At 37.9% G+C, this 121,896-nt stretch overlaps 1 protein-coding gene across 5 annotated transcripts; it reads left to right on the top strand.

Moving 5' to 3' along the window:
- Window positions 1-593: 593 nt before the first annotated feature.
- Window positions 594-92,017, top strand: OMA1 (OMA1 zinc metallopeptidase). Of its 5 annotated transcripts, XM_082688123.1 has the most exons (10): window positions 595-699; window positions 9,395-9,910; window positions 12,649-12,877; window positions 14,984-15,157; window positions 15,257-15,364; window positions 18,019-18,147; window positions 23,102-23,176; window positions 38,367-38,437; window positions 64,485-64,634; window positions 91,563-92,017. In XM_082688123.1, exons 2-10 carry the CDS (start codon window positions 9,414-9,416, stop codon window positions 91,639-91,641), a joined length of 1,512 nt encoding a protein of 503 aa, XP_082544249.1. In that variant the 5' UTR covers window positions 595-699; window positions 9,395-9,413; the 3' UTR covers window positions 91,642-92,017. The 5 variants fall into 5 exon arrangements, with proteins under 5 accessions (XP_082544251.1, XP_082544250.1, XP_082544249.1 ...); XM_082688125.1 differs by lacking the exons at window positions 64,485-64,634; window positions 91,563-92,017 and adding an exon at window positions 39,894-40,087 and having other exon boundaries at window positions 594-699; XM_082688121.1 differs by lacking the exon at window positions 38,367-38,437.
- The last annotated feature ends 29,879 nt before the right edge of the window (window positions 92,018-121,896 follow it).

Raw genomic sequence — 121,896 nt, 5'->3', positions numbered from 1 at the left:
GGTGGCATAAACCATACATATTAGACGCATTGTTTTGTAGCTAGTTACTTTCAACGAACTTCCAGCTGCTTCAGGTTGTACTTCATTTTTCTTAAAATGTGTTGTTCCGGAAGTCATGTGAAGTCACGTGAAGCAGAGAGCTCTCACTCCAGAGACTACTTTCATCAGTGCAACTTCAAAACCAAGAAACCTTAGTCTTTCGGCAGCCCTCGAGTCTCTTTCCCTTTGGCCGGCCCTCCCTTAGACTCTTTATTTTTTTTTTTTAATTAAATTTATTTCTTTTCAGCATAACAGTATTCATTATTTTTGCACCATACCCAGTGCTCCATGCAATCCGTGCCCTCTATAATACCCACCACCTGGTACCCTGCCTTAGACTCTTGAGCCGTCACAGCCTTGCCTGGATCTTTCTTTAGAAAGATCAAGACCAAACCAGGTTCCAAGGACTCCAGGGAAGACGGGACAGGCAAACAGCCTAGCCGGCAGCCACGTCCCTCCTCCGACCACGCGGGGGCGTTAGAGCGCCTCCGTGGGCTCCGGGCCAGTGGCCCGCTAAGGAGACGACTCTGCGGGTGTGGGCGGAGCAAAAGGCGCCCCGGCCGGGACAGGGGGCAGGAAGTGAGGAGGTGGGGCTTCTGCGATGGGGCGGGCGCTTGCGCAAGTCCGGTCGGCGGAGCCTTCGTTTTCGCCACTGCTAGGGTCTGTCCTGGTGGGGACGCGTTTGCCCTTCTTTTACGAGTTGGGCCGGGCCCAAGGGGCGGGGGCAGAGTGCTCGAGTTGGGGTGGAAGAAGGTCTTCGAGGTGGAGGGACTTCGGGGTGAGGGGCGGGGCTCGTGAGCACCGCAGGGAAGGTTGGGGTGGCGGAGCCTGGGGGGCAGGGACGAAGGGGCGTCCGGCCGGGAGTGGGGAGGGCCGGCGTCTGCGGTCGGGGGAGAGGGGCGAGTGGAGAAGGGGTGCGGGAGAGCCCCGCCTCAGCCGTCCCTCCCGTTCCGGCGTGAAGTGCAGGGACCCCAGGATGCCCAGCCAGCCGGGGAAGTGCAAGTCGGCAGGTGGATGTGGCTTCCGGGAAGCGAACCCTGCCTCTCCCCTCAGCCTTACCTTCTCTTCAGCGGCTGTGTTTGTTTGTTTGTGTAAAGTAGTAGTCTTAACGCAGCCCGGCGTGCCTCTCACGGACACCTTCCCCTGTGGAAAACCGCTCCTAGCCGCCGGAAGCAGCCCGGGAGGCAACCCCTCTCTCACCTCCTCCCTCTGAAAGCAGAGAGCCTAAAAGTTTTCCTGCCTAAGCCCTGCCACGAAGAAGGGAACATTTCCTGTCGCAGCAGCTCCCCGGAGTTGTGATCCTTCCTTCCTGAAGTCGGCTACGAATGCTGCTCTTGACACGCTTTAAAGAATGTCACTTGCGTGCGTAGACAGGAGCGACGGTGTTGCTGCGCCGTGCGGTCCTCAGTGAGAGAAACTGGAGTCCGGGCCGATGAGAATCGCTCAGGGGGAGCTCAGGGACTGGCGGGCTCTGGTGACGGCCGCCAGCGCTGTGTAACCCTCGCGAAAATGATGCGGGTCTCTCTGCGGCCTCTCAGCCGTGGGGGCGAAGGGGGGTGCCGCCTGGCATTGGGAAGCTGAAGAACCAAGTCTGTTGCCTTCCAGTTTATTTATTATTTTTAAAAGTCTTCCATCATGGGTGTACTTTGCTTGAGTGATTATTTTAAAGTACACGTCCTATCTTTGCCAATCGGACAGCTGTTGCCATAGAAACCAGAGAAGAAATAGTCATTTTCAGCAGAGTTGTTAAAACCGTCTCCCAGGCTTCGGCTGCGAGTGCCAGTGAGTGCTGTCCTTGCTCGCTCTGAGATGGTCCTTGAAGAATTAAGGATCTGAAATGTTCGTAGAGGCTAACGATCCAAGTGGTGTGATTTTTTTTTTCTCACATCATTAATTTAGTAGTCTTAGAAGTTTGCCAGCTATGTTTGTTGACCTGCTACGGTTCTTTGAAGAGGAAGTGTCAACCCTGATTCTTTCTTAGGCTCTGTGTAGTCTAGTGTTGGCTCTTTGAAAACGTATAAATAGATTTCTTCCCCAATCCTTTACCCTTTCTTAAGGATAAACGAGGGATTGCAAAATATCAGGCACTATTTCTGTTCTAAATGACACTTGACTGTCAGTGAAACAGATGATAGTGTTTCTAGTTATGTTCATGTAATGTTTGGGGCTTTTGCTTATACCTTCTGTGTCAAAATTTTTTTTAAAGATTTCACGCAAGACATGAGAGATGAGCAGGAGTTTGCTTGCGGTAGTCACAGAGCTAAGCAGTGCTATAGATGTGCATAGAAATAGAGACGCGAGCTTTTCTGAAGGGTGTAAGTAAATCGGTGGGTCTAGAGCTTAGGAATGGGCAAGGGAGAGCTGGGGTAAGATGCCTGGAGAAATAGTGGGAGGTGGTGTTAGGAGAGGCTTGGTCTTCTATATAGAGGACTTTATGGAAGCCCATGGAAACCACTGGAAATTACAAAAGTAGTTGCCCTTACTGGTTTTGGGGCTTAAGAGTAATAATACATCCTGTAAAAATTTAAACAGCACAGAAATACATGAGATGAAAATACTAAATCCTTTACATCCACCATTCTGCCACTCAAAATAACCATAATGAATAGTTTGCTGTGTTTTGCTTTAGATTTATTTATATTTATATATACTAGCATATTTCAGCATTGCTATTTCTGTAAGTTGGGCAGAGATTTTTGTTTGCTTTATTTTCTGTGGTATCTCAAAAATCCAGAATGGCATGTGGTATGGCATGTAGGAGGCACTCATTAAATATTTAATGAATGAATAACATCATTCAGACATCAAAAACTGAATGGGGTCTAGTGTAGGATTGTTTGGCCGAGGTGGTTAAAAAGGTTTTTGTTTGTTTGTTTTTTAAGTTCGTTGCCAGCATTTTAAAACTGATAACTTTTCACATTAAACTTGAATTTCTGACTTTTCTTGAAAATACTGAACTGTGGTAACACTAAGCTCAAGTTCCTTTACACTTGTTGCATCTTCTTTAGGTGGACATGAACCTGCATTTACTTAAGTATGACTTTGCCTGGACCCTACAGACTTGTGCTATTGAGTACAGTAGCCACTAGTCACCTATGGCCATTTTGTTTCAAATGAACTAAAATTGAGTTCATTAAGAATTCTGTTCCTCAGTCACACCAGCCACATTTTGAGTGCTCAGTAGCCATAGGTAGGAGCTACCATATTGAACAACGCAGACACATTTCTATCATTGCAGAAATTTCTGTCATGCAGCACCGGTTTACACAACTGAGTTTGCCATTCCTGATCTACAGAATTTTTGCAAGTAGCATTTGTTGTTATTTTTTAGAATTCTTAAGATTCGTGTCTCTTTTTGCTATTACACAGATCTCCAATTTAAAAAAAATGGCTGCATAGTACTTAACAATGTAGGACTTTATGTGAGTAGTGGGAGTAGGATTCTGTTGTCTGATTTGCATTTTAGAAAGATTGCTTAGTTCTAGTTTGGGGGGGTGATGAGCTGGAGGGGTAGGAGTTGGTGGTTTAATAGGCAGAGAGAGTGGAGGGTATATAGTAATCTACAATTTAAGGCCACAGAGCCCAGGAAAGGTAGATTGAGATATTAAGGAGGCAGAATTGACATGACTGATTTAATGTGGATTGAGATTTTTTTTTAAAGATTTTATTTATTTATTTGACAGACAGAGATCACAAGTAGGCAGAGAAGCAGGCAGAAGAGAGAGGAAGAAGCAGGCTACCTGCCGAGCAGAGAGCCCGATGCGATGCGGGGCTCTATGCCAGAATCCTAGGATCAAGGCAGAGGCTTTAACCCACTGAGCCACCCAGGCTCCCCTGGATTGAGATCTTTTGTATGTTAGAGTCACTGCAGAGATTATCCAGAACTGATTATCTAGAACTGATTCAGTGTTGAAAATTGGGAGTTCGGCTTTACAAAGTCTAGAAGGAACCCTTAGCTAATTCTAATAAGCAGCATGTGTAATGTCAAAATGTTACCAGCTTGTATAGGTGTAACTTACACCGCGTAACTTCTTAAGTCAGAGATCACTTATTTACAAGATACGGAAACTCTTTGAAGAAAGGGAATTGGTTTTGGAAGAAAGTAAAAGCTCATGAAGCTCAGTTAAATTTAGAAGTACAGTGGGCTCTTGGGAAAAGGATGGTTTGAATCTTGCCCCCCACCCCGCTTTTCCTCTCCCTGAGACTTCATGACCTTTTCCTTTCCTCGCATTGATTCCATTGTCCTTCCTGTTGATCTGTTTCTTTTGTAAAGGTTTTTGTTTGCAGTTCTTGCTTGCATATTGCTTTGTGTTGCCATAGCACCAACTATAACTCAGGTTATACATGCCTTTACTCCTTTGCCTGATACTGCCTCACCAAAAGTCTTTTCTGTGTTGTATATCCACTCCTGGTTCTGAAGCCAGTGGCAGGGGTCTCTGGGAAAGATTGGAAGTCCGGCCCTGTCCCTTAAGTTGAGGCTGTAGGATGCCATTATAAAGGGAGTGTGATCAGGCAAGTGTCTGAAGCTTATCTCCTATAGTAAAGGATCTAAGAATGTGGGTTTGTGTTGTTTTTGCAGTTTGACTTCTAGCAAATTTTTAAACCTTAAGTATATTTTCCCATTTGAATCACTTTTTTTCTCCATCTGCCCATATGGCATAAAAAAGAAGAGTTGCCTTGAACTCTTCTTCTACTCATGGATATCCTTTCTTTTTTAAAAATTCATATAATGCGTGGTACTTAATGAGGAACTATGTCTTAATATCCCTTAGTAGTCTTGCTTAGATAAATTTTCCCCCTCAACTCCATAACATCCATGAAGGCAGGGACTGGATTTTATGCTGCATCTGTAACTCACAAACTACCTAGCTGATGAAGAACCTTACTAGCTACTCAAATACTAATTTTGAAATGATTTTTAAGCTTCATTTATTTTACTACATTCTGCTTGGTTCAAAAAAAAACAAAACAAAACTTGGAGAGTATCTTGTTAATAACATCAGATTATTATGTATCAAGTCTGGACTCATTTAAAATGGATAGTGACTCCACAAGGTTTACTTGGAGTTGATGTTTACTTAGCATGCCCTTTATTCACATGATATGTTAATAATTCAAGGTTGGAATATATAAAGTATGTAAGAATTTTGAGTGACTTTCAAATAGCTTGATATATAGGTAATATGGCTTATTAAAACCGATATTCTGAAGCATCTTTCTAAATAATATTGTATTAGTCTAGTTCGAGTTAGATTTACATATTTTCCTCCAACATTTATTGTGAGGATTTTGAAACAGAAAAATTGAAAAAGATTTTAATGAACACATCTATAAACATGACTTAGATACGATTGTTAATATTTTACTGCATTGGCTTTATGTCGCGCGCGTGCGTACGTGTGTGTGGCTTTTTGTTACATAATTTGAAATGATGAATTTTATTCATCATAAATAGCTACTTCAGCAAGTACTAAGTCAGGTGTAAGATATTCACTTACATAACCACATCACTATCATCTAATAAGCAGTACTTACCTAAAATAACCTAAAAGCAAATCCATGTGTAAATTCCCCCAAGAGTCCCAGTTACCTCCTAAAGCTGTTTTTTTTTTCTTTCACGCTAACTTCTAATCAGAGTTCACACATTGCATTTTATTGTTGTCTCTTTTTAGTATCTTTTGAAAAATAGTTTAATTGATATGTGATTGATATAAAATAAATTGTACATAGTTAAGCTGTATAGTATAGGTTTTGGCCTGTGTGTAAAGCTGTGAAACTAACACCACAGTAAAAATAGTGAACATATTTGTTATCTCCAAAACTTTATAATCTCTTTCCTGATTTTTACCTTCCTATCCTCAGGCAATCATTGATCTCTTTGAAATATAAATTATTTTGTATTTTTTACAGTTAATATTATAGAGCTGGAATCATAGAGTATGCACTTTTTTGGAGGGTGTAGGGTCTGGCTCTATCACTTGATAGTATATAGAGATAAAATTGTTTTTGTATATTGCTTTTGTATCCTGCCCCTTAACTAAATTCATTATGATATCTTTGGATTTTTTTAAAAATTTATTTTGTTTTTTTTTTTGAAAGATTTTATTTATTTGTTTGACAGACAGAGATCACAAGTAGGCAGAGAGGCAGGCAGAGAGAGGAAGGGAAGCAGGCTTCGCTCCAGGCAGAGAGCCCCATGTGGGGCTCCATCCCAGGACCCTAGGATCATGACCTGAGCCAAAGGCAGAGGCCTCAACCCACTGAGCCACCCAGGCACCCCTATCTTTGGATTTTAAAAATAGATGATCATGTTACATAGGCCTAAAGGCCATTTAGCTTATATGTTGCTTGTCTGTGTGCCATTTATTTAATTAGACATTTATTCATTCTATCGTGTTGACTAGGATCTCCAGTACAATGCTGAATTTAAGTGGTAACAGTGAGCATCCTTGACTCAGTACTGATCCTTGGAAGAAAATACAGTCTTTCTCCAATAAATATGCTGTTGGTTATAGTTTTCTATAGGTGTCATAGTTTACTGAGAGTTTTTTTTTTTTTTTTAAATCAGGGTTGGATGTGGGATTTTATCAAATGCTTTTTCTAGGGTACCCTGGTGGCTCAGTCAGTTAAGTGTCTGCCTCAGCTCAGGTCATGGTTCTGGGGTCCTGGGGTGAAGTGCTGCGTTGTGCTTCTTGCTCAGTGGGCAGTGTACTTCTGCCTCTGCTTTTGGCTCCCCCTGCTTGTGCTCTCTTTCTCTCTCCCTCTGACAAATAAATAAATAAAATCTTTTAAGAAAAAGCTTTTTCTTTATCGAGATGATCATGTAGTGTTTCTTTTTCAATAAATAGGGTGGATTAGATTGCTTTATGAATTTTTATTCAAATTCAAAATTACATTCCTGGGACACATCTCAGCTGGTTATGAAGTATTCTTTTTATATATTGTTGAATTCGATTTTCTAAAATGCTGTTTTGTACCTATGTTCATGAGAGATATTACTCTATAGTCTTGTAATTTTTTTCTGGCTTTAGTATCACAGTAATGCAGATCTTATGGAATAAAATATAAACTATTAATTTCTTTTAAATTTCCTGGAAGAGTTTGAATAGAATTTTTATTAATTCTTTCTTAAATGTTTGGTAGAATTGCCCAGTGAAGATATTTGGGCTGGAAGCTATCTTTGCAGGAAGGTTTTTAACTACAAGTTCAATTTAAAAAAATAAATGTAAGGCTTTTCAGATATATCCATTTCTTTCTGAATTAGCTTTGGTAGTTTGTGTTTGTCAAGACATTGGTCCATTTCATCAAAGTTATGAAATTTAAATTTTTCTCTTCCACTGGTTTTAAGAAATTTGATTAGGATATGTTTCTAAGTAAGTTTCCTTTGTGTTTATTATGTGTATGGCTTTTTAAATTTCGTAGATTTGTGGGTTTACAGTTTTCATGAAATTTGGAAAATGTTGGCCATTATTTTTCTAAGTTTTTCTTTTTCTCTCTCTCTTTCTTTCTTCCTTCCTTCCTTGCTTCCTCTTTCTTTCTTTCTTTCTTTCTTTCTTTCTTTCTTTCTTTCTTTCTTTCTTTCTTTCTTTCTTTCTTCCTGTCTGTCTGTCTGTCTATCTATCTATCTATCTATCTATCTATCTATCACCATCCCTCCCCTCTTCTCAGGGACTCCAGTTATACATATATTAGGCCACTCAACTTATCCTACATCTTCCTGATGCTCTGTCCCTTTTTTTACCCCCTTGGTTTTTTATTTTCGTTTTCTTGGTCCCTATTGATATGTCAAGTTCACAAGTCTTTATTTCATTGTACAATATCTAATCTGCTGTTAGTGTCATTTTCATTGAAGGCAATGTACTTTTCTTGTCTTGATGTTCTTTGTAGGTCTTTTAAAAAAACATATTCCATGTTTCTGCATAACGTTCTCAGATTTTCCTTTAAGATCCTAAACACATAGGATATGGTTGCAATAACTACTTTAATATCCTTATCAATCAATGCTGTCGTTCATGTTATTTAGGACTGAGTTTTTATTAATATTTAATTAATATTAATAAATTAATAAATCAATATTTAATTAATATCCTAATTATAGTTCACATATCCTGCATCTTGGCTGCTGGTAATTTTTAATTATGAATTTTACCTTATTAGTGGTGGATATTTTTATATTCTTTTAACTGTTTTTAAGCTTTTTTCTAGAATGTGGTTAAGTTCTTTGAAAACAGTTTGATCTTTTTTAGTCTTGCTTTTAATCTTCGTTGGGTACGGCTAGTATTGCTTTTAATCTTGGTTGGGTATGCCAGAGTAGCTTTTAGTCTAGGACTAATTGTTCTCTAGTGGGGCAAAACCCTTCTGAGTACTCTACCCAATGCCCCGTTAATTCAGAGGTTTTCCATTTCGAAGGGTAGAAATAGGCACTCTTGTCTGCCCTCCACGGGCCCTGGATGTTACTCCACTAATCCTGTCAAGTGATTCTTTCCCATCTTTAGGGACTTTCTTCACATGAATGCCCTGTTTAGAACTCATTTGAGGACACCAAGCAGATTTCCCTGCCTAACACCTTCTGGAATTCTTTCTCTGCACAGTTGTGTCTTTTCTTGTACTCTGCTCTGCAGGGTCTTTTTTCTGTGGCCTACTTGAACTCCCAGCTTCATGTCTCCAATTTAGGAACATTGTTGGGCTGTGCTAGGTTTCCCCTATCTACACAGTGGCCTGGAAATTCTCTAGGTAGGAAGGTGGGGCAATTGTAGGGCTCATCACATTTGTTTCCCATCTCTCAGGGGTCACTGGTCTTCATTGCCTGATGTCCAGTGTGTTGAAACCATTATTTTATTTATTCTGTTTTTTCATTTGCTTTCTGGGAGGATAAGTTTAGCTTATCTTATTCCATCTTGACCCTAGTCAGTAGTATGAGGATTATATTTGAAAGGATCAGATTGTATTTTAAAAAATACATTTTTAAACTTTGATTTTACTGTTCCATTACATGCTTTTCCCTTTACTTACTGCCGTTGCTAACCCTACTGTTATTTTTGCTTAATTCATTTCGTATTTCCCAGTAATTTAACTGTTAAAATAAAAAGATTTCCCCCAGCTGAAACTAAAAAATGAAAAGGAGAAAAAAAAATACAAATTTCTAAGGATGTGTTGTAGAGGGGAAAAAAAGTGATAAAAGCTGTTTGGTTTGTATTGCATGGGCGTGGTGGTAGAAACCCAAGGTATTTCAGTCTGAAATATGTCAGGGGAAGAACAATTGACACACCTATTTCTTAAGAGTTATGTTCCCAGTTTTGTAAATACATATTTTCCAGAGATATTTTTAACTTATTTTTGTGTGTGTGTGTTCCAGATAATCAAGGAGAAGAAAGATGAACTTAATCTATGGACTGCAGTCTACTACTAGAAACTGTGTTTTCTTCCGATTTCATTTGCTGGCCCACTGGAGAAGATCTAACACACGAGCTGTAACCTCATCAGACTGCCATCAAGTACAAATTAATCATATAATTAATAAGAATCAGGGTCTGGGAGTAAATCAGTATGATAGGTTGACTTTTCTGCCTGAAAATTTTTCTTTCTCTAAGACCTTCAGTAATGAAAGACCAGGATGCCCCTTGAGCATGAGATATAAGGAAATTGGGATGGTTACCCCAAAATGTACTGTGTGGAATGACTCTTCAAGACAACTACAGATAAAAGAAGTTACAGGAGTTCCTGCTCTTTCACTATTGCATCCTCTGAACTGTCTTCATGAAAGAGACATCAGGAGTTTCCACACTTCTCCTCAGTTTCGAGCTGCTCCGGTTCCTCTCTTGTTGATAATTCTCAAGCCAGTGCAGAAACTATTTGCAATCATTGTAGGCAGGTAAAAAAACTTAAAAAAAACTTTTATATTACAATGTATTTATAAAACTGTACTTTTAACTAGATTTCCCACCTATATTTAGCTCAAAATTCAGTTTCTAAACAGATGGTTCTACCCCGTTTTGTTAAGTATGATTTAGTAATTTTGAAATGATTTTCTGCATATTATTTTTTTTATGATTTTATTTATTTATTTACTTGGGAGAGAGAGAGAGACAGACAGACAGAAGGGGGAGGGGCAGAGGGAAAGGATGAGAATCCTAAGTAAACTTTGCACTGAGCACGGAGCCTGAGATCTCTGAGCTTTACAGTCCTGAGATCATGACCTGAGCCGAAATCAAGAGTTGAATGCTTAACCAACTGAGCCACCCAGGTGCCCCAATTTACTGCATTTTATAGTATAAAAATATGATCTTAAAAAAATTACCTTATATAGATGCTTTTTAAAAGATCTTATGTTTGTGATTACAAGAATGAGAAATGTTGGTTATAGCTTGTAATAAGAGCAGTACTTACAAACATATGTGTTTAGTTTACAGAATCTGAGGCAGTGGGTCATGAAACTGAAGAACTTTACTTATTTAAGAATGGGCTTATTCCTAGCCAGGTTAATGCTTAACTAGCATTTATTTTTTCTATTCTATTTTTCTAGGCAATATTTTTCTATTCTATTTCCAACATATCTTTGTTATTTTCTCTTGGGTAGTCCTTCATAATAATTATGTTTTTACAGTTAATAGTATCTTATATTTAATTTAGAACCCCCCCATAAATAATCTTGTTTTGTCTTATTTGCCCCATTTATTAAAGAAAGGTAAAGTCAAACATTGTCTCCTCATAAAGCTTTCTGACATTTGATGATTGTGAAGGCCCTTCTAGCCCTCCTACTCCCATACTAACTAAACCAATTTTCTTTCTCTCAGAAATTGAAAACTTCTATTCTCTTAATATATTGTGTTCCTTATGATTTGACACTGGCACCCAGAAAAAAATACATTTGTGGTAGCTGTTGATGTAAGTAACGGCTGTGAGAGAAAACCAGAGCTAGACAATAGTTAAAGCAGTAAATACAGATTTTATGCAGGACTCTTGCAGTAGAGGAAGAGAGACCTAAGTATGGAACCAGAGTTAATTTTGAATACAGCATGGGCAAGAGGGAATTTATAGAGTTAATTTTGAATACAGCATGAGCAAGTGGGAATTTATAGCCAAGGAGCAGGGTGAGGTTTGGTGGATGAAAAATTGCTAGGAGGAATCATTAGGAATAAGGGGGAATTCTCTCTAACATGACCCTACCAAGCTTCTTGCTGAAGACAGGTAAGGGTGATCAGATATCACTTGGGGGCTGGTGAATGATGATGAACCTAATCAGATACTGAGGGTGATCAGATACGGAGGATGGGGGATTCTGGGTAAACTGATTTAGCAGGACTCTTGCTGAAACTGGACAATGGAGAGAGAAATACAGAAGTCCAAAGGTGAGGCCTTGTTGAAAAAAGCCTGAGTAGAGTCTGGTGGAAGAGAGAATCTTTGTCACAGCTCAGCCCAGGTTCTTAGGCCAATGGCTCTTTATCGTCCTTTTTAATCATTATTTTTAACTTTTTGTTTTTGTTACTATTATAACAACATTTTCTTTTAAGCTGTGTTTTCATAATTTTAAGCAAAAAATACTAAGTCATATAAAGTTTAAGTAGGAAATAAGTCTGGCCTAAGTTTCTTCAGGTTGAAACACTTTGAGACATTTTAGGTGTGTCACTTAATAAAATTAAGATAACTTGAAGTTATTTTATAAGACGAATTGTGTCAAGAGAATAATGTATTTATCTTAAATTTTTGTTAGGATTTCACAGATGACCTTACAAGGGCAAATTTTGCCCCGGTGTTGAGAACATTGCTTTCAAAATGTCTGTGAACCCCAGTAAGCAACAGAGAGTATTGTTGCCTGGTAGAAAGTAGACCTCCTGTGTTAACCATACCGTCTCTCATTTCTTTATTTATAGTGTTTAAGCCCTTATTACTTCTCCTTTGTCATGTTCTTGAGGGGTAGTGGACTTTTTTCTGGTGAGCAATACTTACATCTGAAATCAATCCTGAGGTAGTTTCCCTTATACCTTGCTGAAGTACTGGCAGATAGTAGTAGTGCCAGAAGTCTCATGAGCAGTGCGGAGGATCATGGTTAAAGGAACAGATTATTGTTACCATAATCTACTCAAATGTTTATGGGGGCAGTTCATCCCTACTCAGTGGTTAAGTGCTCAGACTCTGGGATCACATTGTCCTCCTTACCTAGTTTTCCCTTATCCCTTCTGCAACCTTGGGCAAGTTGCTTCACTTCTCTCTCTGTCTCAGTTTTCTTTTGTCTAACGGGGTTATTGTGAAGGTTAAATTAGATGACATATGTGTAACAATTCGAATAGTGATTTGCATGTGGTAAACAGTCAATAAAAGTTAATTAATCAAGTTGTGTAAAATAGATACTCACTTAATGTTCACCTTTAAAATAACTGAAGAAGAAAATGTGTGTAATGAACATTAGAATTTTTAACTATAGTTCTATATAACTGATTACGTGTTTATCATTTAACTAAGAATTTTATAAATTGAAAAAAATTAATCTATACAGAGAAATATATCAGAAAAATTCAAGTGTTTGAAGACATAAAATCCCAGCATAAGATTAAATTTTGGTGATATGTGCTGATACTCTTCTCAGGACTTTGAATTTTCTTTTTACTCTAGGGGCATAAGGAAATGGTGGCAGGCACTTCCTCCTAACAAGAAGGAACTATTTAAAGAAAGTTTAAGAAAGAATAAATGGAAGTTACTCCTATGTTTCAGTAGTTTTGGATTGCTGTTTGTAGTGTTTTATTTTACTCACCTGGAAGTGAGTCCTGTCACGGGAAGGAGGAAGCTACTATTATTGGGGAAGGAACATTTCAGACTTTTATCAGAACTGGAATATGAAGCAGTAAGTATTAAGAATTGTTTGTAATTAGATGGCTTAATATAATACTCAAAGCAGGAAAGTTTCTTCAGATGAAAGATGCACTACTTTTTAATGTTGATCTTTGATAGAAAATTAGCATTTTCCCAAAAGGCCCCCAACTTTTTGTACTTAGTATTCTTACTGCCTCCATTGCTTTTCTTCTCACTCACCCAGCTAACTCTTGCTCATCACATGTCACCTTAAATGTCACTTTCTCAGGAAAGCCTCCCTTGATTATCCAGGCTGGGTTACGCAGGTTGGCTACTTTAGGCTCTAGGGGTATCCTTCATCCAGACTAAATTATGAATGAGTTCATTTGTATTTGTGTCCAGTGCTTGGCTCTATTGTGGTCCAGTCTCCTACTTTTGTTTTCTCTTTGCATACTGTACTGCTCCCTTAAATCACTTATCATGAGGGTAACATAATTATTTGCATAATTATTTATTTGCTGATCTATCTCCTTTGTTAGCCTAAGCTCTGTGGGAACACAGACCCTGTCTGTTTCATCATTTTTATCTTAAGTACTAGCACAGTGTACAAAGTAATGCTTAGTATACATATATTTTAGATAAGTAAGTATGTAATAGAATTTTGTACCTTGAAAGTAATGTAGAATAGGATTTTTTTTTCTGAAATATCATTTCTGGCAATTTATTATATTTTTTGAATGCAAAATAAAGTTGGAATTCAGAAGCCTTAACTCCTTAGCAAGTATGAGATAAGTTAAGCATTTTATACCACTAGAGAGTTTCTTGGGGACAGGTCCTCTTTTTCCAGTTCTTAGCACACATATATAGCATGTACTCAGTAATTTTTGAATTAAAGTCTCATAGTCTTATTTGACAGTTTTGGCATGGCTGAATCTTTGTGGCTTTTTATTTCAATGAATCTTCTGAGTTTGTCAATGGAAAGTTACCATTAAAAAAGAAATAACAATTTTTTTCACTAAAAAGGTTGTTCCTAGTAAAGATAAGATGGATCTCTTCTAGTAGAATTTATACAGAGATTGGAGGTGTTTCTTAAAATGCAGGTGTCTTACCTGAAGCAAGTTTGAGGAAAATGTTCTGGAAAGATTGAGGCAGGCCTAGTGTTAAATTAGTATGTCTTCTACCATTCATATCACTTAGACGCTTTAAAAAATTATGTGTTCATATATATCCTTTTTTTCACAAATGTAATAACCTGCTTGATATGAAAATTGAGGCACATGTTCTTATAGAGATATTATAAAGTGCTGTTATTATGTATAATTTTGCCTACTTCAGAAGTATAGTAATATTTTTTGTTTAAGTTTACACTGGTGACTTGTGCTTTCTAAAAATGCTGTTGATACTAAAGACTATTTAGATTCTAGTACTACAGAAACATCTATTTTTAATATATCTCAGGGAAGGTTATAAACTTTTTGCTCCATATGTGAAAGAAGTTACATATTTTGTGGAAATTCAAGTAATATTTTCAGAACACCTTTAATTTTCCTACACTTAAAAGGGTTTCTCATGAATATAGCTTCAGAAAAGTGTCTTCATATGGTGGCTATTCTTACTCAACATAGTGTAGAGAAAATGACATGCCTATTCTAAAATTTCAGAAATTTCCTTCGATTCTGTGTGAATAAACCTTTAAAATTAACGAAATGTCCTTTTTTTGATAGAAGTTTTTTTTTCATTAAGTATAGGCTGTTCTATTCAGTAGGTTATGAAAGTAATTTTGTTTTATATTTCCTTATGTGAAATCTTTTTCCCCTAGGCAAAGTTTTGTTTTCCAAAATATTTAGGAAAAGTAGAAATCATATTTTAGCATTTTATTTGTTTATAGGCTAATAGAAAAGATAAAAGTTTTATTTCAACCAATTTATATGAAAAATCTTAGTTATTAGAATTCATTCCATTTGTGAGAAATCACATTGCCTTTGCCTGAATAATTCAGATTTAAGGATCTGAGTGTTTAGTATATGTAGATTTTTACATAATTAAAAATTAAAATGTTCAACAATAAGTAGCCATATAACTTTTCATGAAGCAGTATAAACATTTTGTAGTAGAGCTACAACTCTCTTAAGATAAAGATGACTTTTTAATCTTTCAGTGGATGGACGAATTTAAAAATGATATGCTCACTGAGAAGGATGCCCGATACCTAAAGGTTAAGGAGGTGGTTAATCATTTGATTGAATGCAATAAAGATATTCCAGGGATCTCTGAGATCAATTGGATTATTCATGTGGTTGATTCCCCAGATGTAAATGCCTTCGTGCTTCCAGTAAGTGAAAGTTCTCACACCTAATGTTTAATTGTTCAATTTAATGTCCTTGTTTTTTTAAGGTGTCCACTTGCTTACATTATTTTCTTTATGGTGCAGAATGGACAAGTGTTTATCTTCACTGGGCTTTTAAATAGTGTGACTGATATCCATCAACTTTCCTTCCTTCTGGGCCATGAAATAGCACACGCAGTACTTGGGCATGCTGTAAGTACCTAGAATGAATATTCAGTTCTTATAATACCGCTTTGAAGTTAGCAAGTTAAATCTTTTAAAATTGACTTTTCAGTTTTCTTTTTCTTTAAAAGATAGAATTTTAATCTTTAGTAATTGACTTATTCTGTTACCTGAAAAAAGATGATTGGGTAATTGTGAGAATTTTTATGGTCTTTAGTATTTGGTACCTGAATAATTAGTATTTCTCTTAAATAGTATTGTTATCACCTGTCTCTTTTGCTAAAAAGTAATTATTCTCAACATCTAATTACTTCAAATTAGATTTTAAACTTTCCATAATTATTAACATACTTGTAATCTGTTCAGAAAATTAACTATATGAAAGTGATATTGCTATTTAAGTGGGTAAATCAGTTTTCTTACTTTTTTATTCATTCTCAGAGGATTGCTTGGAGCATCTCAGAAAATCTCTGGAATGATATGCCATATATAATTAATGCAGAGTAATAATAATGATGTCTTGCCATTTTATAGTTTGCTGAGCTTTTAAATACATACCTTCTCAATTATAATTTTAATAACATTCTCATTAAGTATGTATTTAATATCTCTATATTCTGTATGAGGAAACTCATGTTTAAAAAGACTCTAAGTAACATGAGTAATGAGGCCAACTGACAGATTGGGATTTCAACCCAGTTCTTGTGTTTGTAAATCCAACACTGCTTCTTTTTACCATAGTTACCTGATTATTGGTAGAGCTTATTTTAATGGATCATAGAATTAAGGTTGATTTATACTCCTGTGAATACACATCTGTTTGACTTGGTATGAGTCCAAAAAACCCAATATATTTATTTACTCATATATTTATTTTTATTCATTAAAAATAAACATGTCTCTCTTGTCCACATTAATTAGAAAGACATGTATTTCCTAATTGAAAACAAGAAGATAAATAGTGAAAGAATTGTGAAATGCTATGTTGGAAATGCAAATAATACTGATTTTAAATGGAAATGATAATGTTACTAATCTCTCTAAAAGTCCTCTCAAATTCTGTCTATTCCTTAAAGTATTAATAAATTGAGGTTGGCCTCAGTTGTGTTTTTTTGAAGAACAAATAGTAATTATCTCCCTCATTTCTTTTGAGTTATGGAAAAATAGAAAAAACATTTTCCTCGAACAAATATGTATAAGAATAAATCTAAACAATCAAAATAGATTGTCTTTCAAGAAAGGACTTCATACCTGTCAATTAGTATTGGTCATTTTTAGCATTTAAGAGATGTTCATATTCTGTGCCTTTACTTTTCTGGCCTCTAGTTCAGTGCCTTATTCAGCATATTGTTGTCATCTCAGTCAGGATAAGAATGCTAATTAGATAAGATACAAAAAGAAAATACCAGTCTTAAAAATTGAAAATAGCTATTAATATTTTTTGTAGAGGTCTTACACATTATCAGCAGTGTATTTTCTCTTTCAGCAGTCTCCAGTTTGATTTCATGTAGCCTTTAATGTTTTCTTTCTTCTACAAATACATATTTAAAATTTTTTTTGTTTTCTAAAACTCTCTAATAGCAATTATATTCTTTAATAATTAATAACAAGGATGTTCTCTTCAGTAATGACTTTATCATTTGTAGTTTTACTCTTCTGTGCTAAAATAATTCCTTAATTGTTTTCATGACACACGGTTCATGTAATAAAGCAAAGAATGCTTTGTGAGGGTAGATTATATCATTAAGAGAAGTGTTCTAAGTGATTATGTTTAGTTGTCAGACTTGTTTCATACATTCAAGTAATGATTCCTATACACTCAATATCAGCATTACATTAACATTTATTAATCAGCTTTAATTTAGTAGGGAATGATAAATAATCCAGTGTGTTAAACTTGCATTTAGAAATTACTACTCAAGACAGCTATTTTAAGTAAAATTGGTTACTGTTCTAAATAAATATAAAACTTCATAAAACTCTATTTCCTAGTGAGAAATACCAGAGTGATAAAATTGCAAACTTGCATAGATGAATTATACCTCATATATTAGGTCATAAAGTCCAAAAGACTTTTATTTGAAATAAATTTCCAATATTTTTCTGAATTTTCTGTGTTTTAACTATTTCATATGTTAGGTAGTATTTAGTCTGTTCAAAGGTATAAGCTTAACGAACACATTTGGTTGCTTTAAAAAGTAACGAGTGTATTAGAAACTAAAATTTCCTGGGTTTGTCATTTTACTAATAGCTCTGTGAATTTTCGCAACTCTGTTAACTTTTCCCCATCTTAGTTTCTTTATAAAATAGGGTAATTGTACCTATTTCACAAAATTATTATGCTTGTTAATATAAGAAGCGTACATTCTTATATATCTATATAAGAATATACATTCATATCCATGAACTTGTCATTGTGTCTAAATGATGTTAGGTGGCTAGGTAAATGAATGATTGAATGTATATACACATAAGCAAGTATGTAAGCAAGGGAGGGAATGAATTAATGCACATGGAAGAAGAAGCATATGCAATTTTAGTTGGTGAAGGTCAGTTAAAATGTAAATTATTCAATGTAATTATATTTGATGAACTAGAAAATGTAGGTATATACTGTCTTTTTATTTTTTGTTGTATATTCTTAATTTATTAAAAGTAATTTTCATTATTTTGATTATTCTCAGGCAGAAAAGGCTAGCTTGGTTCATTTATTGGATTTCCTAGGTCTGATTTTTCTCACAATGATTTGGGCCATTTGCCCTCGAGATAGTTTGGCACTTTTGGGCCAGTGGATACAGTCTAAACTGCAGGAGGTAAGTGTGAGACAGTAAGTTGAATTTGTAATGGCCTGTGATGAGGATATTTTAAATATTACTATAAAGTAACAGATACCAGAGATATACCAGAGATGTTTTGACATACCATGAAATACAGCTACTAAATTTTAGTGTCCAAGTTTTCTCCTTTTTAGGAGATACTCTTCTCCTTCCTTCCTTCCTTCCTTCCTTCCTTCCTTCCTTCCTTCCTTCCTTCCTTCCTTCCTTCCTTCCTTTTTTTTTAAGACTGATTTATTCCTGAGAGAGAGGACATGCAGACATGCGCGCGCGCGCACACACACACACACACACACACACACACACACACACAGGCATCAGCAGGGTGATGGGGCAGAAAGAAAGGGAGAGAGAGGCAGATTCCCTACAGAGTGTAGAGCCAGCAGGGTTTGACCTTACTACCCTTGAGACCATGACCTGTGAGAGATCGAGAGTTGGAGGCTTTAGCCAACTGAACCACCCAGGTGTCCCTTTAGGGGATGTTCTTAATAATGAGCATTCCAATTAGAAGATACTATATCTTTTAACGGATGGGGGATAGATGTGTTACAAGGGCTTAGTAACTTTTGGCTAACACAGTACTGTGTGTGTGGGGGTGAGGTACAAAGTTATTGGTCTAAAGGAGAGAAAACCTGGTCACAAATCCTTTCCTCTATATCTTTACCTTTAGATTTTTCAGTTTTGTCTCTCATAGTGACTGTGGTGTACTTACTATGACTTTTCCTTTCCCCAAATATTTGCATTCTGATGGGAAACTCTTAAAACCTGTAAATTTTTATGGGCATAGTGTTGCTGAAGCTGCATTACCACCCTTGTCTCCTTACTCCCAGTTAAATTAAAATTACCTGGAAAATACTGAAAGGATAATCTTTTTTTTTTTTTTTAAAGATTTTATTTATTTATTTGACAGACAGAGATCACAAGTAGGCAGAGAGGCAGGCAGAGAGGGTGGGGAAAGCAGGCTCCCTGCTGAGCAGAGAGCCCAATGTGGGGCTCCATCCCAGGAACCTGAGACCATGACTTGAGCTGAGCCACCTAGGTGCCCCTGAAAGGATAATCTTATTAGGTGTTTGTTAACTTTCATTTTAGTACTTATGTATGTTGATAATCCTTTTAAAATTTATTGGTGTCCTCATTTTGTTCAGAACACTTCACTACTGAAAGTAGGTCTTGCAATCTTGATAATTGCTTTGTTAACTACGATTAATTATTTTGTTTTACATATTTTTTTTTTCATATACTTTCTCTTGTCCTGGGAGGTTTGGTTATTCAGGAACAATCTGTTATTTGTTTATTTAATGATTTGTGGAGGACCCATCATTGTGCCATCTGGGTGCTGTTTAAATCTAATGTGTAAAATGAGACAAAATGCTTTTGAAATTGGATAACTAAGTCTTGTATTCAGTGTTACTGTATCGTCTGGCTGCATTTACATCGAAATAAAGGTTCTTAAAAGGAAAAAAAAGAATTGTAATTACTTAGGTTATAGGGTCTCATATTTAGAATTTTATTTCTTTTATTGATATGCTGGGAAGTCAAAGGAGTTAATGTAGTTTTCCCCTCATTTATCAGTATATAGCTTTTTTCTGTAATGTACTTTGAAGATTTTGTCATAAGAAAGATAACTTGTAGCTGTTTCTCCCTTGAAAATACTTCATGAATCGGGCTACTAAATATAATTTTTTAATAATTAAACTAAAAATAAAGTAGGGATTACTTCTTTTGAGCTCTTTTTCCCTAAATCAAGACTCCCCCAGTAATTTTGGTGATGAGGAAAAGTTTCTCTAGACAGCTTTGCTCCTTATGATTGGAGAGCAGGAGGGGATGCGGATAGGGAAGTCATAAAGGAGGGGGAATTGCTGACATTCATTTGTCAGAGAAAAGAAGAAACAGGAGTCTTCACATAACCATTGGGGAGTCATATTTTTGTAATTTTAAAAGATTTAGGTATAATATAGTAGCCCACACAGAGTGCTACCACATAGGGTTTTAGTGATAAGATTTATTGGTTACTTACCATATGTTAGGTATTAGGATAAACACTAGATTAATTATGTATGGGGTTAAGAATACTAGCTGTGAGCAGATGGACCTATATTTGAATTTAGGCTCTGTTAGACCTAAATTCTATAGAACCTAGGCAGATTACTTCACTAATTATAGGTCTCAGTTTCTTCATCTATAAATTGACATATTACTGGCTAACTCAGAGCACTGTTATGGGTTTAATGATGCATTTTGTTTTATTTTATTTTTATTTTTTTGAAGATTTTATTTATTTATTTGACAGAGATCACAAGTAGGGGGAGAGGCAGGCAGAGAGATGGCAGGAAGCAGGCTCCCTGCTGAGCGGAGAGCCCATGTGGGGATCAATCTCAGTACCCTGGGATCACGATCTGAGCCCAAGGCAAAGGCTTTAACCCCTTGAGCCACCCAGTCGCCCCTAAGATGCATTTTAAAGTAGGATCCCTCAATCTAAGCCTGTTGACATTTTGGACTAGATAATTCTTTGTTGTGGGGAATTGTCCCATGCATTGTAGGATGTTTAGCCTCTAAACATCTGCTCTGAACATCCGACCTCTACCCACTAGATAGATACCAGTAGTACTTTCACCCACATCTGCCCTCCCCCACAGTTTTGACAATCAAGAATGTCTCCAGGGGTGCCTGGGTGGCTCAGTTAAGTGTCTGACTCTTGATCCTGATCAGTTCGGGTCATGATCTCTCGGCACAGGTCATGATCTCAGGGTCATGAGATTGAGCCCCACATCAGGCTTGTGTTGAGTGTAGAGCCTGCTTAAGATTCTGTCTTTCCCTCTGCCCCTAAACCACTTGTGTGCACTCTCTCTCTCTTCAAAAAAAAAAAAAAAGTCTCCAACATTTCCAAATGTCCCTGGGGGACAAAATCATATTCAGTTGAGAACCAATGATTATAAAGCATTTAGTGTAGTACCCAGTACAAAGTAAGGACTCATTAAATAGGCGCTGCTATTATTATTTCCTCAGTTTATCCTGTCTGCAACCCTAGGAGGTTGGTGCTGTTGCTACTCCATTTTACATATGATGCAACCAGGCTTAGAGAGGTTAAACAATTAGCCAGGGGTTCACAGTTAGTAAGTGTCAGCATTTGGACTTGAGTCTAAGTTTCTGTCCTTTAAAGCCCATGTTTTTAACCAGTTATGCTATCAGTAGACTTGATGGACCCCTGCAGACTGCTCATTGAGAATGATGACATGATACAATACAGTTAAACAGCCTAAAAAAGACATGATTGAGAAGGAAGAAAGTCATATCTAGTAGTCCATGTACTATGGATTAGATTGATTATATTATTTTTAGACATCACTGACATGTAGCTACCTCTGAAAAAGTGTTTCCTCTATTAATAACTCTGTTCTCAAAAGTCCTGCCTATTGATCCATCGCATACAAATTTTAGTACTTACTGAAAATTAGAATTTAACTGGAAAGCATTCACATAAATACAAGTAATTAGGAAAGTTAAAATTATGATATCTATTTGTATTTTTTAATTGAAGTTGAAAGAAAATTTCATTTCCCTAACTAATCAATACTTAGGAGAGAAAGATAGCATTAAGATAATTTATCAAAGAAAGGAAAGCCTGCTCTATGGTTAATTTTCTAACTGAAATAAATTCTCTGGTAGTGTCAGTGGTTATTATCTAGCTATATTTTTTCAGTTTTCTTTAAAAATGTGAGATCTGGGGCACATGGATGACTCAGTCGATTAAGCATCTGCCTTTGGCTCAGGTCTTGATCCCAGGGTCCTGGGATCAAGTTCTGTGTCAGGCTCCCTGCTTATTGGGAAGTCTGCTTCTCCTTCTCCCTCTGTTTGCTGCTCTGCTTACTTGTGCTCTTTTTCTTCAAATAAATAAAATTTTTAAAAAATTTAAAACTGTAAGAACAAAATGATCAAAATATTAAAACTTACATTAATGAGGTTTCTTTAGGGGATCCTCTACACAGTAGGTAGAGATTATAATTGGGAAAATAGAAGTGCGGGTATCCACTGCTTTCTGAAAGTTCATGTTAAATCACTTTGGTTTTAGGCTTTTTTTTCATAAAAGTAAACATACTCTTTGGATTTCTTTTGGTCAGTGAAAACAGGTACTAATGTAGGTCTTTTGTAAAAGCAAAGTAATGTGAGGCAAACTTTTGGAAAATGGGGGATACCTGTACAGTGATACTCCTACCCCATTATCCATGGGGTGTGGAGAGGGGAATATATTCAAGACCCCTAGTGGATAGGCCTAAAACCTCAGATAGTAGCAAATCCTATATATACTATGTTTTTTCCTGTATATACATATCTGTGATAAAGTTTATAAGTTAAGCACAATAAAAGATTAACAACAGTAACTCATAATAAAATAGAACAATTATAACAACATACTGTAAAAAAAGCTATGTGAGTGTGGCTTCTCTCAAAATATCTTATTGTACTGCATCAACTTCTTGAGATGATGTGAGATGTAAAATACCTATGTGACGGGATGAAGTGAGGTAAATGATGGAGGCTGTGGTGTAGCACTAGGCTGCTAGAGACCTGACTGTGCGTCAGAAGGACCGTCTGCTTCCAGACCCCTGTTGACTATGGGTAACTCAAACCATGGAAACTGAAGTCATGGGTAAGGGGGATTGCTGTACTCCATGTGATACTGTAGAGTCTCCAGAAGTCTGTAGGCATAATTTTTTAAATATTCTTTTCATGTTTTAAAATATTAATCTATGATGGAGGAAATAAAGCTTCACTTTGTTTTATATCATAGTATTCTTTAAATGTTAATCATGGGGAGCATAAAAACTTTATCCTAGATGCTCCATGAAATTAATTTCAAAAATTGCATTTTGTTAATCCTTTTACTATGGAATAAATATCCTTAATGGAGCTTCTCTTTCTTATTTCTTCTTAGTATATGTTTGATAGACCGTACAGTAGAACATTAGAGGCTGAAGCTGACAAAATTGGACTACAGCTTGCTGCAAAGGTAAATGCTTGGTAGTTGAGAAAACACAGTGCCCTTCGCACAGTAAAAGATAAATGTACATTGTCTTTATGAGCTGTGGCATGAGCAGAGAATGAGAGTTGGACTGTATGAAATTTTTCATTAATACCTTTTTAAATTTGTGCTTCTAGAAGGTGATATACTATCTTTGTTATACTTCTTTCCCTTTCTTGCCGAAGGGCTTTTCTGAGTAAAATAATGTATAATTGTTTTTTTCCCCACTCAAAGGAAGGTTTGTTCTATTGTAGCTATGATCTTAGATGAATCACCTGATTTTATAATTTAAATAAACAGAAGAACAGGCTTATTACTTTGTATCTTTGAGATTATTGTTGCAGCAAATGACTGATCTTGGCTAGTCAGAGAGCAGCTCTGGGCCTGTACTATGATTTAAGTTGGCTTTTGCTCATATCTCCTTTACAGGGCACTGGGTGCCTCCCTGCCATTTTTATCATCTGTGATAACTGAGTATTATTAGTAGAATTTAATATTAGAAGTAAAACTGCATTTTTAGAAATAAGTAAAAAACAATGCCACTTGGTACATTAAATCCAAATTGTACTTGATTCCTTGTTGAGTTTCCAGGGGTTATTAAAAATCCTAGCTGTTAGAAATCACTATTATTTGAAGTTCTTATTATGAGTTTTATGGATTTAATTTCATAAATGAAGATATTATCCATCACAAAAGTAAAAGTAGTTATGTGAATGTTACATAATGAGAATTGAGTAAATTATCTGACTATATAGATTAAGAGGTTTCCAAATAGTGGGCCGCAGATTGGCTGTAACAAGAGTTTCCTCATTTCAATGTACTACAGTCTGTGAAAATTTCCTTTTAATATAAGTGTGTTTTGTGTTCTGGTTAAGAAATCTTTGCCTATTTCAATAAGTTGTTGCTGTTTTATTTCCAAGAAGCTTATTATTTTATTGCCTTTTAAAAATATAATATGTGGAAGAGGTCAGGATACTTTTTCCCCCATGTGGATATCTAATAGCCTCAGCACTGTTTATTGAAGAGTTATCTTTTCTCCACTATACTTCAGTGTCTCTTTGTCATAAATATGGGAGGCTATACATAGGTTTATTTCTGGACTCCCTATTGTATTCTACTGGCCTGTTATCTGTCTTTGAGCCAATACCACATTGTCACTGTAGCTTTGTAGTAAGCTGTAATATCTGATAACTGCTGTCCTCCAGTGTGGTTCTGCAAGATTGACTTGGCTATTCTTGGTTTTCTTCCTGTCCGTATAAATGTCAGAATCAGCTTATCAAATCACATGCCTATACAAAAACATGCTTGGGATTTTGATTGGAATTGTGTGAATTTGGGGACAGTTGACTACTGTCAATAATATTGAGTCTTCCAGCCCACGAGTGATTTATTTGTCCATTTATTTAGATATTCTTGTAATTTCAGTGTTGTTTCCAAATGGTTTGTGTGTATGTGTGTGTATAGGACTTACAAATCCTTTGTTAAATGTACTGCTAAGTGTTAGACATTTTTTGATGTTATCATAAAGTGTCATTTAAGAAATAAGCTTCCTCATATATAAAAGTGCATTTTGTTTTTTTGTAAATGAACTAGTATCCAACAGCCTTGCTAAAGTCCCTTAATTCTAATAGTGTGTAGATTCTTTTAGATTTTATATATACACATTTGTGTTACCTATGAATAATGACAACTTTAGTTCTTCCTTTCCAATCTATGTACTTTCTCTTTTTTATCATACTGCAATGGCCAGAAACTTCAATACAGTGTTGAGGGTGAGCAGTGAGCACTTTTGTTTCTTCATGACTTTAGGGAGAAGGCATTCAGTATTTCACCATTCTGGTGTCTGTTATAACTTTTTTTGTTTCTGTTTTTGTTTTAAATCTGACTTTTTAGAAGAGTTGCCCTTCTATTCCTTATATGCTAATAGTTTTTTTTTAAATTATGAGTAACTTTATCAAATTCTTTTTCTGTATTGATGAATATATAGTTTTTCTCCTTTAATCTGTTAATGTGACAAACTACATTGATTATTATTTTACCCATTAGGACAACTTGTTATTTTAAAATTATTTCACACATTATGACAACTTGTTATTTTAAAATATAATTTTATCAGTTATATTATCCTTCCCACATATTACTGAAGTTGGTTTGCTAGCATATAGCTTAGAATGTTTGTATCTATATTCATAAGATATACCAACTTGGAATTTTCTTTTCTTGTAATGCCCTGTCATGTTTTGCTATCAAGATTATGCTGGCCTTATAAAATGAGTTGGGAAGTTTTTTTGTTTTTTTGTTCTTTTCTCTGGAAGTGTTTGTGTAATATTAGTAATATTTATTTTTAAATGTTTAGAGATTCCATGGGTAAAACTGTATGGGCCTGCAGATTTCTTTGTGGATGGTCTTTAGTTATAGATTCAGTCTTTCTAACAGATAAGAACTAATTCACATTTTTCTGTTTCATGTCAGGTTTAAAAAAAAAAAAAGATTTATTTTAGAGAGATTGAATGAGTGAGGGGAGGGGCAGAGGAAGACAGAGGGAAAGAAGTAGACTTCTTGCTGACCGTAGAGCCCAATGCGGGGCTAGATGTCATGACCCTGAGATCATGATCTGTGCTGAAATTAAGAGTTGGAGGCTTAACCAACTAAGCCATTCAGGTGCCCCAGTTTTGTGTCACCTTCTTTATAATTTTGTTTTTCTAGAAATGTATGTTTTGTTTAAATTCTAAACATTACTGGTATAAAGTTTTTTAATATACATATATATTTGCATTTTGTGTTTTTTTTTAATTGAAGTATAGTTGACACACAATATTACATTAGTTCTGTGTGTATAAAACAGGGATTTGACAACTCCATGTGTTATGCTCACCGTAAGTGTAGCTACCGTCTGTCACCATACAATGCTGTGATAGTACTGTTGACTGTATTCCTTATGCTGTACCTTTCATCCTGTGGCTTATCATTCTGTAACCGGAAGCCTGTTTCTCCAGCTCCTTCATCTATTTTGCTGCCACTTCCTGCCCCTCTCCACTGGCAACCGTCAGTTTGTTACCTCTACTATATTTTTAATGTCTGAAGGATACTGCATTCTTCAGATATATTTGGTTTATTTGTTGATTCAAAAATTAATACAGTTTTAGTTAAGTAGTTACACATGTTGTGATTCCTTCCACTGCCAATCACCTTAGTTCTTCTAAAGTTTAAGTCATAATCTTCAAGGTAGCGCTTTTTTTTTTAATTTTTTATTTTTTATAAACATATATTTTTATCCCCAGGGGTACAGGTCTGTGAATCACCAGGTTACACACTTCACAGCACTCACCAAAGCACATACCCTTCCCAATGTCCATAATCCCACCCCCTTCTCCCAACCCCCCTCCCCCCAGCAACCCTCAGTTTGTTTTGTGAGATCAAGAGTCACTTATGGTTTGTCTCCCTCCCAATTCCATCTTGTTTCATTGATTCTTCTCGTACCCACTTAAGCCCCCATGTTGCATCACCACTTCCTCATATCAGGGAGATCATATGATAGTTGTCTTTCTCTGCTTGACTTATTTCGCTAAGCATGATACGCTCTAGTTCCATCCATGTTGTCGCAAATGGCAAGATTTCATTTCTTTTGATGGCTGCATAGAATTCCATTGTGTATATATACCACATCTTCTTGATCCATTTGTCTGTTGATGGACATCTAGGTTCTTTCCATAGTTTGGCTATTGTGGACATTGCTGCTATAAACATTCGGGTGCACGTGCCCCTTTGGATCACTACGTTTGTATCTTTAGGGTAAATACCCAGTAGTGCCCACTGTCATAGGGCAGTTCTATTTTCAACATTTTGAGGAACCTCCATGCTGTTTTCCAGAGTGGCTGCACCAGCTTGCATTCCCACCAACAGTGGAGGAGGGTTCCCCTTTCTCCGCATCCTCGCCAGCATCTGTCATTTCCTGACTTGTTGATTTTAGCCATTCTGACTGGTGTGAGGTGATATCTCATCGTGGTTTTGATTTGTATTTCCCTGATGCCAAGTGATATGGAGCACTTTTTCATGTGTCTGTTGGCCATCTGGATGTCTTCTTTGCAGAAATGTCTGTTCATGTCTTCTGCCCATTTCTTGATTGGATTATTTGTTCTTTGGGTGTTGAGTTTGCTAAGTTCTTTATAGATTTTGGACACTAGTCCTTTATCTGATATGTCGTTTGCAAATATCTTTTCCCATTCTGTCAGTTGTCTTTTGATTTTGTTAACTGTTTCCTTTGCTGTGCGAAAGCTTTTGATCTTGATGAAATCCCAATAGTTCATTTTTACCCTTGCTTCCCTTGCCTTTGGCGTTGTTCCTAGGAAGATGTTGCTGCGGCTGAGGTCGAAGAGGTTGCTGCCTGTGTTCTCCTCAAGGATTTTGATGGATTCCTTTCGCACATTGAGGTCCTTCATCCATTTTGAGTCTATTTTCATGTGTGGTGTAAGGAAATGGTCTGATTTCATTTTTCTGCATGTGGCTGTCCAATTTTCCCAGCACCATTTATTGAAGAGGCTGTCTTTTTTCCATTGGACATTCTTTCCTGCTTTGTTGAAGATTAGTTGACCATAGAGTTGAGGGTCTATTTCTGGGTTCTCTATTCTGTTCCATTGATCTATGTGTCTGTTTTTGTGCCAGTACCATGCTGTCTTGATGATGACAGCTTTGTAATAGAGCTTTTCAAAAGCGCTACAAGGTAGCGCTTTTTTTTTTTTGTTAAGATTTTATTTATTTATTTGTCATAGAGAGAGAAGCGAGAGCAAGGACAGGCAGACAGAGTGGCAGGCAGAGGCAGACGGAGAAGCAGGCTCCCCGCAAATCAAGGAGCCCGAATGTGGGACTCGATCCCAGGACACTGGGATCATGACCTGAGCCGAAGGCAGCCGCTTAACCAACTGAGCCACCCAGGCGTCCCCAAGGTAGCGCTTTTTAAAAAAAATTTTGTGGGGTGCCTGGGTGGCTCAGTTAGTTAAGCATCCAGTCATTAACTGCAGCTCAGTTCATGATCTCAGGGTTGTGGGATCAAGCCCCATGCAGGGCTTAGTGGGGAGTCTGCTTGAGATTCTCACTCCCTCTGCCCCTCCTCCCTGCTCATCCACTCTTTCTTCCTCTCTCCCTCTCATTCTCTCTCTCAAAATAAATAAATGAATCTTTTCAAAGAAGAGTCACTCAGTCCACAGTTCTTTCAGTTTGGCTTCTTGGATCTTCATTTGAATATGGACATGCTTCAGAACTTCACCAGCTGTAATATTTAGGATCCAGTTTCTTTAAGCAGTTTACTTTAGAGCCACGTTGAGAGTCTGAGTAGATGGATCTGCTTAGATCTTAATTTCAGACACCCTCTAAACATGAAAAAGTTCAAGCTGTATTCACTCCTGAACTGTCACCCTCTAGAATAGTACAGATAATTGGGATATGCTAATACCTAAGATTATAATAATTTGACTGTTAGTTCTTTGATGGTTTTAGCAGATCTGTCTTGTGGTTCTTTCCCATAGATAACACATGTTTCAGCTTGTATATTATCTGTAACTGTCTTGTAGCTCACTAATCCTACTTTCAGCTATGTCCATTCTGCCATTAGACACATCTTTGACTTTTAAATTTTATTGTATTTTTAAAAAATTTTTTAAAAGATTTTTACTTATTTATTTGACAGAGAGAGATCACAAGTAGTCAGAGAGGCAGGCAGAGAGAAAGAGGGGTAAGCAGGCTCCCTGCTGAGCAGAAAGCCCAATGCGGGGCTCGATCCCAGGACACTGGCTTAACCACTGAACATAGAACTATTGGCTCTGAATGATAATTTCATCCATTGTAGGTGATTCTCCCTTAGTCTGGAGGACAATTAGAATAGAGCAGATTATTTCAGTCAGTCAGAGCCTGAGCTGGGTCTTCATAAGTTTCAATTTACCTGTACTCACCTTCATTTATAAGAGTATTGCTGTACAGGGAGGTCTGCTGAAGGCATGGAGTATTTACTAAGTTCCTCCTGTGTAGTGGTTTTTGAACTTCAGTTTTTGATTCACTAGCACCATGAGACTATTGAAATCTCTATTCAGTTTTCATCAACTTTTTGTTTTAAAAGTGCCCTGTGCAGCTTAAGAATTAATAAGATGCCTTGTTGAACTGGCATCCAGTGGTGTCTTTGCCCTCCTATTTTTCAAATCTTAGCTTCTCAAATTTGGCTGCCTTGTTAAGCCTAACTTGTAAGTTTTGGCTCTCTAGCCCTGCTGGATGGCTGAAAACTCTCCTTAGTCACCTCTTTCTACTTGGATTTCTTTTGAGTTCTACTTGTATTCTCAGCCTCTGGCTCTTCATTGCTTAGAATTTAACAGATTTCACTGAAATCTTTTCTTTGAAAAAAGTTGATGGTATTTTGATAGGGATTGCATTAAATGTGTAGATGGCTCTTGGTAGCATAGACATTTTCACATTTTCTTGGTAGCATAGACATTTCCAATCCGTGAGCATGAAACATATTTCCATTTCTTTGTGTCTTCCTCAATTTCTTTCATACTATATGCAGCTAGGCTGTCATTGAAAGTAGAAGGGGAGATAAAAATCTTCAGGACAAACAAAAACTAAAAGAATTTGCAAACATCAAACCAGCCCTTTAGGAAATATTGAAAGGGATCCTCTAAGCAAAGAGAGAGCCTAAAAGTAACATAAACCAGAAAGGAACAGAGACAATATACAGTAACAGTCACCTTACAGGTAATACATGGCACTAAATTCATATCTTTCAATAGTTACCCTGAATGTAAATTAGGGCTAAATGCCCCAATCAAAAGACAGGGTATCAGAATGGATAAAAAAAAAAAAGACCCTTCGATATGCTGTCTACAAGAAACTCAGAGACTTCTCCAGATTTAAAGTGAGGGTGTGGAAAACCATTTACCATGCTAATGGACATCAAAAGAAAGCTGGGGTGGCAATCCTTATATCAGACAAATTAGATTTTAAACCAAAGACTATGATAAGAGATGAGGAAGGACCCTGTATCATAATTAAAGGGTCTATCCAATAAGAAGATCTAACAATTTTAAATATCTATGCCCCTAGTATGGGAGCAGCCACTTATATAAGCCAATTAAAAACCAAATCAAAGAAACACATTGACAATAATACAATAATAGTAGGGGACATTCACACCCCCTGACTAAGTTGACAGATTATCTAAGCAAAAGATCAACAAGAAAATAAAGGCTTTAAATGACACACTGGACCAGGTAGACTTCACAGATAAATTCAGAACATTCCATCCCAAAGCAACAGAATATACATTCTTCTCTAGTGCACATGGAACATTCTCCAGAACAGACCATATCCTGGATCACAAATCAGGTCTCAACTAGTACCAACAGATTGGTATCATTCCCTGCATATTTTTGGACCACAGTGCTTTGAAAGTAGAACTAAAAAATCAGAAGAGGAAAGTTGGAAAGAACTCAAATACATGGAGGCTGAAGAACATCCTACTAAAGAATGAATGGGTCATTCAGGAAATTAAAGGAGAATTTTAAAAATTCATGGCAACAAATGAAAATGAAAACACAACTGTTCAAAATCTTTGGGGTGCAGCAAAGGCAGTCCTAAGAGAAAAATAAATAGCAATACAAGCCTTTCTCAAGAAACAAGAACAGTCTCAAATGTAGTTGGCATCCTTATTCACATATCCTTATGTTCCTTGTACTTACATAGCAGTAGGGTGGGATTGCTGGCACTGCTATGTTTGTTTTTAAAAGATACTTCCTGTTATTACAGAATGTTATGGCAAACCTTAACCAGTGACACATCGCAATACCCTTTTTTTAAATACCTGCATCAGCCCTGTTTTCAATATCTTTAATTTTTGTTAATTTGGATAAAAAATGGAATCTCGTTGCTTTTAAATATTTGCATTCTCTTGCCTAGTAGTAAAGTTGAGAATATTGTTTCATTTTTATTGACTATTTCTTCTTTTGAAGATGGCCTTTTTCTCTTAATGTTTTTCTTGGTAGATTTTCAAAATACATATTCTAGGCCCCACACTTGGATCAGTAGCAGGGTGATGAAACCCTGAATCTGAATATGTTTAGGAACTTCCAAGTGATTTCTGCTATCTAGGCAGGTTTGGAAATTACTACTTTGAGTGATCAAATGTCAGTTTTATGTTTTTGGGTGACTTGGTAAGATAAATTTTCTGTGGTATTTAAGAAAGAAGAATGAGGGCGCCTGGGTGGCTCAGTGGGTTAAGCCTCTGCCTTCGGCTTAGGTCATGATCTCAGGGTACTGGGATCGAGGCCCGCATCGGGCTCTCTGCTCAGCAGGGAGTCCGCTTCTCACTCTCTCTGCCTGCCTCTCTGCCTACTTGTGATCTCTCTCTCTCTATTTCAAATAAATAAATAAAATCTTTTAAAAAAAAAAAAAGAAAGAAGAATGAAATTAGGTTAGCAAATATTGATATTCCTTTGATTATCTATAATATACAAGCCGTCTATTTTTTTAAGAGTGTATCTGGATAGCTACAACTATGATTTCATTTTCTAAAGCATATCTAAATAATTGTGTTGTGGATGAGTTGACCTTTTGCCAGTTGTGACATAGTACTTAGTTCAAAGGAGAAAACAACATTGCTACATGTATTAAGTCATGGATCCATAGTGATACAGGCAATATCTTTGTTATGGAGCACTTAGGCTATAATGTTCTTTGTTAAGAAAAATATTTATTAATTTGAGTGAGATAGAGCATGAGTACAAGTGGGGGTATGCAGAGGGAGAAGCAGGCTCCCCGCTGAGCAAAGACCTGGATACAGGGCTTGATCTCAGGCTGCCAGGATCGTGACCTGAGCCAAAGTCAGATACTTAACCGACTGAACCACCCAGGTACCCCTGGAGCACTTAGGATATAAAAATGCCGTCTCAGTACAAGTATTTATTTCCTATCAAAAGGGAGGAACAGTATAAGAACCTTAGATGTTATATTGATACCAGCATTTATTCTGTGATACCACCTGTTTAGATTATAATGCTATTATTTGTCATTCAACACTATATTCTGATACCGTGCTTAGTATGTTATATATATTGTCTGGCCTAATCCTTTAGTAACTCTGTGAACTAGTGATTAGTATCATTATCTCCATCTCACTGATAAAGGAACTGAAGCCCAGATAGAATAAGTTACCTTCTTATAGGTACAAAATGGTAAAACCATGATTCAAACCCAAGGGTGTATGATTTCAAAGTTTGTTGCTGCAGTTTTGTTTCTGATCTTATCCCTCTACCACAGTTATATTTCTCAAGATCAACTAGTCTCTATGTTGTCATATCCCATGCAGCTTTTCTATGTTTATCTTGTTCTTTATCTTAGTAACATTTGACACTATTAACACCACTCCCCTGTAAAAATATCTATATATTTGTGTGATTAGCTACACATTTCATTATAGTATAAAAAGCTGTTTAGTTTTATAAACTCGTAATGGGAAATAATAGCCCTTACTACACCTCCGCCTTATACTCTGGAAGTGAAAGTCCCCTTAACTTCTTTATCTCTTTACTGCTCTCTATATTTCCACATACTGTGTTTATTTTGTAATTTCTTGACTCAGTAGGTTTAAACAATTGATTTCTTTTTATGGAAGATTTAATCTTTTATAAACCTGATTAATGTTTTTGTGTGCTTATTTGCTATTTGTATTCCTTCTTGGTTAATTATCGTTCAGTTTTTTTTCTCCTCCATACTCTAATCGGATTGTCTGTTTTCTTATTATTCACTCTGGAGTATTTTTACGTATTCTGGATACAGTCATTTGTTGGATATGTGATTTGAAAATGGTTGTTCCTTGTCTGTGGCTCATCTTTCTTAACAAAGTTGTATGTGTGTTGTGTTTTTTGGTTTTCTTTCTCTCTTTTTTTTTCAGAGCAAACATTTTTAATTTTGATGAAATCTAGGTTAAGGTACCCCCAAGGAAACTCTGCCAATTTCTGGGGTGAGCTTCTTTCTGGTACCTTAACCCACAAATTCCAACTACTCCTTGCAGTCCTAAACTCTTATCTTCTAACTCCTTAGCTTAGCCAAACTTCCCATGTTCTGCTTGGGTTCTACCCCTTACAGTGTGGTCAGGAAACTGCCTCCAGACAGAGAGCAGATGCAAATCCAGGAGTTGCAGTACACAGTGTGTCTCTTTTTCTCAAGAATCACGGTCTAATCTTGCCTTTTGTCCGGTACCTGAAAATATTTGCCTCATGTAGTCTGTCCGGTTTTATGGTTATTTGTGGTGGGAGATCAAATCCAGTACCATTAGTCTCATGAATGGAAGTGTGTACATCCCCAAATTTGTAACTCGTGATTGTCCATATCTTAGAAGAACTCACTAAGAAACTTTTCAGAAGCTCTGTATATACCTAGGTATCCAAACCTAGGGATAGCAGACTCCACTGTAAGATAGATAGGGCAGTGAGCTAGTTCTCTCTTTGGGAACTTCCACATGGAATATATGTAGACCCTGTCTGTGGCTGTTAAAGTGTCTTTGCAGAAGAATCCTGTAAAACTGGCTGCTGTCATTTAAGGGTTGGGAAAGGAGAGGGAGGTGGGGTTATCTCATTCATTGTGGAGACTCTTCTTTAATTCTCTATTTGAATCTTACACCTGAGCCCTTTTTTCTTGAGTATCAGATACAGAACCTTTCTGGAGTCCCCATGGTGTGAGGGTATCAGCTGCCAAAGAAGCAATGTAGTATAATGATAATGAGCAAGCTCAGGAACTTGACTGGCCAAGTCTGAGGATCTGCTTTGCCAGCTCTATGTGATCCTGGGTGAGCTTTTTATCCTTTCTATACTTCAGATCTCCCCATCTATAGGATAGGAATGGTAATTGGATCTATATTATAGAATCAATACAATTAAAGTCCTAGGAGCACTAGTCTTCTAATCATTTATACTTAAATATATGCCTGTGTTTCAGCTATAGTCAAAAAATTAAAAACAAAAAACCAAAATATCTGCCTATTATTTCCTCTTTCTGTTTCACAAGTATCTCAAAACTAATATGTTCAATATATCCTTGATTTTCCCCTTACATCTACTTCTAGTCTTCCTTTCCCCAATAAATAAACCACTTTCTATTTAGTAGCTTTTGGAAAAAATCTGGAGTCCTCCTTAATACTTCCTTCTTTTTTATCATTCATGTGGAATTTTTTACCAAGTGTGGGTAGTTATATCTATAAAATGCATCTCAGTATGTTTCTGTCTCCACCATTGGCATTTTACCTGAACTTTTCTGCCAGCCTCATTACAGCTTTCATTGACTCCAGTCATATTTCCCTTCTCATAATAGTTAGGTCCAGGCAGCTAGGACATTTACTTTCTCAAGGTAAGACTTAAGTGGACACTGGCCAGCATTTGCCTTCAGAGTTTTCTTATTCTACTTTTGATTGGCACATTCTTTTTCATATTTGTTAATAAACCCTATTAGAAGACATCTTTAAAACCAAGGTGACACTTTTTACATTGATATACATAGACCTTTTTTGACCTATTATGTTGATTTCTATTTATTGATTCAGTGTATATATCATCTTCTAGAATGTAGGGATACACAATACCATTATGGAGGTCAGAATTTGAGTAAAAAGCAGAGACATTAAATAAGTGATTTTTATAGTTTAAAGTATTGTGACAGAGATACACAAGATTCCCTGAAAAAAAGAGAGCAGAAATGTAACATTAGCTAGGAATGAGAACTTGGCCTAGAGATTAGACTGAGAAAAAGATATTTACAGAAGACATCTGAAAGCTAAGTAGTAGTTTTCCTGGTGAAGATGTTGATGGGGGTGTTTGGCATGTGGACAGCATGTTCAAAGGCAAAAGTAATGATTTCTTAGTCCAGGAGTTAAAAGCTCACTGTGCTAAAATGTAGAGTTCAAGAGCACCAGTGGCAAGAGATTTTATATCTTTTTATATTTTACCCAGCATAGAGGTTGGGACCTTGGACTCCTGAGTCAGACTGACCTGTGTTCGACTTCTTGTCTCTTTTCGTCATTGTGTGCAAATCACTTACCCTTTCTAAGTCTCTTTTCTAGTCTAAAAAATGGGAATAATGATACTACTACCTCAGAGGGTTATTTTACATGTCCTCCACTTGATTCTTAGTTGTGGTTTGTATCCTCTTTTTGGACATTGATGCATGAGACTTTCTTGACTTCTTGCCATTTAATATTTAAATCACAGAATGTAATTATCTTATTCCTAATTCTGTCCTTATTAGGCAACCTTGTCATTATAGCCTGGCTTCCTTGGTTCCATGCCTAAAAGGGAAAGAACATGATGAATTGAGGATGCAGGTGCCCTGTGCCCTTGGTAGTTTTGGCAGTAGTAGTTATTACCACACATTAACAAGTTGATATGTTGATATTCTTTTTTTTTTTTTTTTGAGAACTTCTTTTTTTTTTTTAATTATGTTAGTCATCATATAGTATATCATTAGTTTTTGATGTAGTGTTCTGTGATTCATTTTTTTTTAAAGATTTTATTTATTTATTTAACAGAGAAAAAGAGAGACACAGAACACAAGCAAGGGGAGTGGGAGAGGGATAAGCAGGATTCCTACTGAGCAGGGAGCCCAACGATGTGGAGCTCCATCCCAGGACCCTGGGATCATGACCTGAACCCAAGGCAGATGCTTAACAAGTGAGTCACCCAGGCACTCCTCCATGACTCACTGTTTGTGTGTGACCCCCAGTGCTCCATGCAATACGTGTCTCCCTTAATACCCATCAAGGGGGTAACCATCCGCTGAAACCCCTCCCCTCTGAAACCCTCAGTTTGTTTCCTGGAGTCCATAGTCTCTCGTGGTTCATCTCTTCCTTTGACTCCCCCTTCATTTTTCTCTTCCTTCTCCTAATGTCCTTCATACTATTCCTTACATTCCACAGATAAGTGAAATCATATGATAATTGACTTTCTCTGCTTGACTTCTTTCATTTAGTATAATATTCTTCAGTTCCATCCATCCATGGCTGCTGCAAAAGTTGGGTATTCATCCTTTCTGATGGCTCAGTAATAGTCCATTGTATATATGGACCATATCATCTTTATCCATTTGTCTCTTGAAGGGCATCTTGGCTCTTTCCACAGTTTGGCTATTGTGGACATTGCTGCTATGAACACTGGGGTACAGATGGCCCTTCTTTTCACTACATCTGTATCTTTGGGGTAAATGCCCAGTAGTGCAATTGCAGGGTCACAGGGTAGCTCTGTTTTTAAACAAGTTGATATTCTGCTTTTTTATCAATCTTATGGACTTGGTTAATGGGAACTGTTCCTGTGAGATGTATCTGTTGGTCACATGCTGTCTCATTAGATTTATGAGATTTTAAGGCCATGAACTAGACATAATATGGAAAATTCATTAAAATCAGGTTATTCAGGAGGTCTCTGAAAATAGGCAGCTTGCCTCCCTTAGAGTGCTCTCTAGTTGTGCTTTGTTATTGGGTTTGAGTTTATATTTTTATGGTTATAATTTTTCATTTATAAGACATTTAGTTTATCATTACATAAATTATCAGAAAGACTAATACAGGGTTGGTAAAAACTGGTTGGGCTAAGGTGTGACCCAGAGAATAATAACTAGATGTACAGTTACCAGATGACAATCAAACTAAGTATTTGATTTTATGTGTAGGTGTGTATTCATTTGTCACTGTAAAGATAATTCAACACTTTACAGTCATTTACATAAATGAGTGATTTCACCACAAGTAAGTCATTTTTATTTTTTAGTATCTATTTTTTAAATATGAAAAAGGAAACTAATTTTTTTTCAGTGGTTTTAATGCAGGAGCCGCCTTTTAGTAGGGCACTCACTGTATGTGATGGTGATTATCACAGTGATTAGGTAATAGAGATTACTGGTGTTTAATGGGGGTGCGGGGGTGGGGATGGAGACAGAGATCTTGAATCCACTATAATGGCCTAGAGAGCCCCCAAATTTGTTAAGTGTTGATGTACAGAGATGCTGCCAGATGGTTTCTTCAAGTAGCCTGAATAACTATGCAGATAGCACCATCTAGTGACAGAAATAGGTAATAGAATCTAGTTTTGTCAAAAAAATAAAATAAAAATTCTAAAATTTCTGTAAATAATAGGTTAAAATCATAGACTTTTGGAACAGGAAAGAAAGTTGGAGATAATCTAATCCATCTTCTCCTTTTACGGATAAGGAAATTGGGGTCCAAAGAGGTGATTTCTCCTATAACATGCACCTAGTTAGAAAGAGCCTATGCCCAGGTCTCAGTTTTCCAAGTTGGTAATCTGAGCCTTTGTCATAGAACACTATTTTTATATTCTATTTGGATTAATATTTTAGGTGCTTTGCTTAGTTATTTAAGAATAAAAAACAGTAAATGGGGAGAACATCTCATTTACTAAGTGTGTTACAATGTAGATTTTCATAAAGCGTGAACCTCATTGTATCACCTAGACAAATGAGACAAGGTTTTGTGTATTCATTTCATTTTTTTAGTTGCAATGATTTTAGCTCCAAATGTTGAATCTTAAGATAAAACTTGAGCATGGGGGGAAAAATATGTACATGGAAATTTATTAAAACTTTATTGTATTGATTGATAAACTGACATGTTGGCAATCAAAAGATGCAAGAAACTTTAAAATGAAATGAATTAACAAAACGATGCAAGTCTTCCTACTTCTCTTTGTTAGGGCATATAAAATGGTTTTGGTAAGTTAAGGTTCTTTTGTTTTTAATGAGAGGGATGGGGAGATATTGAGAATGGTTTACTTGAAACCATCTTGAGCCTATGTCACATTCAGTTGGAAAAGAGCAATTTTTAAGTATTGATTGTAAAATGTTGTTTATACAAGAAATGGGTTCCACGGTAAAGTGAGCTTTAGTGAGTGATGCCATCAGAGGTATTGGGACAGTGAATGTATGAAAGTGAGAGATGGGGAGAACCAGTTTCCTGGCAGTTGGTGGTGACAGTGATGACAGTAGTGCTGATAACACTGATGATGATAGTGACAACAAATGGCAGTAATGTAAACTAACATCTCTACGTGCAGGGCACGTGCATGTGTTTGCGTGTGTTAACTCTGTAATTTTCATAACAACCCTGTGAAGAATAGGTGTTATTATTATCCTCATCTTACAGATGAAACTCAGGGATAGAGAAACCAAGGAACCTGACAAAGGTCTCACAGATAGCAAGATTTTTCAACAAAGGTACATTTGTTTATGAAGTGGAACTTTCTACAGTTCCACTTTCTACAGTTCTATAATTTCGGTTTTCTGCTGCACTACCTCTAAGATCGCCATTTTAAAAAAATCTGTTCAGTCTTTTTTTTTTTTGAGTAACATATAATATATTATTTGCCCCAGGGGTACAGGTATGTGAATCATCAGGTTTATGTTTGGTCTTTTTAAATGGTATCTTAAAATAGCCTCAGTGTGTTCTTCTACCTCTGGGAGTCAAACTACCCTTGTGCCATAGTCCTTTGTAGTATTATCTCAGATAGCTATTTTACCAACCACTTGTCTGTGAAATACAGGAGAGGATGTCAAAAGGACTGAGACAATTGTAAACTGTTAATGGCTTTCTAAAAAATGACTCTGAACTGCTAATGTCAGACTTTACCTCTTAGGGTTATCGCTGACAGGAGTTTTGTTGGAGAATCTAGGTGAATGTAAAGCAAAATTCAGAGATGCTTTTATCGTTAACGTTTTTAATGAAAATTTTGGCTACAGGTAGGATATACTGGGTCTGGATTTATTTATACATTTTTTCCAGTGTTGTTTTGGCATTGGAAAATGTTCAAATAGAAGCATAGCTTTTCTACTATTGTACTCTTATGAATATCATATCCCACTGAGTTTCTAATTGAATAGAAGCAAATTCTTTTTCAATTAATATGTCCCTTAATGCATATTCATGCATGTTGATAATTAAACTTAATCCTTCTTTAGTTGTAAATTTGTGATATCATCACTTATGACCGAACCTAATATCCTATAATATTGGCTGCTCACCAGGGGAAAGTAAGAGTAAAAATAGTATCCACTGTGTTCTGGATCTGGACTGACTACTTTATAAAAGTTATCACATTTAATCCTAATGATCTCCTGCTCTCATTTCATTTTTATAGATGAATCTGAGACTCTTGGAGACTAAGCTATTGGCCCAAGGTCACAAACACTTCAATCATTTTACTTGTGTTTAAATCCTAACTCTGTCACTTACTAGTTATGTTATTTTCAACAAATTACTTGACCTCGTGGGTCTTGGTTTCTTCTTATCTGTAAAATGAGTGTAATAATAGTACTTAACTCAGAAGTTTGTTATGATGATTCAGTTAGTTAATATTAGTCATACGCTTAGACAATACCTGGCATTTAGCTCCATGTAAGTAATTATTAGTTAAATAAAATAAATGGTATTTTGAACCCAGTCTTTTTGTTTTTCCTTTTCCCATTGTCCCAGTATAATGCCTCAAAAAGTATTCTGGGACCTATGTATTTCGCTGAGAGAACTCTCGTTAACTCTGACAATAACTAGTTCTATTTTAAAGAAGAAAACCCAGTCTAGAAATTATCCACTTTTTCTTAATGTACTTGTGGACACTTGGTAAACACAAGTTCCTTACTTTACTTTTTTAAAAAAGATTTTATTTATTTGTTTTAGAGAGGAAGAAGAGAGCATGTAAGTAGAAGGAGGGGCAGAGGGAGAGAGAGAGAAAATCTCAAGTGGACTCCATCCCAAGCACAGAGCCCAACACAGGGCTCAGTCACAGGACCCTGAGATCGTGACCTGAGCCAGAACCAAGAGTTGGATACTCAACCAACTGAGCCATTCAGGCATCCCTGCCATAATTTGTATTGAGGCAAGTGAGTTAGGCTTGTGATGAACTGAATATTTATTTTCTAAATATTTCTATTTTGATCTATAATTGATCTATAATTTTGATAAATAATTATCATTTTATCTTTTTTTTTACTGTGGCAAGAATATTTAACGTGAGATCTATCATCTTAACAAATTTTTAATTTGTATAATACAGTACTATTAACTGTAGGCACAGGGTGGTACAGCAGATCTTTAGACTTTATTCATCTTTTATAACTGAAACTTTCTGCCTTTTGAATAGCAACGTTGTATCTCCCTATACCCAGCCCTGGCAGCCACCATCTACCCTCTGCTTATGTGAGTTTGACTATTTTATTTTTTATTTTATTTTATTTTTTTTTAAAGATTTTATTTATTTATTTGAGAGAGAGACAGTGAGAGAGAACATGAGCGAGGAGGTCAGAGGGAGAAGCAGACTCCCCATGGAGCTGGGAGCCCGATGTGGGACTCGATCCCGGGACTCCAGGATCATGACCTGAGCTGAAGGCAGTTGTCCAACCAACTGAGCCACCCAGGCGCCCCGAGTTTGACTATTTTAAATCCCTCACATAAGTGGAATCATGCTATATTTGTCCTTTTGTGACTAGTTTTATTTCACTTAGCATAATATCCCCAAAGTTTATCCATGTTGCTGCATGTGATAGGATTTCCTTTTTTTTAAAAAACTGAATAATATTTTATTGTATGTATATACCACTTTTCTTTCTCCATTTTCCCACTGATGGACATTTAGATTGTTTCCACATCTTGATTGTTATGCGTAACACTGCAATGAACATGAGTGCTGATACCTGTTGGAGATCCCGCTTTCAGTTCTTTTATATAAGTACCCATACGTGGAAATGTTGGATCATATAATAGTTCTATTTTTAATTTTTTGAGAAACGTACATACTGTTTTCTGTAGTGGCTGTACTGTTTTACATTCCACTGACAGTATACTAGGGTTCCACTCTTCTCTGTGTTCTCACTAACACTTACCCTTTTATTTGTTTATTTTTTAAATCAGCCATCCTGACAGATGTGTGGTGATCTCTCATTGTGGTTTTTTATTTCCTTTATCCTGGCGGCTAGTGATGTTGAGGATTTCTAAATATACCTATTGGTCATTTTTATGTTGTTTTTGGAGGACTATTTAAGTTTTTTTCCCCCAATTTTAATTGTTATTTGTTTTTTGGTTATTGTTATATAGGAGTTTTTGTATGAAGTATTAACCCCTTATTAGTTGTATGGTTTGCAGATATTTTCTCCCATCCTGGAGGCTGCCTTTTCACTCTGTTAATTATTTTCTTCATTGTGCAGAAGCTTTTTAGTTTGATGTAGTCCCATGTGTCAGTTTTTGCTTTTGTTGCTTGTGCTTTGGGTGTCATATCCAAGGAATCATTGCCAAGGTCAATGTCATGAAACTTTTCCCCCTATGTTTTCTTTGAGGAGTTTCACATGTTTCAAGTTCTGTGTTTAAGGTTTTAATACATCTTGAATTGATTTTTGTTTGTGGTGTAAAGTGAAGGTCCGATTCCATTGTTCTATATGGGAATATCCAGTTTTCCCAACACCATTTAATGAAGAGACTGTTTTTTTCCATTGTATATTTTTGGCACTTTTGTCAAAGATCACTTGACTGGATTATTTCTGGGCTCTGTATTCTGTTCAGATGGTCTGTATATTTGTCTTTCTGCCAGTATAATTATGTTTTAATTATTGATTATGTTTTAATTATTGCAGCTTTGTAACACATTTTGAAATTAGGAAGTATGATACCTTTACTTTTCTTCTTCTTTATTACAAATATTTTGCCTTTTTGGGATCTTTGGTGGTTCTTTGTGAATTTTAGGGTTAAAAAAAAAGATTTTATTTATTTATTTGAACTAGAGAGTGAGAGAGCATAATTGGGGGAAGAGGGAGAGGGAGAAGCAGGTTCCCTACTGAGCAGGGAGCTTGACGTGGGCTCAATCCCAGGACGCAGGGTTCATGGCTGGAGCCAAAGGCAGCCACTTAACTGGCTGAGCTACCTGGGAGGCCCTACAATTGTTTTTTCTATTCCTGTAAAAAATACTATTGGGATATTGATAGAAATTGTATTGAATCTGTAGATTGCTCTGAGTACAATGGGGATTTTAACAACATTAAGTCTTCCCATCCATGAGCACAGGATATCTTTTAATTTATTTATATGTTCTTTAATTTCGTTGATCATTGTTTCATAGCTTGCAGTATATAAGTCTTGATCTTTTTAGTTGTATTTACTTCTAAGTATTTTATTGTTTTGATGCTAAGTGGCATTATTGACTTAATATGCTTTTCAGACAGTTTGTTTTTAGGTTATAGAAACACAACTGAATTTTATGTTATTTTTGTAACTTGAAATTTTGATAAATTCATTTATTCTAGCAGTTTTCTTTTGTGGCATCTTTAGTGTTTTCTATGTACAAGATCATGCCATCTGCAAACTGAGATAATTTTACTTCTTTTTTTCTGATTTGTGTACTTTTTCTTCTTTTTCTTTCTGCATAATTGCTCTTCCTAGTTCTGATGCTGTGTTGAATAGAATGATGAGAGTGTTCTTGATGTTAGAGGAAAAATTTTGTTTTTCATCATTGATGATGTTGTTTGCTAGGGTTTTTTTCATATACGGTTTTTATTATATTAAAGTAATTGCCTTCTATTCCTAGTTTGTTGACTTTTTTTTTTTAATGAAAAGGTGTTAAAGTTTGTCACGTGTTTTTTCTGCATCTGTTGAGATGATCATATAATTTCTATCCTTCATTTTGTTAATGTACTGTATCGCATTACTTGATTTTTATATGGCGAATCATCCTGCATCCTAGAAGTAAATCTTATTCGGTCATAGTGTATGATTTGTTTTTTCAGGCTAAATACAGCTTATTTTTACAATAAAAAAAAAAATTAGCTGAAGTATGGTCCATTTTAACTTCAGGCATACAACATAGTGTGATTCAATGATTGTATTCATTACACAATGTTCGTGTTAAGTGTTATTACAATCTGTCACCATCCAAAGTTATTACAATATTATTGACTATATTCCCTATTCTGTACTTTTCATCCTCAGGACTTATTTATTTTGTAACTGGAATTTTATACCTATTCAGCTTTCTTTCCTACTCCTCCAACCCCTCCCCACTGGTAACCATCAGTTCTTTATATTTTTGAGTCTGTTTCTGTTTTGTTGTTGTTCGTTCATTTGTTTTGTAGATTCCATATTAAGTGAGATCATGTGTTTTGTATCTCTGTCTGACTTATTTCACTTAGCATAATACCCTGTAAGTCCATCCATGTTACCGTGGATGGCAAGATTAATTATTTTTTATTTATGGTTGAGTAATATTCCACTGCATATATGTGCCATATCTTCTTTATTGTGGACATTCAATTTGCTTCTGTATCTTGTCTATTGTGAATTGGTGTTTTCTTTTTTTTTTTTTTTTAGTAAATCCCCAGAAGTGAAATTACTGAATCATATGTTATTTCTACCTTTATTTTTTGAGGAACCTTTATACTGTTTTTAATAGTAGTTATACCAGTTTACATTCCCACCAACAATGCACATGGGTTTCCTTTTCTTCATATTTTTGCTAACATGTGCTATTTCTTGTCTTTTTGATACTATCCATCTGTCTGGTGTGAGGTGGTATCTTATAGTGGCTTTGATTTGTATTTCCCTGATGATTAGTGATGTTGAGCATCTTTTTCATGTGTCCATTGACCATTTTTATGTCTTTTTTGGAAAAATGTCTCTTCAGATCCTCTGCTTTTTTGTTAATTGGATTTTTTTTTTTTTTTTTTTGGTGTTGCACTGTAGGAGTTCTTTATATACTTTGGATATTAACCCCTTATCAGTTACATTATTTGAAAAAACCTTCTCTATTCAGTAGGTTTCCTTTTCGTCTTGTTGATGCTTTCCTTTACTGTGAAAAAGCTTTTCAGTTTGATGTCATCTCAGTAGTTTATTTTTGCCTCTGAGTTCCTTGGAGGAGACATAGCCAGAAAAATATTGCTAAGGCTGACGTCAAGGAGATTACTGCCTATGATTTCTCGTAGGAGTTTTATGGTTTCAAGTCTTGTATTTAGGTATTTAATCCATTTTCAGTTTATTTTTGTATGTTCCATAAGAAAGTGGTGCCGTACACTTGCGTGTGGCCATTCAACATCATTTGTTGAAGAAACTAAACTGTCTTTTCCCCACTCTCTATGTCCTATGTCGAGGGCATAGATATTTACAATTGTTACATTCACTTAGTGGATTTATCCCTTTGTTGTTATGTAATGCCCTTCATTACTGTCTCTTTTTAAAGTCTATTTTGTCTGATATAAGTACTGGTAACCCCCTTTTTCTTTTCTTTTCTTTTCTTTTCTTTTTTTTTTTTTTTTTTTTTGCTTACCTTTGCATGGAGTATCTTTTTCATCCCTTTATTGTCAGTCTTTGTGTGTCTTTAGCCCTGAAGTGAGTCTCTTATAGGCAGCATATAGATGTATGTTTATTTTTATGAGTAAAATTTTTTTCTTCCAAAATTTTCTTCTATTTGTGGCCTTTTATTTTCCATTTTAAAGAAGACTATTCAGCATTTTTTGTGCTAAAAAATGTGCTGAAAAATTTTGGGCCTCTTCAGTGGTGATGAACTTTTGTTTGTCTGGGAAACTCTTTATCACTCCTTCATTTCTGAATGATAACCTCTCCAAGTAGAATATTCTTGGTTGTAGGTATTTTCTTTATAGCATTTTGAATATATAATACTATATTACTCTGGCTTAGTTCTTCTGAATAATTACTTTGTAGCCTTTTCCTTGAGTTCTCCTTGTATGTAACTATTGGCTTTTCTTTTGAAGCTTTTAAGATTCTCACTTTATCTTTTAATTGTAATTATTATTTGTCTTGGTGGACCTCCTTGAGTTCACCTTGTTTGGGTCTCTGATGGTTTCCTGTACCTGGATGTCTGTTTCCTTCCCTAGCTTAGGGAAGTTTTCAGCTATTATTTCTTCAAATAAGTTTTCTGCATCTTTCCTTCTCCTCTCTCTGGGACCCTTATAATGCAAATATTAGTATGATGTTGTCCCAGGGGTACCTTAACCAATCCTCATTTTAAAACTTTTGATTTTAATGTTTAATTTTTAAATTATTTTTAAAAGATTTTTAAACTTACTTATTTGACAAAGAGAGATCACAAGTAAGCAGAAGTAGGCAGAGAGAGAGGGGGAAGCAGGCTTCCTGCTGAGCAGAGAGCCCGATGTGGGGCTTGATCCCAGAACCCTGATATCATGACCTGAGCTGAAGGCAGAGGCTTTAACCCACTAAGCCATGCAGGTGCCCCTAATTTTTTAATTTTTAAATTTGAGTACAATTGATCCACAAAGTTCTTTTAGTTTTGGGGGTACAGCATACTGATTCAATATCTATATGTTATACCCTGCCCACCACAAGTGTAGCTGCAACCTGTCATTATACACTGCTCTTACAGTAGCATTGACTGTATTTCACATGCTGTGCCTTTTATTCCTGTGACTTACTAATTCCATAATTGGAAGCTTATATCCCTCAATCTCCTTTACCCATGTTGTTTATTCCTCTACCTACTTCCCTCCAGCAACCATCAGTTTGTTCTCTGTATTTGCAGATCTGATTCTGCTTTTTGTTTATTTATTCATTTGTTTTAGATTCCACATTAAGTGAAATTATATGGTTTTTGTCTTTCTTGGTCTGACTTTTTTCACTTAGTCTACTACCCTCTAGGCCTATCCACGTTGTCACAAATAGCAAGATCTCATTCTTTCTTATGGCTGTGTAATATTCCATTGTGTATATATACCATATCTTCTTTATCCATTCATCTGGCAGTGGACACTTGGAATGCTTTCATATCTTGTCTATTATAAATAATGCTGCAATAAACATAGGGTGCATATATCTTTAGAAATTAACATTTTTTGTTTTCTTTGCATAAATACCCAGTAATGGAGTTACTAGATAATATAGTATTTCTATTTTTAATTTTTTGAGAAACTTTTATACTGTTTTCCACAGTGGCTGCACCAATTTGCATTCCCACCAGCTGTGTGTGAGGGTTGCTTTTACTCTACATCCTCACTAACACTTGTTATTTCTTGATTTTTTTATTTTAGCCCTTCTTAAAAGTGTGTGGTGGTATCTTATTGTGCTTTCTTTTTGTAGTTCATTGATGATTAGTGATGTGGAACAGTTTTTCATGTGTCTGCTGACCATTTTTATGTCTTCTTTGAATAAAGGTCTGTTCACATCCTCTGCCCATTTCTAAATCGGATTGTTGGGGGGTTTTTTGGTGTTGAGTTATGTAAGTTCTTTATATATTTTGGCTATTAACCCCTTATCAGGTGTATCATTTGTAAATATTTTCTCTCATTTAGTAGGTTGAGTTTTTGTTTTGTCGATGGTTTCCTTCTCTGTATAAAAGCGCTCTGTTTTAAGGTAGTCCCAACAGTCTATTTTTGCTTTTGTTTCCCTTGCCTTAGGAGACATATCTAGAAAAATATTGCTGTGGCCAATGTTAAATCACCGCCTGTGTCCTCTTCTAGGATTGTTATGTTTTCAGGTCTCACACTTGGGTCGTTAATCCATTTGAGTTTACTTTTGTGTATGGTATTAGAGAGTGGTCTAGTTTCGTTCTTTTGCATCTTGTCATCCAGTTTTCTCAGCATCATTTATTGAAGAGACTATATTTTCTCCATTGTATATTTTTTCCTCCTTTGTTACAGATTAATTGACCATATAAACATGGGTTTATTTCTGGACTTTCTATTATTTTTCATTGGTCTATGTGTCTATATTTGTGCCATATCTTCATTTTTAATTTTTTTTCTTTCCCCTGTTCAGCATGGTTGCTTTCCATTACTCAGTATTCTAGATCTCTGATGTGTTCTTCTGCATCCTCTGATCTGCTTTGGATCCCCTCTGGTGTATTTTTCATTTCAGTTATTGTATGCTTCAGCTCTGATTGGCTCTTTATATTTTTAAATATTTAATATACATATATCATATTTATTTATAAATATATTTATATTATCTTTATCTGTATATTTTCTATTTCTTTATTGAAGTTCTCACTGAATTTATCCATTTTTCTCTTAAGTGTGGTGAATATCTTTATCACCATTACTTTGAACTGTATCATATAAGATTACTTATTTCCATTTCGTGTAGCTTTTTTTCTGGGGTTTTGCTTTGTTCTTTTGTTTGGAACATATTCCTCTGTCTTTTCATTTTGTCTGACTCTCTTTGTTTGTTTCTGTGTATTAACTATGTCTGATATGTCTCTTGGTCTTAAAAGTAGTAGTGTAATGTGAAAGGTGTCATGTAGTGCCCAGTAGCTCAGTTCCTCTGGTTGCCAGAACCAGATGGTCCATGGGTGTCACCTGTGTGAGCTGAATGCACTCTCCTGTTGTGGCTTGGTTTTGGGTGCTGAGGATGTCTTGGTGGCTGGAGCTGGCCTTTAAAGCCTGCCTGTCAGCAATGACTGGCTGAAACTACTGTGAACACACCAGTGAGCATGGCTTGCCCCTGGCGCAGCTGGCTGAGGGTTGGCTGTTGTCACCATGGGCATGCTGGTGGATAAGGCCAGCCCTTAACCTAGCTTTCTGCTGTGATTGCCCTGGACAGGGCAGGGCTTGCTAATGGCATAGCTGGCTGAGGAACCTAGCTGGAGATACTGTAGGCATGCTGGAGGGTTACATTTGCTTCTACCCTCCCCGAGACAGGAGTCAGTTTAGAGGAGCACTGCTCCTGACCTGTTGCTTTGGAGGGGTGCCTGCTGGGATGGGTGGAGGGGAATGCTGCAGTGGGGCAAATGGTGCTAGCAAGGTGATGCAGAGTGTCAGAACTGGCTCCTACAAGCATCCTGCTAGCTAGGCTAAAGGAAGGCAAGAAGAATGGAGCCTGTCATAACTTCTCTTCCCAGAGAAATCTGCAGATTCCTGCCTCTCTGGCATACGTCCTAAAATTAGACAATAAATCTTCATGTATAACAAAGACTTTTTAAATTCATGCTTCTGTGCTGGGTCTCTGACCGAATGATATAGTGCACTAGGCTTTTAAAGACAGAGACTTGTTTTCCTGTAGCGTTCTGGCTCCCTTAGAGTTAAGCCTCATTGATTTTCTTTGTTTCTTCTTTCATTCATTTTTTTTTTTTTTTACTTCTCCTCTGTATTTATTAGATGTACATGTAAGTTAAAAATCATATATATGTGTGTGTGTGTTTTATATAATAGGTATTATGTAAGAAGTTATATAGAACAAATTATACACACACACATACATACTGGGTAGTGACAGGAAGCATTAAACTTATATTTAGGAAATACAGTAGCTATTTTTTTATAGTCTTGAAGAGTGAAGAAGGTAGGTTTTTGGTGTGTTAATAAATGCATCTCCTGAAGTCCACACATTCTCATTTATTTTCAAAGCTAGATATTGTGGAGATTTGTCTTTTCAGTTCGGGTCCTTAGGCCTGGAAGTGCCCAGTGTTAGGCCTAATACCCTTCCTCTTCCGTACTTGTTATTGTTTCTCCACTTTACTGGTTGCTGTGCCAGAGGTTTGGTTCCCTACAGTGTCTGTGTCCCTCCTTCACTTCTTGTTGTAGCCTTCCTTTTATGATTTTGACTGTGAAAATCTGTTCTGCCAATCTTCAGGTCATTTTCATAGTGAGTTGCAATACCTGTAGTTGTCGCCTTGATTAATCCATGGCAGGAGATAATCTTAGGATCTTCTACTCTGCCATTTTCCCCCACTCCCCCTGTTGTACAATTATTTCAATGTGCTATTGGGTTTAGTTTTCTAGTATTTTGTTAAGGAGTTTTGAATCTGTGTTTATCAGGATATTGGGTGTATAGTTTTTTTAGTGTCTTTGGCTTTGGTATTGGGATAATGCTGATTTTGCAAAATGATCTTGGAAGTGTTCCCTCCTTGTCATCTCTTTTGTGTGAATTTGACAAAAATTGGTGTTAATTCTTCTTTATTTCTTAATTTTTAAAATTTAGTTTAATTTTATTTTTTTCAGCATTAAAAAATTCATTGTTTATGCACCACACCCAGTGCTCCATGCAGTATGTGCCCTCCATAATACCACCACAAAAAGGCTCACTCAAACCCTACCCCCCTCCAAAAACCTCAGTTTGTTTCTCAGAGTCTACAGTCTCTCATGGCTTGTCTCCCCCTCCGATTTCCCCCAACTCACTTCTCCTCTCCATCTCCCAAGGTCCTCCGCGTCATTTCTTATGCTCCGCAAGTTAGTGAAACCATATGATAATTTACTCTGCTTGACTTATTTCACTCAGCATAATCTCTTCCAGTCCTGTCCATGTTGATACAAAAGTTGGGTATTCATCCTTTCTGATGGAGGCATAATACTCCATTGTATATATGGACCCTATCTTTTTTATCCATTCGTCTGTTGAAGGGCATCTTGGTTCTTTCTATAGTTTGGTGACTGTGGCCATTGCTGCTATGAACATTGGGGTACAGGTGTCCCTTTTCACTGCATCTGTATCTTTGCGGTAAATACCCAGTCAAAAACCTCCCAAAAAACAAGAGCCAGGACCTGACGGATTCCCTGGAGAATTCTACCAAACATTCAAAGAAGAAATAGTACCTATTTTCCTGAAGCTGTTTCAAAAAATAGAAACAGAAGGAAAACTTCCAGACACTTTTTATGAAGCCAGTATTACCCTTATCCCCAGACCAGGCAAAGACCCCACCCAAAAGGAGAATTTCATACCAATATCCCTGATGAATACAGATGCCAAGATTCTCAACAAGTTCCTAGCTAATAGGATCCAACAGTACATTAACAAGATTATCCACTATGACAAGATGGGATTTATCCATGGGATGCAAGGATGGCACAACATTTGCAAATGAATCAGTATGATAGAAGAAATCAGTAAGAGAAGAGAGAAGAACCACATGGTCTTCTCAGTTGATGTAGAAAAAGCATTTGACAAGATAAGCATCTGTTCCTGATTAAAACGATTCAAAGTATAGGGATAAAGGGAACATTCTTCAACTTCATAAAATCTGTCTGTGAAAACCCCACAGTGAATATCATCCTCAATGGGGAAAAACTGACAGCCTTCCCTTTGAGATCAGGAACACGACAAGGATGTCCACTCTAACTCTTCTTTAAATGTCTTGTAGAACTCATTTGTGAATTCTGGGCTTTTCTTTTTCAGTAGGTGTTTTACTCTTGATTCAGTCTTCTTTCTTGTTTTAGATCTTGTCACATTTTTCTGTTTCTTCATGATTTGGTCTCAGTAAATTGTGTGTTTCTAGGGTTTGTCCATTTCTTCTAGATTTCCGATTTTGGGACATGTAACTATTTGTAGTTACAAATACGTAGTGATCCTTATGATCCTGCTTATTTCTGTGACTTTAGTTGTAATGTCTCCTCTTTAATTTCTGATTTTCTTTTCTCATTTTTTCTTAGTCTAGCTAAAGGTTTGTTAATTTCTCCTTTCAAAAGTCAGTTTTTATTACTTCATTGATTTCTTTTCCTGTTGCTTTTCTATTCTCTATTTTGTTAATTTCTGCTATAATCTTCATTATTTTCTTCCTTCTGCTAACTTTATACTTTGTTCTTTTTTATAGTTCCTTGAGGTGTAAAGCTGTGTTGTTTATTTGAGATCTTTTTTAATGTAGACATTTATTGCTATAAACTTCCTTTCTAATAATGCTTTTGTTGCATTGTGTAAGTTTTAATATGTTATATTTTTGTTTTTGTTTGTCATAAAACATTTTGTAATTTACCTTTTCATTTCTAATTTTATCCGTTGGTTTTGGGGAGTATGTTGTTTAATTTGCACATACTTGGAAATACTCAGTTTTCCTTCAGCTATTGGATTCTAGTTTCACTTCACTCTGGCTGGAAAAGCTATGTGTTTTGTGACCTAACGTGATCTGTCCTGAAGAATGTTCCATGTGTGCTTGAGAAAATGAGTATTCTTCTTATGTTGATTGGAATGTTTTGTAGATGTCTATTAGATCAATTTGGCATATAGTGTTAAAGTCTGCTGTTTCCATCTTGATTTTTCTGTTTGGAAGTTCTGTGCATTATTTAAAGTAGGGCCTTGCAGTCTCCCATATTATATTGTTGTCTGTTTCACCTTTCGGTTCTACCAATGTTCACTGTGATGCTGGTGCATATATATTTGTAATAATTATATCTTCCATGTTTATTGATCCTTTTATCATTATATAATGTCCCTTTGCTTTTGTGACAGATTTTGTCTTAAATTGTGTTTTGTCTGACTTATGTATAGTCACCCCTGCTCTCTTGGTTACAGATTTGCATAGAATATTTTTTTTCCTAGCCCTTCACTTTCCAACTATCAGTGTCCTTTAAATAAGTCTTGGTAGACTGCATATAGTGGGATGTTATTTTTTCATTCTTTCAGAAACTCTTTGTCTTTTGAGTGAGGAGTATAATGCATTTACATTTCAAGAAATTGATAGGGAAAGAACTTACTGTTGCTATTTTAATTGTTTTCTCTTTGTATTACAGTTCTTTAGTCCTTTCCTTCTGGTGCCATCACTGTATTTTGTTGATTTTTTTTTGTATTGACGTGCTTTGATTCCTTTTTATTTTGTATATCTTATATGGATACTTTCTTTGTGGTTACTATGGAACTTATGAAAATGTTTTGTAGTTATAATAGTCTATTTTAAGCCAATAATAATTTAACTTCAGTTATATACAAAATTTTATACTTTATGTTATTGATTTCACAGTTTACATATTTTTATATTGTATATTCACTAACATTCTTATAGTTATTTTTAATACTACTGACTGAACTAGAATTAAAATAATTTATCTGCTACTATTACATTATTACAGTATTCTGTATTTGTCTATATATTTACCTTTACCAGTGAGTTTTATACTTTCAGTGCTTTTGTATTGCTGTTTATTTTGAAGAGTTCTTTTAATGTTTCTTGTAAGGCAGTTCTAGTGGCAATGAAATCCCTTAGATTTTGTTTGAGAAAGTCTGTGTCCTTCATTCTTGGAAGGACAGTTTTGGTCGACAATTTTTTTTTCAGCACTTTGAATATAATGTCCCACTCCCATCTGGCCCTCAAGGAGTCTGCTGGGAAGACTTGTGGAAGTGCCCTTGTATATACTGATTTACTTTTCTTTCTTTTTTTCCCCCCCAAATTCTTTGTCTTTGACTTTTAAAAATTGCTTATAATGTGTCTATGTAATTGATATCTTTGAGTTCATCTTTCACAGTTTGTCTCTGGGTTTCCTGGATCTGGATATCCTTTTCTTCCCCAGTAGTGGAAAATTTTCAGCTGTTACTTCTCTGAGTAAACTTTGTGCTCTTTTCTCTCTCTTTCCTTCTCTGGGACTTCCATAATGCATATATTGGTCTATTGGATGGTGTTCTATAAATGCTTAAGTTTCCTTCATGCTTTTATTTTTATTTATTTTTTTTATTTTTTACTTTTCTGGATAATTTCCTGTGACTTGTCTTTGAGTTCACTGGGTCTAAGTCTGCTGTTGAATTCTTATAGTAGCAAATTTTTTCAGTGCATTTATTTTTCATTTCTAAGATTTCTGTTTGGCATTTTTTAATATTTCTATCTCTGTTATTCTCACCTTTGTTTATGTATTTCTTTTGACCTGGGGGACTATCTTTATGAGGGTTACTTTGACTCTCTCCGGTAAATTACATACATGTTTCATTAGCATCACTTTCTGAAGATTTAAGTTTTTCCTGTAGTATATATTTCCCTGGCTGTTCATTTTCCTTGACCCGGAGTTGGTATCTTTACATTAGAAAAAAAAAACAGCCAGCTTTTCCAGGCTTTGTGAACTGGCCTTCCACAGGAGAGGATCCTAACCAATTAGCCCAGCCAGAGATTTTGTGGCCCTCTCAAACCTTTGTGCCAATCCAACCCCATCTTTGTTCTTAGTGGAACCTAGACATCTCAGGTATGCCAGGTCCTTGGGGAGCCTGGGTGGCTCAGTGGGCTGAACTTCCAACTCTTGAATTTGGCTCGGGTCATTATTTCAGGGTGGTGAGATCAAGCCCTATATTGGGCTTTCTGCTGGGTGTGGAGTCTGCTTAAGATTCTCTCTTCTGCCCCTCATATAAATAAATAAAGTACACCAGATCCCATCATTGCTCTGTGATAGGTGAATTGTAGGCATTTTCTCAGGCAACTCCCAGAAATGTTGGAACATTAAATATATGGTTCACTTTCTTTCCTCCCCAGGGAGGAGAAGCTCAGAGCTGGGGAATTTTGCCACTCACTCTTTGTTGGAGGGAGGGGCTATTGCAGTTGTTTGTGTGCTAGTTGAGACTGCTATCCTTATTCTCACTGGCCTCCAGGCCTACCATGTGCTACATTTCATCAATGCTTTGAGACAAGACAGAAGCCAGTTTCTTGGGCAGCCCTGGAAAAGTTGGAATATTGGATACATCATCCAGTTCTTTCCCTCACTAGGGAGAAGCTAGGGTAGGGTAGGGATTATGGCAAGAGGCTGTCCCAAATCTTCCTACTGGCTTTGATGTGTGTGATTCACAGTTGTCTAAGGTACAGGAGCCTCTAAGCTAGTTTCTGGATCTCTCAGAAAGAGAATTTGTGTGTATATTGTTAAATCAGTGTGTTTGTGTTGGGAAGAAGGGTCCATTGCTTCTTATTCCTGTATCTTACTGATATCCCATCACTTATTTTTCACAAACTAGAAAAATATAAGTAAAATACCCCTTTTGAAAACAAAGTTATCTCACATTAGTGGTTCTTTGAATTTGGTTTTGGAAATACAGACACACTTCAGTATCTTTATCTTACTATTAAAGCAGATATCGTCAGTCCTTTTGGAATACTTTTAAGTTGGGAATGTTTTTCAGTCTGTGGGATAATTATTTTCTTTTATTTCTGAATATAAAATATTGCTTTAAAGATTGCCTTTGTGTTTTTTAAGAAGAGGGAGGTACTTTATTTTACTTTTAATTATCATTTTTATTTTTGTTTTAGAGAGAGAGCATGCAAGTAGAGGGGAGGGGCAGAGGGGGAGGGAGAGAGAGAATCTTAAGTGGGCTCCGTGTTCAGTATAGAGCCCAATGCAGGGTTTGATCTCATGACTCTGAGATCATGACCTGAGCCACAGTCAAGAGTTGGATGCTTAATGGACTGAGCCGCCCATTGCCCCTGATTAACACTTTTAGTGTGAAAAAATTTTGGATATTGTTTTGGTATGTGTAACAGAATACCTCATAGTAGATAATTCCTGGATTTGTAATGTCTCTTGAAATGTTTATCTTAGTTTTCAAAAATCTTAGTTTTCAAAAATCTTAGTTTTCAGGGGTTGTTTTGTTTTGTTTTGTTTTGAGCTACTATATGGGCTGTGCTTTTTAAAATGTAGTAACTGTTTCAACTTGTATTTTTATGAATTCTCTTAGAGGAATATCTTGTTTGCTTGTCTCATCTTGTATTTATATTATTATGAATATGTTGACCTGCTGTTGAAGGACATATTTTTGTGTTTTTAGAATTCAGTATCAAATAACTACTTATGTGTGGACACACACACACACACAAGCTCACACATGTTACATATGTATTTTACACATATATAGATATACATATATCTATATTTATTTTTATCTTAAATGGGTCACATATTTATTTTTATATTAAATATATATTCCTATTTATAAATATGTACACATATCTGTCTATATATGTACAATAAGGTAAAATACTTTGGATTCTTTTAAATTTAGTGTATTTAGAGGTCTTAAAGAATTATGTTGCAGTTCTGATGGTGGAGTAGGAAACACTAGGGATTTGTTTCCCCAGATAGACTACAATTAAACCAACAGAGTCTGTCTGATTGTATCTATTTTGGCATCTGTTTAAGGCTTGTACCTTCCAGGGGAATACTGGACAATGAATTGTGCCTACGTTTGGTCAGTTTCACCTCTTACAACCTTACCTGCCACCTATCTTACCTGTGTCACATGGCAGTGCACAGGTTTCTGGAGCAGCATGTACACAGCTTGCCAGAGCCAGGGTAAGGAAAAGGTCCCTGTCCTTCAAGTATCAGTGATCTGTGCTCTAGTCACTGAATGTGGCTTTTGATCTTCAGGTGCATATAGGTGGGCAGCCATTGTTTTGTACTGCTCCTCATTTTAGCAGGCCCTGCGCCTAAACATCTGGTAACATTCCTCTCCCACCAACTACCCACTTCATTTTTTTTTTTCCACTTTTTTGGTGAGGGGAGCCAGATACTGAAGACTAGGACTTTCGAAAACAACTGCATATTTGGGGAAAATTAGAAAATGACTGTGCATGCTCAGAAAAATCCCAAAGAGACATTATATTTATATCCCAGGCTAACCCTAGGCACAGAGATAGCGGTAGGAAAAAGAAAAAGAAGGAAAAGAACAATAACAAAACAATAACAAAAATGGCAGACTCTGTTGAAGGGGTAGAATCTGATATCCAGAGTTTCATTATTAAATTCAAATGTCCACTGTTCACTAAAAAGGACAGGCATATAAGAAACTGGAAAGTATGGCCTATTCATAGAAAAAAAATTAAATTAGCAGAAACTGTCTCTTAAGAATATCTAATGGCAGACATACTAGACAATGACTTTAAAACAATTGTCTTAAAGATGATTAAAGAACTAAAGGAAAGTGTAAGTCAAGAAAGTGATTATGAACAAAGTGAAAATATCAGTATACAGCTAGACACCCCCCAAAAAAACTAACAAGAAATTTTGGAGCTGATAAATACAACGAAAATATGGGCAGATTCAAAGGGAGATTTAACAGGCAGAAGAAAGAATCAGGGAACCTGAAGGTAGGACAGTGGAAATTACCAAAGCTGAGGAACAGAAAAGATAGATTTAAGAGACCTGGGAGATGTGATCAAGAGGACCAACATATGCAATGTGGGAGTCCCAGAAGGAGAGGAGAGAAGGGGCAGAGAGAAGATTTCAAGAAATAATGGCTGTTAGATGTCCATCAACAGTTAAAGGCATAAAGAAGATGTGATATATATATATAAGCAGCCATCAAAAAAAAAAAAATTTGCCATTTGCAATGACGTGGATGGAACTAGAGGGTATTATGCTAAGCGAAATAAGTCAATCAGAGAAATAAAATTATCATATGATCTCTCTGATATGATGACTTTGAGAGGCAGAGCAGGGGTTTTGGGGGGAAGGGAGGGAAAAAATGAAACAAGATGGGACCAGGGAGGGAAACAATTTATAAGAGATTCTTAATCTCAGGAAACAAACTGAGGTTGCTGGAAAGGAGGGAGGTGGGAGGGATAGGATGGCTGGGTGATGGACATTGGGAAGGGTATGTGATATAGTGAGTGTTGTGAATTGTGTAAGACTGTTGATTCCACAGAACTGTACCCCTGAAACAAACAATACATTATATGTTAATTTAAAAAAAGAAATAATGGCTGAAAACTTCCCTAATTTGATGAAATACATAAATATAAATGTCCAAGAAGCTCAGTGAACTTCAAGAAAGATGAACCCAGGGGTTATATGTTATAATAAAACTTCAAAAAGCCAAAGACATAGAGCAAATCCTGAAGTAGCAAGAGAGAAGTGAATCATCACATTCAAGGTATCTGCACTAAGATTATCAGCAGATTTCTCATCAGAAACTTTGTGGTCCAGAAGACAGTGTTTGTTATATCCAAAGTGCTATAAAAGAATAAAGCTGTCACTAAGAATCCTGTGTCCAGAAAAACTGTTTTTCAAAAGTGAGGGAGAAGTTAAGACATTGTCAGTTAAATGAAAGTTGAAGGAATTCATGACCACCAGAACTGCCCTGCAAAAGATGCTCAAGGGAGTCCCATTGGTAAGAAGAATGGATATAAAAAAGTAACTCAAAGCTTTTTGGAGAAATAAATATCTTAGTAAAGGTAAATATGTGGACATTTTCAAAAGCTACTATTATTATAACAGTTGTTTGTAACTATACTTTTTTGTTTCTGTACAATTTTAAAATGCCTTTGAATGTATACCTTTAAAGGAAATACCTTTAAAGAAAAAAAGTTATTAGTATAAAAGCTAGTGTTACTGTAAGGTTAGTTTATAATTCCAAATCTTGTTTTCTGTGTAATTCAGAGGACTAATGCTTTTAAAAGAATTACTTATTATTGTTATTATTTTGTTTATATAATATATAAAGATGTAATTTTGTTACATTAGAGACTGAAGAGAATGGAGACAGAGCCGTGAAAGAGCAGAGTTTTTATATGTTGCTGAAGTTGAACTGGTATAAATTCTAAGTAGAGTGTATAAACTTAGGTTGTTAAATGTAATCTCCATGGTAATTAAAGAGAAGATAGCTGTAGAATATGCACACAAGGAAATGAGAAAGGAATTTAAATGTTTCACTACAAAAAATCAACTAAACAGAGAAGACGATAATGTAGCAAATGAGGGCAAAAAGGATAGCAGACATAGAGAAAACAATTAGCACATTCATAGAAGTAAGTCCCTCTTTATCATTCATCACTTTAAATATAAATGGATTAACTTTCAGTCAAGAGACAGAGATTGCTAGAATGGATAAAAATACATGATTCAACTATATGCTGTCTATAATAGACTAATCTGAGACCCAAGGACATAAGCAGGTTGAGCATTATAGGATGGAAAAAGATATTCCATGCAAATAGTAACCAAAAGACAATAGGAGTGGCTATACTAATATCAGACAAAATAGACTTTTATTAAGAAAGATTACAAGATCATATGATAGTTGTCTTTCTCTGCTTGACTTATTTCGCTAAGCATGATACGCTCCAGTTCCATCCATGTTGTCGCAAATGGCAAGATTTCATTTCTTTTGATGGCTGCATAGTATTCCATTGTGTATATATACTGGAGACAAACCATAAGTGACTCTTAATCTCACAAACTGAGGGTTGCTGGGGGGAGGGGGGTTAGGAGAAGGGGGTGGGATTATGGACATTGGGGAGGGTATATGCTTTGGTGAGTGCTGTGAAGTGTGTAAACCTGGTGATTCACAGACCTGTACCCCTGGGGATAAAAATATATGTTTATAGAAAATAAAAAATTAAAAAATATAAAATAAAATGCTTTTGCATCGTGGGGGTGAAAAAAAAAGAAAGATTACAAGAGATAAAGAATGGTATTATGTAGCAAAAAAGGTTTGAAACAACAAGAAGATATAACATTTACAAAAATTTGTGTACTTAATTGCATACTACAGATATACATGAAGCAAAAACTGACAGGACTGATGGAGGAAATAGATAGTTCTGTAATAATAGTTGGAGACTTTAGTAGCTTTACCCAGAATAATGGATAGCACAACCAGATAGAATATAAAGAAATAAAGTACTTAATGCAGTAAACCAACTAGATCTAAGAGAACCTATAGAATTTTCTATTCCAAAACAACAGAATGTACACATTCTTCTCAAGGGCATATGGGACATTTTCCAGGATAGGCCATACATTAGGTCACAAATTCTCATAGATTAAGATATATATCATTCAGTGTATCTTCTCTGACCACAGTGGGATGAAGTTAGAAATAAGTAACAAAAATAAAACTGGAAAATTCACAAAACTGTGGATATATTTTTAAAAATTTTAAAAGATTTTTGTTTTTTTAAGTGATCTCTACACCTAATGTGGAGTTCAAACCTACAGCCCCAAGATCAAGGGTCTCATGCTCTTCTGACTGAGCCAGCTGTGTGTTCCAAAACAGAATAATTTTAAATAACCAATGGATTGAAGAAGAAATTAGAAGGAATTTAATAAAAAAAACCTTTAGAAATGAATGAAAATAAAAACAAGATACAGAAAGTTATGAGATGCAGTGAAATCAGTGCTGAGTATAAAATTTATAGCTATAAATGCTTAGATTAAAAAACAAGAAAGATTTCAGATGTACACCCTAATTTACAAATTAACGGATTAGAAAAAGAACTATACCCAAAGCTAATAAAATGAAGGAAATAGTAAAGATTAGAGCAGAGATAGAGAACAGAAAAACCATTAGAGAGAATCATTAAGATCAAAATTTGTTCTTTTAAAAGATCAACAAAATTTCCAAAACTTGAGCTAGCTGAAAAAGGAAAAAGTAAAGAAAATTCAAATTACCTGAAATCAGAAATGAAAGTGCAGAGCTTACTTATGATTCTAAAGAAATAAAAGGATTATAAGAAGGTACTATGAAAATTGCATGCCAAACATTGGATAATCTAGATGAAATGGACAATTTCCTAGAAATACAAAAACCTTACCAATACTAAATCGTGAAGAAATAGAAAATTTGAATAGACCCATGACTAAATAACAAGATTGAGTCAGTAATCAGAATCTAAGAATAAAGTCTGATAGCATCCCTGGTAGATTCTACCAACCATGTAAAGATGAACTAATAACAGTTCTCAAACTTTCCCAAAAGATTGAAGAGGAAGGAATACTTCCTAACTCATTCTCTGAAGTTAGCATCATCCTGATACAAAGACAAAGATACTCCAAGCAAACTATAGACCAGTATTCCTTAAAAACATTGATGTAGAAGTCCCCAACAAAATACTAGCAACAGAATTCAGTAGCATTCTAAAAGGATATGCACCATAATCAAGAGAGCTTTATTTCTAGAATGCAAGCATGGTTGAGCATATAAAACTTGATCAAGGTAATATGCCACATCTAACAAAAGGAAGGGAAAAAACCCCACATGATCATTTTAATTGATGTAAAAAATTTTTTGAGAATATTTAACACCTTTCATGATTAAAACACTCAACAAAATAAGAATGAAAGGAAGCTACATCAACATAATAAAAGCCACATATGAAAGACTCACAACAAACATACTACTCAGTGGTAAAAGACTGAAAGCTTTTTGTATAAGTTCAGGGACAAGGCGAGGATGTCCACTTTCACTTCTGTTCAACATAATACTGGAAGTTGAGGATGTCCACTTTCACTTCTGTTCAACATAATACTGGAAGTTTGTAGTTAGACCAAGAAAAGAAGTAAGAGTTATCCACATTGGAAAGGTAGCAGTAAAATTATCTTTGTTGGCAGATGATATGATCGTATATGTAAGAAACTGTAAAGACTGCAAAAAAGGCGGTTTGAACTTAGTAAGTTAATTTGCAAAGTATCAGGATACAGTGTCAACACTCAAAAATTCATTTCTGTACACGAACAATGAACAATCTGAAAAGGAAATTATTAAAAACAACTCCATTTACAATAACCTCAGCAAGAATAAAAGATTTAGTAATTAATCAAGGAGGTGAAAGACACAGTGATAACTAAAAATTCATTGCTAAAACAAGAGAAAGAAATAGGAAGATCCTATGTTCATTTGCTGGAAAACTTAATATTTTAAAAATGTCAGTAGTGCCCAAAATAATCTACAGATTCCTTACAGTACTTGTCAGAATCCCAGAGCTTTTTTTTGCTTGCATTTTTGTAGAAATAAGAAAACTAAATCTAAAATTCATATGCAGTGTTAAACGACCCGAGTAGCCAAAACAGTCTTGAGAAAGAATAAAACTGGAGGGCTCACACTTCAGATTTCAAAACTTGCTACGCAGCTACAGTAATCAAAACTGTGGTATTGACATGAAAGACATAGACCAATGGAATAAAATAGCCCAGAAATGAGTTTTTTGTTAAGGATGGAAACTGGGCAAAGGACAGTCTTTTCAATAAATGATGCTGGAAAACTGGATATCCAGAGAAAGAATGAAATTGGACCCTTACATAATACTGTATACAAAAAATAATTGATAATGAATCAGGAACCTAAGTGTAAAACCTAAAATAGTAAGACTCCTAGAAAAAATATACAGGATCAAAACTTCATAACATTGGATTTGGTCGTGATACCTTGGATATGACACCAAAGAGACAGGTAGCAAAAGAAAAAATTAGGCAAATGAACTTCATGAAAATTAAAAAAAAAAAAAGTTTTTGCATCAAAAGACACCATCACAGTAAAAAGACAACCCACAGACTGGTAGAAAACATTTGCTAATCATATATCTGATAAGCAATTAATATCCAGAATACAGAGGATTTTTAAAACCTAACAATAATACAAAAGATCTGATTGCAGAATGGACGAAGAACTTGAATAGACAGGTCTCCAAAGAAGATATGTCAATGCCACTAAGCACAGAAAAATATTCTCAACATCACTGATCATTAGATAATGCAAATGAAAACTATAATGAGATATTACCTCATACTCATTAGGATAGCTACTGTCACAAGAATGGAAATTAACAAAGGTGAAAATGTGAAGAAATTGGAACACTTGTACATTGTTGGTGAGAATGTAAAATGGTAAGCCACTGTGAAAATGATGTGGTAGTTTCACAAAAAAATTTAAATTCAACGACCATACAATCCAGCAGCTCCTCTTCCAGATATATTCCTCAACATATTGAAAATGTCTTCAAAAAGGTATTTATTTGTATACCCGTGTTCATAGCAGCATTATTCACAGAAGCTAAAATGTGAAAGCAACCCAAGTGTCCCTTGACCAATGAATGGATAAGCAAAATGTGGTATAGACATACAAGATACTGTTCAATATTAAAAAGGAAAGAAATTCCGCAGTATGCTCTAATACTGGATGAACCTTGAGGACATGGAAGCTAAGTGAAGTAAGGCAGTCACAAGAAGACAAATAGTGTATGATTTCATTTGTATCAAGTACTTAGAATAGTTAGAATCATAATGACAGAGTTTGTAATGGTAGTCATCCAGGATGGGGGTGAGAGGAGAAGGGGGAATTATTTAAGAGCTGTATACAAAATGAGCTATACGGATGGTTCATGGTGGTGGCTGCACATCAGTGTGAGTGTATTTAATACCTGTGAACTGTACACTTAAAAAGGGTTAAGATGGCAAAATTTTTATTTATTTTACCATGATAAAAACAATCGTATTGTTTTGAACACTGAATAAAGTCTACTTGGATTTAAAATTATTTTTTCTTTTCATTTTCCCAGCATTTGAAAATACTTTGATGGTGTTTGTTAAAAACAGAGTGGCGGGACGCCTGGGTGGCTCAGTGGGTTAAGCCGCTGCCTTCGGCTCGGGTCATGATCTCAGGGTCCTGGATTGAGCCCCACATTGGGCTCTCTGCTCAGCAGGGAGCCTGCTTCCTCCTCTCTCTCTGCCTGCCTCTCTGTCAAATAAATAAATAAAATCTTAAAAAAAAATAAAAATAAAAAAAAAAAACAGTGGCATGGATGTTGACTAGATCCGCATGATATTGTGTATTTGCCTTTTTGTGTGTCACAATCTCACTGTTTTAAGGCTAAAAGCATATTAATTCTTTTTAATAGCACATTTTACAGTACAGTGTGAGTTTTTTCTTAATTGTCATAATCAAAAGTAAACTAGTTGGGAAATATCACTTTAGCCAATCACTGCTTACAGAAAATATTGGAAATGTCAATAAATTGAACAGGCTTATTATAATATTTACTGAATCACCCTACATAGGATTTGGAAATAATTATATTATAAAAGTAATATACTTCATATAATTCAGAAATAAAAGTCCTGCTCTTTCTCCATCATCAAACACCCTACTTATACTCTTAGGGTAGCTACTACTATTAACATTTTCTTAAATTGCCTTCCAGAATTGTTCTTTGTATAGATAAGTATATGTGTATACACATATACTTATCTATACACATATACTTATTATGCACAAATATACAAGACATGTATATCTTATTTGTTAAAAAAGTTAAACGTTTATAAATATTTTGAATAACTTAAATATGTTCTTTAGCACACACACTGAGGAAAACTAGGAAAATTGATAGGCACATTAAAAATATAACAAAAAATATAATTTCATTTCTTTACGTTGAAGTCTTTTAATTATTCTAGTGGTATAGATTAAGAATAAAATTTCTATAATGCAGTTTAATAATAGATGAGATTATAAATCCTTATTTTTATGAAAACAAAATATTAATTTGTGTGGAAGATTTTTGCCCTCAATACATGTTCTTAATACCTGTCATATTGAAAATAGTGGGTTATCTCTGGGAGTGCGATTACTGTAAATATTGTACAGGAATAGCTTTGGCTTCTCTAATACCATGTTGTATGAGTTTTTTTTTTTTTAAAGTAATGAGCACATTCTACTTTTATTAAAATGCTAGAAAAAATTTTTTCATTGCAGTCATTTTTATTTTTGTTTGTTTCTTGCTACCTTTTCACTTGCTTTGTTTTATTTGTTTTTATTTTTATTACAGTTAACATACAGAGTTATATTTTTTCAGGTTATAATTTAGTGATTCAGCAGTTCCATGCAACACCCAGTGCTCATCATGATAAATGAACTCCTTAATTCCCACCACTTATTTCACCCTTCCCCTCATTCTCCTCCCCCCTAGTAATCATCAGTTTATTCTCTGTAGTTAAGAGTCTGTTTCTTGCTTTGTCTTTCTCTTATTTTTTTACCTTTGCTTGTTTGTTTTGTTTCTTAAATTGCACATGAGTGAAATCACATGGTATTTGTCTTTCTCTGATTTATTTTGCTTAGCATTATGCTGTCTAGCTCCATCTATGTCACTGCAAATGGCAAGATTCTTTTTGATGGCTCAGTAATATTCCTGTGTGTGTGTGTGTGTGTGTGTGTGTGTGTGTGTGTGTGTGTGTATTATACCACATCTTCTTTATTCATTTGTTGATCATTGGACACTTGGGGTGCTTCCCTATTTTGGCTGTTATAAGTAGTGCTGCTATAATTATAGGGGGCATATATCCATTTGAATTAGGGTTCTTCTATCTTTTGGGTAAGTACCCAGTAGTGTGATTGCAGGATTGCAGGGTAGTTCTAATTTTAATTCTTTGAAGAACCTCCATACTATTTTCCACAGTGGCTGCACCATATTGCATTCCCATCAGCGGTGCACGAGTGTTCCTTTTTCTCCAGATCCTTGCCATTACCTGTTGTTTCTTTTGTTTTTTATTTTATCCATTCTGACAGGTGTAAGGTGGTATCTCATTGTGGTTTTGATTTGCATTTCCCTGATGATGTGATGATGAACATCTTTTCGTGTGTCTTTTGGCCATTTGTGTGTGTTCTTTGATGAAATAAATCTCTGTTCATGTCTTCTGCCCATTTTTAATTGGATTATTTGTTTTTTGAATACTGAGTTTTATGAGTTCTTTTTCTACTTTGGGCACTAGCCCTTTATCAGATAGGTCATTTGCAAATAATGATAGAAAATATCTTTAAAACATAATGATATAAATTTTTAAAAATGTTCTCATAACATTTTTAAAAAATTAATTCTGGTTTTAGGCTTGTGTGGACGTCAGAGCCAGTTCAGTGTTTTGGCAGCAGATGGAATTTGCAGATAGTCTCCAGGGCCATCCCAAGTTGCCAGAATGGTTATCCACACACCCTTCTCATGGAAATCGAGCTGAGCACTTGGATAGACTCATACCTCAGGTGAGCTAACGCTGTATAAGGCAAGACATTGTTTTTACTGTATCATTTATTTATTTATTCATTTTTAAGGATTATTTATTTATTTATTTGACAGACAGAGATCACAAGTAGGCAGAGAGGCAGACAGAGAGAGAGAGAGGAGGAAGCAGGCTCCCGGCTGAGCAGAGAGCCCAATGTGGGGCTCGATCCCAGGACCCTGGGATCATGACCTGAGCCAAAGACAGAGGCTTTAACCCACTGAGCCACCCAGGCGCCCCTCATTTATTTTTAATGTAGTTACTTCTTGTGCTTAGAGAGTTTTAGTCTAGCCTATCAGAAATTTTGATCACTATAATTATGGATTATCGGTTTTCATAGAATTTGACTGAAAAATAAAAGTCCTGCTTGTACATAAGTCTTGGGAAATAAATTCCTGTTCAGTTTACCTTTCTTGATGGTGAAAGTTTAACCTTTTTAGAATCATACCTTTTAATTTTAACTGATTTGGTGAAAGTCTAAAACTCAAAGTATGTATTTTTCAACATATTGATCATAATTTAGTCTTGGTGATTTCAGTTTTGTTAAAAAGGTGGTTAAAAATACCAGTTGATGGGGTGCCTGTGTGACTGAGTGGGTTAAAGCCTCTGCTTTGGCTCAGGTCATGATCCCAGGGTCCTGGGATTGAGCCCCCATATCGTATCAGCTTTCTGTTCAGCTGGGAGCCTGCTTCCTCTGTGCTCTCTCTCTCTGCCTGCCTCTTTGCCTACTTGTGATATCTGCCTGTCAAATAAATAAATAAAATCTTTCAAAAAAAAAATACCAGTTAATGAACTGTGTTTGGCTTAATTAATTATGCTTGTTTGTTTTGATAGTGATGCTGGAATTTGTTTTCTTAGAAAAAAATCTTTTTGTATTAGTTTGCTTTTTGCTTATTTGTTTATAAGAAATGTGCTCTGTGGTGTTCGTTCTTTTTTGGTAGAATTCCTGAATGGATCAAGTTTGAAGCAGCTTTCTCACAAGTAGTTTTCACTGTCTTCTGAAAAATCTTTTGACTTAACATCATTTAAAATGTTTTCTGTAGTTACAACATCAGTACAAAATGGATGTCAGGCATCTCTAAGCCAGGCTACATCTCTCCTCTTGAATTAAATTTGCTGGTTGGTTATAAAAGCAGAATATACTTTAGGAATTTAAGAATTGGTATTGGTCTGTTTGCTAAAGGATAAAAAGAGATCCAGGACTTTCAGTATGATTTCAAATTCAGTCAAGAAATACTGGGTTTCTTTTATAAGAAAGAAATGATGCTAGTAAGTAGAGGGGATACAAAGAGACATAAGACATGATTCTTGATACTTTCATACTAAGATAAGATAGAAATTGATTCTTAATACAATAGGGAATATGATTTACCATAAGAAAAGTAGAAATGTGGTGGTATGCAACTTGAAGGAATAATAACTGGCATCTAGTTTGGAATGGGAAGCAATCACAAGATTCATTGATTCATTTATGTGATCAATATTTGTTGATACTCCACAAATAAGTGAAACCATATGATAATTGACTCTGCTTGACTTATTTCACTCAGCCTAATCTCTTCCAGTCCCATCCATGTTGCTACAAAAGTTGGGTATTCAGACTTTCTGATGGAGGCATAATACTCCATAGTGTATATGGACCACATCTTCCTTATCCATTCATCCGTTGAAGGGCATCTTGGTTCTTTCCACAGCTTGGCGACCGTGGCCATTGCTGCTATAATCATTGGGGTACAAATGGCCCTTTTTTTTTTTTACTACATCTGTATCTTTAGGGTAAATACCCAGTAGTGCAATTGCAGGGTCATAGGGAAGCTCTATTTTTAATTTCTTGAGGAATCTCCACGCTGTTCTCCAAAGTGGCTGCACCAACTTGCTTTCCCACCAGCAGTGTAAGAGGGTTCCCCTTTCTCCACATCCCCTCCAACACGTTGTTTCCTGTCTTGCTAATTTTGGCCATTCTAACTGGTGTAAGGTGGTATCTCAATGTGGTTTTAATTTGAATCTCCCTGATGGCTAGTGATGATGAACATTTTTTCATGAGTCTGATAGCCATGTGTATGTCTTCATTGGAGAAGAGTCTGTTCATATCTTCTTCCCATTTTTTGATATGATTATCTGTTTTGTGTGTGTTGAGTTTGAGTTCTTTATAGATCCTGGATATCAACCTTTTGTCTGTACTGTCATTTGCAAATATCTTCTCCCATTCCGTGGGTTGCCTCTTTGTTTTGTTGACTGTTTCCTTTGCTGTGCAGAAGCTTTTGATCTTGATGAAGTCCCAAAAGTTCATTTTTGCTTTTGTTTCCTTTGCCTTTGGAGACATATCTTGAAAGAAGTTGCTGTGGCTGATACCGAAGAGGTTACTGCCTATGTTCCGCTCTAGGATTCTGATGGATTCCTGTCTCACGCTGAGGTCTTTTATCCATTTCGAGTTTATCTTTGTGTACAGTGTAACAGAATGGTTGAGTTTCATTCTTCTACATATAGCTGTCCAGTTTTCCCAGCACCATTTATTGAAGAGACTGCCTTTTTTCCTGTTTTGTCGAAGATCATTTGACCATAGAGTTGAGGGTCCATATCTGGGCTCTCTACTCTGTTCCACTGGTCTATGTGTCTGTTTTTATGCCAGTACCATGCTGTCTTGGGGATCACAGCTTTGTAGTAAAGCTTGAAATCAGGTAACGTGATGCTTCCAGTTTTATTTTTGTTTTTCAGTATTTCCTTAGCGATTCGGGGTCTCTTCTGATTCCATACAAATTTTTGGATTATTTGCTCCAGCTCTTTGAAAAATACCGGTGGAGTTTTGATTGGAATGGCATTAAAAGTATAGATTGCTCTAGGCAGTATAGACATTTTAACAACATGGAGGACATGGGGAGATGGAGAGCAGAAGGGAGTTGAGGGAAATTGGAAGGGGAGGTGAACTGTGAGAGACTATGGACTCTGAAAAACAACCTGAGGGTTTTGAAGGGGTGGGGGGTGGGAGGTTGGGGGAACCAGGTGGTGGGTATTAGGGAGGGCACGGATTGCATGGAACACTGGGTGTGGTGCAAAAACAATGAATACTGGGGCACCTGGGTGGATCAGTGGATTAAAGCCTCTGCCTTCGGCTCAGGTCATGATCCCAGAGTCCTGGGATCGAGCCCCACATCTGGCTCTCTGCTCTGCAGGGAGCCTGCTTCCTCCTCTCTCTCTCTGCCTACCTGCGATCCCTCTCTGTCAGATAAATAAATAAAATCTTAAAACAAAACAAAACAAAAAACAAAAAAATAAAATACTGTTACGCTGAAAAGAAATAAAAATGAAAAAAAAATTTGTTGATACTCACCTCTAATCTGCTATTATGTGTTCTGTAGCCAGGGAGTGAATGAGGACAAAACAAAAACAGTCTTTGTTTTCTTGGAGTGAACATTTTCATTAGGTAATTCCATAATAAACAAACATACAATATGTCAAGTGGTGATATACATGAGGGGGAAATATAAAGCAGGTTAAAGGTAGTAAAGAGGGCTGGGAAGCAAAGAAGATTTACTACTAGTCTGTGTTCATGTGTCAAAGAGAGGACCCCACTGAGTAGAACCTGGAAAATCCGTGGAGCAAATCCTGTGACTATATGGAGGGAGTCTCTTGGGCTGAGGAAGTAGCCAGTGTACGGGACCTAAAGTGAGAGTATGTTTGGTGTGTTCACGGAATAGCCAGGAAGACATGGCAGCTGAATGGAACAAGGAATGTGGGGAAAATGGTTGAGATGTGGAGGGACAAGACCATGAAGGGTCTTTTAAACCATTGTAAGGACTTCTATTTCAAGTGACGAGGGAATCTAGTAGAAGATTTTCAGCAGAGGAGTGAGTTGACTTGACTCATGTGTTTTATAGTGATCACTGGGGCTCCTGTGTGGAAAGTGGAATGTAATGGGGCAATAGTAGAATCAGGGAGACGATTTAGGAGGCTCTTGCAGTAATCCTATTAAGACACTATGGAGGCAGAAGAGAGTGAGAGAAGTGGTTACATTTTGGATATATTTTGAAAGGAATGATAACAGAATTTATTGACAGCTTGGGCATGCTTTGTATCTTTCATGAGCATTGGAGATGGCCAGACATGGGTTCTTAAAACCTTTCCTAAATATATTTCATTTATGCTCCTAATTCAAAGAAAAAATTTTTTAGGAAGATATAACAGTGAAATTTACTTGATACAATAGATAGTAATCATTCAGCTTAAAAGGGCAACATAAGACTGGGATCATATGTGTTTCATTAGTAAGTGATGTGTACTGAAACTCACTGGTTCTGAGACCCAGGGACCTTGTACTGCCCTGGGAAGTTTAGCCTATCTCTAAAGTCATAATAATCACATGATTTTCTTTTAGAATCCCCTTCCTTTGCATTTTTGCTCAGTGGAATTCTAAAAATATATGGCTTGCTTAAACTGAATAATGAATTCTAGACAACTTTCATCTGAAGCTTGTTGTAAATTCTGTAAAAAAAAATGTGCTTTAGCAAAGTCTTTAAAATAATAATGAATTGATTAGTGTGTATGAGGAAAAGTGGTTGGAGAAACAAATATGTTATTTGGGAACCAATGATGAAAAACACTGGGAGATTTTTTTTTTCTTCTAAAAATAAACTACCCTAGTTCAGAAACTTAATTTGAAAACCTCATATAATTTCTTATATTTTTCCCCCAAGTGATTAAATTCAATTTGAAAGTAATAAAACTCTACTACAATATTGGGAATAATTCAGCGGTTGAAGTGAAGCTGATAGTGCAAGAGTATACTGTTAATTAGAATACATGGTCATAATTCAGAGATTGGAATTCCCTACCATTGTAAGTCTAATTTCTATAATGAAACAAAGTGATTCCTCAGGCAATTTATAGAATTATGTGAGTCTATAGACTACTGCTAAGGACTACTTTTTTTGTTGTTGTAGTTAAGATTTATTTAAGAGATTTCTTTTGCTTTTGTATGTTTGTTTTTTTAACTTATGTGAGTACAGTGTTACATTCTACCTATAAAGCTCCTGTCCTTTGACATTCCTGACAGTATGCTTGAGCGATGTACGTCTCAAAGGTAGTTAGAAATAGAGCATCAGAACACAGAAAAATCTAGGCAAGAGATGAGGATTTCAGAATCACCTGAAAAATGTGATATTTGAAGCAGGGTAGATGAGTTCACTTAGGAAGCAAACAGAAAAAGATCCTGGACAGAGTTAACAGTATAAAGTAGGTTACCTATTTGACTGGTAGGAAGAAGATTGAGCCTGTAATAAATCAGATTTATAGGAGGAGAAAAGATCAAGAAAATCAGGAAAGTAAGATTCTTTGGTTCTATGAAAACACAAATGTTGATAATTTTGATTTTTTAAAAATTAACTTATTGAAGACGGTATATTTTTTGTTTCTTACTGGATTCCCTGAATATCATCAAAGAAATGTATTATTTCCTACCATAGCATATCAAGATTGAAAATATTTTAAATCTATATTTTGTGCATTTGATAAATATTATTTGTTAATGCCAGGCCATAGGTGTTACAAGTGTTGTGAGCAAAATACATAAAAATCCCTACCCTCATGAAGCTTATGCAGTAAAGGGAGACAGACAATAAGTAACATTAATTAGTAATGTACAGACTAGATCACTGATATGTTGTATACTGATCAGTAATGAGTGTTAAGAGGAAAATAAAGGAAGAACAAATATATTAGTCAGCTTGGGCTGCCATAGCAAAATACTAGAGACTGGGTGACTTAAGCAACAGAAATTTATTTCTTCACAGTTCTGAAGGGTAGAAGTCTAAGATCAAGGTTCTGACTTAAGCAATAGCAATTAATTTTTTCAGAATTCTTAAGGCTGGAAGTCCAATAATTTCCTGGCAGATTCAGTTTCTGGTGAGGTCTTTCTGGCTTACAGATGGCTGCCTTCTAGAGCATTGTGTCCTCACCTGGTGGAGAGAGTGAGTATATTGGTGTCTCTTCTTTTTCTTGTAAGGGGATGTTAATCCCTCATGAAGGCTCCCGACCTCGTTTAAACCTAGATTACCTCCCCAAACCCCATCTCTAAATAATCTCTAATAATCTTTAAATAATCACATTAGAGGTTAAGGCTTCAACATAAGAATCTGGGGTGGGGGGACAGCCCAGTCTATAGTGAATAGGTAATATGTGAGCAGAGGTGGTCGAGGTCCTGGAATTGCTGTTTGAAATGGGGTTAGTCAGAGAAGGTTTCACTGAGTAGATGGTATTTGAAGGAAGAAATGAAATAAATGAAAGAATGAATCATGTGGCTTCTTTGGCCAACACGCTTCCAGGCAGAAGACATAGTAAGTACCAGGCTCTGAGGTAGGATTGAGCCTGGTGTATTTGAGGGACAGCAAGGAGACCAGTGTGGCTGGATGGGGTAAACAAGGGAAAGTGGAGAGTGTGGATTTTGAAGCCAGTGTAAGGACTTTGGCTTTTGCTTACAGATGGGACACCAGTGGAAACTTAAGCAGAGAACTAGAGGAGTAACAGGATTGACTTGTGTTTGGAAAGAATGTGATAAATAGCTCCTACAAAGAACTAAAATCATTGTTTTAAGTATTTTAATATAGTATGTTATTCATAATATAGATTGATTTCCTTGTTTTGTTTTGCTTTTAAGATTTTATGTATTTATTTGACAGAGAGAGAGAGATCACAAGTAGGCAGGGACGCAGGCAGAGGGAGAGGGGATAGCAGGCTTCCTACTGAGCAGAGAGCCCAATGTGGGGCTCCATCCCAGGACCCTGAGATCATGACCTGAGCTGAAGGCAGAGCCTTAACCCACTGAGCCACCCAGGTGCGCCTTGTTTCGCTTTTAAAAATCAAGAAAATGCCCCCAAGTTAGAGAAAAACTGTACCTTTGCTATTTTTTAATGTGTATTCTGCAATGAAGCATTTATAAATGCCTAGTTAAATATAATCCTGTAATCCACCAGCATTTAAAAATGATAAATATAGGGTTATAGTATTAATAATATTTATAGTTAATAAGATGATATGCTATAATTTTATTTACTTGAAATAATCAGTTAAATTTAGGAAACAAATATTCCACACATTTTGGTTACCATAACAACTTGGGGGAAAAATTGAAGAACAGATGTTAAATCAACCTGTTGATGTTTAATGGTATGACAGTTTTAAAATTATACTTAACACTGTTCAGATTTTAAATTTATGTGTAACATAAGTTGTCCTTGAAAGAGATCCCTTATTTAACTTTCTTTCTATAAAGATTGTTATAAAATATGGATGAATAGATGTGAATAAAGGAAATGGTATGATAACCCAGGATAGAAATTTACTTGAAAGATTTATTTTACAATGGAAAGGATTCAGACTGAATTTTTTATTTTATGTTTCTCTCACTGACTTACTCTCTGCCATCTGGGGGAAGGATATGGAGAATGTTAGAATGTCTAGGAAAAACATTTAATTTGGCCTTACTTCTGTTTAGGGTTATGTTATAATAATTTTGAGTAGGATTTATTTTTTAATGACTCTTAGAACTTTCAATGTCAGCCTTATTTGTAAACTGTTTTTTAAATCTTGGTGTTCACATTTACAGCATTCAGTTTTTATAGATACTGGCAGGCTGTAAATGCATTCATTTTAATCTCATTTTATCTTGAATTCTTTAAACTTTCAGGAAGCTGGGGGTTGAGAACTTATAAATCATTCCCATGCATTTATAATTGGACAAAGTAAATGCATAAATCATTAATATTATAAATCTCATGAGTAGAAAATATGAGTGTTTAACATTGAAGTGAAATGTCGTTGTTGGCCAGTGTACACAAACATACACTGTTCACCTTACAGAATTTCATTTTGTCTGACATGGAGAGTGTTGAGGAAAAGGCAAATATCATAGCAGCTACTGTAATTGAATTGGCCTCTGAATCATATAAAGCCAGGAAGCCTGACAGTAACATTGTCTAAAACCTTAAAAAAATATTATGGTTCATGGGATGTGTATCTACTTGAGGCTGAAGTGAATGGGCTATTAGAAAAAATTGCTTTTAGGGGGAAAGAAAAGTATGATATTTTTAGAAAAACGTGTTAAAAAATGGAGGTGATTTTTTTTCTTGAAATGACTTGGCTTCTACTTTCGAAGGAAGCTTTTAATCTAATTATGAAGCTTCTCTGGCCATTAAGTTTTTTTCTCCTTTTTTTCTCTTTTTTTTAAACATAATTATTGTGGCTTATTTTTTATGAAAAAGTAATTGCTGTTTTACTTGATATGTAGTGCCTAGAAGAATCCTGATGTGTACCAGCAGTTTTTTTAAAAATACTTCAGTTGTTATCAGAATAAATGCAGCCATTTCATAATGTATTGCTCTTTTATGTCAGGAGTGGTTGATTATAAAATTTATTTGAAATTTTTTTCTTATTTATCATTCTAGAGGAAGATTGACATGTGTCAAGGTGGTCTTAATTTTTAAATTTTTTGTATTTATTAAAATTCTTAGTTATTTAAACAATTAACTTTTTTTAGACCACTTCAGAAACTATTCAGATTCCAATTCCCATTACAGTTTATGAAAGGAAATGAAATGAATTAGAGGGAAAACATTTTTAGACTTAAAATCATGACTTACACAAATATAAGATGAACAGTATCTGAGATTTTAACTTATTATTACTGGGAGAGCCAGTAATATGTTATAGCTGCTCTCTGGAAAATTTCAGAACCATAGGTACATAGACAATCAGGAATGCTGAACTGACTTTACAGACAGATGCAAAACTGATCTATTCATGAGGCAATGATCAATTGCATTCCACCAGATAGTTTGCCTACATTCCTACAGACATGTATTATTTGCATTGTTATTAGTTTTCTACAGATTATGGAGTTGTAAAACAGCTCTAAGGCCTTGAAAGGCAGAATTGACACTCAAGGATGCACTTGATAGGATATCCAGTGTTCTTTTTTGCCCACTTCAAAGTTTTTCACAATTTCTTCTGTTTTTATTTTCTGTGGTCATCCATTTGCCTTTCAAGTAAAGACACTAAATCAAATCATTCTGTCAGGCTAATATATAAACAGAAGTTTTTGTTTTGTTGTTTGTAAGTAGCCACATAGCCATTATCCTTATTGTATTTCTTTTCTGTCTCTTAAAGTAACAAACTACTATTCTCATTCATTCATGTTAAATTTGTTTCTAATGAGTTTTTGATTGACGTTATTGATGTTAAAATCCTAGGCTTTTTTTTTTCTTTTTTTTTGTATATGCTTGCCTACAGAAATTAAGGGAGAGAGCTTGAAGTGGGGTATAAAGGGATTGGTTTCATTTTTTAGGATGTTGGGGAGAAAATATTTTTATATACCTTCAAAGGTTCTTCTGGCTGATCTAAATTAAATTGACATGAAATAGATTAACCCGAGAAAAATGAGTTTAATTTTGTAAATATGGGAACCCCGCATACTTGAGAAGTTCAAAGACAGGTAAAGTGAAGTATATATGCCATTGTGTGCTAAGGAATGGGATAAGGCCCTGAGGCTTCAGAGGGGAGGAGAGCAAGTCACATGGCAATAAGAGGAAGAGCAGATACTTGGTAAGGAGATGTTTGCCCTTTCATACAGATGGGTCACTGAGATAAAATTTATTTCTGGTAATAATTCTTATTCTGGGGAAGCCCCCCCCCCCCCCAGTTTATATTCTTCTAAAGGTAGTTAGGAGAGGAGCAAAATCTTCTCTTGAGGCCACAGGGTTTTATTGCCTTCAACTCAAAATAGTCAACATGCCAAAATGGCACATTTTAGGGAGACTTTTTCTGCATCCCTTCAAGGAAAAACATTTAAACCTTTCATGAGTTATTTTGAACTAAAATTATAGATATAAAATCAAGAATGGGGGCACAGAAATGCAGAAATGACAAGACACTGGAGGATGGGGAGGAAAAACATCTTTAAAAGAATTTTTATTATAAATTTTAAAAACACATGTAAAGATAGAGAATAATTTGAATAATGTAATGAATCCCCATTTTCCACTCACATTGATTACTATCAACCTTTTTGTATCTTCTCTTAGTTTTTCCCATTTGTATTTTAATGTAAATGCCAGACAAGAAGGCTTTCTCCCCAGTTACTCCAATATGATGTATTTTAGAAAGTGTAACATTTTCATCCACAATTATACTACTGTTCCTAAGAAAATTTATAGCAATTCCTTATTAAAAATTAATATCATATCCTGCCAATTTGCAGAGTTCTCTGTCTCAAAATATAATTTTCCCATTGGTTTATTCAAATCCTGATCTATCAAATGTATGTGTTGCATTTGCTTATTTTGTCTCGAGTCTCTTTGACTTCAGAACAGTGCCCCCTCCCTTTTGTTTTGTTTTTAAACATGCCATTGACTTGAATAAATCTAGCCTCACATTCTAGATTTATGTGATTGCTTTTTTATGATATCATCTAAATTGTGTAAAAAAACAAAAGTCAACTGAGTAAATTTGAAGACCAAATTGGTTTTATTCTGCAGTTCATGAATTGAGTAGCATCCTTCTAGCAATAGAAAGGAATTCCAAAAAATTGAATAAATTGGGAGATTTTTGTAAGCAGAAAGGGGCTGGGACAGGGAAAGAGGAGTTACTTCATCTTTCTTTGCTTGACTGAAGGGGTCTATCCAGCAGATTACCGCACTAAATGCTAACGGGGAAATTCCAGATTTACTGGCTTAAGATTCCATTCTGAAAGTAGTTGAAACTGCAGTTAGGTTTGCTGTTAAGTCTTGGTTTGGTGATGTGGGGCTTACCCCAAGCAAGTCTGTTTTGGGCCTATTATCTCTCTCTCTCTCTCTCTCTCTGTTTATTTTTATTTTTTTTTTTAACACTTGTTTCTCTGTATACCTGTAAGCAGAAGTTAAATTTTGGCAAGAATATTTTATAGGCAGTGCATCTATGCTTCATACTGTTTCACATCAGGATTCTGCTGATCTGGCTGCTCCACATTTAGTGATGCTTTATTTGATCAGGGGTTTGGATGATGATGGCCTGACCCTTCCTTTGTCAACATGGTTCACCCTCATCTGGCCAGCAAGTGATTGCAGGGTAATGATTTAGCACTCTGTAAATATCCAGTTTTTCAGCAGCCTGGGGAGTTTTTTGTTTGTTTGTTTGTTTTTTAATTTTATTTTAATTTTTTTATAAATATATAATGTATTTTTATCCCCAGGGGTACAGGTCTGTGAATCGCCAGGTTTACACACTTCACAGCACTCACCATGGCAAATAACCTTCCCCAATGTCCATAACCCCACCCCCCCACTCCCGACCCCCTCCCCCCAGCAACCCTCAGTTTGTTTTCTGAGATTAAGAGTCACTTATGGTTTGTCTCCCTCCTGATCCCATCTTGTTTCATTTATTCTTCTCCTACCCCCCTAACCTCCCATGTTGCATCTCTAATTCCTCATATCAGGGAGATCATATGATAGTTGTCTTTCTCCGATTGACTTATTTCACTAAGCATGATACCCTCTAGTTCCATCCATGTTGTCGCAAATGGCAAGATTTCATTTCTTTTGATGGCTGCATAGTATTCCATTGTGTGTATATACCATATCTTTTTTATCCATTCATCTGTTGATGGACATTTAGGTCCTTTCCATAGTTTGGCTATTGTAGACATTGCTGCTGTGAACACTCAGGTGCACGTGCCCCTTCGGATCACTACATTTGTATCGTTAGGGTAGATACCCAGTAGTGCAATTGCTGGGTCATAGGGCAGTTCTATTTTCAACTTTTTGAGGAACCTCCATGCTGTTTTCCAGAGCGGTTGCACCAGCATACATTCCCACCAACAGTATAGGAGGGTTCCCCTTTCTCCGCACCCTCGCCAGCATCTGTCATTTCCTGACTTGTTCATTTTAGCCATTCCAACTGGTGTGAGGAGATATCATTGTGGTTTTGATTTGTATTTCCCTGATACCGAGTGATGTGGAGAACTTTTTCATGTGTCTGTTGGCCATCTGGATGTCTTCTTTGCAGAAATGTCTGTTCACGTCTTCTGCCCGTTTCTTGATTGGATTATTTGTTCTTTGGGTGTTGAGTTTGCTAAGTTCTTTATAGATTTTGGACAGTAGCCCGTTATCTGATATGTCGTTTGCAAATATCTTCTGCCATTCTGTCAGTTGTCTTTTGGTTTTGTTAACTGTTTCCTTTGCTGTGCAAAAGCTTTTGATCTTGATGAAATCCCAATAGTTCATTTTTGCCCTTGCTTCCCCTGCCTTTGGTGATATTCCTAGGAAGAAGTTGCTGTGGCTGGGGTCGAAGAGGTTGCTGCCTGTGTTCTCCTCAAGGATTTTGATGGATTCCTTTCTCACATTGAAGTCCTTCATCCATTTTGAGTCTATTTTCATGTGTAGTGTAAGGAAATGGTCCAATTTCATTTTTCTGCATGTGGCTGTCCAATTTTCCCAACACCATTTGTATAAGAGGCTGTTTTTTTTCCATTGGATGTTCATTCCTGCTTTGTCGAAGATTAGTTGACCGTAGAATTGAGGGTCTATTTCTGGGCTCTCTATTCTGTTCCATTGATCTATGTGTCTGTTTTTGTGCCAGTACCATGCTGTCTTGATGATGACAGCTTTGTAATAGAGCTTGAAGTCCAGAATTGTTATGCCACAAACTTTGGCTTTCTTTTTCAATATTCCTTTGGCTGTTCAAGGTCTTTTATGGTTCCATATAAATTTTAGTATTATTTGTTCCATTTCTTTGAAAAAAATGGGTGGAATTTTGATAGGGGTTGCATTAAATGTGTAGATTGCTTTAGGTAGCATAGACATCTTCACAATATTTGTTCTTCCAATCCAGGAGCATGGAACATTTTTCCATTTCTTTGTGTCTTCCTCAATTTCTTTCATGAGTACTTTATAGTTTTCTGAGTATAGATTCTTAGCCTCTTTGGTTAGGTTTATTCCTAGGTATCTTATAGTTTTGGGTACAGTTGTAAATGGGATTGACTCCTTAATTTCTCTTTCTTCTGTCTTGTTGTTGGTGTAGAGAAATGCAACTGTTTTCTGTGTATTGATTTTATATCCTGATACTTTACTAAATTCCTGTACAAGTTCTAGCAGTTTGGAGTGGAGTCTTTTGGGTTTCCACATACAGTATCATATCATCTGTGAAGAGTGAGAGTTTGACTTCTTCTCTGCCAATTTGGATGACTTTAATTTCTTTTTGTTTTCTGACTGCTGAGGCTAGGACTTCTAGTACTATGTTGAATAGCAGTGGTAATAATGGACATCCCTGCCGTGTTCCTGACCTTAGCAGAAAAGCTTTCAGTTTTTCTCCATTGAGAATGATATTTGCAGTGGGTTTTTCATAGATGGCTTTGATAATATTGAGGTATGTGCCCTCTATCCCTACACTTTGAAGAGTTTTGATCAGGAAGGAATGCTATACTTTATCAAATGCTTTTTCAGCATCTATTGAGAGTATCATATGATTCTTGTTCTTTCTTTTATTAATGTGTTGTATCACATTGATTGATTTGCAGATGTTGAACCAAACTTGTAGCCCTAGAATAAATCCCACCTGGTCGTGGTGAATAATCCTTTTAATATATGAACAGTTTCAGGAGAATAGGAATTAGTTCTTGAAATGTTTGGTAGAATTCCCCTGGGAAGCCGTCTGGCCCTGGGCTTTTTTTTGTTTGGAGATTTTTGATGACTGTTTCAATCTCTTTACTGGTTATGGGTCTGTTCAGGTTTTCTATTTCTTCCTGGTTCAGATGTGATAGTTTATATGTCTCTAGGAATGCATCCATCTCTTCCAGATTGTCAAATTTGTTAGCGTAGAGTTGCTCATGGTATGTTCTTATAATTGTTTGTATTTCTTTGGTGTTGGTTGTGATCTCTCCTCTTTCGTTGATTTTATTTATTTGGGTCCTTTTTCTTTTCTTTTTGATGAGTCTGGCCAAGGTTTATCAATCTTAATTAATTCTTTCAAAGGACCAGCTCCTAGTTTCTTTTATTTGTTCTGTTGTTTTTTTTTGGTTTCTATTTCATTGATTTCTGCTCTGATCTTTATTATTTCTCTTTTCCCGCTGGATTTAGGGTTTCTTTCTTGTTCTTTCTCCAGCTCCTTTAGGTGTAGGGTTAGGTTGTATATTTGAGACCTTTCTTGTTTCTTGAGAAAGGCTTGTACCACTATATATTTTCCTCTCAGGACCGCCTTTGCTGTGTCCCACAGATTTAGAACCATTGTGTTTTCATTGTCATTTGTTTCCATGAATTTTTTCAATTCTTCTTTAATTCCCTGGTTGACCCATTCATTCTTTAGAAGGATGCTGTTTAGTCTCCATGTATTTGTATTCTTTCCAAATTTCCTCTTGTGATTGAGTTCTAGCTTCAGAGCATTGTGGTCTGAAAGTATGCAGGGAATGATCCCAATCTTTTGATACGGGTTGAGATCTGATTTATGACCCAGGATGTGGTCTGTTCTGGAGAATGTTCCATGTGTACTAGAGAAGAATGTGTATTCTGTTGCTTTGGTATGAAATGTTCTGAATATATCTGTGATGTCCATCTGGTCCATTGTGTCGTTTAAGGCCTTTATTTCCTTGTTGATCTTTTGCTTGGATGATCTGTCCATTTCAGTGAGGGGAGTGTTAAAGTCCCCTACTATAATTGTATTATTGTTGATGTGTTTCTTTGATTTTGTTATTAATTGGTTTATATAGTTGGCTGCTCCCACCTTAGGGGCATAGATATTTAAAATTGTTAGATCTTCTTGTTGGACAGACCCTTTGAGTATGGTATAGTGTCCTTCCTCATCTCTTATTATTGTCTTTGGCTTAAAATCTAATTGATCTGATGTAAGGATTGCCACCCCAGTTTTCTTCTGATGTCCATTAGCATGGTAAATTGTTTTCCACCCCCTCACCTTAAATCTGAAGGTGTCTTCGGGTCTAAAATGAGTTTCTTACAGGCAACATATTGATGGGTTTTGTTTTTTTATCCATTCTGATACCCTTTGTCTTTGGATTGGGGCATTTAGCCCATTAACATTCAGGGTAACTATTGAGAGATATGAATTTAGTGCCATTGTATTGCCTGTAAGGTGATTGTTACTGTATATTGTCCCTGTTCCTTTCTGATCTACTACGTTTAGGCTTCTTTTTGCTTTGAGGACCTCTTTCAATATTTCCTGTTGAGCTGGTTTGATGTTTGCAAATTCTTTCAATTTATGTTTGTCCTGGAAGCTTTTTACCTCTTTTTCTATTTTCAATGCTAGTTTAGCTGGATATAGGATTCTTGGCTGCATGTTTTTCTCGCTTAGTGCTCTGAATATCTCATGCCAGTTCTTTCTGGCCTGCCAGGTCTCTGTGGATAAGTCTGCTGCCAATCTAATATTTTTACCATTGTATGTTACAGACTTCTTTTCCCAGGCTGCTTTCAGGATTTTCTCTTTGTCACTAAGATTTGTTGTAAATTTTACTATTAAGTGACAGGGTGTGGACCTATTCTTGTTGATTTTGAGAAGGGTTCTCTGCACCTCCTGGATTTTGGTGCTTGTTCCCTTTGCCATATTATGGAAATTCTCTACAATAATTATCTCCAGTATACCTTCTGCTCCCCTCTCTCTTTTTTCTTCTTCTGGAATCCCAATTATTCTAATGTTGTTTCGTCTTGTGGTGTCACTTATCTCTCGAATTCTCCCCTCGTGGTCCAGTAGCTGTTTGTCCCTCATTTGCTCAGCTTTTTTATTCTCTGTCATTTGGTTTTCTATATCACTAATTCTTTCTTCTGCCTCATTTATCCTAGCAGTAAGAGCCTCCATTTTTGATTGCGCCTCATTAATAGCTTTTTTAAATTTCAACTTGGTTAGGTTTTAGTTCTCTTATTTCTCCAGAAAGGGCTTTATATCCCCCAAGAGGGTTTCTCTAATATCTTTCATGCCTTTTTCGAGCCCGGTTAGAACCTTGAAAACCATCATTCTGAACTCTAGAGCTGACATATTACCAATGTCTCTATTGATTAGGTCCGTAGCCTTCAGTACTGACTCTTGTTCTTTTTTTTTTTTGTGGTGAGTTTTTCTGCCTTGTCATTTTTGTCCAGATAAGAGTATATGAAGGAGCAAATAAACTACTAAATGGGTGGCAAAGACCCCAGGAAAATGCGCTTTAACCAAATTAGAAGACACCCCAAATCATGGGGGGAGAAAGGGGATAAAAAGAAGTTAAAAAAAATTAGAAAAAGAAAACAAATAAAGAAAAAATAATATATGTGTATATTAGATAAACTAGTTAAAAAACGTTAGAAAAGGGTAAAAGTTTAAAAAAATTTAGCAGAAGAAAAAAAATTAAATTAAAAAAATTAAATTAACTGCAAGACTAACGAATCATGGGGAGAAAGCCATGAGTTCCGTGCTTTGCTTTTTCCTCCTCTGGAATTCTGCTGCTCTCCTTGGTAGGTGAACTTGGTCTTGGCTGGATTTCTTGTTGATCTTCTGCGGGATGCGCCTGTTGTAGTGATTCTCAAGTGTCTTTGCCCAAGGCGGAATCCCACGGCCCTTACCAGGGGCCAGACTAAGTAATCCTCTGGGGTTCGCTTTTGGGAGCTTTTGTTCCCTAAACGCTTTCCGTGGAGTTCCAGAGGACGGGAATGAAAATGGCGGCCTCCTAATCTCTGGCACAGAGGAACCGAGAGCTCGGGGCCCCACTCTTCACTGCATCCTCAGAGAAAAGCGCCTAATTGCTCCCGTCTCCCTGGCCTCCAGCTGCGCTCCGAGCTCACCCAGCCTGTGACCAGTTTAAGGTAACCCCGAGCTGAGAGCTCACTCCTTGGCTCTGTCTCTGTAGCTGGCTTCCCCGGTCTAAAACTGCGAGCTCTGCAACACCTCAGACACCCCCGATCCTTCTGTGACCCTGCGGTACCTGGGGCCACACTGACCCCGTGTGGGCTTCACCCCGGTTTAGCCTCTGGAGCGATGTCCCTCAATGGAGCAGACTTTTGAAAGTCCTGATTTAGTGCTCCATTGCTCTGCCGCTTGCCTGGAGCTGGCGCTTTCTCCCGCGGTGTATCTTCTGGGAAGTTTTTTTGATTGACGGGAACTGTCATTGTCCTCTGACTCAAAAGGCTAACCTATGTGTGTGTCTTCAGGACGAATCTATATAGAACAGTGAAGAAGGAACTCAGACCAGTCAAATGAAATCTAATGGAAAAAAAGATGTTACGTCCACATTTTCTCCCATTCAAGAGTAGACTTAAGAGGTAGATAAAAGAGATTTTTAAAAAATCAGAATGATGATGAGTACATAAGAGTTGAAAAGAAAAATGATCATAGGTATTGTATTTAAAAGACATTTTGTGTATGAGTGTCCTTAACTAATAACACCACAAGGACCCTCTTCTAAACTAAATCTTCAAAATCTACAACAAAAAGCCTCTGGAATGCCCATTTTCTTCCAATAAGATAAGCTTCAAAGAGTAGAGAAATGTAAAAAAACAAATCTCAGATATATAAAAGCTTTCCTACATGGAAGAGGACAGCCTAGGTGCCCCCTGAAGCTGGCATGAGAAGGCTGATTTAACTATGCTGAAAGTGACAGAAGAAGAAAGAATGACTTTACAAATGTAAGATACATCCGTTCCAGAAAATTGCTAAACTTGTGAATACAGCAGACAAGTTGTAAAACTTTCAGTGGAGGCTGTGAAGAACAAAATTGATGCCCCAGAGCAAAGACTCATTGATGCTGGAGATAAAGGAACATAGCACAGCCAAATTAAAACACCCAAAGCTAAAATAAAGTCCGAAAAATGGAAGAACACCGAAAAGACATGAAATCAAGCTACACAGAACAATAGAAAGCAGCAGTACCTTCATTTATGTCTTAATTTCTTTGGCTATGGTTTCTATAACACATTTGATTTAGATAACATTTCTCAAGATGGGTTTTTAGAACCTCAGAGCATCATGCCTGAGATGCCCCGAAATGACAATGCTTAGATATTTAAATCTGCCAAGTGTTTAATCTTCACTGCAAAAATAGGATTTTGTAAGCTGCCAAGTGTAAAGAGAAAATATAAAGATGGATATGAGTAAGAATGATTTTAGATTTTACCTTTTACATTTTGGAGAAGTGTTAGAGTTTAGGGGAAAAGAAATAAAACAAAACATTGGAAATAATACACTTTGGTATGCATCTAGCCAAACCCACTTTTTTTTCTTTTAAGATTGGTGATGCAACATGGGGGCTTAAGTGGGTACGAGAAGAATCAATGAAAGAAGATGGGATTGGGAGGGAGACAAACCATAAGTGACTCTTAATCTCACAAAACAAACTGAGGGTTGCTGGGGGGAGGGGGTTTGGGAGAAGGGGGTGGGATTATGGACATTGGGGAGGGTATGTGTTTTGGTGAGTGCTGTGAAGTGTGTAAACCTGGTGATTCACAGACCTGTACCCCTGGGGATAAAAATATATGTTTATAAAAAATAAAAAATTATATTAAAAAAAAAAAAAGAAAAAAAAAAAAAAGATAGAAGATCCCTTAATTAATATATGGAACAGATAGAACAATATATCAGTGAAGTACTTAGTGTCTGGAGTTCTCTTTCCAGAATTCATGGATGATCAAAAATTGGATAGAATTTATAGTTTAGTCTGTTTATGTATGATTGTGATTCTAGCTTGCACTGTATTCTTAGAAAACCATAGATAAAGTAAGGAACTAATGAAGAATTGAGTTGAAAGTATGATAAATAAGATTCAACTGACACAAAAAACTACATGCTAGGAAAAAGACGTATTTTTTTCCCAAATGTACATACATCTTTCAGAAAAATATTGGTCATTAACTTGGACAAAAACATGTATACTTAATATAAAAATGTTACGGTTTGATTATCAGAATATTAAAAATTAATATAACAAAAATTAAAATATGGGCAGCCCATGAAAATTAAAATTTTTATATGTATAAGACAAGAAAGAAATCCATAGCAATATGAAGATGCCTTAAAATTTAAAAAAGATTCGTAATGGTTTTGTCTTTTCATGGATTGCTGTCAAACCTATATGTAAGAAAAAAACAACAACTTTACTAATTTAAATGTCTATATTAGAAAAGAGAAAGGAAATTGAGACACGTAATATGCCCCAGACAGGGAAAATAAAATTAAGCAGGAATAAACAAAATTATAATAGTTGATTGTTTCGGAAATTTTGTCAAAGTGAAAATTATCAAATCGGTTAGTTAGACACTAAGAGTAAAAGGTAAATAGGATCGGAGAAGAGCTACAATAATTTTCATGCAGGAAAACCAAAATACTTGAGAGAAAGTTATTTTTAGGTAGGTGATGTTAATTAATGGCTCAGGTCAAAATTAGAAGTAATTAAAGTGTATACATGCATGAGTGTGTGTATGTGAGAGAGAACTGCCAAAGTGGGTACAGCTAGAAGTAGAAATTGTAACTAGAATGTCCCTCCTCAAATTAGTTTTTGAAGGAAAAGGTAAGGTGTAATTAAATCAAATAAATGAAAACAACTGTATCAGCAACCCAAAGTCATAACACATTAGCAAAGAAAAGAGCGTCTAGCCCTGATGGGGATTTACTTTGGAGAATTTTTTGAAAGTTTAAAGAACAGTTATTTGATGAATAATTAACTCTAGCTTCAAAATATAGAAAGGGATATTGTTAATTATCTGATTCATCCTATGAACATTTTGTTTTGACGAATTGATAAAAATACCACCTTTAACAGAATTTATAGACTGGGGCCATTAACCAGCAAACTATACAGTACTAGGTAATAATAATTATTTACTTGGAGCAAGTAAATTATCCTCAGATACATGGGTAGCGTAATAAAAGCAGTGCTGTTAACACAGAGGAAGGAACTCAAGATTCATTTCTGATTCCTTCTCTATATCCTACCCACAAGAAGATCTTGTTTACTGCCCCTTCTCCACCACCATCATCCCTCATCTGAATTAACTGCGGTCATCTCATATTTTAATCTCCCTCTTCCGTTTTTCACCTCATCCCCTAACAACAGCATGTTTGCAGTACAATAGCCAGAACCATCTTTTAAATGTCATTTCCCAGTGTAAAACCTTTTAGTGGCATCTCTCGAATTCAGGATAAATATCCAAATTCCCCTCTGTCATTAAGTCAGGAAATTTGGCCACTGCTTCCTTCTTCAACTTTTTTCCATGTCCCTCTCCTCCAGGTTTTCCTTGATTGCAGGTATTTCACACTGAGCCGGTTTCCTCATCACCGCTCCTCTACTTGCTGACTTCTCTGCTGAAATATTCTTCCTCACCTCTTTTTACCCAAATGCCATCTCTCTTCAGAAGCTTTCCTTGATTCCTCCCGTCTCAAATAGCCCTTCTTCCATGTAGTCATGCTCTAACACAATACATGGTTTTGTCTCTTCATGTACTTAAGTACAATGATCTTGTTTGCTTATTTATTGTCTGTCTCCTCCTCTAAGAATGTAAGGCCCTTGGCTTACTGCTGTCTCCCTAGTGCCTGTGACAGTTTCTGAGATGCTTGATGAATATTTGTTACATGATTGCATGATAGGTCATAAAGCAAGAGAAGTAAAATAATACTGGGTTAAAAATAGGAAAACTGGGCAATGAATGCAGTTGAGTAGCGGTTACATTCCTTCATGGAAATTTAGCGTGTAGCAAACTACACACTAAACAGTTGATTATTGGAAAAGGTTGCTTATAGGAAGTAGTATAAAAATAGCAGTGGTCTTGGGAGCTTTGGGTTTTAGTTCTGATTCACCCACCTAACTTTGAAGAAGTTACCTAATCTAACCTTTAGGTTTTTCACCTGCAAAATTGCGATAACAGCATTTCCTGGCTGTTTGATGTGCATACGTGAGTGTTTCTATGGGTAAGGTCCTGCCTCCTTCCCTCTTTCCTTCCTTCCCTGTCTTATAAGACATTTTAATGCTAAACATTCTACATTGGGCCAAGATTTCAAAAGTGCTTCATACTATTTTACCATTTGAGACAACATAAGTAAAATACCTGGCACAGTTGAAGGCACGTAGAAAGTGAACAGTATATGTTCATTTCTTTCACTTCTAGTGGGAATCTGTAGGCTAGCCAATTCCATATTTAATTCCAGTCTTCCTTCAGATTCTTAGAACTGTATGTTTTTGCTATTAGAGTACATTCTTGTTTTCCTAGACTCTCAACTCTTAAGAGTGTTTTCCCTATGACATTTATCATAATGATTTATTCAAAGCTTGTGTTCTATAGGTGTTTCTTTAAAATTAAGCATGCATTTATTAAGTACCTGCTATGTTCAGTGCGTAAAGTTAAATTGCAGAAAATAAAGGCAATGGAAAGGCATATTCTAGTTGTATAGTGTGAAAATATTGTTCACTTTTGAAGAGATATTTAATAGGTTCTTTTTTTTTTTTTTTTTTTGCCTGGTTAAAAAGTATCATTTATTTGTTAGCATCATTTTTTAAAATTTAAATTCAATAACCAGCATATAGTACAACATTAGTTTTTGATGTAGTGTTCAGTGAATCATTAATTGTATATAACCCCCAGTGCTCATCACATCGCGTGCCCTCATTAATACCCATCACCCAGTTACCCCAGCCCCCGACCCATCTTCCTTTTCACAACCCTTAGTTTGTTTCTCAGGGTCAGGAGTCTCTCATGGTTTGTCTCCCTCTTTGATTTCTTCCCATTCAGTTTTCCCTCTCTTCCCATATGGTCCTCTGTACTGTTTCTTATATTCCACATATGAGTGAAACCATATGATAATTGTCTTTCTCTGATTGACTTATTTCACTTAGCATAATACCCTAATAAGTGCATTTAATAAGATAGATCTGAATTTATAAAAATAAAAGATGTTGACACCCTGAAGTGTAATAAAATAAATGTGGAAAGGAAAGTAAAAAATAAAATTACCAACATATGTGATAAAATCTTTCTATGGAAAATAGATGAAGATTTGATAGAGGTGTGTATGGTCTGTAATATAATTTTGTTTTGATAGGTAGTTGGAGGAGAGAAACAATTAAAACATGTAGAAATATGAGGAGAAAACCTTTATGAAGAATATATAGGAAGGGAACATAGCTTAGACATCTCAAGGACTTTTTTTAAGTAAAAGGTTTACTTAAGATAGTGTGGTGCAAAAAATAATTAGTGCAAAAGCATTATAGTCTAAAAGCATCAAAAACAAAAACAACAGAAGTGGGTTCTAATCCCTTTTTTTCTAAGTCTTTTTACTTCTATGCCTCCTTAATTTTTTAAATTTATATTTATTAATTTTTTAAGATATTTTTAAAAATTTATTTAGTTGACAGAGATCACAAGTAGGCAGAGAGGCAGGCAGAGAAAGAGAGGAGGAAGCAGGTTCCCTGTGAGCAGAGAGCCTGATGTGGGGCTCAATCCCAGGATCCTGAGACCATGACATGAGCTGAAGGCAGAGACTTTAATCTACTGAGCTACCCAGGTACTTCCTTTTCAGACTTTTTTTTTTTTTTTAAGATTCTATTTATTTATTTTTCAGAGGGAGAGCGAGAGCGAGCACAGGCAGACAGAGTGGAAGGCAGAGTCAGAGGGAGAAGCAGATTCCCCACGGAGCAAGGAGCCCGATGTGGGACTCAATCCCAGGACGCTGGGATCATGACCCGCGCCAAAGGCAGCTGCTCAACCAACCGAGCCACCCAGGCGTCCCCTTTTCAGACTATTTTTAAGAGCAGTTTTAGGTTCACAATAAAATTTCACAGAGGGTACAGGAGAAACATCTGATATACCCCTTGCCTCTGCTCCATTGACTTTGATATCAAAGTCCTGTAGTAGAGTGCTGCATTTATTACAAAAGATGAACCTACACCAACCCATCTTTATGACCCGAAGTCCCTAATTTATATTAGGTTCACTTTTGGTGTAGATTCTGTGGGTCTTGACAAATATATAATGACTTGTATTCGTCACTACAGTGTCACACAGAGTAGTCTCATTGCCCTAAAAATACTCTGCCTATTCATCCCTTTTTCCTTGATTAGCCCTGACAACCATGGATCTTTTTAGTATCTCCCATAGCTTGCCTTTTCCAAAATGTTATGTATGTAGTAGGAATCATACACTATATAGCTTTTTTAGATAGATTTTTTTTTTGCTTAAAAATATGCGTTTAAGTTTCCTGCATGTATTTTTTTGATAGATCATTTCTTCTTTGCAGTCAATAATATTCCATTGTCTAGATGTAACACAGATTATTCATCCATTCACCTACTGAAGGACATTTGGTTGCTCCCAAGTTTGGGCAGTTATGAATAAAGCTGCAGTAAACATTTGCCAAGCAATTTTTTGTTCCCTGCCAGTCACAGCCTCTCTGGGGTTCAATTTCCTTCATCTCTAAATTGTAGCTGATGATTTATAAGGGTTCTGAGGTTGGAAATGATATGGTTATCTAGATAACAGTCATGAAATCTTATGTTATACTGATTATGAATAACTTAGGTAGGCCTGTATGCTGAAGACATAAGTTGGTAAAGCCTTTCTGATAGAAAGCAGTCTGGTCCTATAGAAACTAAAATTATACTCTGTTCAGATCGTTCTATTTTGGAGGGTGTACTTCAAGTAAACCCAAATGGACGTTATAACATTTATTCTTTAAGTGAAGATTTTCATAGTGTAGTTAATTTTTTAAAAAAATGTTTAAAGATTTTATTTATTTCTTTGAGAGAGAGAGAAGGAGTGGTGGGGAGGGGCAGAAGGAGAAGCAGGCTCTCTACTGAGCAGAGAGCTCATGTGGGGCTTGATCCCAGGACCCTGAGATCATGACCTGAGCCAAAGGCAGATGCTTAACCCACTGAGCCACCCTGGTGTCCCTATAGGGCAATTTATTAAAGCTAAATAAGATAAAACAAAACAATGGAAGCAATTCAAGTGCCCAGAAATGAGGAAATGCCAAGTAAATTGTGTGAGGGCAGGGATCATGACTATTTATTCAGACTAATGTGTGCCGAGCACCTCACTCAGTGTGGTGTTCTAAATATTGGCTGAATGTAAAAATACTGAAGAAAGAACTTAGGGGAGAGAGAAGATTCGATGGCATTCTGCTTTTCCCTTCATTTGCTGCTTCGCATCTCTCTTTGCTCCACTCAGCTGTACTAGCTGTTACCTGCCGGACTCCACACTTGCCCCTTCAGTGACCCCAGGAAACGTCTTAGGTATGTGATATAGTGGCCATCACATAGCAGCTTCTCCTTGGAAAAGGACATCACCACGGCTGTGGAGGAGTTAAAACAGAGCAGCCTGTGTGTCCCCATTTTGCCAGGGCAGTCTCAGTCTGTGCCTGATGTCTCAGTGTAAAGCTTAGGAGCAGCTCCACGCGCAAAGGTAGCTGGGTTCAGATAGTAGGGTGCCATTTAGCTGAGGCTCTTTCTGTTGACTTCAGAGCTAGAGTTGTGAAACATTTTCTTGATTTTCCAGTTCAGTTTACTTTAATGAACATTTTCTTTTAAAGCTCAATGGATGATTGTGAGCTGCAAAGAAAATCAGATAAGGCCCTGTCACCACAGAATTTTCCTTTAATGCTTTTCCTCATAGTTTATCTTGGTAACCCCTAGCCTCCTTCAGAATCAGGTGTTCCTACATCCAGGCTCCTTCTATCACCTCATCCTTTTAGAAGACATTTTTCTGGCTTGCCTCTGGCTGCATGCCTTCCTTTCCTGTGGAACTTAAAGGAATATTCCTAAGAACCTGTGCCCCTACCACGTGGCACTCTGGGTATTTGGGATAATGGAATTCCTTGCCCAAACACATTTGAGCCTACTTCTGGGGACTTGTGGATCTTTTCCCTTGGATATATGCACACAAGGCCCCTCTCAGTGCCCGCTAAGCCAGGGATGGGAGGAGACGGGAGTGGATGGCAGGTTAGGGACAGGAGGTAGGCAGACTTGCTGCAACCTTATACATTGCAATTCAAGAATCTAATTTTTACCTGGACTTCAGGGTCATTTTGAATGTGTATTCCTCAAAGTAGTGGTTTATTAGCTTGACTTACCACTTTTAGATATTTAAACACATGGTGTCTGAGCTTCCATTTACATTCTTGCCATGGACCCCACAAATATCGGGAGTAGGCCCACTCACAGTAAAACCTAAAATCCTTACCATGACACAAGACATCCTATATAATCTGCTCCTGCCCCTGCCCTGCTTGGCTCCAGCTGTGTTAGATTCCTCACTGCTCCAGAACAGCATAGGTGTGCTTCTGTGTCAGGTCCTTGCACTCCCCGCTGCTGCTTCTCGGAATGTTCTTCTTCCAGATATCCATGTGACCTCATATCTTTCAGGTCTCCCCGACTCCCCCTCTCCTCCCTGTGGCTGCCTTCAAGCAGCACCCCCTCCCCACCACCATCATTACTTTATCAGTGAGACCTCCCCAGGCTAATCTTTCCTGAATTTTATTATCCCCACAAACAATGACTGTCTCCTTCCCTGCTTTACTTACTTCCCTTAACATGCATCACTATAAAAAAGTTAGAAGTAATAAAAAATTAAACTAGGTCCCTTCCTAAATATCTTTCTTTTAACTCCTCCTTAGATATAAAATGTTTTTTCCTTAAAAATTTTCTATTTTAGGGGCGCCTGGGTGGCTCAGTGGGTTAAAGCCTCTGCCTTCAGCTCAGGTCATGATCCCAGGGTCCTGGGATTGAGCCCCCCATCGGGCTCTCTGCTCAGGGGGGAGCCTGCTTCCTCCTGTTTCTCTCTCTGCCCACCTCTGCCTACTTGTGATCTCTGTCTGTCAAATAAATAAATAAAATCTTAAAAAATTTTTTTTTCTATTTTACTTTTTGTGTTTTAAAGTCATTTATGCAGCCACTTTAAAGGATAACCTAGATCTCCTAGTCTACTTTTTTAAAGCTGCAGTCCCCCTATTGTTGTACCCTCAATTTTTTAAGGGTAATCATTTTCAGCTCTCTTAAATGATTCTTTTAGTATTTCCCACCATATCTACATAACAAACATACTTCTATTGCTACTTCCTAACTTTTCAATTTTAGGCATTACCAATCTACTTTCTCCTGTAAAGAATGAGAACTAAGGTTTCCTTTATCATTGGAATGCGTGCATGCATGCACGCACACACACACACACACGATCCAACTCTCCCTCTTCCCAGTATGAGTTGTGATTTGGGGTAGATCAAGATTCATTGCTTTTTGAACTGTAAACACCAGTCATAGCTGAGCCATGTTGTAGATTATGATTACTTTTCCTCTAATACTTTATTCTTCCTGGAATTAAAAATTATGATGGTTTTGATTTGCTTCCTTTTCTGAGTTATTAGCATCAGTGCTCCCTCAGACTGCCCTAGTTATATGTGTCTTCTTTCAGTATGTTCCCACCTCTGGTTTTTTTTTTTTTTTTTTAATTTTATTTTATTTTTTCAGTGTTCCAAGATATCCAAGTTCCAAGTGTGGGTTATGTACCACACCCAGTGCTCCGTGCAGTTGTGCCCTCCATAATACCCACTTCTTTATGCTATTGTTTTCTATTGAGTCCTCAGATCTTTTAAAATCTGGATGGGTGTTCTCACAGGCCCCATTTGACTGAAATCATAGAGACACCTCTAAAAAGGCTTGCCTATAAGACATTTGGCAGTCACTGCAGATAGAGTTGTTTGTTTCAAATACTTACTCTGTGAACAAACAATGAAAATATAACTCTGTAATAAATTTCTGTATGGTTCTCTTTCATATGTTATGATTAAGATACCTTTTATTTCAAAAATACAGAATGTATTTTTATATTTCATTGTTTTACAAAGAGCATTTTATTTAAATAAATATATGTTTTATATATATATTTTGTTTAAAATAAATAAATTTAAATAAAAAATATTGTACTGTATTCTTTATTTATAGGCTCTTAAAATTAGAGAGATCTGTAATTGCCCACCACTTTCTGGTCCAGACCCTCGATTACTCTTCAAACTCAGCATGAAGCATTTCCTGGAAGAATCGGAGAAAGAAGACCTAAAAGTCACTGCCGAGAAACAGAAAATGGATACTCTCACCATTCAACAACAGAAACAAATACCCTTAACATATATAGTTGAGAAAAGAACTAGCAGTTGAATTAAAATTTATGAGACACGGGATATATGAAGAATGCAGCGGTCCTTACCATTTTTATGTTATTTTTTTAAAAAATGATGTTTGAAATTTTAAAAATGTATATTCAGGGTCAAATCATGCATATTACAAGTATTATCTAAATTCTTCTAGGTATTTTCATGAAATATTGATGTATTTTAATCTATTTTAAAGTATCTTCAATGAGGAAAGTGTCACAGAATAAATTTATATTACACATTTTACTCTGTCTCATACTTGCTTTTCATTTGGAAGGCAGACCTCTAGTGGATGAGAAATCAGAATGTGCAATAATTCTTAATGTGGAGAGAGTTCCAGCCGAGCCTAAACTGGGGTTCAGAGTCTGGGTGCTTATGATGAACTGGGAAACTGACAATCTGAAGCATGTGTTTGCAGGAACTGATTTTCTCTGGGATAGGATTATGTGGAATAGGGGACCTTGGAATGGAGAATTTCCTGGTCCTCGCATAGGGACTCTGAGGGGAAAAGGGCTACACAGGCAGAAGCTAATGAAGCTGTTTTCATAGGAGGCAAAAGTAGTGCTCATTGTGGTCCAGGTGACAAAGTACAAAACAAAATGGTAAGGGAGGGCCACTTCCTTACAGGTCCAGTGTGCTGCTGATGTTCTGAGGCCATCTTGGCTCCTTCACAATAGAAAGTTGTGTCATCTTGGCTTCTTCACAATATTATGATTTGGGAATCTCAGGAGTTCGCAGGGAAGGCATCCACCCTGTACTCACTGAGAGGGCCATCCGGAGGGTCCAGAGAAGGTGCCGCCCCCACGTGGACCTTCCTGAGCAGCAGACATCAGCCAAGGGCTGGAAGAAGATGGAACAGGGAGCACAAGGCACATCCCTGGTGATACTCAGAAGTTACTATATTATATTAGTCTGGAAATAAATTTCTAAAATGTACTATTTGTATAAAATTATTTGTACTTCCAAACTGATGAAGTCTAGTGATGTTGCGGTTCTATTCCTGAGAGGGACCTTTTTCTTGAAACACATTATATTACATAGTTTCTTAGAGAATTAAAGGGGAAAGAAACTATCTTTTATTGAGTGTCTTCTCTGAGCTGGGCCCATTTATTCCCAGACTCCATGAAGTAGGTTGCAGCAGTTTCCTTTTGCAGGGAGAACCAGGATTTTGGAGAGGTTACGTAGTACACCCAGTGCCTCTCAGCTAGAAAGAGCAAACCTAGATCTGTCTTGACTGCACGTCTGTCCATCTCCACAACTTGCAGGTATCTAAAGCTGAGCTCCTAGAGGGAATAAGCACCATTTTCAGGTGTTAGCTTCCTCATGTATGGCTAGTACAGGTAAACATCTAATTATAAAATCAGGATCACTTATCTGTAGGATGGCTTTCCTTCTCTCAGACCCTTCTCTCAAAAACTGTACATGAAAAGCCTGGGTGCAGGTTGGGAGACTACAACCTCTCCCCCTGTCTGTGAAAGCTGGCGATTTCTCATTTTGGATGCGTCCTGACACATTTCCTTAGACACGATATGTACCTGGTTGTTAAGAGAATTTCAGGGACTCTAAATTTTTCAGGCTTACTGAAGATTGCTGGTAAGGAATTTCTTGATCTGCACACAGGACAACACTTGTAAGGAGATTCAGAAGAACTGTTCTCCTTGTTGTTGTTCATACTCCTAGCGATTGCCGTTCTGTCAGAGGCACTCCATAACATGTAAAGACATTTGGAGAATGTCACCTAGAGGTAAACAGTAAAGCACACTGTTAGATTTCCCTGTAGATTTCGTAAGAAAATAGTGTGGAGAACCTAGTCTATTTTTCCTTCCATCCCATTATCACATGTAATTGTACTATTCGGACTTGCTAGGAAACGTACAAGTTGACATGTCAGAAAAAGCAGAGAAAATATAGAGAGAATAACTTTATAGCGCATATGAAAACAATATTTTTAACCCATGGGATCGATAAATGTTAAAGAAATGTTACATTTTCAGCTCAAGGTTTTAGGGGAAATTAAATGGCAGTTGGCATGTAATATGTATACATATGCTCTAAGTTGTATATGGAAATGACCTCTTCAAGTTCTGCATTTTGTTGCATACCATACTGTCAAGGCTTTTCACATGGTCAGAGGATTTAGGTGTCATTGGCTAGTTGCTCAGTGGTTAGGAGTGTGATGCCAATAAATAGAGGCACAGATTCAATCAAATCTCTCCTATAATCTGGGTAGTTGTAGGACTGTCCTCTAAACTCAAAGAGAATATGTAGGGGCACCTGGGTGGCTCAGTGGGTTAAGCCTCTGCCTTTGGCCCAGGTCATGATCTCAGGGTTCTGGGATCAAGCTCCACATGGGGCTCTCTGCTCAGCAGGGAGACTGCTTTCCTCTCTCTCTGCCTGCCTCTCTGCCTACTTGTGATCTCTGTCAACTGAATAAATAATATCTTTAAGAAAAAAAAAAGAATATGTATATTTACTGCTATGTCTCTAGTACCTAATAACTTTTGGCACAATATGGATATTCAGTTAGTATTTTACTGATACCGTACACTCAATATCCTCTGGTTAAAGGATGATGAAAAATAAGAAAGAAAGGCACTTTATGAAATCTCTACCTCTTTGTAGCCATGGGACCCTAGGCAAAGTCACTTCAACTCTCTAACCCTCATTTATTCATTTGTAAATTGGAGATAAGAGATCCCACCTCATAGGTTGACATGATTAAGGCAAATGATATACTGAAAACATTTAGCATAATGCCTAGAGCTCCAAGCATAATAAAAATAGCCACAATTTATTGAATGCTTACTTTGTACCAACCACTGTGCTAAACATTTTTCAAGCACTGTTGAACCTCACATATATATGTGTGATAGATATTCTAGTAGCCCCATTATAGACCAGGAAACTAAAGTTTAGAGGGTTAATGAAACTTGCTCAATGTTAGGCGACATATTTCTTAAGATTATTTTACTTGCAAGAACAGAAAAAAAACAAAAACAGAAACCCTGAAACTCAAGAAAATTTATTGCCTCACCTAACAAAAAAGCCCAGAAGTACACTAGCTTTGGACGTGATTTAGTCCAGAGAGCAGCGGTTCTTTCTCTCTCTGATTTTTCTCAGCTCTGGCTTCACTCTTCCCTGCTGATGTCAAGATGGCTGCCAGCAGCTGCCAGAGCTACATGCTTCATTCACTTCCGGTTGGAAACAGTGGCTCACCTCACAGCTATTGAAACAGAACCTTCATACTAATTGCACCCTCTGAAGAGCAACCCAGAAGCAATGACCAGCACAGGGGATGGGATAATCCTGACTGGCTGGAGCTGAGGATGGTTACAGTCAGCACCATTCAAATGAGAGAAAGAATGATGAACCATGAGAGACTATGGACCCCAAGAAACAATCTGGAGGTTTCAGAGGGGAGGAGGGTGGGTGGGTGGAAACGGGGTGATGGCTATTGAGGAAGGCACATGCTGTGATGAGCACCTGAATCACTGAACACGACATCAAAAACTAATTCTATACTATACAGTGGCTAACTGAACATAAATAAAAACAAAACAGAGTGACCAGCATGGAACCACAGTGTCTACTAAGTGACTGGAATAAGAACCCATTACATTTCTCTTCTTTAAGGAGTCAAAGAGACAAGATAATTTGTATATTTGGTCCGAAATGATATTTCATCTGAGTAAAAACAATGCTGATATGGCAGTAAATTTTCATTAGTATATTGACTTTATCATTTACAACCTGAAGTATCTCCTAATCTCAAAACTGACCTGAGAGACTGGAAGGACATGTGGTATTACTTCCTTATAAAGGAGAGGACTAAGGCTTGGAGGGATTAGGCACGTTCTCCCAGCATGCACTGCAAGTCAATAACTGGCCTGGCATGAGAAGGAAAGGATTCCTGATTTGTAATCCTGTGCTCCTTCAGTCATACCATGTTCTTTGGAGAGAGACATATTACCTCCATGTTTCCTCTGGAGACCAAAGCTTGGAGATACTAAGCAACTGTGTGCTCAGCACTGCTCATTATGGCTGAGCTGAGTTTCAAACCCTCATCTTCTGACTCCAAAGTCTGTGCTTGGTCATCCTGTTACTGCCACTGTGGTTGGCAGATCTCATAAAGGAAGTGGCAGTGAAAACTCTTTTCCCTTCACCCCTCATTTGTGAACAGCAGGGCCAATACCCTCCTTTCTCTTAAAAGCAGTCATTTTAATATTCTATGACAGGTGGTAAAAATATTCATTTTAAGTATATTCATATACAAGAGGGATAAAATTCCTGTTAATCATTTTTATAACGTGTTTTTATTGGAGCCTCAAGAGTTCCTTAATCTGTGGTGAGAAATCTCTCTCACTTCATTACTGGAAAGAACCCTATCAGTGTGTACTCACCCCTTCACAGTGACCCCCAAACTTCTATCAGAAGACCAGTAGCCTCCAAAGGTAGGTCAGTGACTCCCAGCCTTTTAGTCATCAAGGACTCCTTTTGTGTGGCCTGGCTGTGTGCATGGACTTTCACAGCAGAGTTCTGTCTTAAAAGGGTGGAGGGTCCCGCCTCAGGACCAGGGCTTCTTGCCGTGCTGGCTGTTTAGGGGATGAGTTCATTAGGCACGGGGTAGAAGTCACAGTGTGGTCCTGCTTCCATGTCTCAGAATTTCTGTGATATCATCAAAGACCAATCAGGACTTCCGATCATCACGTGATCTCTGCTATTATCAAAATTCCGGCCAAAAGAAAAATTTGTGATTTTAATTAGTCGGGGTGGCCTAATTATGTGTAAGAAAATGCAAAATTTTTAGTTAGGCTTTTTGAAATATTAAGCACAGCTGGCAGACGCCCAGCCCCGTCTTTGTGGGCCACGAGGAGCCAGAGACCTCATCCTGGGTGACAAGGGCTTAAAGCAGATTGCTTTGTGTTTTTTCTTCAGACTATAAAAGAAAGTAAAATTGACATGTATTAATTTTGACCAATATATTGAAGTAGAACCATATTTTTGTGGGTTAGGGATGATGGATGATCCACTTAAAGATTCTGTTGTTCTATATTTAAGGATATATTTCTTTAATTACTGTTTTTGTATGGTTGAGTCAAATTCAAACAAGTTGAATTTTATTTTTCTACAGCTTTTCCTCTGATGCTATAGTAGCCTTGAGAGAATCAAGGGCGACATGACCAGTCTTATAGAGTGCAGAATAGTAACATCTGCCCTGATTACGTCTCAGGATTATTATGGGTTTAGCAATGTGTATATGCAGCATCCAAATTGCTCTCCTCCCGCCGATTCTTATATTCTAGCACTGTCTTAGTCTGGACTGTAAGGTCATTAGTTAGCAGAGGGCATTCCCCAAAGGATGGCCATTTGCCTGATCTAGTACAACACAGAATTGAAGATGTGTGAGACAAAGCGAAGCCTTTTTTGTACCATGTTCTGTTTTAGTCTGATTTATGAGTATGGGTGTGTGTGTCTATCCTAGTTATTCTATTAATCCTATAATGACCTTGGTCTAGAGAGTATACCTGGTTTCCATTAATTTCTGTTTTCTGATGCTTAAGTCAGCCTCTTCCTGTCCAGCCCATTCTCCAGAGGATGGACTGAAAGAATGGAAATTCATGTTTGGTGAGCCCTGATAAAGACAAGACATCACAACCTCTTTCTCTCTCTCTGTTTAATCCTCACGGCACCTCCTCAGGGCATGGGTTATTTTCCCAATTGGCGAGATTTGGGGCAGGCTCATTCTGAGTAAGTCACTGTAAAGCTCACTTTTCTTCCTCTGGAAAAATGGAGGTAGTAACGGTTGGGACTTCATGGGGTTATGTGGGGAGGCCCAAATGTATGCCTGGGGCTCAGGCATCTCCCAGCATGTAGGAGGTATATGCATCAGGACTGTGTGTCAGGACCATGTGGGAAGCTCCAACCCCACCCGTTGGCCCACCGGAGCTCACCTGCAGCCAGGACGGAGTGGGGGTGGGTGGGTTTCCAGCACCATTCTCACCCAGCTGCTTCCTTCACTGTTGAGGGGTTTCTCTGCCACCCCGTGATTTGTTCCATCACCAGCAGGGGCACCCCAGGAGAACAGGGGGTTTGACTCCTTCAGGGTGTCCCACATCCAGGGGATCAGCATCAGTAGTAAATGTCTCATCCTTTCAGGATGATTCTAGGGTGTGATCCCCAGTTTGCCAGTGGATAGGACTGAATCTGCCATTGCCCAGAATTTTAACCCACTCCTTAATGAAGACTCTGTAGGCTTCTCCCCCTTCCTTCTTTCTCCATTCAGTCCTCCACATGTGCTTCCCCAGGATCACTGCCAAATGACCTGGTCACCTAGCCTACCTTAACGCCTGCCTTGGGGCCAAACTGTGAAGTTCACTGTCAAACTTGTTGTTCTTGACTTTCCATAACAGCCCCACTTAATAGATGAAGAAACTAAAGTTCAGAGAGGTAAAGTAACGTCCTATGGCTGCATCACAAATGGTTCTAATAATCCCTGTGTTGATCATCCTGAGGAAGTCATAAGTCAACTATCAGCTCTAAATGGGTCCTGTAAATGGCCATCTTGGCCATGAGTTCCTTATTTTCCCTTCAGAGTGTTACCTCCTCTAATGATGGTGACATGAACAATGGTCCTCAGATGCCCAGAGTAGCCATGAACATGCCCAAGTACAATAGCTGGTCCTCCCTCCTTCAGGCCACAGTCAATTCCCAGAGCAGCCTCTCCATTGGAACCTATTATCTGTGATTCATGGGCTCTGGATCTGGAGTGACCCTAATAGCTACCCATGCAGTGGGAGTTTTGACTTGGAAATCATAGTCCGGGCATAAAGTGGCATTGATGCACGTGTGACAGTTCGTCCAGGAGCAGGAGAAGTTCATTTAACAGCCGGAACAGATTGCAAAGTTACCACTCAGTGGCCTCATCCAGAGCACAGAAATCCGTCAGGAGCACTGAGACTTAGCAGCACTCAGACTTATTCTGCAGAGGAACTTGGGGTTGGATTGTTCTGGAGATGTGGTCATTAGAGCTCAGCAAGATCACGTTAGTGACAATAAGATCAGTAACCCAAGCAATAATAAGAGTGATCGTTCATCACTGAGGCCTCGTACAAACCAGGCCCCCAAACACTTGACATATTGGATTCCTGCAATAGGACCTGCATGAGGTCCTGTGATTGTCCCACCTTATATAGGAATGACAAAATTTAAACCCAGAGAGCCTCTGTGACCTCATGTAGACATCACAGTTTGGACAACCTAGCCCTTCGAAGATTTGGGGCCCCAGATTAATGCCATCTGGAGGTGTTAGGTGGTAGTACGTTGGCTCTTTGGCTGGTTGGTTGAGATACAGTGCACAAAGATACAGTGTGATGTAGAGAAATGTCTTTCAAACCAGATAGACCCTAGATTAATATTACTTCACTTTCCCAGGACTAATTTCACTCCTACTAAATATTTGGTAACATCTGCCTCCCAGAGCACCTATGAGAAGGCAGTGGGTTTGTCCATGTAGGAGCTTGGCCCTGGGTAACTGGTCCCTCTTTGCTATTTCTCTTTCCCTCTCAACTTTGTGGCTTCTAGTCCACTTATTTCCGAAGATGGTTTACAAAGGAAGGTTTGGGGCCAAAATCTGAGAGGAGATTCATTTCTTTGAGGCCAGGCGTCAAATTAAGAGATTCTTTTGTAAGGCAGAGAATGTCAAGAGACAAATACAAGAGTATTCTTTCAACAAAGTCATTTGTTTTCTGCTCAAGATAACATTAGGTATTAATGGGGCATTACTTGCTCTGGTTTCTGCCCTCTGCTGGCAAGATGTCTCTCCTTGAACTATTTCAAATGTCCTGGTAGAGCCAGAGAGTCTTCCTCACCCCAGGCCCCACTGAAAAATGAAGGGTAGATAGAGCTCCCAGGGTCAAGTTCTAGGACCATGACTGATCACTGACATTCTCCCTTAAAGGGAGCTGCCTCTTTTACCCAAGATGTTGACAAGATGTTGATTCAGGCTAATTTTTGAAGTGAGACTTAAAAAAAGTAATTATGATAAAAAAATAAAACAACTAAAAAAGCTAAAAATTAAAACTAAAAAAAAAAAAAAAAAGTACCCTAAAACTAAAGGTTATGTTGGGACCAAATATACAAAGGGCAGGAGGGGACCACTTCTGGGAGAAGATGGTATGTGAAGAAAAATGACACAGAAATAATTATTTTACTCCAATTAGAACTGAATCTTATGGTCACGCAAGGTATAAACCACACACCTCCAGGGAGTGCCATCCAACCACAGAACAATGTAGGTAACACCCAGTATAGTTGTGCAAAAACAGCCTTATCTTTTATAACCCCTTTATCCTTTCTGCCAGGAAGCATGACCGTCAATGTAGAACAGAATTTATGGTGAACTCAAGTTCTAGCTGGGAGAGGAGATGGTCAGAGAGAAGTTGGATACTTTTATTACCATTTATAACAATAGTAGGCAATTATAGTTAACACAGATTTATAATGTGTCAGAAACTCTACTAATCACTTTGCATATGTTCTTCCCTTTTACCCTCAACTCTAGTACTGTTGCTGCCCAGCCAACAGCCATTCTTCTTCTTCCTTTCTAGCAAAACTTTCTTCTGTTTAGGTGGCTGTACTCTGCCCAAGGTTTTTATTTATCTTAATAAATCATGATCACTTAAGTCAATCAAGGCAACATTATCCCCCAAAGACAGTGGTTGATCTAGGAGTTAGGCAGGTGACCAGATCTGGTCAATGAGGAATAAAGGAACATGTGATATTTTCCAGAGATGGCAAATATTTCCTTCCCTGATAAGAGAGAGGCCACATAAAGGCTATCTTCCCCCCCCCCCTTTTTGGTAACTTGTGTTTTCCATTTCTGCTTTGCAAGTACTGTGGTAAGATATAAAGTTTAGGGGCACCTGGGTGGCTCAGTGGGTTAAGCCTCTGCCTTCGCCTCAGGTCATGATCTCAGGATCTTGGGATTGAGCCCCGAATTGGGCTCTCTCTCTGCTCAGCAGGGAGCCTGCTTCCCCCCCCCTCTCTCTCTGCGCCTGCCTCTCTGCCTACTTGTGATCTCTCTGTCAAATAAATAAATAAAATCTTAAAAAAATATATGAAGTTTATTGCTTTGTGGCCTTCCCACAAACTAAGAATAATGAAAATGCTAAGCAAGAACCCTAATATCACCTTGTTGTTTAGCCAGCACTGGCTCTGCTTCCCTTGAAATCTTTTGTGAAGTGAGATAATTAAATGTCTTTATTGTTTATGCCACTATTAATTGAGTATTTTCTTACTTGTACCCAAATGAATTCCTGCTGATAAAATATTGCTGTTTCCATTTTCCATTTTATGGGTTAAATAATACATTTTACAAATTAAATAACAATGTCACAGAGTTAGTAAGTGGAATGGCTATGCTTTAAGCCAGGTCTGCCTGAGCCTAAGCTTTTCACTGCTGCTCTTCTGCCTGGAGCCAAGTCTAAGTAACTTCCAGGGAATTACATTCTGGGGTGGTATACTAGTCCAATCAAATAAGAAGCGCTCCCAGCAGTGGACAGCTCCACTGGGTAGGGAGCTGTCTGTCACTAGAAGTGTTCAAGCGAAGATGACTATCTCTAAGTGTTGTTGGTGGGAAGAGTCAGCCTCTGAGCAGACTAGGTAAGGAAGATGGACTCTAAGAGGCAGACATTCCAGAAATATGTTCTGCAGTAGAACCAAATGAACCAAAAACAAGGTAAAAAAGAAGTTGCAGCCGTGGCTGAGCATGTTTTCACTCTGATGAAGTGTCTCAGGCATTTGTACTCAGAGAATGGGCATGATAGCTCTGCTCCTGGGCTTCTGGGGGCCATGGTGTGACGACTGGTCTAGTTCAGAGTTGTGGCTGTGCCATTCCTTAACTGTGAACTTCAGCTTCCTCCTTTGCCAGATGGGAAGAATGGCTTTGGTGGACTTCACAGGGCCACTATGAGGAGTAAAGGAGATGATGATACACTTTCACAAACATTTATTGAGGACCTACTATGGGCCTAGCTTTCCGGTGAATCCTGAGGTGTGTGTAAGCTGCAAAGAGCTTTCCAAGTTTAAAATATTAAGTATCATTCTTTATTTTTAAAATTTGGACAATTTCTCTCTCCTTCCTATGCCACCAAGGAAGGAAAAAAAAGGATCCCATTCATCTGTTTTGAAATAAATTTAGCTCTTATCCAGGAAAATAGAAGAAATGGCTCCAATAGGCAGAGTTTCCAGCAAGACAAATCCCCCAATGGCCTCACTCTGCCACCGCTCAATAATGGTGTTTGCTATAAATCAGAGAGCTTCTTTATCAAGTGCCTCGGACACGCTTGGGACCGATTTAGCCCTAGAGTGAGATTAATCACAAATGCTGCTTTAGAAAGAGTGATGGGTATGAATAAGAAGGTTCAGTGGACATCATTTTGATTCACTCCGATTGCTACAGAAAGCTGGAGTTTGCAGAGCTAGGGTTCTAAGTTTTTAAATATTTCTCAGTTTGAGAAAATATATTGCATCCAAAAATTATCCCTAACAATGACCGGGAGGGGCAGAGTTTGAAAGCGCCTACTATGTGTATCAAACACTATACGTATGTCATCTCTCTTTGTCCCTGTAATAATTCTGTGAGATAGGTCTGGTTATCCTCATTTTACAGAGGAGAAGAGTGAGACCTCTAGCAGTAAGATGGCTTGTATAAATGATCAGGTGTCAGAGAAGAGAATGAAATGCAGGTCTGTTTGACTCTAGAACCTTAGCATAGAGCCTCTTGGAGCCCTGGCAGCCAAGCTCCATGTAGTCAGCAATAAATCAATGGAAGGGACTTACTGAGATTGCTGGTTCCAGCAGTGAGGCTTCAAAGAGTCCCTCAGGACCCATCATTATTGAGGCTTTCTGTGATGGCCTTCTTGAATATCTCACTCCTCCCCAACCCAGGATAGCAGATGAGTGAATGAATGAATGAATGAATGTCTGCCAAACAGAATAAGAATCTACCTCCTCTCTCCTAGTTTACAGTATGGTAGTTGTGGAAGGTGTGGCACCACTCAGACCTCTCCCCTTCTTCAAGAGAACCCACTGTGAGGACCACGGGGGACCAATGCTCCTGCTGCCATACCTCCAGATCCAATGATGCTTAACCTGGACTGCCCCCAGCCGGTGACTGAGGACAGCAGGGGGCCAGGGCTGGGCAGGGCCACTCTTGCCTGCAGTGAGGTACCTGTAATGGATGATGATTGGTCAGGGACTTCCTGTTGGTCTTGCTGGGCCTCTTAGAACTGTGCTAGAGTCAGAAGCTCGTCTGAGTGCATCGTCCTTCCTCCCCAGTCCCCTGCCCGTGGTCTGAAGGCTCTGCCTGCCTACTTCCGCCTACCCTACACTTCATCACTCATGTGTTTCCTCAGTGACTCTCTTGCACACCTGGTCCTGTCTTCATGCCTGCTTCTTGGAGAGCTCTAAGGGACAGACTCAGTAATTCTATTTCCCCAGCCCACTGTCTACTGCTAGGAACACAGATCAATAGGGCGATATTGTCATGGAATGGAATACTACAGAATGGTGCAAATGAATGAATTAGAAATAGAGATATCAACATGGAGACATCTTAACAATATAATAATGCAGAGCAAAAACCCCCAAAGTGGTGCAGAGTGATACACACAGTATGTAACATTTCTGTGAAGTTTTAACATGTATAGAACTTCATTTGAAAAAAGGCGAAAGAAAGGAAATAAACACCTGGAGGGCCAAAAAGAAAATGTATAAAACAAGGTGATACCTTGTTTGTAGATATGTATATAATAAAAATATAAAAGACACACCAGGGAATGATAAGCACCAAATTCAGGAGAGAGGTGACCACTGGGGATAGAAAGAAAGGAGAAGGCAATCAGCTTTTCTGTTTTAAGCCGGATAGTGGGTATAAGGTGGTGCATTGTACTTACACTTTTTATACGCCTGAAGTATTCCATAAAAAATTAATGCATATTAAATCATACCCAACCCTGTGCCTGTTCTGAAAAAAATAAAAAACACTAAAATGATTTGGAACTGGCTTTCATGGAAAATCTGGGATCCGTGTTGTCCCATGCCAGCAGCTAGGGCTTCGTCTCTTGTGGCTGTTCCTGCCCTGAGCAGCAATTACTTATTACTTATTTTTGTGCTTGTTTCTACTCTCTCCCTCTTCCAGCCCCTTACTGGACCATGAGCTCTCAGAAAGAAGATACTCAACTCCTTATTTCTGAATCCCCAGTGGCTATGACTAGTAGCAGGAGAGCAATATGTATATTATTATGTTTTTAATCATCAGGAGATAAGAAAACGGGATCATCAAGAGAGAAGGTGGGCATGTAGAGCAGACAGCAGAGCAGACGTAACTCAGGTCTACCACGTAGCCAGGAGGGCAGAGCCTGAGCCCAGCTGAGCCCCACTGCACGTGCACGTGGGATCCGCGGTGATGTTCCTCAGGGGCCAGGCTGGAGGGTTCTGACACACTTGACTTCCTGTTACTCTACCAGCCACTTTATCAAAGGCTTCATGGGTTTCATTTTCAGTTCAGAGAGTTGGGCATCATCACCCCTTATTAAAGTTAAAGGCACTGTGAAGCTCAGCAGCGTAGAGAGCTGCCGGAGTCCCCCAGCAGCCGACGAACAGGCTCAGGTTCACACAAAAGTCTTGGTGGTCTCAGTTGTCCACCATTGGGATTCTGCATCTAGGTCGTCTGTTTTGCAGAAGACATGATGGGTCTGTCTTCTGAGAGGCCACTCTTCCATGTATGAATGTGTTCCTTTATTCAACATGTCTATTTTGCAGGCGCTCCTGCCCCAGGCACCAGAAAATAGTGAGAAACAGCAGTTTTAACCCGCCCCTCAAAGAGCACCCACCTAACAGGGCAGACAGAGGCGTAACCAGGTTGCCAGTGCTGTGGGGTGAGTTGCATGGTAAGAGAAGGTCAGGGAGCAGTGGCAGAATGAAGATGAGCTGTATCACCCAGAGAAGGTGTCAAGTCTTCCTAGAAATGTGACCTCCAGACGGGAGCCAGGTAAAGCCACGTGGAGGCAAGAGATGGTGTGTGGCCGGGGAGGGAAATGTTTCCTCCCTGTAGAAAGAATAGCTTCTCTGAGGTCTGAAGAGGGGGAAATAGAGTGACAGGGCTTTACGTGACAATCGTTTGGGCATCCTCCTTGAGTATCCCTCTCAGCCCCTTAGATTCAGGATCCTAGGCTTCAGGGCCCTTTCCTGGGCACCCACTTTGCTTCTCCTCAGACCTACCCAACCCCAGCTGTGTGAGGCCAGGTCCTCCGAGAAAGCAGAGAGCAGAAACTGAGACAGAACCACACGTGCAGACATCCAGAAGGGTAACGGCCTATGAGAGAAAATGATGGGGGGAGGCCAGAGAAGTCCGGCTGAGCTGTAGACTGTGATGCCGATCTAACCGTCAGCGAGGGAGAGAGGGAAGGAAGGTTGGGAGGAAGTATCTTAGACCGTGCTAGGTTTGGAAAGGCTTCCTGGGGTTCCTTCAGATACAGTTGCCCATGAGAGAACTGAGTCTCCTGGGAGAGGCCCTGCGCGAGTGGCCCTCCCTGGCTTGGCCACTGCCTGGGAGAGGTCAGGGGCAAGTGTGGTACAAAGACGGTGCCAGGTTTCAGAGAGCCGTTGGTAGGACCATTGGTCAGTGACACTCTCTGAAGTTGGATATCCAAGAGGCACATTCTTGAAACCACCTTGCTGCCCTAGGTCTTTCACCCAAAGTCCAGATCTCCTTTGACCCTTATTCCTGAGTTGCAGCAGAGGAAACACAACTGACCAGAGGTGGTGTAGGGTGGGGGTGAGGAGGGTGGGGGTGAGGAGGGTGGCTTGGACCCATCTCCCCAGCTCTGCCACTTACTGGCTGGGTCCCTGGGCCCCCAGTTTCCCCATCTGGAAATGTGGATGATAGCACTTCCCTATCTTGTAGGATTGTTGTAGGAGTCAATGAATTGAAATACATGGTGAGTCCTTAATGAGCATTATCCACTATTATTTTAATGGGGCCATTGTATTCAGAGGTTGTTTCCGTGCATCGGTTTGACAGGGCTGCATCAAAATGTAAAAAACCTTTCTGTACCCCTGTAAGTGCTGTGTGCCAGGCTCACTGGAGTCTTGACCCTTTGTCCATGTCTCTGCAAAGCTTCTCCTGACCCTGAGGCTTGGTTTGGGGTTCTCTGATCTTGCAGTCTCCTCTCCCATGGAACTTTTTGCAATGACGAGTTGCGATTTTCTCACGGCTGTCATTCCCTCCACTGAACTGAGAGTTAGTGGCGGGGGGTGGGGGGTGCTGTCCTGCTCCCTGCTGCGTCTTCAGAGCTTGGCATGTTGGCTGGTACCAGCCCTCGCAAGGCTCAGACACAAGGCCATCCTGCATGGTCTCGCAGGGCGTCCAACCGGGAGGGGAGTGAGGCTGCCCTCTTGCTCAAGCTCTGGATGCCAAACAGTGGGCTTGCTCAGGGGCACTGTGTCTGCCTCGGGGGGAAGGCACAGTGTTCTATTCTGCATTCACACCAAGTTGCTGACTGCTCACTAAGCTGGGCATCATAGAGCTGTACCTACCCAGAGGAGGGCTCTTTCCTTATTTGTAAAAGTTGCCCTGTCAGCTAACAGAAGCTCTGCTCATCAGCAGGGCTCCCAACCTGTGCAAGAGAAGGGTGCCGTGCCTCACAGCCTGTTAGCTCTCCTTCAAGAAATATCTGGATGAAGTCTTCTGAGTCTGTTTCTGCCTATGTAACATAAGGAGTTCCATTGGTGTTCCTCTAAGGAACTCTTCTGCCCTGACATTTAAGGATTTGTGAGAGCAGGTATCTCGTGCCTACCGAGGTGTGGGAATTTAGGATTGCCCACATCCTCTCTAGGGCAAGGGTGAGCCTTGGTTATCCCTGTGCTCAGCTCCTTCCTCCTCCAGGGAGCCTGCCTGATCAAGCCCGCATCTACCACATTTGCTTCGTACTTTATAGTTTATTAGTTGACTTTATAGACATTACTTCCTGTAATTCTCACAACAACCTAGTGATGTTTATGTTATCATCTCATCTTGTTGATGAAGGAAATGAATCTCAGAGTGGTTAAATAACTTTCTCAAGACCACATAGCTAGTCAAAGGCAGAGTTCAGATGAACACAACTCTGGAAATTAGAGTTCCTACCCGCTTTCTTTATGTTGCTTACTATCTTTTCTCTGCATTGCATGTTTCATTCCTCTGTTTAGAATATAAGAACAGGATTGCACTTCCTTCTAGTTGCTCTAAAACACATACACAGTAGGTGCTGTCTAAATGCTGTCTTGCAGTTGCAAGCTTGAGATGCAACCCCATCACCAGTGGAACTCTAGAAAAGCCCCGCGCAAGTACAGATCCCAGGCGTGTACACTACTCAAGCTGATACCGTCTACGCATGCGCCTGGTGCAGCTGGTATGACGCCGTTAAGGGGGCAACTCCATGGGAAAAAAACAAAAACAAAAACAAAAAACTGGCTCTCCTGTCTTTCCTGCCAGCGACGGTGGTTTTGCTAGCCAGGTGCTCGGCTTCCCTGTTTCTACACTGTCTTCTTCCTCCTCGCAGTCCAGGTTCTGCTCCTCCTCTCACTTCGTATCCCCCCCTGCTTGACCCCTCCAGCTGTGAGCTGTTTCTCTTCTAAACTTGCCTCCTCCTTTCTTAGGAGCCTTCACCCAGAATCTCCTAGAGCCCGCCCCGCAGATGTCCGCGGGCAGCCCCACAGCCTGCCGCGTCTCAGATTCTCGGGTGCTGCTGAGACACATGGTAAGTGCAAGTGCAGACTCATTTATACTTGTGAAGCCATGGACTTACACAGATGGGTCCACCCGGCCACACGATCCTTGTCCACTGGGCCAAGAGCAGATACAGGGACATGCAATGTGTCCTGGGGAGCAAAGGGCCCACATGCAAATCCACTCATGTTGTATACACAACAGGCATGCCCAGGTGAAGAGTACATGTCCAGACAAGACTCTCACGGCTTCACGTGACCATGTGCCGCTGAGGCTGCCTGGGGCACACATCCCCCAGGGTGTGCAAACACAGTGTTGCGTGCTCCACATGGAGACACGCGCATGCATGAAGGGCAAGGAAGACAGCCATAGCCGCCCCCTCCCAAGGAAGATTCCATCCCAGCAGGGAAGACACAGGCTCTCGCCTTCTTCTTGGGGCAAGTTCTGCGTTTGCCAGGTTGTCTGGCCCTTGGAGCAGAGCCAGAACTTGTGGTCCGGGAGTCGCCTGGTGCCACACTCTGGCCTGTTACCTCCACATTCCCTCCACTCCTCTCACCAGGCACACTCTGCTCTCAGCGGGGAAGGCGCTAAGGCTTGAGGTAATTAAATCTCTCTCTTTGCTTCAGCAACATTGATCTGTACAGGGGCACACTCTGACTCCAAAGGAACAAAGCTTTTAATTTCCCGGCTGGAATATGCTGTTCTTAGATTTGTTTCACGAGTGAGTCATGGGAGTAAAAATTACAGCACACGCTCCCCTCTTCCGAGCCTGCTCTGGCTTGTAAGGCTCTTGTGTACGGTTTCATCTGCATCTCACAATAAGCCTGTGGGAAAGGTGGTGTAAGTCCATTTTACAGATGAGGACAGCAAGGCCAAAACAGCAACAACAGCTATCACTGACTTCCCACTGTGTGTCAGGCCCCTGTTCTAAGTACTTTGTATGCTTCAATTTTTAGAAATTCTTTTTTTTTTTTTTAAGATTTTTAAAATCTATTTGACAGAGAGAGATCACAAGTAGACAGAGAGGCAGGCAGAGAGAGGGGGGGGAAGCATGCTCCCTGCTGAGCAGAGACCCCGATGCGGGGCTTGATCCCAGGACCCTGAGATCATGACCTAAGCCGAAGGCAGAGGCTTAACCCACTGAGCCACCCAGGCGCCCAATCTTTAGAAATTCTTAGGGTGATACTAAGAGGTAGGTCTGTCGTCAGCCCTATTTTACAGAGAGGAAACTGAAGCATGGTAAGATCATGTGAACAGACTGAGGTCACCTACTTGGTGGGCAGTCTGGTACATCAGATGCTGTATGCAGTTAAAGCCACTTGGCACAGGGTATTTGTCTTTTGGGTAAAAATCTAAAGCAATGACTCCCCATGTTCTGACTACCAATGAGCACATATAGGATTTTCATACATTGCTGACTCCACCCTTTAAAGATTTTATTCATTACAGTCATTAAGAAATGCCTTATCTCAGGGCACCTGGGTGGCTCAGTAGGTTAAGCCTCTGACTCTTGGTTGCAGCTCAGGCCATCATCACAACATCGTGGGAATGAGCCCTGCCTCAGTCTCCGTGCTCAGCATGGAGTCTGCTTCAGCTTCTCTCTCCCTCTGCCCCTCCCCTTCTCAAATAAGTAAATAAATCTCTTTTTTTTCTTAAGAAATAGCTTGTCTTATGCCATTTCTATGAGATATTTGAAGTTTTGAAATAGCTTGAGGTACCTTGAACCTCCCAAACATTGCTACTGATTGAGGTGTGTTAGGATCCAGGGGATCTAGGCTAGAGACCCCTGAGATATGGAAGAGAATTTAGCGAAGGTACTTCCTAAGATTAATCTGGGTTTAAATCCTGCCTCTGCCATTTACCCCTTATGTGTTCTTGGGCAGGTAACATACCTGCCTGAGTCTGGTTCGCTTCCCTGCCGTGTCAGATGGAAACCATAGCACCTGTAAGTGAAACAACAAGGCACAGGAGAAGGATCACAGATGCCCCCACAACACCTACGAGTGAGGAAAACAGTATTTGTAGTTGTCAGAAACATGATACAGCCGGTAGAGGTATATGAAATCAGTTACGTAAATTATGAACTATATGTCAAAGTTCTATTTGTCCTGAGACAGGGTGGAAATCAGCACATTTCTCATCAGGATAGAAAATAAGAACAGAGAAAAACCAGGAGCTCTTTGGAATAACTCAGCCGCAGAGAGCCTTCATTGTCTTTATGGGCACTCTGTTGGGGCTCCCCAGGACCAACATTGTTCATCTTCATGCTTGCCTGCTTCTGTGTCACTTGATGCACACTTTCTGACTCTTTTAGCTATTTGGTAGTTTAACGAGATCAGTTGTGGTTTTGTCCTTAGGTGTTATGCTTATGTGAAAGCAAGAACAAATCTTGCTTTCTCCTTGCCAATCCCTGAGGAGTCCTGGCCTTCCAAATCTCCACCTGTGGTGTGTCTCCATCCTTGCTCTCTCCTTTCTCACCTATCTCACCTACCTTTTTCTTATTTAGAATTATTTCAAGAGAGTGAGTGCAAGTCTCAACCACATTAGGAGAAACAACAGGTTTTTTGATCATGAGCCTCTACTGGCCTTGGAAATTTTGAGTATCTGGTACCAATGTATGCATATTTCTTTGTTCACAAATTATATTGTTGCTTTTCTACTAATACTTTATGCATGAGACAGACACAAGTGGAGATTTCAAAGATGGGGCTTTAAAAAAATGAGATAAAAATAAACAATAATTTAAAATAATTTATTAATGAGTCAAAAATGTTTGTGCACACTAAAATATTATGTTTTTGAATATCTTGGTTTAACACTTTCTGAGATAGTTATTTAAAGACCTAGTCCAATGTTTAGTTTATACCAGAGGTTGAATTTAATCACTATCTTTGCTGTAAGAGCCTACCAACAGTGAGTTTCATCATAGAAAATGTTTGCAAAAACGTTGCAAACTCTTGATTTTTTGAAAAACAATTGCATATCTCATCTTTACTTTAGATAATTCCCTCAATGACTTAGCTTTAGGATAACTAGTGAACCTCTGTTTGGTGTAGAAGGTTTTTGTTATCTTTACCCAGCTCTAATAGTTTAGATAATATAATCTGTAAATCAACTTAACTGTGCATATGCCAACGAAAATAAGCCAGGAAATACCGAAAACCTAAAATTGAATGAGGACTCCATAGGTAGTCCTTCTGCCATTGTAAGACACTTAACAGTTTCCTCTGGATCACTCACAGAGAGTAGGTAACAAATAGGATATCACAGCATCAGTGTCCATCTGTATGTTACACCTTAGTAGACCTTAATATTTTACATATTTTACATTTAAATATGTAAATAGAGGGCTAATATGTTGTCCCCCAAAGTGCATGCTGTCTGGGTAGGTCAACCTCATTTTGGAGACCACTGGGCTGGAGAACAATGAGATTCAGGATGATGGACAGCTACATACTCGAGTGGGAGGGCACCATATTTTAATATCTGTCTTTAACACCTATCTGATAGGATAATTGTGAGAAATAAATAAAATGGTATAGTAAGTGTTCAATGAATATTAATTCTTTCTTTCCCCTTCTCTGCTATTCAGCCTGAGGCCAAATGAAAGAAAGGAGATGGATTCAGGGAAGATATTCTGGCCAGAAGTAAAACAGTGCAATTTTGGATGTGTTTCTGTTTTGGTCTTTCTGGTGATTCTTCCTGGGTCACAATGCCCCAAATGGGAGAAAGGCCTGCACAATGACATATTCTATTATAATACAGATGATTTGCCCTTCCTAGCCTGCTCCACATAAACATGTATACTCCTGGTCTTTCCCACTGATGCCAATTTCTTCATCTGATAAGGCTCGACTGCCCTCCTAGATCTGACTCCAGCTCCTGGATGGTTAAGTGATGTTTATGTATTTAGATTTTGTGCCTTTAACTCTGGTTGATCCATCCATGCATTATACTTGAAGGGAGGTCTGGGCACTCAGCCCAATTCATACTTGTGGTAGTTTTAACAGATGTCCACAAATTCTTTGATAGTTCTCTTTTTAAGATGTGGAGCTTAGTTCATCTCTTGGTCCAATGTGAGCTGGATCTAGTGACTTGATTTTAAGAAGCTAGAATACGACAAAAGTGATGGCATGTCATTTATGAGACTGGATTATAAAAAAAAAAAAAAGAAAAAAAGCTGGAATTCTCTCTCATTTGCTCTCTCTCCCCCTTGGGTAATTGCCATGGGGAAAGTTAGCTTCCATGTCTTAAGAAACCTGAGGGAGCCTTGTGTTGAGGCCCACATGGAAAATATCCAACATGACCAGCCAACAGCCAGACAGAAACAAAGGCCTTCTGCCAATAGCCTTGTGACTAAGTCTTTTTTTTTCTTTTAAGATTTTATTTATTTGTTTGACAGAGAGAGATCACAAGTAGGCAGAGAGACAGGCAGAGAGAGAGGGAGAAGCAGGGTCCCTGTTGAGAAGAGAGCCTGATGCAGGACTCGATCCCAGGACCCTGAGATCATGACCCGAGCCGAAGGCAGAGGCTTAACCCACTGAGCCATCCAGGTACCCATGACTAAGTCTTTTTATAAGTTGGTTCTCCTGTCAGAGTTGAGCCTTCAGATAATGCAGCCCAGCTAATGGTATGGCTGTAAACTTGTGAGAAATCCTGAGCCAGAACCCCCCAGCTCACATTGGACCAGCTCAAGTGCTTCCATATCCATGACCCTCAGAAACTAGGAGATAATAATATTTGTTGTTGTTGTTGTTAACATATAACGTATTATTTGCCCCAGGGGTACAGGTCTGTGAATCATCAGGCTTACACATTTCACGGCACTCACCATAGCACATACCCTCCCCAATGTCCATAACCCAGCCACCCTATCTCTAACCTCCTATCCCCCAGCAGGTCTCAGTTTGTTTCCTGAGCACTTTTTCATGTGTCTGTTGACCATCTGGATGTCTTCTTTGCAAAAATGTCTGTTCATGTTTTCTGCCCATTTCTTTTTTTTTTAAATTTTTTATTTTTTATAAACATATATTTTTATCCCCAGGGGTACAGGTCTGTGAATCACCAGGTTTACACACTTCACAGCACTCACCAAAGCACATACCCTCCCCAATGTCCATAATCCCACCCCCTTCTCCCAAACCCCCTCCCCCCAGCAACCCTCAGTTTGTTTTGTGAGATTAAGAGTCACTTATGGTTTGTCTCCCTCCCAATCCCATCTTGTTTCATTTATTCTTCTCCTACCCACTTAAGCCCCCATGTTGCATCACCACTTCCTCATATCAGGGAGATCATATGATAGTTGTCTTTCTCTTCTGCCCATTTCTTGATTGGATTATTTGTTCTTTGGATGTCAAATTTGTCCTATTTCACATTGAGGTCTTTCATCTATTTTGAGTCTATTTTTGTGTGGTATAAGGAAATGGCCTAATTTCATTTTTCTGTATGTGGCTGTCCAATTTTCCCAACACCATTTATTGAAGAGACTGTCTTTTTTCCATTGCACTTTCTTTTCTGCTTCAAAGATTAGTTGACCATAGAGTTGAGGGTCCATTTTTGGGCTCTCTATTGTGTTCCATTGATCTAAGTGTCTGTTTTTATGCCAATATCATACTGTCTTGATGATATCAGCTTTGTAATAGAGCTTGAAGTCTGGAATTCTGATGCCACCAACTTTGGTTTCCTTTTTCAACATTCCTCTGGCTATTCAGGGTCTTTTCTGGTTCCATATAAATTTTAGGGTTATTTGTTCCTCAATTTCTTTCATTAGTACTTTAGAGTTTTCTGAGTACAGATTCTTTGCTTCTTTGGTTAGGTTTATTCCTATGTATCTTATGGTTTGGGGTGCAACTGTAAATGGGATTGACTCATTAATTTCTTTCTTCTGTCTCGCTGTTAGTGTATAGAAATGCAACTGATTTCTGTGCATTGATTTTATATCCTGACACATTACTGAGTTCTAGCAGTTTTGGAGCAGAGTCTTCTGGGTTTTCCACATCAAGTATTGTATCATCTGCAGAGAGTGAGAGTTTGACTTCTTCTTTGCCAGTTTGGATGCCTTTTATTTCTTTTTGTTGTCTGATTGCTGAGGCTAGGACTTTTAGTACTATTTTGAATAACAGTGGTGATAGTGGACAGCCCTGCCATGTTCCTGACCTTGGGGGAAAAGTTCTCAGTCTTTCAACATTGAGAATGATATTTGCTGTGGGTTTTTTGTAGATGGCTTTGATGATATTCAGGTATGTGTGCTCTGTCCCTACACTTTGAAGAGTTTTGCTCAAGAAAGGATGCTGTACTTTGTCATATGCTTTTTTGGAATCTATTTAGAGTATCAGGTGGTTATTGTTCTTTCTTTTATTAATATATTATATCACATTGACTGATTTGAGGATATTGAACCAACCTTGCAGCCTAGGAATAAATCCAACTTGGTTGTGGTGAATAATCATTTTAATGTACTGTTGAATCCTATTGGCTAGTATTCTCGTGAGAATTTTTACATGCATGTTAATCAGGGATATTGGTTTGTAATTCTCCTTTTTGATGGGATCTTTGTCTGGTTTGGGGATCAAGGTCATGCTGGCTTCCTAAAATAAGTTTGGAAGTTTTCTTTCCATTTCTATTTTTTGGAACAGTTTCAGGAGAATACATATTAATTCCTCTTTAAATGTTTTATTCTTTAAATGTTAGAATTACCCTGGGAAGCCATCTGGCCCTGGGCTCTTGTTTTTGGGAGACTTTTGATGACTGCCTCAATCTCCTTACTGGTTATTGGTCTGTTCAGGTTTTCTATTTCTTTCTGGTTCAGTTTTGGTAGTTTATATCTCTCCAGGAATGCATCCATTTCTTCCAGATTGTCAAATTTCCTGGTGTACAGTTGCTCATAATATATTCTTACAATTGTTTGTGTTTCTTTGGTGTTGGTTGTGATCTCTCATGTTTCATTCATGATTTTATTAAATTAGGTCCTTTCTCTTTTCTTTCTGATGAGGATGGCCAGAGGTTTATCAGTTTTATTAATTCTTTCAAAGAATCAGCTCCTAGTTTCATTGATCTGTTCTACTATTATTTTGGTTTCTATTTTCTTGATTTCTGCTCTGATATTTACAATTTCTCTTCTCCTGCTGGGTTTGGGTTTTTTTTTGTTTGTTTGTTTGTTTTTTGCTGTTCTTTCTCCAGCTCCTTTAAGTGTAGGTTTAGGTTGTATACTTGAGACCTTTCTTGTTTCCTGAGAAAGGCTGTATTGCATATATTTTCCTCTCAGGACTACCTTTGCTGAGTCCGAAAGATTTTGAATAGTTGTGTTTTCATTTTCATTTGTTTCCATGAATTTTTTAAATTCTCCTTTAATTTCCTGGTTGACCCATTCATTCTTTAGTAGGATGTTCTTCAGCCTCCATATATTTGAGTTCTTTCCAACTTTCCTCTTGTGATTGAGTTCTACTTTCAAAGCACTGTGGTCCAAAAATATGCAGGGAATGATCCCAGTCTTTTGGTACCAGTTGAGACCTGATTTGTGACCCAGAATGTGATCTATTCTGGAGAATGTTCCATGTGCACTACATAAGAATGTGTATTCTGTTGCTTTGGGATAGAATGTTCTGAATATGTCTGTGATGTCCACCTGGTCCAGTGTGTCATTTAAAGCCTTTATTTCCTTGTTGATCTTTTGCTTAGATGATCTGTCCATTAGAATAAGGGGGCTGTTAAAGTCCCTACTACTATTGTATTATTGTCAATGTGTTTCTTTGATTCGGTTATTAACTGGTTGGCAGCTCCCCTGTTAGGGGCATTGATATTTAAAATGGGTAGGTCTTCTTTTTGAACAGACAACTTAAGTATGATATAGTGTCCTTCCACATCTCTTATCATAGTCTTTGACTTAAAATCTAGTTTATCTGCTATAAGGATTGCCACCTCAGCTTTCTTTTGATGTCCATTAGCATGGTAAATTGTTTTCCACCTCCTCCTTTAAATCTGGAGGTGTCTTTCAGTCTAAAATGAGTTTCTTGTAGACAGCATATCCATGGGTCTTGGTTTTTTTTTTTTTTTTTTTAATCCATTCTGATACCCTATGTCTTTCGATTGGGGAATTTAGCCCATTTACATTCAGGGTAACTATTAAAAGATATGAATTTAGTGCCATTGTTATTGCCTGTAAGTTGACTGTTACTGTATATTGTCTCTGTTCCTTTCTGGTTTATGTTCCTTCTAGGCTCTCTCTTTGCTTAGAGGACACCTTTCAATACTTCCCATAGGGCTGGTTTGGTGTTTGCAAATTCTTTTAATTTTTGTTTGTCCTGGAAACTTTTTATCTCTCTTCCTATTTTCAATGTCAGCCTAGCTGGATATAGTCTTCTTGGCTGCATAATTTTCTCATTTAGTGCTCTGAATATATCATGCCAGTCCTTTCTGGCCTGTCAGGTCTCTGTGGATAGGTCTGCTGTCAATCTAATATTTCTACCATTGTATGTTACATACCTTTTTTCCTGAGGTGCTTTTAGGATTTTCTCTTTGTCGCTGAAACTTTTAAGTTTCACTATTAGGTGATGAGATGTGGACCTATATTTATTGATTTTGAGGGAGGATCTCTGTGCCTCCTGGATTTTGATGCTTGTTCCTTTGCTGTATTAGGGAAATTCTCTACTATAATTTGCACCAGTATACCTTCTGCCCCCTCTCCCTTTCTTCTTCTTCTGAGATCCCAATTATTCTGATATTGTTTCATCTTATGGTATCACTTATCTCTCAGATTCTCCCCTCATAGTTCAGTAGTTGTTTGTCTCTCTTTTGCTCAGCTTCTTTTTTGTCCATCATTTGGTCTTCTGTATCCCTAATTCTCTTGTCTGCCTCATTTATCCTAGCAGTAAGAGCCTCCATTTTTTATTGCACCTAATTAATAGCTTTTTTTAATTTCAGCTTGGTTAGATTTTAGTTCTTTTATTTCTCCAGAAAGGGATTCTCTAATATCTTCCATGCTTTTTTGAGCCCAGCTTGCATCTTGATAATCGTCATTCTGAACTCTAGTTCTAACTTCTTGCTAACATCTATATTAAGTCCCTAGCCATCAATACTGCCTCTTGTTTTTTTTTTCTTTGTGGTGAGTTTTTCTGTCTTATCATTTTATCCAGAAAGAATAGATTCATGAGAGAACAAAATACAAAAAGGGTGGCAAAGATCCCAGAAAAATATACAGTAACTGAATCAGAAGAGACCCAATATGGGGGATAAGAAGGGGAGGAAAAAAAATTTTATATATATATATATATATATATACCAGAATACAAGTGTGTGGCTCTGTTCTATTCACCAGCCATATATATGTATATATGGCTGGTGAATAGAACAGAGCTGCACACTTGATTTTGGGTGTATTCTGGTGTCTTAGAAGAAACTACCTCCCCAAATTTTAAATAAATAAATAAATATATATATGTGTGTATACACACACACACACACACATATATATATGCACACACCCAAAAATAAGGTTAAACATGATGAAGGGATGGAATATGACTGTAAAGATGCAAATTAAAAAAAAAATTCTAAATAAGGAATTGATAAGATAAGAGTTTGGTTGAAAAAAGAAAAAAAGTGATCAGGCTGGAGATTAGAACAAGGCCATGTGCTAGATTTAGGGTGTTTTGCTCTATTAGAAGAAATTGTATCCCAAAATTTTAAAGAAAAAAATACCTATGTAAATACAAAAAATAAGGTTAAATACAATGAGTATAACAATGAAAATTTCAAAATATTTCTTAAAATAGGTATTGATAAGATAAAATAGTTAAGAAATGTTAAAATAGTAAGGAGGAAAAAGTTTTAAAAATAGAATAAGAAAAAAATAAAATTAAGAAAATTTAACTTCGAAAGACTAAAGGATCATGGGGGAAAAGCCATGAATTCTATGTGTTGCTTTCCCCTAATCTGGAGTTCTGGAGTTCTTACTGATCAGTGAACTTAGTCTTGGCTGGATGTTCCTGGAGATCTTCTGGGGGAGGGACCTGTTGCAGTGATTCTCAAATGTTTTTGCCTGAGGCAGAATTACGCCACCCTTGCCAGTGGCCAGGCTAAGTAATCTGCTTGGGTTCGGTCTTGGAAGCTTTTGTTCCCTAAATGCTTTCTATAGAGCTCTGGAGGACGGGAATGAAAATGGTGGCCTCCCAATCTCTGGCCATAGCAGCTGAGAACTCAGGGCCCCACTCCTCAGTGTGCCCTTGGAGAAAAACAGGCAATCCCTCCTGTCTCCCTGGTCTCCAGCTGCACTCCTTGCTTGCCCAGCCTTTGACCTAACGTTTCTATTTCTGGCACCTGGGCCCATTTGGAGTCTCCAAACCCAGCAGATTCTTGCAGCGTGCTGCCATGCTGCTCCTCTTGAAGGAGGAAGGAGGGGTTCTCCCTGGATCTGCCACTTGTAGGGTCCCTCCTTGAAGAGCAGTGGAACGACTGTGCCTTGGATCAGTTTAAGGTAAGCCAGAGCTGAAAGCTCACAGTTCAGCTCCGTCTCTGCAGCTGGTGTTCAGGATGGTTTGATAACTATCTAGCTGAACTCCTGGACCTGATGGTAGGTATTTCAGTTTCTTACTCCTCTGCCATCTTGCTTCCTCTCCTTTAATATTTGTTATTTTAAGGCACTAAGTTTTTTGGCAATTTGTTACATAGAATGAGATCAATAATATAATGTTCAAAATCTTGGGCCCACTTTCTTTGTTCCTCACTGATTTTAATTTTTGCTTTCTTGAGTTTTCTGTAACAAATAATTTCTGATTTTATTGCCTGTTTCTGGTGCCAAACCACTATCACTACCTCTCTTGTTTAGAGTTCAGTTTCCTCATCCAAGCACCAACAAGGGCTACTGAATACTGAACAGTCATCCCATTCTAAGGGTGTGTGCACCTGTTATTCTGCCACTCGTCTCTACCAGCCTGTGAAGTGACCATATGATTATCCCCACATGGTGAATAAACCAAGGCTCAGAGAGGTTAAAAAAACAAACAACAAACAACTGACCACATTAGTATTTAAACATTGATAGCTCACACTTGAAGCCATATGCTCTAAATTACTTTGCCTTTCTACCTGCAGCTTTGATCCTGTTTCCCCTCATTTACTTAGGGGCTTTAGAGTAGGACAATTCCTGGCTTCACAGCTCACCAGGTGATCACTGTTCCCTCCTCTCTCAAAGAAGGCAAACAGCATCCACCTCAAAAGTTTCTGGGAGGGCTCAATGCAGGAAGACCTATGATGTCCACCTGTCCCACTAAACCAGTGCTGTCCAACAGAACTTTCTTGATAGTGGAAGTGTTTTCTAACTCTCCATCATGGTAGCCACTAGCTACATGTATCTATTGGGCACTTGAAATGTGGCTCATAGAAATGAGGCACTGAATTTTTCATTGTATTTAGTTAAGATCAGTTTAAATTCAAGTAGCCACCCATGGCGAGTGGCCACCATACTACGCGGCGTACTTCTGAACTGTAAGCTGCAGGAAGGCAGGGACCATGCCTGTTTGGCTCCACAGCATATCCAGCAGTTACCACAGCGCCTGGCACAAAAAGGGTTCCTGTAGTTAATTGTTGAATGAAAGAACAGATGTACAAATGAGTGAGCAGCCCGTTGTGGGGTTTGATCAATGGAATCCATCCGCTGGGCAGAACACCGATATTTGGCAGACCCCTCCTGCCTGTGCGCGTCTCGCCTTTTCTCTCCTCATCAACAGCAGCCAATTATGCTCTCCTGCAGAAATGTCACTGGAGCTGGGAATTGGACAGAGACTAGATTTCAGGTGACTGGGGGGACAGAGGGAGAGAAGCCCCTACATCTCTAATGGGCCACAGAGGACAAGAAGCCCTCTCCTCATCCCTCTAAGGCTGACTAGAAAGTTTGTCTGTAACAGAGATGGTTAAATTAATGATGAGGCTCAGTGACAGGGAGGCCAGAGCAGCCCCCTAAATGTCACCTTCGTTATTTTTCAAGCCAGCACGATGAACTGCCTTCCCAGTCAGTTTCTGTGTTGTTACTGTTCTGCCTCAGGGTGGAGGGATTTTTTCCCCTAATCCCTACAACTTGAGTGCTGTAAGTTCAGGGAGGGCAAGAGACAAGATGGCACAGGCCGCTTAATAAGGGGTTTGGCTGTCACTGAGCAGAAGCTGTTGTGCAGACACGAAGAGGTGGTGGGGTGAGAGCGGCCGCGTGGGGCCCCCTTCCTGTTTACCCCCCTATTATGCAGCTTCTGTCTTTCCACTCCTGCCAGCGAGAGAGCGCCATCCGACTCTGACCCAACGCTGGGCTGTTGGTTGGTTTGTTGGTTGCTTCTTCTTTAGATCAGTATTCTAGTGTAAAACACTAGTCATGGCTGAGAGCACAGCAAGCTCTGGGCCAGGGGTCCAGAGACACAGATAGTCTGGACTCCGATGCCACAGGTGTGGCTGACCTCTGGCAATTCACCTTCCATCCCTGAACCTCAGTTTTCTACTCTGCAAAATGGGAGGGGAGTGGGCGTGACGATCCTGAAAGCCTCTTTAAGCTCTAAGCTTCCGTAGGAGCTGAAAGTATAGGCTTTGAGGTTACAGAAAGTAAAGTTTGAACCCTGGCTCTGCTCCTTCTTAGCTGTTACTTAGCCTCTCTGGGACAGTAATAATAGAACCTCAGAGGGATGCTGTGAGGAGTAGATGAGGTAATGAATTTCAGTGGCCTCAATCCTGGCTGCATATTAGAATCACCTGGGGTGCTTTTAAAAACTAACAGTGTCTACAGCCTCACTCCTAGAGATCTGTGACTTAATTGTCTGTGGTGAGGTCTAAGTGCTCGGATTGAAAAAGCTGCACAGGTGCTTCTGAATCTTACTTATGGCCTAATGGGGCGGGGGGCATTAGCTGGAATTTAGTATTTAGTGATTCAATGCATATTTTTAAGATCATTTCCATCACATCTTTCTCCCAATCTGGCTGTCTGGCCCTAAATTATACAGGCCAAAAACCAGCCCCAGGCTCGTGAAATATAAATCCCCATCAATCCCTCCTCCTCCCACCCTCTTCCCTGGTCGTCAGACTCCTCCATCCCCAGCCATGCCTCCAGTGCTCTGGACTATCATTAATGCACTTCTGGGTTCTTTACTAGCCTATTAAATGATATTCCAGCTTCCAGCATTCATTCTCAGGAGGGGTCAGGGAGACACAATGATTATGAACATAGACTATGGACCCAAACTGGGTTCTAATCCCAGCTGAGCTATTTACTAGCTGTGTGGCCTTGGATGCTTTTTTACACCTTTCTGTGTTGAGTTCCCTCATCTGATTCCTAGAGATCCAAGGATCCCAATCTTTGTTTGAAATCCGTTTTTCTCCTCTATATGACTCTCTTACAGTGTTGCCCTATTAGGAGAAGGAAAGGAAATTGAACAATAGAGGTAGTAAGTGTAACATGAACTATTTTCCAGTCCTATGTCATTTCATCCCCTCAGAAACAAGCATCCTATGCCTGTTTTTCAGAAGACAAATGCGAGGCACAGAAAAGTTATTTAACCTGTCCAAAGTCATACAACGAAAAGAGGCAGAGCCAGAGTCCCCCTTCCCAAGACTGACCAACTCCAGAATCCATGCTACGGGCTTCTGATATAAGAAGAAGGGCTATTCCTTTGGGGACGTTCCTCTGCTTTGATTGAACTCACAACTCTGGGAGGGATGCCTGTAGTGTGGAGCAGGGAGGAAAGAGGCACCTACACCCACCCTCTTGTTTGACCACAGATTCTGAACCAATTCTGTTGGGTGACAGATATCAAATTACAGGATATATCTGTGGCAGGTTTTTGTTTTGTTTTTGTTTTTGAGGAAGCGTAAGTAGGAAGGAATAGCATGTTTGAATCACCAGCCTGAGATTTCCCAGCAAACTCATAAAGACTTAAATATGATAGCATTAATTCCTTCTTTCTTAGCATCAGTTTTGGATATCATGCTGTAGTGATCATGAGGTGGTAGAGAAAGAGAGGAATTTGAGTTTTCCAGAATAAACGAATACTTGAAGGTAGGAAGAATGTGTGACAAAATATCTCCTTTCCTCAGAAAGGAGATGGTGGTGTCTGGGAGCAGGCAGAATGAAGTTTCAGAGAGGTCTGTACCAAAGGTGACAAGGCAGCAGGGTCTCCATCAAGACTTGGGTGAGAAGGGAGGGTCCTGAGGTCATGGGGAGGAGGAGGAGGAGGCAGTCAGTCTGAAAGCAGGAGGTGTGCCCCTCGAAGTCTGGTTTTCTCTCCTTGCCTGCCTTGGCACCTGCTTGCCTTTCACAGATCCGCCCTTCTGCTCCCTCCCCAAGCCTGCCCCTTCATCTGTCAGCAAAGCTGTTCTGTGTTGCTAT

The sequence above is a fragment of the Mustela nivalis genome, assembly GCF_964662115.1.
Source record: "Mustela nivalis genome assembly, chromosome: 10".
Lineage (NCBI taxonomy): Eukaryota > Metazoa > Chordata > Mammalia > Carnivora > Mustelidae > Mustela > Mustela nivalis.
The sequence above is the reverse complement of the archived record's forward strand: the minus strand, read 5'-3'. Positions and strand labels throughout refer to the sequence as shown.

What these genes read in the sequence shown, in the direction of transcription:
- OMA1 (XM_082688121.1), top strand. Translation starts at nt 9,414, where the DNA reads ATGAACTTAATCTATGGACTGCAGTCTACTACTAGAAACTGTGTTTTC. An exon ending in TACAGTCTAAACTGCAGGAG is followed by an intron (nt 18,148 to 23,101) that starts GTAAGTGTGAGA and finishes ATTTCTTCTTAG; the next exon opens with TATATGTTTGATAGACCGTA. An exon ending in GACTACAGCTTGCTGCAAAG is followed by an intron (nt 23,177 to 64,484) that starts GTAAATGCTTGG and finishes TTCTGGTTTTAG; the next exon opens with GCTTGTGTGGACGTCAGAGC.